This window comes from Oncorhynchus mykiss, chromosome Y (assembly GCF_013265735.2).
Source record: "Oncorhynchus mykiss isolate Arlee chromosome Y, USDA_OmykA_1.1, whole genome shotgun sequence".
Lineage (NCBI taxonomy): Eukaryota > Metazoa > Chordata > Actinopteri > Salmoniformes > Salmonidae > Oncorhynchus > Oncorhynchus mykiss.
This window is the reverse complement of record NC_048593.1, coordinates 34,571,562-34,702,210: the sequence shown is the minus strand read 5'-3', so window position 1 is coordinate 34,702,210 and position 130,649 is coordinate 34,571,562. Positions and strand designations below refer to the sequence as shown.

General features: G+C 41.9%; 6 protein-coding genes and 1 pseudogene across 13 annotated transcripts; 2 read left to right on the top strand and 5 right to left on the bottom strand.

Moving 5' to 3' along the window:
• The first annotated feature begins 16,439 nt into the window (after positions 1–16,439).
• On the top strand, positions 16,440–17,792 carry leap-2b (liver-expressed antimicrobial peptide 2B). Its single transcript, NM_001124465.1, is given in 3 exon segments — positions 16,440–16,630; positions 16,738–16,904; positions 17,006–17,792. Coding segments are annotated over 3 exon segments (276 nt in total). The 5' UTR covers positions 16,440–16,561; the 3' UTR covers positions 17,046–17,792.
• A 23,169-nt stretch (positions 17,793–40,961) lies between these two features.
• LOC110510153 (phosphatidylinositol-binding clathrin assembly protein) lies at positions 40,962–63,978 on the bottom strand. Of its 5 annotated transcripts, XM_036968242.1 has the most exons (20): positions 63,658–63,978; positions 63,147–63,264; positions 61,428–61,570; positions 60,701–60,776; positions 60,379–60,481; positions 59,956–60,049; positions 59,737–59,848; positions 58,592–58,698; positions 57,582–57,623; positions 55,686–55,771; positions 54,305–54,398; positions 53,916–54,043; positions 53,578–53,678; positions 51,485–51,622; positions 51,330–51,360; positions 49,378–49,516; positions 48,858–48,881; positions 48,703–48,759; positions 46,891–47,007; positions 40,962–44,061 (listed from the first exon to the last, which is right to left on the bottom strand). In XM_036968242.1, exons 2-20 carry the CDS (start codon positions 63,226–63,228, stop codon positions 44,029–44,031), a joined length of 1,707 nt encoding a protein of 568 aa, XP_036824137.1. In that variant the 5' UTR covers positions 63,229–63,264; positions 63,658–63,978; the 3' UTR covers positions 40,962–44,028. The 5 variants fall into 5 exon arrangements, with proteins under 5 accessions (XP_036824137.1, XP_036824132.1, XP_036824134.1 ...); XM_036968237.1 differs by having other exon boundaries at positions 63,147–63,978; XM_036968239.1 differs by having other exon boundaries at positions 40,962–44,043; positions 63,147–63,978.
• Positions 63,979–64,202: 224 nt separating this feature from the next.
• On the bottom strand, positions 64,203–66,967 carry LOC118945290 (annotated as a pseudogene).
• A 5,941-nt stretch (positions 66,968–72,908) lies between these two features.
• On the top strand, positions 72,909–82,253 carry LOC110510152 (ras-related protein Rab-39B). The gene is made up of 3 exons (XM_021591507.2): positions 72,909–73,247; positions 74,014–74,240; positions 81,089–82,253. The coding sequence occupies exons 2-3, from the start codon at positions 74,026–74,028 to the stop codon at positions 81,513–81,515; spliced, it is 642 nt and encodes a 213-aa protein (XP_021447182.1). The 5' UTR covers positions 72,909–73,247; positions 74,014–74,025; the 3' UTR covers positions 81,516–82,253.
• An 8,667-nt stretch (positions 82,254–90,920) lies between these two features.
• Positions 90,921–103,385, bottom strand: slc7a3a (solute carrier family 7 member 3a). Of its 3 annotated transcripts, none has more exons than XM_021591503.2 (13): positions 103,228–103,385; positions 99,295–99,447; positions 95,172–95,633; positions 94,851–95,012; positions 94,425–94,614; positions 94,140–94,258; positions 93,556–93,778; positions 93,291–93,430; positions 92,867–92,969; positions 92,468–92,691; positions 92,183–92,349; positions 91,950–92,058; positions 90,921–91,804 (listed from the first exon to the last, which is right to left on the bottom strand). In XM_021591503.2, exons 3-13 carry the CDS (start codon positions 95,536–95,538, stop codon positions 91,656–91,658), a joined length of 1,953 nt encoding a protein of 650 aa, XP_021447178.2. In that variant the 5' UTR covers positions 95,539–95,633; positions 99,295–99,447; positions 103,228–103,385; the 3' UTR covers positions 90,921–91,655. The 3 variants fall into 3 exon arrangements, with proteins under 3 accessions (XP_021447178.2, XP_021447180.2, XP_021447179.2); XM_021591505.2 differs by having other exon boundaries at positions 91,425–91,804; positions 99,299–99,447; XM_021591504.2 differs by lacking the exon at positions 99,295–99,447 and having other exon boundaries at positions 91,425–91,804; positions 103,228–103,383.
• Positions 103,386–106,157: 2,772 nt separating this feature from the next.
• Positions 106,158–110,390, bottom strand: LOC110510150 (sorting nexin-12). 2 transcript variants are annotated; one of them, XM_021591502.2, is made up of 6 exons: positions 109,990–110,390; positions 109,563–109,658; positions 109,186–109,310; positions 108,823–108,913; positions 107,762–107,768; positions 106,158–107,530 (listed from the first exon to the last, which is right to left on the bottom strand). In XM_021591502.2, the coding sequence occupies exons 1-5, from the start codon at positions 110,152–110,154 to the stop codon at positions 107,763–107,765; spliced, it is 483 nt and encodes a 160-aa protein (XP_021447177.1). In that variant the 5' UTR covers positions 110,155–110,390; the 3' UTR covers positions 106,158–107,530; position 107,762. The 2 variants fall into 2 exon arrangements, with proteins under 2 accessions (XP_021447177.1, XP_021447176.1); XM_021591501.2 differs by lacking the exon at positions 107,762–107,768.
• Positions 110,391–115,614: 5,224 nt separating this feature from the next.
• Positions 115,615–120,459, bottom strand: LOC100136033 (cytokine receptor common gamma chain). The gene is given in 8 exon segments (NM_001124356.1): positions 115,615–117,025; positions 117,150–117,219; positions 117,377–117,476; positions 117,571–117,742; positions 117,876–118,012; positions 118,172–118,338; positions 119,271–119,364; positions 120,322–120,459. Coding segments are annotated over 8 exon segments (1,032 nt in total). The 5' UTR covers positions 120,392–120,459; the 3' UTR covers positions 115,615–116,803.
• Between the last annotated feature and the right edge of the window lie 10,190 nt (positions 120,460–130,649).

Sequence of the window (130,649 nt, the reverse complement as noted above, 5' to 3'; positions counted from 1 at the left end):
TCTGGATAAGAGGGTCTGCTAAATGACTCAAATGTAACAAACTTAAACCCCTCACCCACTCGTCTACAGCCCTGTCGATGTGGATGGGGACGTGCTGTGCTCTCTTTCTCCTGTAGTCCACGATCAGCTTCTTTGTCTTACTGACATTGAGGGAGAGGTTATTGTCATGGCATCACACTGCCAGGTCTCTGATCTCCTCCGTGTAGGTGGTCTCATCATCGTCGGTGATCAGGCCTACCACCGTCATCAGCAAACTTGACGATGGTGTTGGAGTCGTGCGTGGCCACATAGTCGTGGTTGAACAGGGAGTACAAAAGGGGAATAAGCATGCACCCGAGGGACTAAACCCTCAACACCAGAGGCCGGCCAGTCAGCAAGTCTTGGATTCAGAGGGAGGTGTTCAGTCCAAGGCTCCCGAGCTTGGGGATGATCTTGGAAGGGACTATGATGTTGAACGCTGAACTGTAGTCAATGCACATCATTCTCACATAGTTATTTCTGCTTTTGTCCAGATGGGAGAGGGCAGTGTGAAGTGGAACTGAGATTGTGTCTCCTGTAGATCTGTTGGCGCAGTATATGAATTGGAGTGGGTCCAGGATGTCTGGGATGATGGTGTTGATGTGTGTCAAGACTTCATAATTACAGATGTGAGTGCTACAGGGTGGTAGTCCTTTAGGCAGGTTACCTTGGAGTTCTTTGGAACAGGGACAATGGGGGTCAGCTGGAAACATGTTGGGATTACAGACTGGGACAAGAAGAGATTGAAAATGTCAGTGAAGACACTTGCCAGCGGGTCTGCGTAATGCTGATCAGTTAATTGGTGATTGATTATTCCTTTATTTCCCAAAGACTCTGGTTAATACTTTGGTAACCCGTCAAAATGGAGATAATAGTTTTAAAGTAATTATTTAACCCATCAGTGTAGCAAACAAGGATGTTTAAAAAAAGGATGTTAAAATATTGATATTTGTTCTGTGTTTCCAGCAGATGTAGAGTGTAGCTAAATTAGACAAGGTTACCCTCTGGTGGCTATGACATGCTACTGCTCGTCCCCAAACAGGTACCGTTGAAGTCGGAAGTTTACAGACACTTAGGTTGGAGTCATTAAAACTCGTTTTTCAACTACTCCACATATTTCTTGTTAACAAACTATAGTTTTGGCAAATCGGTTAGGACACCTACTTTGTGCATGATACAAGTAATGTTTCCAACAATTGTTTACAGACAGATTATTTCACTTATAATTCCAGTGGGTCAGAAGTTAACATAAACTAAGTTGACAGTGCCTTTAAACAGCTTGGAAAATTCCAGAAAATGATGTCATGGCTTTAGAAGCTTCTGATAGACTAATTGACATCATCTGAGTCAATTGGAGGCGCACCTGTATATGTATGTTAAGGCCGACCTTCAAACTCTGTGTCTCTCTGCTTGACATCATGGGAAAAACCAAATGAATCAGCCAAGACCTCAGAATTTCTTTTAGACCACCACAAGTCTGGTTCATCCTTGGGAGCAATTTCCAAACACCAGAAGGTACCACATTCGTCTGTACAGACAATAGTACCCAAGTATAAACACCATGGGACCACGCAGCCGTCATACCGCTCAGGAAGGAGACGTGTTCTGCCTCCTAGAGATTAACGTACTTTGGTGTGAAAAGTGCAAATCAATCCCAGAACAGCAGCAAAGGACCTTGTGAAGATGCTGGAGGAAACAGATACAAAGTATCTACAGTATATCCACAGTAAAACGAGTCCTATATCGACATAACCTGAAAGGCCGCTCAGCAAGGAAGAAGCCACTGCTCCAAAACCGCCATAAAAAAGCCAGACTACGGTTTGCAACTGCACATGGGGACAAAGATCATACTTTTTGGAGAAATGTCCTCTGGTTTGATGAAACAAAAATAGAACAGTTTGGCAATAATGACTATCGTTATGTTTGGATGGAAAAGGGGGAGGCTTGCAAGCCAAAGAACACAATCCCAACCATGAAGAACGGGGGTGGCAGCATCATGTTGTGGGGTGCTTTGCTGCAGGAGGGGCTGGTGCACTTCACAAAATAGATGGGATCATGAGGCAGGGAAAATTATGTGGATGTATTGAAGCAACATCTCAAGACATCAGTCAGGAAGTTAAAGCTTGGTCGCAAATGAGTCTTCCAAATGGACAATGACCCCAAGCATACTTCCAAAGTTGTGACAAAAATGGCATAAGGACAACAAAGTCAAGGTATTGGAGTGGCCATCACAAAGCCCTGACCTCAATCCTATAGAAAATGTGTGTGCAGAACTGAAAAAGCGTGTGCGAGCAAGGAGGCCTACCATCCTGATTCAGTTACACCAGCTCTATCGGGAGGAATGGGCCAAAATTCACCCAACTTATTGTGGGAAGCTTGTGGAAGGCTACCCGAAACATTTGACCCAAGTTAAACATTTAACGGCAATACTACCAAATACTAATTGAGTGTATGTGAACTTCTGACCCACTGGGGATGTGATGAAAGAAATAAAAGCTGAAATAAATCATTCTCTCTATTATTCTGACATTTCACATTCTTTAAATAAAGTGGTGATCCTAACTGACCTAAGACAGGGAAATTTTACTCTGATTAAATGTCAGGTATTGTGAGAAACTGAGTTTGAATGTATTTGGCTAAGGTGTGTGTAAACTTCCCACTTCAACTGTCTTTTTGAAAACTGGGTTATAATGGAATGGGTTCATGTATGCAGATGACAGTGTATCAAATTACACTCTCAAAAAAGTTCAGCAATGGCAGTAAGTTTTTGGGTATCACTATTGAAATCAAGCATTATTTCTTCGAACATGTACTCCCGGCAAGCATAGAGGGTTCAATGACTCCCCAAAACCAACAACCTATTTTTAGAGTCCTTGTTTGCTCAAAGAGAAACACTGAACAGACAATGGCGAGAGTTACAATCCTAGTGTACCCTATTTCTTAGCAGAACAAGTCAGACTTTGTCCACAGTGCATCTGTGTTCTAGTGACCTCTCATTGGCACCTCTGTTTCATCTGAACCAATGAGGTCAAAGGATGAAGTGAAAACAATATGATAAGTGAATAAATCTTTACCAGTTCAATACTTTCACAGCTACATGGAGAGAGAGTCAATTGACATAGGCTGGTCTACAGAATTGGTCTGGGGTACTGTGTATGATCAAGCCTGACATGAAAGCCTATTGTTAGCATGATGACCTAAAAACATCCCAAAATGTAATGGACCCAGTTTTTGAGACAAAACACGGTTCATGAATTACATCCTCTTTATAAGTCCCAATGTGGATAGTTTTCAATCCTTTTGGTTACATTGTTTTGGGTCCTGAGGCTATTATGAATATTTATGACTATTTAATGGGTGGAAGCTGCATGACACAACCCATATTCTTAGTTCAAATTGACTTGGTACTGGTACTCCCAGTAATGTATATAGCAATGTTATTTTTACTCTTTATTGTTATTCGTTATTCAATGTGTATTTATTCCTTGTGTCACTAATATATCTAAATACTTTTTTTTTGTATTTATTTCACCTTTATTTAACCAGGAAGTCTAGTTGAGAACAAGTTCTCATTTACAACTGCAACCAGGCCAAGATAAAGCAAAGCAGTGCGACACAAACAACATAGTTACAGATGGAATAAACAAACGTACAGTCAATAACGCAATAGATGTGTGCAAATGAAGTAAGATTAGGTAAGGCAACAAATAGGCCATAGTGGCTAAATAATTACAATTTAGCAATTAAGCATTGGAGTGATAGATGTGTAGAAGAGGAATGTACAAGTAGAGAGATACTGGGGTGCAAAGGAGCAAAAAAAAAAAAAATAACAATATGGGGATGAGGTAGTTGGGTGGGCTATTTACAGATGGGCTATGTACAGGTGCAATGATCTGTAAGCTGCTTATCTTTCTAAACTGCTCAAAAAAAGAAAGGGAACACTTAAACAACACAATGTAACTCCAAGTCAATCACACTTCTGTGAAATCAAACTGTCCACTTAGGAAGCAACACTGATTGACAATACATTTCACATGCTGTTGTGCAAATGGAATAGACAACAGGTGGAAATTATAGGCAATTAGCAAGACACCCCCAATAAAGGAGTGGTTCTGCAGGTGATAACCACAGACCACTTCTCAGTTCCTATGCTTCCTGGCTGAGGTTTTGGTCACTTTTGAATGCTGACGGTGCTTTCACTCTAGTGGTAGCATGAGACGGAGTCTACAACCGCTACCTCCACCTTTGTGCAAGGAGGAGCAGGAGGAGCACTGCCAGAGCCCTGCAAAATGACCTCCAGCAGGCCACAAATGTGCATGTGTCTGCTCAAACGGTCAGAAACAGACTCCATGAGGGTGGTATGAGGGCCTGACGTCCACATGTGGGGGTTGTGCTTACAGCCCAACACCGTGCAGAACGTTTGGCATTTGCCAGAGAACACCAAGATTGGCAAATTCGCCACTGGTGCCCTGTGCTCTTCACAGATGAAAGCAGGTTCACATTGAGCACGTGACAGACGTGACAGTCTGGAGACGCGGTGGAGAACGTTCTGCTGCCTGCAACATCCTCCAGCATGACCGGTTTGGCGGTGGGTCAGTCATGGTGTGGGGTGGCATTTCTTTGGGGGGCCGCACAGCCCTCCATGTGCTCGCCAGAGGTAGCCTGACTGCCATTAGGTACTGAGATGAGATCCTCAGACCCCTTGTGAGACCATATGCTGGTGCAGTTGGCCCTGGGTTCCTCCTAATGCAAGACAATGTGTGGCTGGAGTGTGTCAGCAGTTCCTGCAAGAGGAAGGCATTGATGCTATGGACTGGCCCGCCTGTTCCCCAGACCTGAATCCAATTGAGCACATCTGGGACATCATGTCTCGCTCCATCCACCAACTCCACGTTGCACCACAGACTGTCCAGGAGTTGGCGGATGCTTTAGTCCAGGTCTGGGAGGAGATCCCTCAGGAGACCATCCGCCACCTCATCAGGAGCATGCCCAGGCGTTGTAGGGAGGTCATACAGGCACGTGGAGGCCACACACACTACTGAGCCTCATTTTGACTTGTTTTAAGGACATAACATCAAAGTTGGATCAGCCTGTAGTGTGGTTTTCTACTTTAAAGATTCCAGTCACCCAAGTCATAGACTGTTCTCTCTGCTACCGCACAACACCAAGTCTAGAACCAAAAGGCTCCTTAACAGCTTATAACCCCAAGCCATAAGACTGCTGAACAATTAATCAAATGGCCACCTGGACAATTTACTTTGACCCCCCCAACTAACCTGTACCCCCGCACATTGACTCGGTAAAGGTAACTCCTGCATACAGCCTCAGTATTACTTTTTGATTTTATTATATTTTTCACTTTAGTTTATTTAGTAAATATTTTCTTAACTTTTTAAGGCTAGGGGGCAGTATCCTGAATTCCAGATTACTGACGTGCCCAAAGTAACCTGCTTGTTACTCAGGCCCAGAAGCTAGGATATGCATATAATTGGTAGCATTGGATAGAAAACACTCTGTTTCTAAAACTGTTCAAATAATGTATGTGAGTATAACAGATCTGATATGGCAGGTGAAAACCAGAGGAGAATCCATCCATAATTATTTCTTAAGGTCACAGGCCATTTCAATGCAAGCCTATGCGATATTCAAAATAATTCCTCTCAGATTGCAGTTCCTATGGCTTCCACTAGACGTCAGCCTTTAGAAAGGGTTTCAGGCTTGATTTTTGAAAAACAAATACATAGTTTTTCCAAGGTGTCTCCATTAGAAAAGTATTCTTGTTGCGCGCGTGATTGAGTTGCGCGCTCTTCATTTATCTTCCCTATTGAAAATACTATTCTCAGTCTTAAATTTGATCATTTATTTAGATATTAGAGTACCTGAGGATTAATTAGAAACTTCGTTTGACTTGTTTGGACGAACTTTACCGGTAACTTTTTTGATTAGTTTTTATGCATGTTGAACGAGTGGAGTACTGAATCAAAAGCTAAACTGACATTTTTGGGATATAAAGAAGGACTGTATCAAACAAACAATCATTTGTTTTGTAGCTGGGACCATTGGGATTGCAAACAGAGGAAGATTTTCAAATCGCTATTTGTGATTTTGTGACGCCTGTGCTGGTTTGGAAAAGTATTTTGGTGTGGGGCGCTGTCCTCACATAATCGCATCGTATGCTTTCACCGTAAAGTATTTTTGAAATCTGACAACACGGTTGGATTAACAAGAAGTTAAGCTTTAAACGATGTAAGACACTTGTATTTTCATGAACATTTAATATTACGATTTGTGTATTTTGAATTTTGCGCTCTGCAATTTCACCGGAAGTTGTCATGGTGGGACGCTAGCGGCACACCTAGCCCACAAAGGTTTCTATTTATTGAACTGCATTGTTGATTAAGGGTTTGTAAGAAAGCATTTCACGGTTGTATTCGGCGCATGTGACGAGTAACATTTTATTTGATCTTCTGTCTGTAGCATCCCAATAGTTTGTGTTACACACTTATATAGAAGTATATGGAGACTGTTTACTGACACAAATAAAGGGTTAAATAGATGTAAAAAAAATATATATATATTTACTGATCTTTTTTGTAGGATCTGATCTCTCAGATAGGATAGACACTTCAGAACAAACTTCCTTTAAAAAAAATGTTTAGGGGGCTATCTATTGTTTCATGTAGTGAATCTGTTATGTATGTACTGTATGTATGTATGTATGTACGTACTGTAGTGTGAGTATAGTGTGTGTGGATGAGTGTGCAGGCCTATATAGTGTTTATATACTGAATCTAGTCTAGTAATCTAGTGCATAGAGTCAGTGCAAGATAAGGTCAATGCAGATAGTCCAGGAAACCATTTAATATACAATTTAGTAGTCTTATTGCTAATTACCAGGCTTGTTGCTTGGAGGTAGAAGCTGTCAAGGAGCCTGTTAGTCCAAGAGCCGATGCTTCGGTACTGGACTTGGGGTGGCTGAAATCTTGGTAATTTATTGGGCCTTCCTCTGATATAGAGGTCCTGGATGACAGGGAGCTTGGCACCAGTGATGTACTGAGTCATCCTCACCACCCTCTGTAGCACTGTGTTCGAGGGCTGTGCATTTTCCATAACAAGCGGTGATGCAGCTAGCCAAGATGCTCTGGATAGTGCAGCTGAATAACTTTGAGGATCTGAGGGCCCACCCATGCCAACTCTTTTCAGACTCCTGAAGGGGAAGAGGCGCTTTCGTTATCTCTTCATGACTTCATGTTATGTCTTTAGACTGGCTTCCGAAAGTATTCACACCCCTTGACATTTCTCCTATTTTGTTGCCTTACAACCTGGAATTAAAATTGATTTTTGGGGTGGTTGTATCATTTGATTTACACAACATGCCTACCACTTTGAAGATGCAAAATATGTTTTGTGAAACAAACAAGAAATAAGACAAAAAACAGAGCTTGAGCGTGCAAACTATTCACCCCCCATAGTCAATACTTTGTAGAGACACATTTTGCAGTAATTACAGCTGCAAGTCTCTTGGGGTATGTCTCAATAAGCTTGGCACATCTAGCCACTGGGATTTTTGCCCATTCTTCAAGGCAAAACTGCTCCAGCGCCTTCAAGTTGGATGGGTTCCACTGGTGTACAGCAATCTTTAAGTCACACCACAGATTCTCAATTGGATTGAGGTCTGGGCTTTGACTAGGCCATTCCAAGACATTTAAATGTTTCCCCTTAAACCACTCGAATGTTGCTTTAGCAGTATACTTAGGGTCATTGTCCTGCTGGAAGGTGAACATCCGTCCCAGTCTCAAATCTCTGGAAGACTGAAACAGGTTTCCCTCAAGGATTTCCCTGTATTTAGCGCCATCCATCATTCCTTCAATTCTGTCCAGTTTCCCAGTCCCTGCCGATGAAAAACATCCCCACAGTATGATGCTGCCACCACCATGCTTCACTGTGGGGATAGTATTCTCGGGGTGATGAGGTGTTGGGTTTGCGCCAGACATAGCATTTTCTTTGATGGCATAAAAACTCAATTTTAGTCTCATCTGACCAGAGTAGCTTCTCCCACAGGCCTTTCGTCGAACACCAAATGTGTTTGCAAATTTTTTTCTTTAAGCAATGGCTTTTTTCTGGCCACTCTTCCCATTAAGCCCAGCTGGGCAGCATGTAGCCTAGTGGTTAGAGTGTTGGACTAGTAACTGAAAGGTTGCAAGATCAAATCCCCAAGCTGACAAGGTAAAAATCTGTTGTTCTGCCCCTGAACAACACAGTTAACCCACTGTTCCTAGGCCGTCATTGAAAATAAGAGTGTTTTTCTTAACTGACTTGCCTAGTTAAATAAAGGTAAAAAAAAAAAAATTAAAGCTCTGTGGAGTGTACAGCATAAAGTGGTCCTATGGACAGATACTCCAATCTCTTCTGTGGAGCTTTGCAGCTCCTTCAGGGTTATCTTTGGTCTCTTTGTTGCCTCTCCGATTAATGCCCTCCTTTCCTGGTCTGTGAGTTTTGGTGGACGGCCCTCTCTTGGCAGGTTTGTTGTGGTGCTGTATTCTTTCCATTTTTTTACCCATTTTTTTCTCCCCAATTTCGTGGTATCCAATTTGGTAGTAGTTACAGTCTTGTCCCATTGCTGCAACTCCCGCACAGAGGCGAAGGTCGAGAGCCATGCATCCTCCGAAACACAACCCAACCAAGCCGCTTCTTGACACAATGCACATCCAACCCGGAAGCCAACCACACCAATGTGTTGGAGGAAACACTGTACACCTGGCAACCTGGTCAGTGTGCACTGCGCCCGGCCCGCCACAGAAGTCGCTAGTGCGCGATGAGACAAGGATATCCCTGCCGGCCAAACCCTCCCTAACCCGGACGACGCTGGGCCAATTGTGCACCGGCTTCCCGGTCGCGGCCAGCTGTGACAGAGCCTGGGCTCGAACCCAGGATCTCTGGTGGCACAGCTTTAGACCACTGCGCCACCGGAAGGTCCTAATTCTTTCTATTTTTTAATAATGGATTTAATGGTGCTCTGTGGGATGTTCAACGTTTCAGATATTTTTTTATAACCCTAACCTGATCTGTACTTCTCCACAACTTTGTCCCTGACCTGTTTGGAGAGCTTCTTGGTCTTCATGGTGCCGCTTGCTTGGTGGTGTTGCAGACTCTGGGGTCTTTCAGAACAGGTGTATATATACTGAGATCATGTGACACTCAGGTGGACTTTATTTAACAAATTAAGTGACTTCTGAAGGTAATTGGTTGCACCAGATCTTATTTAGGGGCTTTATAGCAAAGGGGGTAAAGACATATGCACTTTTCCGTTTAACATTTATTTATTTATTTTAAAACATGTTATTTTTTTTCATTTCACTTCACCAAATTGGACTATTTTGTGTATATCCATTACATGAAATCCAAATAAAAATCTATTTAAATTGCAGGTTGTTTGCAGGTTGTAATGCAACAAAATAGGAAAAAACGCCAAGGGGGACGAATACTTTTGAAAGGCACTGTAGTGATGTGGACACCAAGGAAACCCTACTTCTTCAAAGAGTGTCTTAAATAATCCCTCACCTCAACCCCCCCCAACAAAAAAATAATTATAAAACAATAATCGGATCAACACTTGACCCCCCCTTCAAGCACAGACTTTACTGATAGCTACTGACTATATATTTTTTTGTTACTTCAAGGCGTCTTAAAATTATCCTTGGTATGACATTAAAACGATTTCATATATCTTAGTAGAAGGCATGGGTAAGGCCAAAATGTCACAAATTTCCCAAATGTTATTAGTTATTTGGAAATAATCGTTTTGGATACAGATTTGTAAGGTATGCCAAACATCCTTCCCCAAAATTACCCTTTATTTCAGGAAGATCCCAAAAAATAAATCACACTGTAAATATCTTTGGGCCATTCTGGTGTGTTAAATGCCCTCATGGCACGTGGCCTGGCTTAAGTGAGGGCTCAATGTGCATGTACTTTTCAGTGCACTTTGTCAGCCTCAATGGTTTCTGTCTTTATCTTGCAATTTGATGTCAGACAGCCAAGACTTGCAAACAAACAGCGAAGTGCTAGCAAAGGTCACCACCCATGGTCCCATAGAGACGACAGAGACTGCTATGCTGTAGGATGGATCAACCTTTAAAGGGATAGTTCAAGATTTTGCCAATTAAGTCCTTTTTTCTTCTGCTCACCAGAGGCGGATTAACTGTGAAATAATGTGAAGGAAGTTGAAGGTCGTTTCTGGAGCCATCGCTAACTAGTGTTAATGTAATGACTAGAAGTCTACAGGAGCAGCTAGCATGCAACTAGACCACGTGTCAAACTCATTCCACGGAGGGCAGAGTTTCTGCAGGTTTTTGCTCCACCCTTATACTTGATGGATGAATTAAGGTCACTAATTAGTAAGGAACTCCCCTCACTTGGTTATCTAGGTCTTAATTGAAAGAAAAAACAAAAACCTGCACAAACTTGGCCCTCCGTGAAATGAGTTTGACACACCTGAGCTAGACAGACAACTAGACTACTTCTTTAGCATCAGAATGGTCACTCTGCCCTGCTATCCACATGAAACTGAAAGGATCCAAAAGATTGTTGCTCTGGCTTGCATCATCTGAAAATTGAGTAATTTACAGTGAAAATGAAGACATTTACAGTGAAAGTTTACCCAATCAATATTAGAATAGAAGATAGCAAACTCTCCAGGTTAGATAGATAAGAATTGGGGAGAGAACTATTTTGAAATACTGACCGTGAGATGACTTGGGTGTGATGTTGCATACAGAGCAAAAAACTCACCAAAGATCATCCACAGAGGGCAAACTTCAAGCTCAGTGTTTATGTGTAATCCACACCTAATTTTTTTTATCATGCTGTCATATAATGGACACGTGACAGTTAAGTGATCTCCAACTATCTCATTCAATGTAACAGGAAGCTATGCATTTCAAAACTATCCCACCAATGTAACAGGAAGCTATGCATTTCAAAACTATCCCACCAATGTAACAGGAAGCTATGCATTTCAAAACTATCCCACCAATGTAACAGGAAGCTATGCATTTCAAAACTATCCCACCAATGTAACAGGAAGCTATGCATTTCAAAACTATCCCACCAATGCAGAACAAAGACCAGGATAATAATACTTTTTTTATGAATAACAAACAGAATTTTGAAGGTTCAATATCCACAGAGTATGTAAGCCCTAAAACTCTGTAATATATAATGTAAAATCATGTGTGTTAGTCCCGTTGTGGGAGCTTGTTTATATGACTAGCGTCTGGTTAAAATCTATGAAAGAGAGGAACATTTTGTCCAGACACTGAGAACATCATAATGTTTTATTTGTTTTGTCATTTTTGTCGGGGGGGTTACAAGTATATGATTCATTTCAATGTATAAGTAATAAAACATATACCGGTGGGCTGCCACTGAAAAGGAAAATAACATACGGAGTTGAAGTAAAAAATAAATAATTAAAAAGTGGGCCTCCACCTAACCTCCAATCTCATTCCCCCAAACCCCCTCCCGGCAACCAAACAAAAAACCCTCCCCATCAAATTGTATTGGTCACGTACACGTGATTAGCAGATGTTATTGCGGGTATAGTGAAATGCTTGTGCTTCTAGCGCCGACAGTGCAGTAATATCTAACAAATTACACAACACATACCCAATACACACAAATCTAAGTAGGAATGTATGAAGACTATATACACATGGACGAGCGATGTCAGAACGAAACGGACTAAGATACGGTAGAATAGTATAGAATACAGTATATACATATGAGATGAGTAACGCCAGATATGTAAATATTATTAAAGTGACTAGTGTTCCATTCCTTAAAGTGGCCAGTGATTCCTAGTCTGTGCCTTGACACAAACCTGTCTCGGCGCTCTACGGATAATTTCTTAAACCTCATTGCTTGGTTTTTGCTCTGACATGCACTGTCAACTGTGGGACAGGTGTGTGCCTTTCCAAATCATGTCCGATCAATTTAATTTACCACAGGTGGACTCTCCAATCAAGTTGTAGAAACATCTCAAGGATGATCAATGGAAACAGGATGCACCTGAGGTCAATTTGAAGTCTCATAGAAAAGGATCTGAATACTTAAGTAAATAAGGTGTTTCCAATTTTTTTTTTGTAAGAAATTTGCAACAATTTCTAAAAACCTGTTTTCACTTTGTCATTATGGGGTATTGTGTGTAGATTGATTAGGAGAAAAAACTATTGAATCCATTTTAGAACAAGGCTGTAACGTAACAAAATGTGGATAACGTCAACAGTCTGAATACTTTCCAAAGGCACTGTATATACACACAATACCTTCAGAAAGTATTCACATCCCTTGACTTATTCCACATTTTGTTGAGTTAAAGTTTAAAGTTTAAAGTTAGTTAAAGTTAAAGTTTAAAGTTTAATGCCTGAATGTAAAATGTATTGAATCTGGATATTGTGTAACTGGCCTACACCCATATAATGTCAAAGTGAAATTATGTTTTGGGGAATTTTTACAAATGAATAAAAAATGACAAGCTGAAGTGTCTTGTGTCAGTTAGTATCCAACCCCTTTGTTATGGCAAGCATAAATACATTCAGGAGTAAAAATGTGCAAGTCACCTAAAAAGTTGCATGGACAGAATAGTGTTTAACATGATTTTTGAATGACTACCTCATCCTATCTCCCCACACATACCATTATCTGTAAGGTCACTCAGTTGTGCAGTGAATTTCAAACACAGATTCAACCACAAAGACCAAGGAAGTTTTCCAATGCCTCGCAAAGAAGGGCACCAATTTGAAGATGGGTAAAAAAAATGATTTAAATAAAGCAGACATTGAATATCCCTTTGAGCATGGTGAAGTTATTCATTACACTTTGGATGGTGTATCAATACACCCAGTCACTACAAAGATACAGGCGTCCTAACTCAGTTGCCGGAGAGAAAGGAAATCGCTCAGGGATTTCACCATGAGGCCAATGGTGACTTTAAAACAGTTACAGAGTTTAATGGCCGTGATAGGAGAAAACTGAGGATGGATCAACAACATTGTAGTTACTCCACAATACTAGTCTAAATGACAGAGTGAACAAAGGAAGCCTAGACATAATACAAATATTCCAAAACTTGCATCCTGTTTGCAATGAGGCACTAAAGTAAAACTGCAAAAATGTGACAAAGAAATACAAAGCATTATGTTTGGGGCAAATTCAACACAACACATCACTGAGTACCACTCTTCATATTTTCAAGCATGGTGGTGGCTGCATCATGTTATGGGTATGCTTGTCATCAGCAAGGACTATGGTTTTTTTTATGATAAAAATCAACAGAATAGAACGAAACACAGGCAAGATCATAGATGCAAAATTGGTACAGTCTGCTTTCCAACAGACACCGGGAGAGAAATTCTCTTTTCAGCAGCACAATAACCAAAAACACAAGGCCAAATATACACTGGAGTGGCTTACCAAGATCCCATTGAATGTTCCTGAGTAGCCTAGTTAGTTTTGACTTTTGTCTTGAAAATCTATGGCAAGACTTGAAAATGGCTGTCTAGCAATGATCAACAACCAATTTGACAGCTTGAAGAATAAAAAAATAATAATGTGCAAATATTGTACGTTCCATGCAAAGCTCTTAGAGACTTACCCAGAAAGACTCACAGTTGTAATCACTGCCAAAGATATGATTCTAACATGTATTGAGATATTTTTGTATTTAATTTCCAATACATTAGCAAAAATGTCTAAAAACACGTTTTCACTTTGTCATTATCGGAGTATTGTGTGTAGATGGGTGAGACATTTTTTTTTAATCAATTCTGAATTCAGGCTGTAACACAAAAAAATGTAGAATACATTTTTGAAAGCACTGTACATTTAAGGAAAGTGATTCTGCCTTCTTGGTCTTTGCCTTTACACCTTTAGTTTTGTTTGGGGCTGATGAAATAGCAGACAGTTTGTACAAATGGTTCTCTATTCTATGTGTGTCCTTTTTAAACCATTCATTATTATCAGCAATATAGTTTCAATTCCTTAAACATAAATGTACCATCAATTTGTATTAAGCTTTTAGGTGCTCTATTGCTAAATACAAGAAAAAAGAAGAGGGTATGTGCAACAAATGCAGTCTATAATCTTCACAATAATTCACAATGACCTGTAGGCCATGTCCTATAACAGAGGGGGACCGCCATACATTATTAAAAAATAACATTTAATTGTGTGATAGCCCATATGAGACTGCCCATCTATCCTAAACAGTAGTATAATAGACAATTGTAGCTTCCAATTTATATTGCCATATTTAGGCCATATAGGGATGCAATGCATTGTATCCTCACAAGGAAGCAGTCCCAGTCTGTATGACACTTCAACATAAGTGTCCATTGTTCATGAATTCGTGGTGTCATCATTGTCTAAATGTCATGGAACATAGGCAATATAATAATAACAAAGTCCAGTGTTCAATAATAGTAATAACTGTGTTCCTTTTACCCCATTGAAGGGTTGTCCTCATCATTGTCTTATGCTGAGAGCAGCATCACAGCCATAGGCTTCGTGATTTTTCATGGATAGCATACCTGAATATTGAGCCAGTCAAATTGGGGTTAGCCTAGATCTGTCGGCTCCTCCCCTTGTGTGTTGGGCTTGATGTGTTTCTCAAAGAAGCCTCCTTGGCAGTGGAAAACCTGTGTTGTATTCTGGAAGTTCAAGATGAGCTTTGCCGGGCGAATGAAGCCGCATCTCAGGGTTAGCTTGCGTTGCTGGGATCTCACCTCGTTGTAGGTCGCCCTCTGTTTCAGCAGCTCGGCACTCAGATCTGGGTAGAAGCTGATAGTTTTCTCAACACAGGTCAGAGCCACCAATTCTGCTGCAAGGAGAAGAATTTGCTCTTTGACTTCAAAACTTTAGATTCGTACAATCATACACCGGGATCCGTTGCAGAGAGGAACAGTGCGGTGCGCAATGTTAATCAGCGGCATGGAACCCAGCTTCTCCTGCCCAAACAGTTACAGTACATTCAGGAAATTATTCAGACGCCTTCACTTTTTCCACATTTTGTTACGTTACAGCCTTATTCTAAAATGGATTCAATAGTTTTTTGTCCCCATCAATCTACACACAATGCCCCATAATGGCAAAGCAAAATCAAGTTTTTAGAAAAAAACCCCCAGAAATATCACATTCACATAAATATTCAGACCCTTTACTCAGTACTTTGCTGAAGCACCTTTGTTCGATCGGGTTCAAGTCCGGGCTCTGGCTGGGCCACTCAAGGACATTCAGAGGCTTGTCCTGAAGCCACCGCTGCATTGTCTTGGCTGTGTGCTTAGGGTCGTTATCCTGTTGGAAGGGGAACCTTCGCCCCCCAGTTTCATTCCCACAGGTGAATTGTGAATGGACAGATTATGCTGCTGGAGCGAAATTGACCTGCTAGTTGTTCCTTGTAATACAGTGAACACCCCACACCTTAATATGGTGCTATAACTGTATGTTGACAATTATATGGAATAGCATGCAGACTAAACTTAAACTTGAGACTCTTGTCCCCCTTGCCCATTTTAAATATTTATTGGTGGATTTTTATTTTTATTTTGCTTGTAACTGTTTCGGGTAATGCAAGTTCTTGTGCTGTTAGGGGAATAACCTGTAGTGTAAATGTAATCTGTTGCTGTATTTTTTTGTGTTATCTGTTTGTCTTGTGTAGTTTCTTAATCATTGTACTTAAACTGTATGTGTAAACATGTATACGCAGGGCCCTGCTGTAAAAGAGACCTTGGTCTCAGTCTGTGTTCCTTGTATAATAAAGGTATAATAAAATAATCATATGCCTCCGGACCCGGCTTGACTGTTGACTCTTTGTAAGACATGCTTCTTTGAATAAAAACATTTGACTGATTGAATGATTATTCAGAGCGACTTGGTTTCATCATCATTACCCTCACAACACGTGTTGGCATAAATGTCAAAAGGTAAGTATTGGAAGAAGTATGCATAACATAAATCATTTGTCTGTACAAAGGTAACACGTAGAGGCCAAAATGCAATCTTTTGTTTACTTTGGTACCGAGGGCTGTCACACATGTAACGTTCCTGCAATTTTTTCTATGTGCGCTCTAATGAGGTTATGGACTTGTCATTATCAACAGAAGGAGTTTCCTAGAGGTGCCCAAGATATCAGCAGAGTTGATGTCATTCTGGCCATAGCTCCCAGTGCTAGGACAGTTTACAATCAGAGAGTTACTGGTCCACAGTGGAGATCTTATCTTTACCATTGTCAAATATTTGACATGGCATGTGTGTATGTGTGTGTGAGTGTGTGAGTGTATATATGTCTGTGTGTGAGCGTGCGTGTGTGTGAGAGAGAGAGAGAGAGAGAGAGAGAGAGTGATAGAGTGAGAGAGCGAGAGCGAGAGAGAGGGATGGTATATAAGCGGAGTTCTCCAAAAGAACGTTTGCTACGCTAGTTAGAAACAGACACCTAGCTGCCTGCCATCCAGCACCTTTCACCGAATTTTCCAGAGCATATCTCACCATGCACGGTCAAAACCACAGCAAAGCAACGCAAGGTGTGTGTCTGGTGGCTCTGATTCTTATGCATCAGGTAAAGCACTTTTTATCATTTTCTTTGGAATAGTGTTGTTAACCATCTTTAACCAGTAGTGAAACTGTAATGCTAAATGTTGTTGACATATACACTTTGTATGGCAGGTGTGTGCTAGTCCAATAGGAAGCCATGATTCAAGGCTGAGTCTGCAGCAGGGCACCAAGCTACTGGAACGGAGAACCCGCATGACCCCTCTGTGGAGGTTCATGGGTACCAAGCCCACTGGGGCCTACTGCCGAGACCATTTTGAGTGCTCCACCCAAATCTGCAGGTGAGATATAGTTAACTGCCTTGGCTTTATACATGAGTTATTCTTTGATTGTTTTGTTTTCCCATTTATGTTGATCGACTGTCACTTCTCTCCTGGTGTAGAAGGGGCCACTGTGCCCTCAGTGGGGCAGTTCATTCCTAGAAGTGGAGGAGCCAGAGGTTTCTTCTCACCAATCAGAGAACATTGACTAATGTTTTAATGGAGTTGATTTACGTAACAAGCATGTCAAGAATCTTCCCAGACATGGTGAAACTTATCAGATTGCAAACTGTTTTTTTTTTTATGTAGGCCAGAGATGAAACATTTTGAAATTAGAGGAATGGTTTTATCAACTTGGTGGATATTGATCTCACATGTACTTGAAAGCACTTTAACTTACCATTTCTGAGTATGTACTGTATAATACTACAACTCAAGAGCGTTGAAACTATTTTTATTTTATTTTGTATTTTATCCCCATTAGCTGTTTGCGAAAGCAGCAGCTATTCTTCTTGGGGTCCACACAATGATCACCATTAAACATTGCTGTAAATGTCCTACATGAAGACTGACATCCTATACAACAGGGTTTAGTTTAAATGTTTAGTATGCACTGTTAAGTGTGTACTGAAGTGAATATGAACCATTCATCCATGTGCTGTACTGTAACGATTCTTGCTTAATGTCTTTGTAGTGATTTGTATAGAAATAGTATAACGAAGAGGCAAAATGTCAGATGTATTCGAAAAAGGTAATACACCAAAGATTTGCGCACAAATTAATGCAAGGGTGAAATATTTGCATAAGAGCGTACTGTAAAGGAATCAATGTACTGTGCCTGTCTACACTTACATTGTTTAACAAGAGAAGACACACTTAAAGTTGCAAAAATAAAAGTACATTTCTGATAATTTTGATGTTCTTGTTTATTCACTTGACTGCTCATATCTTACTGATGACACAGCACAGATATTTCAACGTTTTGTTGCCTTTTTGTTCATTTTTATGAATAACTTCATAACTTTATATTGAACTTTATTTTATTGTTTATGACAACTATTCGGCTGAAGATGCAGTAGTCAGTTATACACTGCGGCTAGGCCTAATGCACACAGAAAATACAAACTGACTAGTCTGAGAGAAGCAGACAGTGACCAGAACGCACCTTCCTAAACCCTGACATTTGCTTCCCTTTCACGTTCTCATCCGATGGTGAAACTACAACAAGTTGTAGTAAGAATTGTTTTACTGTATCCATTTTCAAAGACCTTAGTAATCAAACTGCTGCTTCCTATACTAGACTGGGGTGACATCATCTATCAAAACAAAACACAACCAAGATCTCACTTTGCGATTTAGATGTCATTTATAACAAGCCGATTCAGACAAGTACATTGGATAAGGAAACTCACGCCACTCCTTTCAACAACAGCAGCCATCACACATTCCAAAGGTACATCATGAGGTTAGAGTAACATCTTTCAGGTACAAAGGCTTGACTTTAGTCATTTACCTATAGAAATCAGGGCATTAAAATCACACAGTGAATTAAAAAAAAGGCTTTTTCAAATGTTAAGATAAAAAAAAAAAAAATGTTTTTAACTAATAGAAACATCATCGTGTGAAGATATTTGTAAATCTGCATTAGTAGTTGTAGAAGTAGTTTATATTAAGTTGTATTAGTAGTTGTAACAGTAGTTTTTATTAGTTGTAGGCCTATTAGTAGTTGTACACAACTTTCTATGCTGTTAATATAGGGTTTTATTTATGTATTATTATCATTGTTATTATTATTAGACAGTAGGTACCATATTATTATTGTTACGAAGCAGTGTTTTTTTTCTTCAATTGGACACTTCTGAAAACGAGATGGTGCATCTGTAGCGTTTGTTGTTGGGAGAAAAAGAGGAGGACCAATGCGCAGCGTGGTAAGCGTTCATAGCTTTTAATGACGTACTAGAACACTGAACAAAACAATAAATAACAAACCAACAGTCCTGTAAGGTGAAAGACAAAAACACTAAACAGGAAATAACCACCCACAACTCAAACGTGAAACCAGGCTACCTAAGTATGGTTCTCAATCAGGGACAACGGTAGATAGCTGCCTCTGATTGAGAACCATACCAGGCCAAACACAGAAATCCCAAAACATAGAAAAAGGAACATAGACAACCCACCCAACTCATGCCCTGACCATACTAAAACAAAGACATAACAACAGAACTAAGGTCAGAACAGCATCTCAAGAGATTTCATCCTGCAAATGTTCAAATTTCAAATAAACATTGGAGAGAATGTCAGCGAGGTTTGAGGGCTGAAATTCACACAAAACCATCAACATCACAAGGAGCTGTAGAGTCTCTGGGGCAGGGGTGTCAAAATCATTCCACTGAGGGCCTAGAGCAGGGCTGCCCAACCCTCTTCCTGGAGAGCTACCGTCCTGTGGGTTTTCAGTCCAACCCTCTTCCTGGAGATCTACCGTCATGTGGGTTTTCAGTCCAACCCTCTTCCTGGAGATCTACCGTCATGTGGGTTTTCAGTCCAACCCTCTTCCTGGAGATCTACCGTCATGTGGGTTTTCAGTCCAACCCTCTTCCTGGAGATCTACCGTCATGTGGGTTTTCAGTCCAACCCTCTTCCTGGAGATCTACCGTCATGTGGGTTTTCAGTCCAACCCTCTTCCTGGAGAGCTACCGTCCTGTGGGTTTTCAGTCCAACCCTAATTTAACACACTTGATTCTACTAATTAGCTGCTCAACAAAACATTAACTAGCTGAATCAGAACTGCTAAATTAGGGTTGGACTGAATACCTACAGGACAGTAGATCTCCAGGAAAAGGGTTGGGCAGCCCTGGCCTAGAGTCTGCAGGGTTTTTGTTTTTTCCTTTCATTTAAGACCTATACAACCATTTGTGGGGAGTTCCTTACTAATCAGTGGCCTTAATTCATCAATCAAGTCCAAAGGAAGAGCGAAAACCTGCAGTCACTCACTCTGCCCTCTGTGCTCTGGGGTGAAACTCACAATAACGCACAGACGGTTACGGAAACTATACTCTGTCAACTGGTGAGTGCACTGTGGGCCTATTCATGACAATAGGCTGGCTACCTTTGACATGCTGTGTATCCAATATCTAATGTACATTTATGATTAGTCTAGCCCTGCTCAATACCAAAAACAATGACATTTTTTGGAAAGGCAAATATTGTTGATTCTTGTCTGATTTTTAAAGTGCACTGCTTATGTTGAAATGTATACACTCAATGCTAATATCAGCACCTCCCTTCTGTCACATTTCTTGCATCAGTCAACATTTACATTGAAGTCATTCAGCAGACGCTCTTTTCCATGGGTGATATTGTGTGTAAACATGTACAGGTAAGTGCCAAAATAAAGTAAGGACTAACATAACGTGTCTTAATGGGGCGTTGGGGCCACTACGAGGCAGAACAGCTTCAAAGCACCTTGGCATAGATTCTACTAGTGTCTGGAACCCTACTGGAGGGATGCGACACCATTCTTCCACAAGAAATGTCATCATTTGGTGTTTTGTTGATGGTGGTGGAACGAGCTGTGCTCCAGAATCTCCCATAATTGTTCCATTGGGTTGAGATCTGGTGACTGATATGGCCATGGTATATGGTCTACATCGTTTTCATGCTCATCGAACCATTCAGTGACCACTCATACTCTGTGGATGTGGGCGTGGTCATCCTATGGGGGCATAGCCATGGTAGACAATATAATTGCCTGGGCAGCATTGTTATGCATGACCCTAAGCATGATGGGATGTTAATTGCTTAATTAAGATGGGTTTTGTTTGTTGACGTGTAACTTTTGATATGCCGTTTTTTCCGCAATGGATTTTTATTTTCTAGTTCAATACCCTGTCCAGCTGGTGGCCGCAACACACCATTAACATTGGATGCCAACCGCCTTTAAACCCCATCATAGAAGAGGAAAAAGAATTCACTGATGACATCACAGCTATCAATTCTTTACCAAGTGCAGCTTGCCACCTGCTGTGAACACACATCTCAGTTTTTGGACATTATTCCTTTCTAATGAATTTATTCATCACTGTGTGTAAATACCAGAACTGTAAATACGGTATTTGTTTCCCCCATATTTCACTGTCAGTTGTCAATAGTTTAAGAATATTTGCATAATTATTAAAGCATTATGTATCTATTTTTTTTATGCTAGCTATCTAACATCAATAGCTACATTTTTGCCTGTCATTGTTTAACTGGCTAGTCTGATGTTGCTATCTACCTGTATTTTGGTTTCAGTCATTGGATTATTATAACAGATGAGGAGCTGTATATCTTGGTTTGTTATTGTTAAATGAATGAGCCTTGTCTTAGTCTGCATGCCATTGTATTCATGTTTATTATTTCCACACCACATCTTGTATGGATAAAGGGACAGTGAATTGGATAATCACAGCTGAGTGCAGGGCTGTTCCTGGCCTCTCTGCCACAATTGCCGTCCCAGTAAGCAAAATGATGTTGAAAAGATGTCTAAAATACATGTTTTCCAGACTTTGAAGTTAGGTTCTGAATGAAAGGTGAAAAGACGTCCTTGATAGATGTCTATATTTGGACCAAATCAGGGCTGGTCCAGACCGGACAAAATCTGAACCAAAAAAAGACATCGGAACAGGAGCAAAAATACAGCCAACAGGCGTCAGCCTCAGTCCGTGCTCACTGGGGTACAGCCTACAGTGTCGCCTGAAATTACATTTTAGGAATGCCCATCTACGTGGTAGGACTACTGTTTCGTAAAACACCAAAAAAGGACATCCCAAAGACGTTGGTGTCGGTCTGTGCTTACTGGTGTGTAGCCTACCATGTAGGCCTGCAATGGAATTTTATGAATGCCCATCCATATGGTAGTCCCACCATTTGTAAAACATGCTGTTGCATTGGCAAGTCCTGATTTCTGTGACTAATCAATTTGGCCATTTAAGCTCTGAATTTCAGCTTCCCAACGTTATCAGTAGGAGTTATCCTGAACCTATTTGCAATGTGTTTACACAGTGAGAAATGCAGAAGTATTTTATTTTTTTGCTATGATCAGCATGTAAAAAATGTATACAAACTTCGTCTCTCCCGAGCCCGTGCGGGAGTTGTAGCGATGAGACAAAATAGTAGCTACTAAAAAAACAATTGGATACCACGAAATTGGGGAGAAAAATGGGTAAAAATAAATTTAAAAAACAGTGAAAGAGAACCATTAGGGGACCACCTAATTCTACTACATCCTTCCCCTTTTCCTCTCTCACTCCCTGTTTTCCTCTTTATGTAACACCCTTTCATCCCTCTCTCTGATCTGTCTGGTCTGTTTAGGAGGAGTGTGAAACGTGACTGACAGAGAGAGAGGTGTCATGAGTGGTGTGTATACATTATGTGTGCATCTATTCATGTCATTGCGTCAGAGCTGTTTCATAAAGTGTTTCAAATGAACTAGCTACAGTCAATTAGTACAAGTCAAACCAATTAAGAGTTAGGCTTCGCCTCATTGCCCTAACTATCTACCGTACAGAACAGACAGACACACACACGCTAGTGGATATGAGCGTAACAAGGAACCAAACCGGCTGCGAGCGTGCACCATCGTGCATAAATTTATTTTGTTACCCTACACAAAACGTGATCACGACACGCAGGTTAAAATATCAAAACAAACTCTGAATCAATGACATTAATTTGGGGACAGGTTGAAAAGCATTAAAAAAGTATGGCAATTTAGCTAGTTAGCTTGCACTTGCTAGCTAATTTGTCCTTGCTGTTGCTAGCTAATTTGTCCTGGGATATAAACATTGAGTTGTTATTTTACCTAAAATGCACAAGGTCCTCTACTCTGACAATTTAATCCACACATAAAACAGTCAACCGAATCGTTTCTAGTCATTTCTCCTCCTTCCAGGCTTTTTCATCTTTGAATTTATATGATGATTGGCATTTAAACTTTCATAGTATTATCACAACGACCGGCAACACAGTTTGTCTTTCAATCACCAAGGTGGGTATAACCAATGAGGAGATGGCACGTGGGTACCTGCTTCTATAAAACAATGAGGAGATGGGAGAATTTTATTTTAGCCCTTGGCAACGCAGACGCTCGTTGACGCGCGCAATAATTGAATAACTTACTAACTTTATTGTCCCCATGGGGAAATTCTGGAAATTCTGTTGCAGTGTCATGTACACATTCAAAGTGGCGTTTAAATACAAAACACGATTGACAAAACAACTTTCATAACAGTTACGCACCAATAAAAATAATAATAGTAAGAAATAAGAAATAAAACGTAAAATTTAAAAATAAAAAAAACATTTTTAGAAAATAAGAAAAGACTAGGCTGCTGGCCTTACGGCGTCAATGGGAACATTCGCCCAAGCTATTTAGGAGGGATATCACATTTGGCACAAATGATTGTCTCGTTCTATTTTTCCTGCTGAGGGGTGCCCTATACCTGCGCCCAGAGGGGAGTACTTCAAAGTCCAGGTACAGGGGGTGGCTTGGGTCTAATATGATTTTGTGAGCCTTACGGAGGGCCCTGACCTTAAAGATCTCATCCAGGCCTGTCTGTTTGACTCCAAGTACTTTGCTTGCTGTGGTAATAATCCTTCTCAGCATGTTTCTCTGGCTGACAGTGGCATTGTCAAACCAACCAACAATACAAAAAGTTAAAATACTCTCAATAAAGGATTTGCAAAACAGAGTCAGTATAGTACAGTCTACATTAAAAGATCCCAACTTTTTTAGAAAGCACAGTCTCGGTTTGCTCTTTTTGTAGATCAGGTCTGTACATTTACTCCACTGAAGCTTATTGTCCAAAAAAACACCCAGATATTTATATTCCTCTACGATTTCTATATTCTGACCTCTGATAGATGTTGCAGAGGTAGGTGTTGTACGCTTCCTGAAGTCTATGCACATCTCTTTGGTCTTGTTGGTATTGAGGACCAAGTGTGATTCCTCACACCACTCTACAAAGTCATCTAGGACCGGGCCATGATGTTCCTCGTCATCATGCAACAGGCTGATCAAGGCAGTGTCATCAGCAAACTTAACGAGGTGTCTGTCAGTATGGGAACTAGTACAACTATTAGTGTACAAGATGTACAGAAGTGGGGAAAAACACATCCCTGAGGAGAGCCTGTGTTGGTATTGCGTATATCCGACACATGGGGACCTATTTTGACTAGCTGTGAGCGTTGGCTCAGGAAGTCCAACAGCCACAAAACCAGCCCCCCGTCTAAGGAGAAGTCCCGAATGAGTCTCTGTGCCAGAATGTAAGGCTGGATTGTGTTGAAGGCAGAAGAAAAGTCAACAAACAGAACCCTGACATGGGATTTGGCCCCCTCTAGATGTCTATAGACCATGTTAAGGAGACTACACCCTCTAGATGTCTGTAGACCATGTTAAGGAGGGTAAGAATGGCATCATCAACTCCTCTGCTAGGCTGATAGACAAACTGAAATGGGTCAAGGAGCTTCTGGGTGACACTGAGAATATGACTTTTCACAATTTTCTCAAGGAATTTCATAACTAAGGATGTCAAAGCGACAGGGCGATAGTCATTCAGCACAGAGGGATTAGATGCTTTAGGAATTGGTATAATTATTGAGTTTTTCCACAATACTGGCACGTGTTGCTGGTTGAGTGAGGATTGGAAAATGTCTGTTAAAACACCAGCCAGTTGTTCAGCACAGTGCTTTAACACATGTCCATTTATTTTGTCTGGGCTGTTGTATGTGTTATATCCCCTGAACAACTTCAGAACACCAGACTGTTGAACAACAACTCCCTCAAACATTTGTAATGATGTTTCCATTTTTTTTTTACTTCTGACACGAAGTTGTCTGATTCAAATCTTGAGAAGAAAACATTCAGTTCATTAGCCATGTTCTGGCCCTCGTATCCCCCAAGGTCAGCACTGGTTTTTCCCCTGCCTATATGGGAGGCACTAGCCATGGATTTAATCCCTTGTCAGGCCACCCTTGTGTTTCCTGAGGAGAGGGTCCTCTCCACCCTTGTGTTTCCTGAGGAGAGGGTCCTCTCCACCCTTGTGTTTCCTGAGGAGAGGGTCCTAAACTGATCTCACGTTGTACATCTCTTAAAGCCTGTCTATTACCCTCAGCATAAACTGCCTTCTTCCTATCAAGTAGTGATTTTAGATGTTTTGGTACCCAAGGCTTGTTGTTAGGGAAGATTTTACAGGTCTGAGTAACCACAACTGACTCAACACAGAAGTTTACATAGTCTGAAATAACCTCTGTGAGTTCATCCAGATCAGAGCTGCTGTCCTCAAATACCTCCCACATTGTTCAGTCAAAACATCCCTGGAGACAAGTGATACTGTTGTCATTCCAGATCTGGACAGTTTTAACTGTGGGTTTCTCCCTCTCCAGGAGCCGACAGTAGGTTGGCCTGAGGTAGACCACATTGTGGTCTGATGTCCCCAGAGGAGGTCTGGTGGTGGCAGAGAACGCCTTTGGTATTGTCCCAAAGCACAAATCAAGAGTCCTATTTTTCCTAGTGTGACATTTCACATGCTGATGGTATGTGCGCAAGACTTTGCGCAAGGTACAGAATAACATAGATTCCTAAATGTATTTTGCGACGCGAGCTGTGTGGTCAGCCTGTTATCCCTTGGCAACGCAGATGGGCGCGAGCAGTGTGGTCAGCTTGTTATCGCTTGGCAATGCAGATGGGCGTGAGCAGTGTGGTCAGCCTGTTATCCCTTGGCAACGCAGATGGGCGCAAGCAGTGTGGTCAGCCTGTTATCCCTTGGCAACGCAGATGGGCGTGAGCAGTGTGGTCAGCCTGTTATCCCTTGGCAACGCAGATGGGCGCAAGCAGTGTGGTCAGCCTGTTATCCCTTGGCAACGCAGATGGGCGTGAGCAGTGTGGTCAGCCTGTTATCCCTTGGCAACGCAGATGGGCGCGAGCAGTGTGGTCAGCCTGTTATCCCTTGGCAACACAGATGGGCGCGAGCAGTGTGGTCAGCCTGTTATCCCTTGGCAACGCAGAAAATACCTGTGCAATTAAACAGTTGATTAATTCATCACACCGGATGCAGAAGCTAACTTAATACAGTTGAACTTAATATCAGTTTACCACAGCTTAATCTGCATATGAAAGATTGATTCACTCTGATGATGATGATGAACGTTTAGCATATACAGTGCCTTGCGAAAGTATTCGGCCCCCTTGAACTTTGCGACCTCTTGCCACATTTCAGGCTTCAAACATAAAGATATAAAACTGTATTTTTTTGTGAAGAATCAACAACAAGTGGGACACAATCATGAAGTGGAACGACATTTATTGGATATTTCAAACTTTTTTAAGAAATCAAAAACTGAAAAATTGGGCGTGCAAAATTATTCAGCCCCTTTACTTTCAGTGCAGCAAACTCTCTCCAGAAGTTCAGTGAGGATCTCTGAATGATCCAATGTTGACCTAAATGACTAATGATGATAAATACAATCCACCTGTGTGTAATCAAGTCTCCGTATAAATGCACCTGCACTGTGATAGTCTCAGAGGTCCGTTAAAAGCGCAGAGAGCATCATGAAGAACAAGGAACACACCAGGCAGGTCCGAGATACTGTTGTGAAGAAGTTTAAAGCCAGATTTGGATACAAAAAGATTTCCCAAGCTTTAAACATCCCAAGGAGCACTGTGCAAGCGATAATATTGAAATGGAAGGAGTATCAGACCACTGCAAATCTACCAAGACCTGGCCGTCCCTCTAAACTTTCAGCTCATACAAGGAGAAGACTGATCAGAGATGCAGCCAAGAGGCCCATGATCACTCTGGATGAACTGCAGAGATCTACAGCTGAGGTGGGAGACTCTGTCCATAGGACAACAATCAGTCGTGTATTGCACAAATCTGGCCTTTATGGAAGAGTGGCAAGAAGAAAGCCATTTCTTAAAGATATCCATAAAAAGTGTATTTTAAAGTTTGCTACAAGCCACCTGGGAGACACACCAAACATGTGGAAGAAGGTGCTCTGGTCAGATGAAACCAAAATTGAACTTTTTGGCAACAATGCAAAATGTTATGTTTGGCGTAAAAGCAACACAGCTGAACACACCATCCCCACTGTCAAACATGGTGGTGGCAACATCATGGTTTAGGCCTGCTTTTCTTCAGCAGGGACAGGGAAGATGGTTAAAATTGATGGGAAGATGGATGGAGCCAAATACAGGACCATTCTGGAAGAAAACCTGATGGAGTCTGCAAAAGACCTGAGACTGGGACGGAGATTTGTCTTCCAACAAGACAATGATCCAAAACATAAAGCAAAATCTACAATGGAATGGTTCAAAAATAAACATATCCAGGTGTTAGAATGGCCAAGTCAAAGTCCAGACCTGAATCCAATCGAGAATCTGTGGAAAGAACTGAAAACTGCTGTTCACAAATGCTCTCCATCCAACCTCACTGAGCTCGAGCTGTTTTGCAAGGAGGAATGGGAAAAAATGTCAGTCTCTCAATGTGCAAAACTGATAGAGACATACCCCAAGCCACTTACAGCTGTAATCGCAGCAAAAGGTGGCGCTACAAAGTATTAACTTAAGGGGGCTGAATAATTTTGCACGCCCAATTTTTCACTTTTTGATTTGTTAAAAAAGTTTGAAATATCCAATAAATGTCGTTCCACTTCATGATTGTGTCCCACTTGTTGTTGATTCTTCACAAAAAAATACAGTTTTATATCTTTATGTTTGAAGCCTGAAATGTGGCAAAAGGTCGCAAAGTTCAAGGGGGGCGAATACTTTCGCAAGGCACTGTATTAGTATAGTATTATATAATATCTACCTCTATAGCTCTGTTCTGCTCTCTCTGTTGGAATGCCTCTTTGTGATGGGATGTGGTAGAAAATAGCCTTACTAGGGAGAGAGGGAGAGATGGGGGTTGGGCAGGAGATGTGAGATGAGGGGTAGTGTCATTCCTCAAGGGTAGAGCGAGGGAGTGTGTGTGTGTACATCAGGATTGGGGTCAATTCCATCAATTCCATTCCAAGGATGGTTCTTGTTCAATTCCATTCCAGGGATGATTTTCTATACAATTCCAATTCAAACAGTCTAAACTCCAATTAAAAAAAAAAAAAATGTTAAGATTGCGGCAATTTTCATTCCAAGTAAATTCTTCAGACGCTGCATCTATACGTTTTTGTTTTAAATATACTTAAATATCAAAAGTAAAAGTATAAATAATTTCAAATTACTTTTTAAGCAAATCAGACGGCACAATTTGTTGTTCATAATCGATAGCCAGGAGACTGCCATCACATTTCTGTGATTTCATTTGTTAGTTTATTTCACATTTCTAATTTCCGACATTTGGTAGGCCATTTGTTTGTCAACTACAGATAGATACATGTAGCTTCTCTTCTGTCGTAACTTTCTGCCCTAGAAGACTAAATAAAGTAGACAGAATAATGTCTTACATCGATAGAATGAAAGCATTAGTAATCTAGTTGACATCGGTTAGGTCTGTTTAACTTCAGCTGACCTCTCCCGTGTCAGTGTCCCAAATGTGTAATTCGCACTCCGACCTGTGAAAGGCAGCAATACACCACAAATCGTCTAGTCTGCTGGAAAGCTTCAAGAAGTTTTTATATGTCCGGTATTTTTTCTTGTATTAGTTAGCGACGACATTCGCCGCTCTCTGCTCTACAGTACTGGATTACAACGCCCATTACACCAGGAAAACTGTTGTAATGAACACTTATGAGTGTGGTGGGCTGAATTGTCTGGACTTTACTACCTTAAATAATACTTTTAAGATCAATTGGATAAAACAATTCCTAAGAAGACCCACTTCTATGTGGAATTGTATTCCTTATCATGTCTTCTCTACTTTTGGTGGCCTTAACTTCATGTTGGTTTGCAATTATAATATTGACAAAGTTCCAGTGAAACTTTCTGCTTTTCATCGGCAGGGTTTCCGATCATGGTCCTTAATTTATAAGCATAATTTTTCTCAACACAGATATTATATATAGAATAATCAGGACATATTGTATAAAAGTACTTATTTGTTTTTAGAATATTGGTTCCGAAATAATATCCTATTGGTGAGCCAACTGGTAAATGCAGGGGGTCTTTTACTTAGTTATAAGGAATTCTTATCACTTTGCCAGGTCCCTGTAACACCTAAAGATTTTGCAATTGTTTTAGATGCCATTCCCTCAGGTGTTGCTTTATTATTCAGAAACGTGTCAAGACCTGACCCTCGGAGCCTACCTTCCATTTGTTTCTCTTTTGATCCATTCAACAACAGAACGATACGAACCTTGTTTCAGCAGGATGTTGTATACCTTATATCCTGCCTTATTGGAAAGGATTTATTGATATTGTAGCGACCCACACAGACAGCTGTGTGTTATGTGTCAGGCTATTAGTTGGTTGTAATGTACTAACCAGTACCCAGTGTTCGCGGGGTCCGACATGCCAAATAACCTGCTATCTGCCAATCATTGGAATGCCTGGAATGTTCTGATGCCAGGCATCCTGGTGGTTGGCGGAGTGGTGTGGAGGGGGGTTGGGCAGGGGGATGGAGCATTGGAAGTTAAGACCAGGTTTAGTCATTGTTCTTTCTCTTACGTCTGGGCTTCACAAGAGAAGGTTACGGTTGGTTTGTGGGGTATCTTTCATTTATTTGGCGTGGGCTACGGCCAAACAGTAGCCTGTGTGAAGTTGGGTTAATTGTAACTGTCAATTCGTAAACTCAATCCTCTGTCTGGACAGTTGTTCCTTTATGATCTAGTCAGGTCATTACATTGGTGTCAGAAGTAAAAACGTTGAGAAAAGTTAGCCAGCTAGCTAGTTGACTTCTATGGCTAGCTACCGTAGGTGAGAACGGGGGTTGAAAATGCTTCCGAAATCCGAAAGTGAAGGTGGAGGTAGGGGACGATTATGGCCAAGAAGGTGCATGTGCTTCCTGGGCCTGGCCTCGTACTACAGGAGGTTTGTACGGGGCTTCTCAAGCGTCTCTGCTCCACTGAACCGCCTGCTGCCGAAGGACAAGGCCTTCACTTGGACAGTGGAGTGTGACGAGGCCTTCAACACCCTCAAACGTGCACTGATCAAGGCAGCCGTGCTCGCCCCCCCTGACCTCACCTTGCCCTTTATCCTGGACACAGACCCAAGCAACTCCAACACCGACGCCATGTTCCGTCAGCCCTGTACTGCAGACGGCTGCCACCACTGTGAATGGAGAGAGGGACGGGAGAGAGAGCTGTGTGCAGAGGAGGGGGTCTGTGCCACAGTATGTCGGGCGAGCGGGCCTGTCTGCTGTGAGCTGCAGACTGTCGACGTGGCTGAATGGGGACAGCAGCAGGGACGGGACACAGACCTACAGCAGCAGGGACGGGACACAGACCTACAGCCAGTGCTACAGTGTGTTGGGCGAGCGGGCGTGTCTGCTGTGAGCGGCGAGAGGGACGGGAGAGAGAGCTGTGTGCAGAGGAGGGGGTCTGTGCCACAGTATGTCGGGCGAGCGGGCCTGTCTGCTGTGAGCTGCAGACTGTTGACGTGGCTGAATGGGGACAGCAGCAGGGACGGGACACAGACCTACAGCAGCAGGGACGGGACACAGACCTACAGCCAGTGCTACAGTGGGTAGAGGAGCATGTGAGGCCACCATGGGAAGAGGTGAAAGAGCTCTCACTCGCGACCAAAGTGTTGTGGTCAAAGTTTAGCCATTGTTCTTTCTCTTACGTCTGGGCTTCACAAGAGAAGGTCACGGTTGGTAAGTGGGGCATCGTTCATTTATTTGGCGTGGGCTACGGCCAAACAGTAGCCTGTGTAAAGTTGGGTTAATAAACCGTCAATCGCCTCCCGGGTGGTGCAGTGGTCTAAGGCACTGCATCGCAGTACTAGCTGTGCCACCAGAGATTCTGGGTTCGAGCCCAGGCTCTGTCGTAGCTGGCCGTGACCGGGAGGCCCATGGGGCTGCTCACAATTGGCCCAGCGTCGTCTGGGGTTAGGGAGGGTCTCCTCGCGCACTAGCGACTCCTGTGGCGGGGCGGGCGCAGTGCACGCTGACCAGGTCGCCAGGTGTACGGTGTTGCCACCGACACATTGGTGCTGCTGGCTTCCGGGTTGGATGTGCATTGTGTCAAGAAGCAGCGCGGCTTGGTTGGGTTGTGTTTCGGAGGACGCATGGCTCTCGACCTTCTCCGTACGGGAGTTGCAGCGATGAGACAAGACTGTAACTACTACCAATTGGATACCACAAAATTGGGGAGAAAAAAGGGCTACATTTAAAAATAAAAATAAACCGTCAATTCGTAAACTCAATCCTCTGTCTGGACAATTGTTAGTTTATGATCTAGTCAGGTCATTACAATAATATCTGTTGGAGAATAAATTGGATGTTGTCACACACATACTTAAGGATGTTTTCTTTAAAATTATTAATAAACATCAACTCAAATTGTACCTTTTCTTTTTTGGCATTGTATTCATGCAAGACATCAGTAGATTTATAACTGAACACATGTATGAAGATTTTACCCTATTGTGGAGAGATGTACTGCTTGGATTCTTTACCTGCGATAGAAATAAGCTGAAACAGTTTTATGTAATTCATTTCATTATTCTTTTGGCCAAATGTTATAGTCAGAAATGTAAATTTACAAACATAACACCACATTTTCTTACCTTACAAAAAGAAACTGAACTGTTTTTACGATAATTAAATACTCTACAAACAAAAAAGCTGTTAGAATTCTACGTGTATATCCCTTAAGCTCCTTGCGTAATGTGATATTGTCCTTTGTATATTATTTATATATCTTCTGTATATGTTAGGATGGTAACGTTATAATAATTAAGGATGAAGCGTGAATTCATGCCAGGAATAATACGTGTAAAGTTTTGATTTCCTCCCTTCTGTAATAAGCAGCCAATGAGGTATTTTTCCTTTATTCATGTGTTTAATCTAAAACTGTTATAGCTCCGGCTAAACTGTTTATGTATGTAAGCACTTCAGAGTTATATCAAGCTAATAAGTCACTCGTAAAACAAGAAGGTTTTAAGAGTGTGCTTAACTGTATTTTCATTTACTTTATAGTTCTCATGGAAGGTGATCATTCTGACTAAAACTACAGAATAAAGCCGCCAGTTAAAATCAAGGAACGGTTGTGCTCGTGGTTACTGGAGGAAGCTACATTTTGTGTTCCCAAATGTACTTCATGTATTGATTTGTTGTTAATAAAAAATACATATATATAAAAATAGTGGATTAAAAGGGGGCGCTCACGATGGCGGCATGAGAGGGCGTAACATAGCAGCTGGGGAACAATTTTAGGGTTTACTTACAAAGTGTATCATTTTAGGCTGCAGTTGCAAAAAAATATCTAGCCATACAATGAGCAATTTTGAATTTTTTTTTTTTTTGGGGGGGGGGGGGGCGATATCCAACGAACAAGCTAGCTTTCGAAAAGTTTCAGCATGTTTAGCTAACATTAGCTAGCTAACATCTTCATAGCTAGTAGCATGGAATCAGGACATAACCAAGCTGTTGCTGAGGTAATGGATGTGGAAACTTCCAAGGAGAAAAGAGGCATTGTTGAAACTCACTCATATGCTTGCAGTGTAAAAACGAGGGGTGAATGTGATTCATACCAGAATACCCCAACCAAGGATCAACTTCCAAAGAAGCTGAGAAGTGAACCATCACTGAGCCAGCTACAGGACAACATCGTCCGCATCCTCACGGTTAAAATCAAAGAGCGCAGATGACATCATGGATTTGGTGTAAAAGAACACTATCAGCATCGATAACCTAAATTGATTTCAATGCTGATGAAGTAAATACTCTGAAGCAGCAGAACGCAACATTGAAAACTAAGGTTGCAAAGCAGGAGAAGAAACTTACTGAAATGTAGTCAAAGGTAAAAGAGAATGACCGGTATAGTCGGAGATGGAATCTTCGAATTTATGGAATCGCAGAAAGATCTGACGAGAACATCGAAGCAAGTGTGAAGGACATTTGCAGGGCAATAGTCCCGCAGGAGGGGCGAAATGTTGTTGCAGGTTCTCCAGATGTAGTGCACCGCCTGGGTAGGCAGAGAGATGGGGAAAACAACCAGCCACCACGACCAGTGATCATGAGATTCATCTCCAGGACAGCGAGGGATCTGACATGGAAAAATGCAACGAAAAATGACTATTTAAAGAACAACAACCTGAGGTTCAAGGAGGACCTGACAGCATTTGACAAAGAAGCTCGAAATCGTCTGTGGCAGATGATTAATAAGGGAGCAGGGATGGGGGGGTGCAGTGCATACTTTGTGGGAGCCAAGGCTTTTGTTAATGTAAGGAGTTATGGAAGGGAAATTCGCGCTGGCGCCTAGCTTGATGACTACTGGATTTACCAAGTGAGTGGTACAAGACTGATTTTTATTTGCAACTGGTAAAAGGTTGTATTTCTTGAGGAAAGAGCATTATTTGTGTGAGTCAAGCTTTTTACATATGTTTTTATTGCAGGGAAATTCGCACTGACACTTAATGTTAGCTTGATGGCTATTCGTTTTACCAATCTATGGCGCAATGTTATTTTCAATTGTATAAAAATATATATTCTTTAGGTCTACCACCTGCGTGGGCAAAGGACTCTTTATTTGCAACTAGTAAGAACGTTTCATTTTGTGAGACCCCGGTTCATGTGAATGCATACAAGTTTAATATTCTTCATATAGTCACAGTGATAGTACATGAAATTTGATATAAAGCTTTTGGCTATTTGAATGGGGAAAGAAATTGCTTTTCCGAGCGAGAGAATATGACATCATAAAGGGAATAATGGATTATACAAAAAAAACTAATAACTAATCAAGAGTTACTGGAGTTATCATCACCTCAAATGCAGTTAGACTTTATCTACGAGGAAAAGGCCGGGGAGCGTTTGTAAGATCAAGACTAAAATGGATAGAAGAGGGAGAGAAAAATACAAAGTATTTCTTTAATTTAGGGAAAAAAGGGCAAAATTACTTACATATGTAAATAAATGATCAATAATACTCCCAATAAAAATCCAAAATAAATCTCTCAGCATGTTGCCCAGTTTTATCAGAACCTGTATACATCAGCCCAGTTAACTTCCAATACAGATCCTTTCCTTTGACAATGTAGCAAACATTCCTAACAAGATACAGTATGTGTATTTGTGCCAACAGTCAGTGGAAGTGTTGTAGCAGTTTAAGTGTTTGATGGTTATGCGAATGCAAATTGAGCATCTCCTTTGACACTGTCTGTTCTGCAAATGTATGTGTTACTGATGAGTGGCAATGCAAAGAGGTCATTGTACATTTTCCAGTAATTGAATGGCAACTTGTTGCTGTGAATTTGTAAGTTCTTAACTGGAAATCATTTGTCAGTAAGTTATTGTACAATTCACAAAAACTTAGTGGCAAAACGTTTGCCATTAACCTACAGGTGTCTTGCTGACTCTAGCAATACATGCAGGTAACCTACTGTGCCTTCCCTGAGTCTTCTGTTTACAGCATGCAACGTTACTTGCTAATTCGCAGCATACCGTAGCAGTGGCAGCCTATCAGAATATTGAAGGTGTGGCATTCAGCTACTTGTAGCTCTTTTTGGTCTCCCAAGAAAGGGGATGCCATCCCAGTGAATGTGCTCAATTGGATTCTGTTCATAAACAATAAGGTTGTAGAGTGTCAGTTCTCCAGCCTTGTTAAAGGCTGACTGACATAAGGTCATGTTATACCAAAGAGCTGTTCACTATTTCATTTATAGCTGTTCACTGTCGTTGTAATAGTCACTTCCCTGACAAACCGTCTAGTAGTCAGTGAGTTGACATATTACATACGATCAATTACAGCCAAATTTACAATAACTGACTTGCAGCTAGTTGAAATTAAGTTATTGAAAATCAAACATGAACTTTCTGGTAACCCGCTGCCATTAAGCTACTGTAAAAGGCACATTAAAACCCCGTAACAGTGCAGCTCTTGATTGTCACAAGTTCTTACCAGGGCCGACGCCAAAACAAATCAGTAGAGGCTGTTGAGAAGCTTCTTGGACCTAGACTTGGTGCTCCGGCACCGCTTGCTGTGCGGTAGCAGAGAGAACAGTCTATGACTAGGGTGGCTAGAGTCTTTGACAATTTTTAGGGCCTTCCTCTGACACCGCCTGGTACAGAGGTCCTGGATGGCAGGAAGCTTGGCCCCGGTGATGTACTGGGCCGTACGCCCTCCTTAGTGCCTTGCGGTTGTCATGTTATTACACTAAATTATCCGCACATGCACCCTAAAACGGTACCGACCAGCACCATGTGAATTCCTTTCTGTACCTCTGAAGGTACCTTATGTTAATGAGATTTTTGTAAACCAGGGAACAACACTCTACTGTAACCGTACTCCTCTTTTTTTAGAGTGGTATGTTCTTAGTATCAAATAAATATCTGGTGGCACTTCTGAGACGTTAATCCACTCCAGACCAAAAGGTTGGAAGTTCAAATCCAGAGAGCATTTGTGCACACTTAATGTCAGGTGTACTGAGCACTGCTACTTCTTTGTTGGTGTTTTCAGATAGTCACATAATTACTGACCTGATTCTGGGCAACTTTTAGAAATGTATTCTTGACAATAAACTTGTGTCCGATCTCTGTCATGGCCACAGACCAGGTGGTGTAGCAGGAAATTCCGATCGCTGGCATCCCCCTTACGGAAAAACCACATGACTTTACATGTGGAAAATCACATGATTTGTTTTCAGAACACATCACGTGACATTTCACATGTGAAATCGTTTGATTGCATGTTTAAGAATTTCTCACAACATTGGTTCTACCAGTCGTCAGGACGTCATGGGATGGTCCTTAATGGTCTCAATCCATCCCAAACCATTATAAGCAAAGTAATGAAATGTTTTTTTTAAAGTTAGAGGTTCACTGTTCAGCTAAAGTATGAACTCACGTGGGATTTGAACTCACAATCTCAAGTGCACTGTACTTTCTTCTGTGCCACAAAGCCTATAGCATTCTTATACACATTCATTACATATAATATATCTCTGCACTTTGCAAAAGAGAGGCATTGATATATTTTTTAAATGTAACTATGTAAGTAAGCTAAGAACAAATTCTTAATAACAATGACGGCCTGCACCGGCCACACCCAGAGGACTTTGGGCCAATTGTGCGCCGCCCTATAGGACTTCCAATCATGGCCGGTTGTGATACAGCCTGGACTCGAACCACTGCGTTTTATGTTTAGTTGTTTAATGATGGAGGGACATAATATTCTGTATAGTTGTCTAGTGATGGAGGGACATAATATTCTGTATAGTTGTCTAATGATGGTGGGACATAATATTCTGTATAGTTGTCTAATGATGGTGGGGCATAATATTCTGTATAGTTGTCTAATGATGGTGGGACATAATATTCTGTATAGTTGTCTAATGATGGTGGGGCATAATATTCTGTATAGTTGTCTAATGATGGTGGGACATAATATTCTGTATAGTTGTGTAATGATGGTTGGACATAATGTTCTGTATAGTTGTCTAATGATGGAGGGACATAATATTCTGTATAGTTGTCTAATGATGGAGGGACATAATGTTCTGTATAGTTGTCGAGTGATGGAGGGACATAATATTCTGTATAGTTGTCTAATGATGGAGGGACATAATATTCTGTATAGTTGTCTAATGATGGAGGGACATAATATTCTGTATAGTTGTCTAATGATGGAGGGACATAATATTCTGTATAGTTGTCTAATGATGGAGGGACATAATATTCTGTATAGTTGTCTAATGATGGAGGGACATAATATTCTGTATAGTTGTCTAATGATGGAGGGACATAATATTCTGTATAGTTGTCTAATGATGGAGGGACATAATATTCTGTATAGTTGTGTAATGATGGAGGGGCATAATGTTCTGTTTCAATGTTATGCCTCAATCACTTTGAGAAAATATTATATTTATCTTGAATTTATTTTTTAACAAAGCTGAGCTTCACTTTGAATTCCAAAGTGTAGGAATACAGGTGAAAATTGTTATGGACACAGACATAGTGTTGTAGTGGCAAGATTGAAATGCTGTGAACCAATAAGTTGTGAGTTCAAAACCAGAGGACAAGGTTGAATAATAATTTCTGTGATATCATTTGATTTTTCTGTAGGGACGGTTTAGTAATTGTCTATTGAATTATGTTGTGATTGTTTCGCATTTGTGTTTTTCTATTCAGATTAACAATGATGAGGAACCCATGGAGGACAACCAACACACACACACTGTGTGCCTTATTTGATCATTTAATACAATGCCTGTTTTATATATTTGGGGGGTTTTAAAAGGCAATCCCACCAAATTAATGCATGTCTATTGACTGTTCAGTGATGAGCAAATTGGTAAACTGAAGCAAAGCTCATACCCCAGGACATAACCTCTGTGGTTAATGGTAATAGTGAGCGATTAGCATGTCTTGGGGGTATGATCTTTGACCCTCTGTAACATTCTCACTCATCATGGTATGGCGGGGTAGCCTAGTGTGTTGGACTAGTAACTGGAAGGTTGCAAGTTCAAACCCCTGAGCGGACAAGGTACAAATCTGTCATTCTGCCCCTGAACAAGGCTAACCCACTGTTCCTAGGCGGTCAAATAAGAATTTGTTCTTAACTGACTTGCCTAGTTAATTAAATAATTCAGGAGTATCTCTAATCATTGTTGTGTCATTAGGCCTTGGCTTCCAATGCTGTCTTTGATGGTAAAATAAAAATGTCAGTCTGATATGCGTTTCAATAAACACACATCATTTGCACTATAGAGTTCTTTAAAAAAAAATGTTTTACTGACCAATTCTTTAATAATTAAATATACTGCGCTTGGTAGTAGCAGGCACTGCAAGAAGCCCCTGGAGTGACACGGTGTCCGCTGTGATTGGTCGAGATATCACCACGCGGTGGACTACAACGTCCCTTGACCCCGCCCCTACAGCACCGGGAAGATAAACGTAAACGTCATCACTCAGAAAAACGCCTGTCACTCAGTTAGTCTGCCATTAGTGCTCAGCATCCTTAGGCTATTGGGTTTCAGTCAGAGTTATTTAATTGTATATTTAGTGAATGAGCAAGATAAGGGTGTTGATATAAATCATGATATTAGGAAAAGTGTTCATTTCTAGCGAGTGTATTTGATTTGAGTTTCGTTTCTTGGCTGATTAGCTATTGGCTGGCTAGCTAGCTGAGATTGAAGAGATGAGAACGTTTGCTGATTGAATCACATATATTTTGACCGTGACACAGTGCCCCCCTGTGGACTGAAGCTGAACTTTACTACAACATATTTAACCCTGTTTGAAATGTGTAATGTTGAGGTGGGAGAACTGACGGTGTTCCCCTGCCAGAATTCACCCGTTCGTGTAAAAGCGCACGCACTCAATTCTTTATTGCTGCGACTTGCCTGGTAGTTGAGAATTCTGATCAAATTAGGCAGCGTTTCATTTGATTTTTTAAGTCGGTTTGATCGCGGGGGAGGAGGCACTTGTAATGTCTGCAAGTGTATCTATAAATCTCTTTGCCAAAATTCGTCATGTCTTATTTGACTAGTAGTTGTTCTGAAATGTTTATTGCTTGCCTACATTTTACTCCCTCTATGCGTAATAGACATACATGAATTATTCATTTCGTTTGACGTGAAGTTTGTTCTTTCATTTGTTTTTCAAAAGGAAAATGACACAACACATCTCCAGCATCTCCAGGCTGTGCAAGGGCTATTTGACCAAGAAGGAGAGTGATGGAGTGCTGCATCGGATGACCTGGCCTCCACAATCACCCGATCTCAACACAATTGACCGCAGAGTGAAGGAAAAGCATCCAAGAAGTGCTCAGCATATGTGGGAACTCCTTTAAGACTGTTGGAAAAGCATTCCATGTGAAGCTGTTTGAGAGAATGCAGGGAGTGTGCAAAGCTGTCAAGGCAAAGGGTGGCTACTTTGAAGAATCTAAAATCTATTTTGATGTGTTTAACACTTTTTTGCTTACTACATGATTCCATATGTGTTATTTTATAATTCACTATTATTCTACAATAAAGAAAAAACCTTGAATGAGTGGGTGTCCAAACTTTTGACTGGAACTGTATATTATACACTGGGTATACAAAACATTAAGAACACCTGCTCTTTCAAATCAAATTTTATTGGTCACTTACACATGGTTAGCAGATGTTATGTTTCTAGTTCCAACAGTGCAGCAGAATCTAACAGGTCATTTCTAACAATTCCACAACAAAACCCAATATCTAACTAATTCCACAACAAAACCTAATATCTAATAATTCCACAACAAAACCCAATATCTAACAAATTCCACAACAAAACCTAATATCTAACAAATTCCACAACAAAACCTAATATCTAATAATTCCACAACAAAACCCAATATCTAACAAATTCCACAACAAAACCTAATATCTAATAATTCCACAACAAAACCCAATATCTAACAAATTCCACAACAAAACCTAATATCTAATAATTCCACAACAAAACCCAATATCTAACAAATTCCACAACAAAACCTAATATCTAACAAATTCCACAACAAAACCTAATATCTAATAATTCCACAACAAAACCCAATATCTAACAAATTCCACAACAAAACCTAATATCTAACAAATTCCACAATAAAACCTAATACACACAATCTAGTAAAGGAATGAGAATATATAAATATAAAATATATGGATGAGCAGTGACAGAGCGGCTAAGATGCAATAGATAGTCTCAATCTGATGAGTTTGGAGGGCACTATGGTGTTGAATGCTGAGCTGTAGTCAATGAACAGCATTCTCACATAGGTATTCCTCTTGTCCAGATAGGATAGGGCAGTGTGCAGTGTGATGGCGATTGTGGACCTCTTTCCATGACGTAGACTGACCAGGTGAATCCAGGTGAAAGCTATGATCCCTTATTGATGTCACTTGTTAAATTCATTTCAATCAATGTAGATGAAGGTGAGGAGACAGGTTAAAGGAGGACAGGCTCATTTAATGGCTGGAACGGTATTAATGGAAGGGTATCAAACATTATATATATGGAAACCACGTTTGACTCCATTCCATTGATTCCATTCCAGCCATTACAATGAGCTGGTCTTCCTATAGCTACTCCTCTGGTGGTCACCTACATCCAGGACTTCCTTCCCAGCGGTGCCTGTGTCCTCCAATGAGCCGGTCTTCCTATAGCTCCTCCTCTGGTGGGCACCTACATCCAGGACTTCCTTCCCAGCGGTGCCTGTGTCCTCCAATGAGCTTTCAGCGACACATACTATAGTAGGGATCAGAACCTGAGAAAGTGGTATTTCATTATAGTTATCCGACCTGTTCAGACCTGTTCCTCATGGAGGTTAATTTATTTTGGTATATTACATACCCCAGGAAGACTGTGACTGACATAGACAGGGAGACACTCCCTATGAGGGAGAACAAATCACAAGATAACACTATTTTGAATACCAACTTCCTTTGATATGGCAGATTGTTATGTAATACACTGTTTCACAATTCCAGTCCTTACTCAACCCCAACAGTACACATTTTTATTGTAACCCTGGACAAGCACACCTGATTCAACTTGTCAACTAATCATCAGGCCCTCAATGAGTTGAATGTGGTTTGTCCCAGGCAACAACAAAATGTGTTCTGTTGAGGGTACTGGAGGACTTGGGAAACATTGCTGTAATACATATACATACATATAGCTAGGTTTCCAGGCTTGTTGTTCACAGCAGGTAGATATGTTACTAAATAGATGGTAAACTGTGATTCTATGTCATAGTGAGCGATTGCTGCAAATACTAGTGGTAGTGAAATGAGTTGTCTTTGCTGCTTTTGAAAAATGATAATTCTCCTATTGTATTTTTGTGACAGGTACTGTATGGATCTTTGAAATGGATAGAGAATAGTGACAATCTTCATCTTGTACACGGTTGTTGTGAGTTACAAGGTGTAGCGGTTACAATGGGCAGCAGGACTACTGCCAAGAACTACATAAAACCTGAGCAAAATATGCCAATTTATTCTATTTTATTCCAAAAACAACAACCTCTGCATTTAAAATAAGAACCAATTGTTTATAACAATGTAACTTATCATTGACAATACAGTGTATTATGTATTATCAATCCATTTGATGGACAAAATCAAAAGGAATGGGCCCTCACTCCTCAAACAGGACATCCTGGACAATGCTTTCATCACAGGAAAAATGACAGTTTCCAGACAGACAGTATGGTATACAGTAGGTAATACTGTTCTCACATTGTGAAATATGCATATATTATATATAACCAGAGAACGTCAGGCAAAAAGTGAAAACGCATGTTGTTGACATCTTTCAGTGGCCAAAAGATATGGGAGTGAGATTTCCCACTGCACACACAAAGGAAGCTTATTGGCGAAGAATGATGTGGTCCAATGACAAGGGGACAAGAGATCCTTAGAGATGTCCAAAAATGTTGTCAGAGTACTCAAAAAAAGAGCAAGCATTCAACAAATGTATTGAAAATAGCAACGCTAAAGAGGGGTTTTGCAGACTAATGTCTAGCTAGCTAGGTGATGCATGTCATTCATGTTGTTTCACAAACGTGTGGTCTCATAACTGATTTGATAGAGCTTCCGAATTGCATTTCGAATGCAACACAGACGTCTGGATATCTGGTGGGACAAACATTTATGAATTCCAATGGATGCTTCTGTAAAGAGGTAAGTAAAATATTGTTTTGCAAACACACGGTAAGTGCAATTTCACACATGATCATGCTTTTTACCGGGCACACAAGTCAATAAAAAGACAACAATAATCATGCATAAAGACTTGTGTCTCTGAAATCAAATTCCTTCAAATTGGATATCAGCAATGTGACCTTGAGAAAAGCTGCGCTTGATGACTTTGGTGCAAAATGTTCCTGTACGGACTGAGAGGACAGTGCCCACTGCCACAATGAAGACACTCTTGGTAGACAAGTTGTGATACTGTTGAACCCAACCCCCATCCCTCATCAAGATGTAGACAAACATTACAGACGAACAGCCCATCACATCTCCAAACACAATAACCCCACCACAGACACAGCTATAACAACCCATGGCATCTCCATGGGCCATCACTTACAGAGAACACATCAAAAACACACGAGGTTATATACAGAGGACAGCAGAACGGTCAGAATTGGTCTATGGGACTGCACAAACTTGCATGAAACCATTTAACTGACACAGAGGACATTGAGACTGAACTACAACGTTTCTAATAACATCTACACAGTGTGGGCTGGTCACAGATCAGAATGCAGTAGTCCGACAGGCCAGTGATTAGCAGAATGAGAGGCTCTATAGCAATCTAACAGACGACGGACTTGTATTGAGACACGTTACGACACTTGACTACTCATTGCTAAATACACGCTACCGGATTGCCTGGATGACTTCAGTGACCTCATTGACCTCGGAGGACCCAGGAGCTGGGAGGCCTCGTGGAGGATCACTACCCTGTTTAACTCACGGGGAAGGCATGGACATAGAGAAACACAATCAATAGAAAACAAAGCTTTCCCCAGCCCCTTCGACTGTACATCCCAGCAATGGTTTTAGTTTTGTGCAGTAGAACGCTCACCCCTCCAGGGTTTGTGCTATATATGCTGTCTGTCACCGTTAGTTCTTTTGGGAGTTTGACAGACATGACCCTTGATCACATTTACAGATCCCTGTACTTCCTCCTCACTTGTCCCCTGCCTTCTGCTAAAGTTCCGGACAGCTAGGCTCTCTCTGGGGCTGGAGTTAGCAACGGTATGTCAGAGAGTTGCCGATTCACTAGAGCGAGTGTCAGTTTCACTGTCTCAGGACGCAGTCTCAGAAAGAGCTCCTCAACAACATTCCCCAGTGGTTGGTGAGGAGCTACACTACAATAACTGCCACTCAGAAACACAACCACTCAGTAGGCCTCAACCTGGAGCAGTACAGTTAGCTGGAGAAGAAAAACAAAGAACGCACTCTCCCAACGTTTACTCACAGACAGGGCAAGACTGGTAGGACCATTACAAGAACAGCACATCTATCTATAAAACGCAACCAGTTTCAAAGAGCAGAATCTGTTGTAGCAGCTCAAGAAACATGGATCATATAAAACAACCTCAAGCAGAGCGAACAATGGACGGGACAGCAGAGGCAGAATGTGTTATGACGTTACATATGAAATTATGAGTGGGCCTTCTTCATTGCTTTCATAGGAGTAATACTTTCAGTGTGTGGATGTATGTAGACATGGAGTTCTCCATTTCGAACTAGCAGTGGCCAGTCAATGCCATGCAGACCACAGCTTTCACAGGAACCTATGAAAACAATACACAATAGCCTTTGTACATTTAGATGTCTGAGTGCTACCTAACCCTCAGACAGATACACAGTACATACACACAACATGTGTCTCCAAGCCATTTATCCAAGGTCTTACTACAACTGGCTGTGGAATCTGCAGTTAACAACAACATGGAATGAATACTGATGGTGGTGTACATTGATTTAAATACACACAAAAAAAGGACACACTTATCCATGTTACAACGACGGCAACAGCAACTCTGACAGGAAGTTGGAGAGGAAAGACGTAGCGGCACTGTAGTGGTTTGTATGAGATGCTAAGTGGACAATGTGCATGTAGACATTGATTAAAGTGCGTGCAAACTCTTAGAGAAAGAGATAGACACCGGTGGATGGGGGCTGGCAGTTGTCTGCAATTCACTACAAAGGGCCAAGCTCCAAACTGGAATACAGCAGTCATCATACCAGGGGTTCAACAGACAGAACATTACCCATTCAAATGATCAAATCAAATACAGAATGAATGTGAGCTGTGACTTTTCAAAAGACTTGGATGGGACTATCAGTCATGATACACAATGTGACAGAGGTTCTATTTCACAGAGGCCACTGAAAGAGCACGGACACCAACACATCTCCAGTCTGTCTCCACCCCGATCTTCTGCTCCTCTATCTTGCATTGTATTTGGTTCTGGATTGGTTTGTTTTGTCTCTCTGCTTTGCTGTCATGGTAAAATACTCCCGGTCCTACATGAAGTGCATCTGCATAGGAAAATAAGCCTGTTACGGTTTAATAACAGATCATTCAGTGTAAGAAACAGAACAGTACGGTAACACTACAAAAACGTAATATAGTAACACGATCTTACATTATTCCAGAACCTACTGGCAAACCAACACTAATTGGCATTGACAAATTAAGTATTAAACAGCAAGTGATACATTCTAAAAGGAGCAGAGACAGGATTACAAGTATGATTATGATTAACCTACTTAGGCCTCTTAACTGATGCCTTGAATCATGATTCACATAACAGAAGTAGTTAGGGAGAGGACAGTAAGAGGACAGTGAGGAGTGGAGAGAGGAGTGGAGAGAGGACAGTGAGGAGTGGAGAGAGGACAGTGAGGAGTGGAGAGAGGAGTGGAGAGAGGACAGTGAAGAGAGAGGACAGTGAAGAGAGAGGACAGTGAAGAGAGAGGACAGTGAGGAGAGGACAGTGAGGAGTGGACAGTGAGGAGTGGACAGTGAGGAGTGGAGAGAGGACAGTGAGGAGTGGAGAGAGGACAGTGAGGAGAGGAGAGAGGACAGTGAGGAGAGGAGAGAGGACAGTGAGGAGAGGAGAGAGGACAGTGAGGAGAGGAGAGAGGACAGTGAGGAGTGGAGAGAGGACAGTGAGGAGTGGAGAGAGGACAGTGAGGAGTGGAGAGAGGACAGTGAGGAGAGGAGAGAGGACAGTGAGGAGAGGAGAGAGGACAGTGAGGAGAGGAGAGAGGACAGTGAGGAGAGGAGAGAGGAGACAGTGAGGAGTGGAGAGAGGACAGTGAGGAGTGGAGAGAGGACAGTGAGGAGTGGAGAGAGGACAGTGAGGAGTGGAGAGATGACAGTGAGGAGTGGAGAGAGGACAGTGGAGAGAGGACAGTGGAGAGAGGACAGTGGAGAGAGAGGATAGTGAGGAGTGGAGAGAGGAGAGGAGAGAGGATGATGAGGAGTGGAGAGAGGACGGTGGGGAGTGGAGAGAGGACAGTGAGGAGAGAGGACAGTGAGGAGTGGAGAGAGGAGAGTGAGGAATGGAGAGAGGAGAGTGAGGAGTGGAGAGAGGAGAGGAGACAGTGAGGAGTGGAGAGAGGACAGTGAGGAGTGGAGAGAGGACAGTGGGGAGTGAAGAGAGGACAGTGAGGAGTGGAGAGAGGAGAGGAGAGAGGATGATGAGGAGTGGAGAGAGGACGGTGGGGAGTGGAGAGAGGACAGTGAGGAGAGAGGACAGTGAGGAGTGGAGAGAGGAGAGTGAGGAATGGAGATAGAGGAGAGTGAGGAGTGGAGAGAGGAGAGGAGACAGTGAGGAGTGGAGAGAGGACAGTGAGGAGTGGAGAGTGGACAGGTAGGAGAGAGGACAGTGAGGAGAGAGGACAGTGAGGAGAGAGGACAGTGAGGAGTGGAGAGAGGAGAGGAGAGAGGACGGTGAGGAGTGGAGAGAGGACAGTGAGGAGTGGAGAGTGGACAGTGAGGAGAGAGGACAGTGAGGAGTGGAGAGAGGAGAGGAGAGAGGACGGTGAGGAGTGGAGAGAGGACAGTGAGGAGTGGAGAGAGGACAGTGAGGAGTGGAGAGAGGACAGTGAGGAGAGGAGAGAGGACAGTGAGGAGAGAGGACAGTGGGGAGTGAAGAGAGGACAGTGAGGAGTGGAGAGAGGACAGTGAGGAGAGGAGAGAGGACAGTGAGGAGAGAGGACAGTGGGGAGTGAAGAGAGGATAGTGAGGAGAGAGGACGATGAGGAGTGGAGAGAGGACGGTGGGGAGTGGAGAGAGGACAGTGAGGAGAGAGGACAGTGAGGAGTGGAGAGAGGAGAGTGAGGAGTGGAGAGAGGAGTGTGAGGAGTGGAGAGAGGAGAAGAGACAGTGAGGAGTGGAGAGTGGACAGGTAGGAGAGAGGACAGTGAGGAGTGGAGAGAGGACAGTGAGGAGTGGAGAGAGGAGAGGAGAGAGGACAGTGAGGAGTGGAGAGAGGACAGTGAGGAGTGGAGAGAGGACAGTGAGGAGTGGAGAGAGGAGAGGAGTGGAGAGAGGAGAGGAGAGGAGTGGAGAGAGGAGAGGAGTGGAGAGAGGACAGTGAGGAGTGGAGAGAGGAGAGGAGAGAGGACGGTGGGGAGTGGAGAGAGGACAATGTGGAGTGGAGAGAGGACAGTGTGGAGTGGAGAGATGACAGTGAGGAGTGGAGAGAGGACAGTGAGGAGTGGAGAGAGGACAGTGAGGAGAGTGGACAGTGAGGAGAGAGGACAGTTAGGAGTGGAGAGAGGACGGTGAGGAGAGGAGAGAGGACAGTGAGGAGTGGAGAGAGGACAGTGAGGAGAGGAGAGGACAGTGAGGAGAGGACAGTGAGGAGAGAAGACAGCAAGAAGTAGACAGTAAAGAGAAGACAGCAAGAAGTAGACAGTAAAGAGAGGACAGTGTAGAGAGGACAGTAAAGAGAGGACAGTAAAGAGAGGACAGTGTAGAGAGGACAGTAAAAGAGAGGACAGTAAAGAGAGGACAGTGTAGAGAGGACAGTAAAGAGAGGACAGTAAAGAGAGGACAGTGTAGAGAGGACAGTAAAAGAGAGGACAGTGTAGAGAGGACAGTAAAGAGAGGACAGTGTAGAGAGGACAGTAAAGAGAGGACAGTAAAGAGAGGACAGTGTAGAGAGGACAGTGGGGAGAGGACAGTAAAGAGAGGACAGTGTAGAGAGGACAGTAAAGAGAGGACAGTGTAGAGAGGACAGTAAAGAGAGGACAGTGTAGAGAGGACAGTGAAGAGAGGACAGTGTAGAGAGGATAGTAAAGAGAGGACAGTGTAGAGAGGACAGTAAAGAGATGACAGTGTAGAGAGGACAGTAAAGAGAGGACAGTGGGGATTACCTGGGCTCCTGGCATGGGGGCAAATGGATTGGTATGTCGCAGGACAGGCTGGTTGTACATCATAGACTGTGGTGCCATCATAGGGACTCCACCCATCTGCCCCATCTGATGAGGCATCTACAACGGGGGGAGGAGGACAAAATGTCACCTGAGGATCAGTGGTCTTTGTGTGCAGATCCCCCTTATTGTTAGGCCTGGGTACTGTACCATGGTGCAGATCATTCCTTATTGTTAGGTCTGGGTACTGTACCATGGTGCAGATCATTCCTTATTGTTAGGCCTGGGTACTGTACCATGGTGCAGATCATTCCTTATTGTTAGGTCTGGGTACTGTACCATGGTGCAGATCGTTCCTTATTGTTAGGTCTGGGTATTGTACCATGGTGCAGATCATTCCTTATTGTTAGGCCTGGGTACTGTACCATGGTGCAGATCATTCCTTATTGTTAGGTCTGGGTACTGTACCATGGTGTAGATCATTTCTTATTGTTAGGTCTGGGTGCTGTACCATGGTACAGATCCCCCTTATTGTTAGGCCTGGGTACTGTACCATGGTGCAGATCATCCCTTATTGTTAGGCCTGGGTACTGTACCCTGGTGCAGATCCCCCTTATTGTTAGGCCTGGGTACTGTACCATGGTGCAGATCATTCCTTATTGTTAGGCCAGGGTACTGTACCATGGTACAGATCATTCCTTATTGTTAGGCCTGGGTACTGTACCATGGTACAGATCATTCCTTATTGTTAGGCCAGGGTACTGTACCATGGTACAGATCATTCCTTATTGTTAGGCCTGGGTACTGTACCATGGTACAGATCATTCCTTATTGTTAGGTCTGGGTACTGTACCATGGTGCAGATCCCCCTTATTGTTAGGTCTGGGTACTGTACCCTGGTGCAGATCAGTCCTTATTGTTAGGCCTGGGTACTGTACCATGGTACAGATCATTCCTTATTGTTAGGCCTGGGTACTGTACCCTGGTGCAGATCAGTCCTTATTGTTAGGCCTGGGTACGGTACCATGGTACAGATCATTCCTTATTGTTAGGCCCTGGTACTGTACCATGGTGCAGATAATTCCTTATTGTTAGGCCTGGGTACTGTACCATGGTGCAGATCATTCCTTATTGTTAGGCCTGGGTACTGTACCATGGTGCAGATCCCCCTTATTGTTAGGTCTGGGTACTGTACCATGGTGCAGATCAGTCCTTATTGTTAGGCCTGGGTACTGTACCATGGTACAGATCATTCCTTATTGTTAGGCCTGGGTACTGTACCATGGTGCAGATCCCCCTTATTGTAGGCCTGGGTACTGTACCATGGTGCAGATCCCCCTTATTGTTAGGCCTGGGTACTGTACCATGGTGCAGATCATTCCTTATTGTTAGGCCTGGGTACTGTCCCATGGTGCAGATAATTCCTTATTGTTAGGCCTGGGTACTGTACCATGGTGCAGATCCCACTTATTGTTAGGCCTGGGTACTGTACCATGGTGCAGATCATTCCTTATTGTTAGGTCTGGGTATTGCACCATGGAGCAGATCATTCCTTATTGTTAGGCCTGGGTACTGTACCATGGTGCAGATCCCCCCTTATTGTTAGGCCTGGGTACTGTACCATGGTGCAGATCATTCCTTATTGTTAGGCCTGGGTACTGTACCATGGTACAGATAATTCCTTATTGTTAGGCCTGGGTACTGTACCATGGTGCAGATCATTCCTTATTGTTAGGCCTGGGTACTGTATTATAGTGCAGATCATTCCTTATTGTTAGGCCTGGGTACTGTACCATGGTGCAGATCATTCCTTACCATTCCATAAACAGGCAGTTGCTGTGTCGTCATGGGAAAAGCAACTGGTGCTGGAGCCTATGGAGAGAAAGGGTGAAATGGAACAATGCAAGACTAGAAGAACAGACTGAGGAATGCACTACAGGTACTCCCTCTACAGATATTCATGTACTTACATAGCCAGTATAGATCATTCCATTCTGCAGCATGAGGGTAAGAAGAGGAGGAGAAATAGCAGGACATGTAGATGGGAATGGATGGTGTGGTGGATAATTGAGTGGAAAATGTAAAGAGAAGATGGATGAAAAAATGAAATGAAAAGAGGAGAGATAATTAGAGTGCAAACTTATTCAAATATGCAGAGGGAAAATGAGAATTGCCAGCGCCCGAGAGGAGCTGCAATAACCACTTCCATTTTGAAAGATGGGATTTGCAGCAGAATCCCAGTGTGTAATGCGTGCTGTTAGATTCTATAAGGAAAGAGTACATCTAATATCAAAGCCACCTTTTGCATTGCTGGCTTGTCTTTAACATTATATTTGGTGAGAGTAAGCAGGAGACTCTTGCAACGCCAGGAACCCATGTTCGATTCCCACTGGGGCCACCCATATGGAAATGTATGGACATACAGTATGATTAATGTCTCTTTGTATAAAAGCGTCTGATAAATGGCATATATTACATACTATCACTCACCAGCTGTGGTATGGGCATAGCTTGAGGAGCCATGAGTGTGTGGTGGCTCCAGTTGGGGGTGGTGCAGGTGGTTTTGGCCTGCCAGTGAGTCCCCCCTGTGGGCCTCTTCTCTACCAGGTGGGTCCACTGGAGCTCTGGCCTGAGGGGGTGGGGGTTATGTATCAGATCAAACTGGATCCAATACTGTATTATACTGGATCCTATACTGTATTATACTGGATCCAATACTGTATTATACTGGATCCAATACTGTATTATACTGGATCCAATACTGTATTATACCGGATCCGATACTATACTGTATTATACTGGATCCAATACTGTATTATACTGGATCCTATACTGTATTATACTGGATCCAATACTATACTGTATTATACTGGATCCAATACTATACTGGATCCAATACTAAACTGTATCATACTGGATCCAATACTGTATTATACTGGATCCAATACTGTATTATACTGGATCCTATACTATACTGTATTATACTGGATCCAATACTGTATTATACTGGATCCTATACTATACTGTATTATACTGGATCCAATACTATACTGGATCCAATACTAAACTGTATCATACTGGATCCAATACTGTATTATACTGGATCCAATACTGTATTATACTGGATCCTATACTATACTGTATTATACTGGATCCAATACTGTATTATACCAGATCCTATACTATACTGTATTATACTGGATCCAATACTGTATTATACTGGATCCTATACTGTATTATACTGGATCCAATACTATACTGTATTATACTGGATCCAATACTATACTGTATTATACTGGATCCAATACTATACTGGATCCAATACTAAACTGTATCATACTGGATCCAATACTGTATCATACTGGATCCAATACTGTATTATACTGGATCCAATACTGTATTATACTGGATCCAATACTATACTGGATTATACTGGATCCAAAACTGTATTATACTGGATCCTATACTGTATTATACTGGATCCAATACTATACTGTATTATACTGGATCCAATACTATACTGGATCCAATACTAAACTGTATCATACTGGATCCAATACTGTATCATACTGGATCCAATACTGTATTATACTGGATCCAATACTGTATTATACTGGATCCAATACTATACTGGATTATACTGGATCCAAAACTATACTGGATTATACTGGATCCAATACTATACTGGATTATACTGGATCCAATACTATACTGGATTATACTGGATCCAATACTATACTGGATTATACTGGATCCAATACTATACTGGATCCAATATATACTGTATTATACTGGAACCAATACTATACTGTATTATACTGTATCCAATATTAAACTGTATCCAATATTATACTGTATTATACTGGATCCAATAATATACTGTATTATACTGGATCCAATACTATACTGTATTATACTGGATCCAATATTATACTGGATCCAATATTATACTGGATCCAATACTATACTGTATTATACTGGATCCAATATTATACTGGATCCAATACTATACTGTATTATACTGGATCCAATATTATACTGTATCCAATATTATATATACTGTATTATCCTGTATCCAATATTATACTGGATCCAATACTATACTGGATCCAATATTATAGTGTATTATACTGTATCCAATATTATAGTGTATTATACTGGATCCAATACTATACTGTATCCAATACTGTATTATACTGTATCCAATACTGTATCCAATACTATACTGTATCCAATATATACTATATTATACTGTATCCAATACTATACTGTATTATACTGGATCCAATATTATACTGTATCCAATATTATAGTGTATTATTCTGTATCCAATATTATAGTGTATTATACTGTATCCAATATTATACTGTATTATACTGGATCCAATATTATACAGTAGATTGTTTGCACATCGGTCCTTTTCAAATAGTATTGACACTCACTTTTTGGCTGGTATTTCTCCGAACTGCAAGTCTGGAAAATGAGCGATTAAGATGTGTTACATGTTCAGATGTTATTACAGACCATATGACCATTTAATTACTACTGAAAAATAAAATTATATGTGAAGCAACAAGTAAAAGCGAGAGAGACTCACTACCAACGAGGTTGGCTAAAGAGGAGTCCAGGTGGCTGGGTATCATCTTCCCCCCAGAGTGCAGCGGGATCCCAGGGCTGTGGGAGTGGACGTGTGTCGGCTGAGCTGGCTTCAGAAGATCCCCTGGGAGCCCCAAACCTGAGGACAGAGACATACAGGGGGATAGAGTTTGTTCTCACAAGGAAAGAGTCCAAGAGTGAATGTATACTGTTCATTTTTTATTGTTTATTTCCCTTTTGTTTATTATCTATTTAACTTGCTTTGGCAATGTAAACATGTTTCCAATGTCAATAAAGCCCTTTGAAATGAAATAAGTCAGAGAGAGGGTCAGAGAGTCAGGTCACACAGAGAGAGGGTCAGAGAGTCAGGTCACACAGAGAGAGGGTCAGAGAGTCAGGTCACACAGAGAGAGGGTCAGAGAGTCAGGTCACACAGAGAGAGGGTCAGAGAGTCAGGTCACACAGAGAGAGGGTCAGAGAGTCAGGTCACAGAGAGAGGGTCAGAGAGTCAGGTCACAGAGTCAGGCTACACACACACACACACACACACACACACACACACACACACACACACACACACACACACACACACACACACACACACACACAGACAGAGAGACAGAGAGAGACAGAGAGACAGAGAGAGTCCAGCTACAGGGAGAGAGACAGAGAGAGAGAGAGAGAAAGAGAGAGAGAGAGAGAGAGAGAGAGAGAGTCCAGCTACAGGGAGAGAGACAGAGAGAGAGAGAGTCGGGCTACAGGGAGAGACAGAGAGAGTCCAGCTACAGGGAGAGAGTTGGGCTACAGGGAGAGAGAGAGAGTCCAGCTACAGGGAGAGAGACAGAGAGAGAGAGAGTCGGGCTACAGGGAGAGACAGAGAGAGTCCAGCTACAGGGAGAGAGTTGGGCTACAGGGAGAGAGAGAGAGTCGGGCTGCAGGCTACAGGTTAATAGCCATAGCCTCAGGCATATTGTAAGGCTATTTCAGTCCTGTCATATTGTAAGGCTATTTCAGTCCTGTCATATTGTAAGGCTATTTCAGTCCTGCCAGCTGTCCAGTAGAAAGCTACAAGCCATGTTGACTCAGCGATCAGAGAGAGAGGGACCAAGCAGGAATTGTGTGTTTGTACTGTATGGATGTGTAGTCTGTGAATCTCACCTCCCCAGGCGTTGCTGTTAGACGGTACAGTGTGTGTTTGTACTGTATGGATGTGTAGTCTGTGAGCCTCACCTCCCCAGGCGTTGCTGTTAGACGGTACAGTGTGTGTTTGTACTGTATGGATGTGTAGTCTGTGAGCCTCACCTCCCCAGGCGTTGCTGTTAGACGGTACAGTGTGTGTTTGTACTGTATGGATGTGTAGTCTGTGAGCCTCACCTCCCCAGGCGTTGCTGTTAGACGGTACAGTGTGTGTTTGTACTGTATGGATGTGTAGTCTGTGAGCCTCACCTCCCCAGGCGTTGCCGTTAGGCGGTACAGTGTGTGTTTGTACTGTATGGATGTGTAGTCTGTGAGCCTCACCTCCCCAGGCGTTGCTGTTAGACGGTACAGTGTGTGTTTGTACTGTATGGATGTGTAGTCTGTGAGCCTCACCTCCCCAGGCGTTGCTGTTAGACGGTACAGTGTGTGTTTGTACTGTATGGATGTGTAGTCTGTGAGCCTCACCTCCCCAGGCGTTGCTGTTAGACGGTACAGTGTGTGTTTGTACTGTATGGATGTGTAGTCTGTGAGCCTCACCTCCCCAGGCGTTGCTGTTAGACGGTACAGTGTGTGTTTGTACTGTATGGATGTGTAGTCTGTGAGCCTCACCTCCCCAGGCGTTGCTGTTAGACGGTACAGTGTGTGTTTGTACTGTATGGATGTGTAGTCTGTGAGCCTCACCTCCCCAGGCGTTGCTGTTAGACGGTACAGTGTGTGTTTGTACTGTATGGATGTGTAGTCTGTGAGCCTCACCTCCCCAGGCGTTGCTGTTAGACGGTACAGTGTGTGTTTGTACTGTATGGATGTGTAGTCTGTGAATCTCACCTCCCCAGGCGTTGCTGTTAGGCGGTACAGTGTGTGTTTGTACTGTATGGATGTGTAGTCTGTGAGCCTCACCTCCCCAGGCGTTGCTGTTAGACGGTACAGTGTGTGTTGTCTGGATCGTTGGGTTGTAGGAGGGCTGGACGTTGAAAAGGTCGCTGGTGAGGTTTGGCACGCTGGGGAGACAGAGGAGAGAGTCAGACAGCAGAGATAAAAAAGATAGCAGAGCAGACCCCGGGGGGGGGGGGGGGGGGTCCCTATTCACTAATAACCCAACTAATATACTATAAAGTGATTTAGCTAGCTCCCATTTGTAATAAGATACATAGAGTAGTTATACAGAGCAAACAAACTGAATGAAACATACCCATAGGTCTTAAACACAACAATTATCAGACAGCAGGTCTGCTTACTTATTGGTACCGGATAGAACAGATGAGTTGGAGAAGAGTTCTGTGGCCCCGCTGCTGGCACTGCCCACTGACTGGGCACTGGGAGAGATGGTGGGCGTCTGCATGTCATTCACCTTGGCTCCCTCATCCTGTAGGACAGACACACAGGAGTGAATCCACATGAGACAAAAGAACGTACAACAGGGCTGGGTTTTACATGTGTTTCCTAATTAGCCTATATACGAGTACATTATCTGAAAGAACAATGTATAACAAGTGTTTATAATATGTAAATTATAAGCGTTATAATTTATTCTCATTTATATAGGTATTCATACAGTAATGCATTTACATTGTAATGGGCTATTCAAGAAAGTTGTTCTACAGTGGTAGCAGTGACCCTGTCTGACCTGGAGGCTGTTCGGGTCCTCCTTCTGTTCCATGAGGCTGAGGGAGATTCCAGTGCTGGACAGTGACGATACAGCACTGGTTAAGGTGCTGGCTCTAGAGAGACCACAAGAGCGCTTGTCAGGGACCGCCACGCACACTAACTGTCACACATAGCATTCTGGGACTAACCTCAGGGATCAGAAAAACACTAATAATGTGTCTGACTGTGTACCTGTATTGTATATGTATTGTCAAGACATGACAACTAATGGTGGAGCAGTGACTGATAAATATTTTGACGTGCCAGCTTCAGTGACTGATAAATATGTTGACGTGCCAGCTTCAGTGACTGATAAATATGTTGACATGCCAGCTTCAGTGACTGATAAATATGTTGACATGCCAGCTTCAGTGACTGATAAATATGTTGACGTGCCAGCTTCAGTGACTGATAAATATGTTGACATGCCAGCTTCAGTGACTGATAAATATGTTGACGTGCCAGCTTCAGTGACTGATAAATATGTTGACGTGCCAGCTTCAGTGACTGATAAATATGTTGACATGCCAGCTTCAGTGACTGATAAATATGTTGACGTGCCAGCTTCAGTGACTGATAAATATGTTGACATGCCAGCTTCAGTGATTGATAAATATGTTGACGTGCCAGCTTCAGTGACTGATAAATATGTTGACGTGCCAGCTTCAGTGACTGATAAATATGTTGACGTGCCAGCTTCAGTGACTGATAAATATGTTGACATGCCAGCTTCAGTGACTGATAAATATGTTGACGTGCCAGCTTCAGTGACTGATAAATATGTTGACATGCCAGCTTCAGTGACTGATAAATATGTTGACGTGCCAGCTTCAGTGACTGATAAATATGTTGACATGCCAGCTTCAGTGACTGATAAATATGTTGACGTGCCAGCTTCAGTGACTGATAAATATGTTGACATGCCAGCTTCAGTGACTGATAAATATGTTAACGTGCCAGCTTCAGTGACTGATAAATATGTTGACATGCCAGCTTCAGTGACTGATAAATATGTTGACGTGCCAGCTTCAGTGACTGATAAATATGTTGACATGCCAGCTTCAGTGACTGATAAATATGTTAACGTGCCAGCTTCAGTGACTGATAAATATGTTAACGTGCCAGCTTCAGTGACTGATAAATATGTTGACATGCCAGCTTCAGTGACTGATAAATATGTTGACATGCCAGCTTCAGTGACTGATAAATATGTTAACGTGCCAGCTTCAGTGACTGATAAATATGTTAACGTGCCAGCTTCAGTGACTGATAAATATGTTGACATGCCAGCTTCAGTGACTGATAAATATGTTGACGTGCCAGCATCAGTGTAAATGCCTCCTTCAGACTCAAAGTGTTACCTGGTGTCTGTGGAGAGCTCCTTGGTTCTCCTCCCCTCCAGAGAGGCCAGATGCTGCTCCAGAGCTTCCAGGAGGCTGCTAGGGGCCTGATTGAGAAAGGGGGGGGGGGGGTGAAGTAACAATACTTTACCAAGGGAGAACAGCATTGTGTAGAAAAATTGGGAAAACACACACACACACACACACACTCACAGGTGCGGTGCGCACACATTTTTGCACGCACAAGCACACAGACACACACACAGACACACGCGCGCACACAGAGCCAAATAACACATTGTTCAGCATAGTCTCCATTTTTGCAGCTAGTTTTACATATAAATACATCTGGTATAATTAGGTTTGGCTTCACGCCAGACATGCACAGATCAGTCATCTCTCTCATGCAATCAAGTAGACAGGCCTGGGAGGTCATTACAGTGTATGGGCCTGAGGGGGTCAGAATACAGAAAAGAGCTTAGCCCATGCATCTATGCCCCCACACACACACCACAGTCCATTAATGGCCAGTTAACCAATGGATTCTGTTTATATGCTAATTTGAGTATCACTATTCATTCATGAATATTCATTTAATCAATTGTATTTTACAGGTTAGAGTAGACATAATATTAGTGGATGCTACAATTTTGTCATTAGCTTAGTGTCCAATTGAAAAAGGGTTTGGGAGCCAAACGAGTTAACTGACAGAAAAGCCAAATATCTGATGAATATTAGGTAAAAACACATTTGGCAAATGAATAGCATATTTTATAAAGATATAAAAAAAGATGGTTTAATAAACCAAGGATGAGCGAATTCATTTTGCACATGTCATACCCATGTTTCAACCAGAGGCTTGCTTTTCATTACAGAACACAATCGTAACTCATGCAGCTACTTGTATAACTATTTAGGGGAAACGTGAATAATTAAAATTCTGGATATCCTTCTTCAGAGAATGATAGAATATTCTAAAAGTTTGAAGTAAAGAAAACACCATCTACAGCTCAGTAATGACATGGGTTACTATTTAGTTGAACAGGGACACGTAAGGTCTTCATAAGCACTGCAAACATGACATACCAGTTGACAGAAACATTTGTTCATGATTATTTTTCTCAATGTGGAGGGAAAACATGAGTGTCATTGAAGAGAGCGTCAACAAGTGTTTGTAGCGTCACATCAGATGTTATGCACTGCTTAGGATGGCATTACGGACACTTTGGTAGAAACCATTCGCTGCTCTCCCCACAGCTATGTTGATGGGATATCTTTTCAGGAAAAATATGTACAATAGTGTTCATTTTGAGGCAACACAAAGTTAAACTGTATGAGAAATCATGAAGGGATGTCAAACCTTGATGTACAAAAGGCTTATATGGGCAAACACCATAGGCCCATATCTGCTAGGACAGAGGCTGAATTTGCCTGACTTTTCAGAGTCATTTCAAAATCAAAACTAAATGTATTTTGTGATTCAACTAGAAAAAAAAAAACTAAAATCAAGGTAGAGAAACAACAAAAAAAATCACCAGCACTTGCACTTGACCCCCCCCACTTCTAGCTCTGACTCTACTGATAGCTACGTTATTGAGGGAAAATGTACTTTCCATGCCTGTGATGTGTTTGTCCCAACTAGCTATCTTAAGATGAATGCACTAACTGTAAATCACTCTGGATAAGAGCATCTGCTAAATGACTCAAATGTATGTTTTGCACAATCTCCAAAATTAGAAAGGGTCACATATTTGGAACCCATTTTGAAAGTAGCCCCCTCTGTACCCCAGAGCTCAGAGAGAGGGGGGTTCATCAGAATGAGAGGAAGGGCTTGTGGAAGTCTGTAGGGTGAGTAGGGAATGGGAGCGTTTACAATGGAGCCACATGGGAGATATTGAGATGAAATGTACCACTGACCTGTGTGAGATCGGGGATGTCACCCTGATCAATTCCAACTTGCTGTGTCACAAAAAAGGAGGGAAGGGGGGGGGGGGGGGGGGTGGAGGGCAAAAACCAAACATAATAAACAAACAAACAAATAAACAAACAAACAAATAAACAAACAACCACAGAATAAAGGGGGGGTAGGTGTGTGGAGGAGGGAAAAAGAAGAATCAAACCAAAGGATCCATTACTCCATGCACTGACTACAAACAAAACAATAAAAAGACAACAGGGGAATTGGCATGCCCACACGTACATACAGTACACACACACACACACAGGATCTGAAGACTGGTTTGAAATGAATGTTTACACATTGAAATGCCATTGACAGGTGTGCCGGGTACATTGGGCTGTAATACTCATGTGACTGCAAGGTGAGAAACATCCAAAACAAACACACAACTAATGTTGACTTTGAACGAAAAAGGCAGGGGCACAAATGACAAACACATTGTTAGACGACTAAATGAATGGGCCCTTAGAGTCAACGTTAGCCCGTATTTGGATAGAAGCCCACCCCCATCACCCCAAACCTTCCTCCAAATAGTAACCAAATCAGTAAAGACAGCAAGAACGCCTTTTAATAAAAGAATGCAGGAGAAACTATAAAACTACAGAGAGATACTAATTATCTTCGCAAATCGGCCTTCTGAATTGCAAGTAGTACTTTACGTGGATAACAGCAGACATTCATCATTGCAAAAGAGAGAAAGGGAAGGAAAGAGTAAGAAAAAACCTCTTCCTTAGACATGCAACACAGGCATCAGAACAGGCAGCACATGGAGGGGCCTTCACTGTGAGATTTGTATGCCCACTAATAGGCTAGCCTCTGCATTCATGACCTCAGCATGAGCCTCCACCACACGGCAACAGAGGGACAGAGAGACGGAGAGGAGAGGAGAGGAGAAGAGCCCTACCTTCCTGCTGGATCTATCTGAAACCTTCCTTTCCTCAACACAAGCCAAACAGGGAAACATTACCTCTGCAACTTTGAGAAACTCTGACAGCTTGGTCATTCTGTTCAGAAACGTCTTATAGATCTCCAGGGCATCTTTGCATTGGTTCTTCTTCATGTCAAAATATTTCTCTTTAGGATAAAAAAAGAGGATATGTTAACTAAGCAAAGAAGAAAACAAAAAGGGACAAAGGATTTTAGCTAGGTATTTTCTAGATACATTTACAAACATCCTAGTGACACCATAGTAACACCATAGTGACATCCTAGTGACACCATAGTAACACCATAGTGACACCATAGTGACATCCTAGTGACATCCTAGTAACATCCTAGTGACACCATAGTAACACCATAGTGACATCCTAGTGACACCATAGTAACATCCTAGTGACATCCTAGTAACACCTTAGTGACACCATAATAACACCTTAGTGACACCATAGTAACATCCTAGCGACATCCTAGTGACACCATAGTGACACCCTAGTGACACCATAGTGACACCATAGTAACACCATAGTGACACCATAGTGACACCATAGTGACACCATAGTGTCATCCTAGTGTCATCCTAGTGTCATCCTAGTGTCATCCTAGTAACATCCTAGTAACATCCTAGTGACACCATAGTAACACCATATTGTCATCCTAGTGACACCATAGTGACATCATAGTGACATCCTAGTGACACCATAGTAACACCATAGTGACACCCTAGTGACACCATAGTAACACCATAGTGACACCATAGTGACATCCTAGTGACATCCTAGTGACAACCTAGTGTCATCCTAGTGTCATCCTAGTAACATCCTAGTGACATCCTAGTGACACCATAGTGACACCATAGTGACATCATAGTGACATCCTAGTGACATCCTAGTGACACCCTAGTGACACCATAGTAACACCATAGTGACACCATAGTGACACCCTAGTGACACCATAGTAACACCATAGTAACACCATAGTGACATCCTAGTAACACCATAGTGACACCCTAGTGACATCCTAGTGACATCCTAGTGACATCCTAGTGACACCATAGTAACACCATAGTGACATCCTAGTGACACCATAGTGACATCCTAGTGACACCATGGTAACACCATAGTGACATCCTAGTGACATCCTAGTTCTCCTCTAACTAACAGATAGTGTACTTACCCAGCATGTTGATAACTCCTTCATTGTAGGCAGCAAAGAGGCGGATGGAGTCTTTAAAGAGCAGCAAGAAGGCGCTGTTGATGACGCCATTGGTCAATTCATTAGAGTTAGCCTGGGAAGAGAACAGATGAGACATTGAGCGTTCATACTGACAGCTAGCTCACTGTCATCATGTAGCCCATATTATGGACCGCTCAACACCCCAACCATGCAGCCTACCTGAAAGTCCAGCAGAGCATCCAGCTGATTCTGAATGATAGGTAGAGTCTTGATCAGCTTGTCAACGGTCATGGTGCGCATCATACCATCAACCCTGTCAGCAAGAGACACGCAGCGCCACTTTAACAGGACAAGTGATGACTGACTAACATGATCATACAGCATGAATCAAACAACTCCCTGTCAATCATGTTGATACGTAATATAATCCACACATTATCCAAAGAGGCTGCTGAAATAAATGACTTGTTTAGCTGGATTACCTTGAATCTATTTAAAGGCTTGTCCCCAATCTTTGCCATTGTTTCTATGACGAAGTCACTGTTTCTCCCTCTTGAGGTGGGCCTGGCCACTGAGGTAAACTATGTATCCCAGGGTGACAATGTGGAAGTTTTCCACACTAGCCACTACAGGACATCTTACCCTCTCTTCATCTTGGTGAAGTCCACAGCCACCAGTCTGTAGGACAGGGCCTTCTCATTCAGATACCTGCTGTAGCGTCTGATGAACGTTGACATGTCATATCCTGGCAGAGAGGGAGCACTTACATTCATATTTAGAGTGCTGGCATGGCAGCACACAGAGCCACACCTCTGCAGCGCGTTCAGAGTGACAGTTTGAATTGTTGTACTGCACACTGTTGTTCATGCATTGCACGATTATAATGTTTTTTTTTATGCCTGTGACTTCTGTACAGTTTGTCTCTGGTGTGAAATGGCTTGCGTTGAAAAATTCCCTACAGTACCTTGTAATGCCCCCTTATCCAAGAAGTTGCTCAGGTTAAAAAGTGTGTTTCTGGACGCCAGGTACTGGATTAATCGCTGGTGATAAAATACAGAGAGAGTGGGATCAAAACCAGTAAGAATAAAGATTCAATCAAACGTTTGAATACCAGAGGACTTGAACAGTGCATAATATACATTATATGCCATTTAGCAGACACGTTTAACCAAAGCGACTTAAGGTCATGCGTGCATACATTTCACATATGGGTGGTCCCGGGAATTGAACCCACTATCCTGGCGTTACAAGTGTCATGCTCTACCAGTAACAATTGAGCTACAGTGAAGCCAGTCATTGCCATACATCATTGGGCTCCCGAGTGGCGCAGCGGTCTAAGGCACTGCATCTCAGTGCTTGAGGCATCACTACAGACACCCTGGTTCGAATCCCGCTATATCACAATTGGCCCAATTGGCCCAGCGTCATCCGGGTTTGGCTGGTGTAGGCCCGTCATTGTAAATAAGAACTTGGTCTGAACTCATGAGGTGATGATGATGAAGGACTTGAACCCCAGCTACTAGTGTGTGTTTGTTTTTAAACAAGGAAAGAAATCAGGCAAATGGGTTATGGTTAGAAGTTGTTATTTTTTTTAGTTAGGATTAGGTCTAGTTTTAGGGTTAGGCTTAGTGTTAAGGTTAGGGTTATGGTTAGGTTAAAACTGTGTGTGTGCGTGTATGTTTGTTACGTACCTCGTTGCCGTACATCATGAGGTGGTGCGTGGTGATGAGGGATTTGAACACCACCACCCAGCTGTTGTTGGCCGTCCTCTCAAACAATGTGTCAGCCAGGTGGGGGACACTCACGTTCAGCTCGTTGGTGCAGTGGATCAGGTCTGCCAAAACACACGGCATGTGGACAATTAAACATTTGACAGTGCTTTCTGTGCTTTACATATAGTCTACTTTACAGGTTGATCAACTCATGCTGAACATTACTAACAGCAGTTAGATCTCTGGTAGGCACCTCCCACCCTTGAAAAAGATCCTGTTACTAGTGAATTAACTATCACTTATTATGCCTTAATTACAGTGACTAAACAGTAATTAACATTTCAAACTGGAAATCTGATTGTAAAGCAGACGGTGATCAAAATAACTCAAATATAATTATATATTCCTTCTAGACATTTGACTCTAGGAGGGATTTCCCTCCCAGGAGTTTAAGCTTATACTAAACCATACAAGAGAATATAAAAGTACATTTCCTACAGTCTTACCCACAGGATTTGTCCACTTTCCTCAAAGACTGAAATTTGAACTGCGTGAGGAATCAGGATAATCCATAGCAGTACAGACTCTTTAAATAACTACCTTTGCAGTCGGCTACCACATTTTTAAGTCCCATTTGAAATCTTCGATTCCACTCAGAAATTACTATTTTTATTATTTTAGCTTATGTAATTGCACACAAAATGACTCTAACATGACTCAAATTTGCACAATTGATTACTTTCAATAAAGATTGGGGAAATAGAGAATTCAACAATGAAAAAATCCTTCCCAGAAAATAACCAGACCGGCAACACAAGATCTGTTATTTGAACCAATAACCCTCTGGGTCTATGGGTTGATACAGGACAGGACTGATTGAGCTTAATTGATTGACTGGACACAGTAATTATTTGGGTAGAAAGCCACCTAACCTAATCATCAGCAGTTAAATGTGGAGAAAATGCTTGATATCCAACACACACTCCAGTTCCAGACCACACACAGATAAACAGAAATGTTGAGATCAAGGTTGTCTATGACACTGTTGTCATTGTACTAATATGATTGACCCATGGACACCAGCTCACTACAAACTAAAGTAGCTGAGAAACCTCAAAGGGTACATACAAGCACAATATACTGTACCTTTGTGGCAGCAATAATATCGGAATAATACCATTGTTAATAAGTTATTCGTCTTAAATTAGACTGATTTTTGTCTAAAACTCAGTAGGAAATAGAGGAAATAATAGTAGATTAACTCAAATTATGCATTTAACCTAAACTGCCAGAAAATGTTAGCCTACATAGCCAGTCCTATTAAAAGGGGAATTGATTGCATTATTACTTCATACAATGATGAATAAGGTAATAGGCTATTTATGATCACAATGTGTGCATTTGCATGTATGACACTGAGTAATAACCTATTTGTCTCATTATGTTTAGGCTACAGTACGATAGCCTACTGTAGGATGATGACACTGTAATGATTGACTACATGAGCTGTTGAAGGCTATGATGCGCAATTATTCATAGCCTATTACCATAGAATGTCGAAAACCTTGCTATTAAAACTACACCAATGGCCAATCAAACATGATGAACATACAGGTCTTCTTGAATATTCAATGTTACCAATGCTTTTGTTGCGAAATATGTAGCAACGGCGGGACACTGGTGGTCTACTTAACCTACAGTCAAGGTGTTTCTTCTTTGGTCCGCTGACTTCATGCGTCGTGGCCTTGCAGACGGCTTTGCTTATAGCGGATCCTGTCATGCTGTGCTGAGCCGCAGCGATCCGATCCGTGATAGACTGTCCAGACATGTTTCAAAAGCAAGTAATCGGGGAATTAGAAATCAAAATGTCTTTAGTGGTGATTGGGAGCGTGCCCTCTAAACAGATTGCCCGTTTGGAAACAAAAAACGTACACTGGCGCGAATCCGATGGCAGAATTCATACGGCAGCCAAATAAAATATACGGCTAGTCAGTAAACCATATATTTTATTGGCAATCCAATGGTCCACACATACAAATCTAAAAAACCTTATCCAAAACCGAGCACACCGAAATCAGCCGATAATGATTCGTTCGGATGGTCGTGAATGTATCCCCATAAAAGCTTTCTAATGGTGATGATGCCGGTTAGTGTACAGCCAGTACAGTATACTACATGAACAGCAGCAATCATTGATTAGTTAGCCTACCAATGCTCGGTTGGTGATCACACAACGTTCGCGCTGGTTAGATGATTGCTGCTAGACTGATTTTGAAGACGTTACAAAATAGCATATGATTAGTGTATTTTCTCTCAAGCTTCCCTGTGATCGTGTCGAGGTCTTGTAGCAGTGACACCGAGTTTTTCCGTATCCTTTAATTGCCGTGTTCCATATGTTTTAATCTGAAGGCATTTACAAATGGTTCTTACATTTTACAAATGTTTTTTGTTAGGTAGCTGATTATTAATTTTTTCAGTTAAACTTCATGTGTAAAATGGCAGTATCGCCTATGAATCAGGTGACTTAGAAAGGGGTTGATTGGCCAACACAGAAAGGGTCCGGGGTGGGCATCTTAAAGTGGAACACTGCGATTTAATTTTAGGAAGCTGGTTCATGATTTGAAGTGGATGGAATCTGTCTAAAACTCAAACCGATTAGGCCTGCAGTAGGCATGCTGTCCAATCAGATTCAGCCACATCTGAAGACAAACCCCTGGCCTAGTATGGTATTGATGTTATATCATTAGTATTTGGCTATAACAACAACCTTTCACAAAGCACTAGCTTCTCAGTTTCCTGGCTCTCTCTACAGTAGGGTTTACCAATGTTAGTGTTCTCCTATGCAATAAAACCAAAAATATACAAATTATGGACAGCTAGGAGACAGCTAGGAGACAGCTAGGAGACAGCTAGGGGACAGCTAGGAGACAGCTAGGGGACAGAAGACAATAGATCTCAGATGGGGAGTAATCCCAGGGCAGATCTGCTCAGGATTTTAAATCCTTTTACATCAGACAGAAGGTTTATTCTAATCTTTCATCATCTTTATCAATGTAAGCTATCAGCTGGGTTGGCCCCAGTGACATATTCACCCAATCAGCCTTCACACTAAACTGAGTAACTCATTAGAGAGTAGCTGTGAGTGTTCCCTTTCTCTCAGGTTCAGTCTGTGAGGAGGGAACACACATTACACAGCCTGCTGGACCATTTTACATGTTCCTGTTCACATTCCCCTTGGCAAACTAGCCTGTGTTCTTCTCAAACGCATGCTAGCGTTTCATTCCAATTGATCGCATGTATTTGTGATTACATTCAAATGAGTTAAGTTAACCCAAGCTGACAATCAAAGGCTGCTGTCAAATGTGTTTGTGTTCTTTATAAGAAATAGAGACCATTGTACAAAGTGATCGTCCAAGACTGTCAAATGTTATCAGCCAGGGAGCTCCCCAGCAGTCTGAAATGTGTTTAGATTAGAATCGTTAATATACTGAGGCTAGTCTGTCTCACACACAGACACACACACCATTTAAGTGTATCTTATCTTAGCCATTGCAAAGATACCCTCTAGAGCAGCCCACAGAGCAGCCCACAGACGGCAGTTGTGAGAGACTAGGAGGACTACAGTAAGTAAGCTGAAGCGTTTCCCTATCTGTGTCATTATCTCCCTCCCTTACCTTGGCTGAGGTCTCAAACCAGCCCACAAATCCTTTTTCCCCACAGAATGTGTCCAGATTGAGCTGCTGGGAGCAGACTTAGTCAGACTTGTAGGCCAGCACCACAGCTGGGACAGGTTTGCCATGACTGAGGGTGACCTTAGTGTCCAGGTCGTCCTTCCACTTGAAAGGACGACCTGGACACTAAGGTCGTGGGTCACGTGGGTCATGTCAAACACCCCCAGAGCTCCAACAGTCCGGTAACACACACGGGTCATATTACAATATCTTTCTTGTCCTGGGACAAACAAATACATGAACAGTACATATCAGGGTCAGACCGACATACAGCACTGATCAAGTGTATACTGTAATTATATGTACTTATAATCTAATTATATTGCATTAGGATTTAGCACATTCCAAAAACAGCAGAAAATGTCAGGTTTTCATAGTACAGACACACACACATACAGAGAGCGAAAGAGTAACTAGTGCTCATATGGCTCTAATGAGCATGAGACCAGGTGAACCCTGTCATTGTCTGTCAGTGTATCTGTCACGTTCTGACCTTAGTTCCTTTGTTTTGTCTTTTGTTTTAGTATGGTCAGGGCGTGAGTTGGGTGGGTTGTCTATGTTAGTTTGTCTATGATTTTCTATTTCTGTGTTTGGCCTGGTATGGTTCTCAATCAGAGGCAGCTGTCAATCGTTGTCCCTGATTGAGAACCATATTTAGGTAGCCTGTTTTCCATTGTGTTTTGTGGGTGGGTATTTTCTGTTTAGTGTTGTACCTTACAGGACTGTTCGTTGGTTGTTTATTGTTTTGTTTTCAGTGTTCATTAAAATATTTGAAATATGAACACTTACCACGCCGTGCAGTGGTCCTCCTCTCCTTCCCCACACGACAAGCATTACAGTATCAGTGTTTTGTTACTTGTCATGTTTGTTGTGGACCCCAGGAAGAATAGCTGCTGCCTCTGCAAAAGCTAATGGGGACCCTAATAAACAAATAGACAAGACACATGTTCCTCCACAGTACACATGAAATTCTATAGGGAAAAAAACTGTACACTGGTGATTATGATTGTCACACTCTGACCATTATTTGCGTTGTTTGTTTCTATGTTTTGTTTGGTCGGGGTGTGATATGAGTGGGCATTCTATGTTGCATGTCTAGTTAGTCTGTTTCTATGTGTTTTGGCCTGATATGGTTCTCAATCAGTCGCAAGTGTTTGTTGTTGTCTCTGATTGGGAACCATATTTAGGTATCCTGTTTTGTATTGTGGTTCGTGGGTTATTGTCTATGTGATGTTGCATGTTAGCACTCAGTTTCGATAGCGGTCACGTTCGTTTTGTTATTTTGTTAGTTTGTTTAGTGTACTTCGTGTTTTTTTCGTCATTCATTAGAAGTATGTATTCACACCACGCTGCGCTTTGGTCTCCTCACTACGATGATCGTGACAATGATGATACATGTAACACAGACTATCTATGGATAAGACCAAATGTAATTATCAAAAGTGTGCTAATTCATTGATATTGAGTTGTTAAAAACATAAACTTGAATAAAGTCTGATGTAGACTGATTGTCTGCAGTTTTGTCCAAACCACTGGTGTTACAATGAATTGATAATATATCAAGTAATATCAAAGTAAAATGAAGTGGTTTGACATACTGGCAATGTCCCAAAGCTGTAGTCTTATAACGGAGTCACTGTCCCAGTGCAGAACCTTCAGCGCAAAGTCAACATCAATAGTTGCTCGATAATGTTGAGAAAAGATCTGATGGACATAACTCTTGACTGATGTTTTACTGACCCCAAGGTCCGCTATAACGAGAAGTTTTAACAAATGCTCCTGTTGCATGGTCTGCGTTTGTACAACAGCCCATTCAAAACTCACACTGCTGTCTGATCCAATATCTGCCGGTGTTGATGGCACATGGAAAACATATTACAATTTAGTTTTAATTCCATTCCAACTAGAGCCTGAAATTCTTTCAAATGTTTCCATACAGAACTTTTAAGGTTCACTGTGCACCTTAACATATGAGGATGGAGTCAAGGAAATTATGTAATCCTACTTGATTTCATAGTCCGTACATGAAAGGTCAAATTTTTATTTTATAAACTTGTCATATGTTCTCGTCAAAATATATACAGTACCAGTCAAAAGTTTGGACACACCTACTCATTCCAGATGATTTCTTTATTTCTCCTCGGGATAAATTAGCAGAGTTGGTACAGCCACCCGGTTTCGTAAGTTAACAGAGTCGGTACATCGGTACAGCCACCTGGTTTCTTCACCGGTTTCTTCACGCATTGCTCCGACAGAAACAAACATCTCTCTGGTAAGAAGAAGGGTGGGTTGTATGCCTTATGATTAACGAGTGGTGTGATAATAACAATATACAGGAACTCAAGTCCTTTTGTTCACCTGACCTAGAATTCCTTACGATCAAATGCCGACCGCATTATCTACCAAGAGAATTCTCTTTGATTATAATCACAGCCGTCTAAATCCCCCCAAAGCAGACACCTCGACAGCCCTGAAAGAACTTCATTGGACTCTATGTAAACTGGAAACCACATATCCTGAGGCTGCATTTATTGTAGCTGGGGATTTTAACAAGGCTAATCTGAAAACAAGGCTCCCTAAATTTTATCAGCATATCGAATGCGCGCCCCGGGCTGGCAAAACTCTAGATCATTGCTACTCTAATTTCCGCGACGCATACAAAGCCCTCCCTCGCTCTCCTTTCGGTAAATCTTACCACGACTCCATTTTGTTGCTCCCAGCCTATAGACAGAAACTAAAACAGGAAACGCTGGCCCGACAGATCTGATTCCACGCTTCAAGATTGCTTCGATCACGTGGACTGGGATTTGTTCCGGATAGCATCGGAAAATAATATTAATGTATACGCTGATCCGGTGAGTGAGTTTATTAGCAAGTGTATCGGTGATGTGATACCCACGGTGACTATTTAATCCTTCCCCAACCAGCAACCTAGGATTGATAGCAGTATCTGTGCAAAAACTGAAAGCGCGAACCACTGCTTTTAATTATGGCAAGGCGACCGGGAACATGACCGAATACAAGGCAATCAAACAAGCTAAGCATCAGTATAGAGACAAAGTAGAGTAGCAATTCAACGGCTCAGACACGAGACGTATGTGGCAGGGTCTACAGCCAATCACGGACTACAAAAAGAAAAACAGCCCCGTCGCGGACACCGATGTCTTGCTCCAAGACAAACTAAACAACTTCTTTGTCTCGCTTTGAGGACATTACAGTGCCACCAACACGGCCCGCTACCAAAACCTGCGGGCTCTCCTTCACTGAGCAAAACATTTAAACGTGTTAACCCTAGCGAGGCTGCCGGTCCAGACGGCATCCCTAGCCGTGTTCTCAGAGCATGCGCAGACCAGCTGGCTGGTGTGTTTACGGACATATTCAATCAATCCCTATCCCAGTCTGTCTTTTCCTATCCCAGTCATATGCTCCAAGAGGGCCACCATTGTTCCTATTCCCAAGAAAGCTAAGGTAACTGTTAGTAGCACTCACTTCCATCATCATGAAGTGCTTTGAGAAACTAGTCAAGGATCATATCACCTCCACCCTACCTGACACCCTAGGCCCACTCCAATTTGCTTACCGCCCCAATAGGTCCACAGACGACGCAATCGCAATCACACTGCACACTGCCCTAACCCATCTGGACAAGAGGAATACCTATGTAAGAATGCTGTTCATCGATTACAGCTCAGCATTTAACACCATTGTACCCTCCAAACTCGTCATTAAGCTCGAGACCCTGTGTCCCGACCCCGCCCTGTGCAACTGGGTCTTGGACTTTCTGACGGGCCACCCCCATGTGGTGAGGGTAGGAAACAACATCTCCACCCCGTTCTCAGCCCTCTCTTGTACTCCCTGTTCACCCATGACTGCGTGGCCATGCACGCCTCCAACTCAATCATCAAGTTTGCAGACAACACTACATTGGTAGGCTTGATTACCAACAATGACGAGACGGCCTACAGGGAGGAGGTGAGAACCCTTGGAGTGTGGTGTCAGGAAAATAACCTCACACTCAATGTCAACAAAACAAAGGAGATGATCGTGGACTTCAGGAAACAGCAGTGGGAGCACCCTTCCATTCCATATCGAAGGGACAATAGTGGAGAAGGTGGAAAATTTTAAGTTCCTCGGTGTACAGATCACGGACAAACTGAAATGGTCAACCCACACAGACAGCGTGGTGAAGAAGGCGCAACAGCGCCTCTTCAACCTCAGGAGGCTGAAGAAATTTGGCTTGTCACCAAAAACACTCTTACAGATGTACAGATGCACAAACAAGAGCATCCTGTTGGGCTGTATCATCGCCTGGTACGGCAACTTCTCCGCCCACAACCGTAAGGCTCTCCAGAGGGTAGTGAGGTCTGCACAACGCATCACCGGGGGCAAACTACATGCCCTACAGGACATCTACACCTACCACCCGATGTCACAGGAAGGCAACAGAGATCATGAAGGACAACAACCACCCGAGCCACTGCCTGTTCACCCCGCTATCATCCCGAAGGCGAGGTCAGTACAGTTGCATCAAAGCTGGGACCGAGAGACTGAAAAACAGCTTCTATCTCAAGGCCATTCGACTGTTAAACAGCCATCACTAACATTGAGTGGCTGCTGCCAACATACAGACTCAATCTCTTGCCACTTTAATAATTGGAGGTAATAAATGCATCACTAGTCACTTAAACAATGTCACTTAATATAATGTTTACATACCCTACATTACTCATCTCATATGTATATACTGTACTCTATACCATCTACTGCATCTTGCCTATGCCGTTCGGCCATCGCTCATCCATATATTTAAATGTACATATTCTTAATCAATCCTTTACAGTTGTGTGTATAAGGTAGTTGTTAGATTACTTGTTAGCTATTACTGCACGGTCGGAACTGGAAGCTACATTTCGCTACACTTGCATTAACATCTGCTAACCATGTGTATGTGACCAATAAAATTTGATTTGATGTGATTAGAATAATAGTGAAGACATCAAAACTATGAAATAACAAATATGGAATCATGTAGTAACCAAAAAAGTGTTAAACCCTTTGCCTTGTTGACAGTTTCTCTCAACCAGCTTCATGTGGGAACCACACATGGTCTTCACTATTATTCTAATCACATCAAATCAAATTTTATTGGTCACATACACATGGTTAGCAGATGTTAATGCGAGTGTAGCGAAATGTAGCTTCTAGTTCAAAGCTGTCATCAAGGCAAAGGGTTTGTTTAGCCCTTCTTTGGTTACTACAAATGTTCAACTTAAAATTTTCCACCTTCTCCACTATTGTCCCTTCGATATGGAATGGAAGGGTGCTCCCACTGCTGTTTCCTGAAGTCCACGATCATCTCCTTTGTTTTGTTGACATTGAGATGGACAACCAACGACACCTGCCTCTGATTGAGAACCATACTAGGCTGAAACAAAAACCTAAACATAGAAACACAAAACATAGACTGCCCACCCCAACTCACGCCCTGACCATACTAAATAAAGACAAAACAAAGGAAAATAAAGGTCAGAACGTGACAGTAACAGGTATGCCTTGTTAAAAGATAATTTGTGGAATTCCTTTCCTTCTTAAAGCGTTTGAGCAAATCAGTTGTGCTGTGACAAGGTATATAGAAGATAGCCCTATTTGGTAAAAGAGGAAGTCCATATTATGGCAAGAACAGCTCAAATAAGCAAAGAGAAACAACAGTCCATCATTACTTTAAGACATGAAGGTCAGTCAATGTGGAATATTTCAAGAACTTTGAACGTTTCTTCAAAGTGCAGTTGCAAAAACCATCAAGCGTTATGATAAAACTGGCTCTCATGAGGACCGCCACCGGAAAGAAGAACCAGAGTTACCTCTGCTGCAGAGGATAAGTTCATTAGTGTTACCAGCTTCAGAAATTGCAGCCCAAATAAATGCTTCATAGAGTTCAAGTAACAGACACATCTCAACATCAACTGTTCAGAGGAGACTGGGTGAATCAGACCTTCATGGTCGAATTGCTGCAAAGAAACCACTACTTAAGGACACCAAAGAAGAGACTTGCTTGTGCCAAGAAACACGAGCAATGAACATTAGACCGGTGGAAATCTGCCCTTTGGTCTGATGAGTCCAAATTGGAGATTTTTGGTTCCAACCGCTGTGTCTTTGTGAGACCCAGAGTAGGTGAACGGATGATCCTCTGCATGTGTGGTTCCCACCGTGAAGCATGGAGGAGGTGTGATGTATGGGGGTGCTTCGCTGGTGACACTGTCAGTGATTTATTTAGAATTCAAGGCACACTTAACCAGCATGGCTACCACAGCATTCTGCACTGATATGCCATCCCATCTGGTTTGCTCTTTTTCAACAGGACAATTACCCAAAACACACCTCCAGGCTGTGTAAGGGCTATTTGACCAAGGAGAGTGCTGTATCAGATGACCTGGCCTCCACAATCACCCAACCTCAACCCAATTGAGATGGTTTGGGATGAGTTGAACCGCAGAGTGAAGGAAAAGCAGCCAACAAGTGCTCAGCATATGTGGGAACTCCTTCAAGACTGTTGGAAAAGCATTTCTCATGAAGCTGGTTGAGAAAATGCCAAGAGTGTTCAAAGCTGTCATCAAGGCAAAGGGTTTGTTTAGCCCTTCTTTGGTTACTACATTATTCCAAATGTGTTATTTCATAGTTTTGATGTCTTCACTATTATTCTACAATGTAGAAAATAGTACAAATAAAGAATGAATAGGTGTGTCTTTGAATGAGTAGGTGTGTCCTAACTTTTTACTGGTACTGGTACTGGATATATAATATATATATATTTGTTATAGGTCTACTCGGTAGCTCTCCAACACCTCCGCAATGAGTTTCTGGCCCTCCAGTCACCTCAAGACCAGTGTGCTTTCTACCCAATGTCGGATGTCATAATAAACATTGTTTGTTTTTTTACTGCCAAGCCACACTCATTCTCTTGTATCCTGCAGCCTACTGTAGGCCTAACTCAGAGCATGATTCAGACCCTAGCTATTTCGATCATTCAGGTGGTTACACAGTGTAACATCTGCTTCAAACTCACACTCTCAAACATGTAGATCCCCTGATGTCACTCTCCAGATCCCAATCACCTCAATTCTAATCACCTGTTCACACACCTGCATGTCATTATCACACACTATTTAGTTCAGTTCCCTGCACCCATCATTGTGAGGTATTGTTTGTGACACACTTCTATTCGGAGCTCTGGTTTTCCCCTGTAATTGAATCCTCCAGTGTATGATAGTTTTGGCCTGCCTCACTAACAATGCCTTTTGCCTATTCCCTGCCTGTACTTTAGCTTATCAGATTTTCTGTTATAAACCTATTGCCTGATCTCCCGGATGACGTTACTAGCCTTTTCCTTGCTTGTACTGTTGCCTTTTTGGACACCCTGTGTACGGCCTTCTGCCTGCCCCTGGACCCAGCTACCTACCTCCTCCTGTGGTCCTTTACCAATAAACACCTGCTGCGCCCTGTGCTTGAAACCAGCACTCTGTCTCCCCTGGTGTTCATTACACACAGTTGTCATCATTCTTTTTCTCCCACAAAGACATTCCCTTTATGTCAGGTATGATAACCCGAATCTGATCTTCATAGGACTCCATTTAAATGCCCATTTGTAACACCCAATGTCGTGCCCCTGGAGATTTTTACTGCGTTGATGTCTGAGTTCTTACGGTAATGGTGCTGATGAGGAATGAGTAATGCTATGTGATGCTGTTACTGCCATTTCATCAGCGGATTTTCACAAACATCTCCATCTTTAAACATGAAATTGCTATGAAATTAAACCATCGACAAGTTGTAAGGACGGCCGTTAGCCAATTTTACATCAAACTTGCCATCACAGTAACAGTTCCCTGTGTAGAATAAAATAATACAAAAGGATACTAGGACAAGGCCTATTTGCGTATCACTGCTTGGGGTAAAACAGTGTTTGACTAGGCCTCCTGAGATCACTGTTTCCGAGAGCATCTTCGATATACGAGATTTCTCAAGAACATGGGATTTGCTATTTACAGCCGTTGATCGCTCATCTAACAAGGTAATTAATTGCACATAAAATTAGTACACGACCATGTTCTAAAATGTATTATGGATTAATATGCCATTGCCACAGATAATACCGTTGTAAATCGATTTTAGATTAAGACTATTGTCTACGAAGAGCAGAAAGAAGATAAGTTAAATGTGTTTTAAATGTTATAAGACTCGTTCAGATTTATGTAGCCCAGAACTAATACGTATTTTTTTTGCAATGGTGAAATTAGTATTCAATACGTAGCCTATTGTTTGTCCATAAAAATGCGCATAACTGCCCTTTTAATTGTGTTTAAGAAAAACCTTTTATGTCAACACATGTTATTATTGCACTTGATCGGCTTTGCTATGCAACAACTGTGTGTCCACATGTGAGCTGAATATGCGAGTGTTCTTTTTTAAGAGCTGTCTGCATTTACCAGGAAAGAGGAGAGGCCTTTCCCTAATAATGTAGGGCAGGCAGATAAGTTTTTCAAGAAAAAGCTAATAAACCGTGCGCTGTGGGCTATTGGGCTTTTAAAGTAGGGAAAACAATCAACTCGGTTTTCGATGTTTTTTGCGCACACATCCTCACAAATAGGTTTAAAAAATATAAGCAGGCCTACCACACAGAACTACATTTGTAAAAAATAGCCCGATAAGGATATCACTGATAGTGGATTGGATAGCCTACCCTTGGGGTCAAAACAAGTGTTAAGTTATTTGTTTCGATGTAGACTGGGCATGCGCATGATTTACTCATCGTCAAATATTTAATTTTTTCCCCATAGATTCTATGAGAGATGGAAGCGATATGGCTGTACCAGTTTCGACTCATCGTCATTGGGGACTCGACAGTAGGAAAGTCGTGCCTGATCCGGCGATTCACAGAGGGACGCTTTGCGCATGTGTCCGACCCCACAGTCGGTGTAGACTTCTTCTCACGCCTAGTGGAGATAGAACCAGGCAAACGCATTAAACTTCAAATCTGGGACACAGCCGGACAAGAGCGATTCAGGTGACACTTTTTTGATTTAAAAAAAAATCTTCCATTGTAAAGACCACAAATTGTGTGAAATAAATCACAAGTTTTTTTTTTGTCACCTGTAATTATTATTACACTACCAGTCAAAAGTTTTAGAACACTTACTTATTCAAGGGTTTTTCTTTATTTGTACTATTTTCTACATTGCAACGCTTTTCCAACAATCTTGATGGAGTTCCCATACATGCTGAGCACTTGTTGGCTGCTTTTCCTTCTCTCTGCGGTCCGACTCATTCCAAACCATCTCAATTTGGTTGAAGTCAGGGATTGTGGAGGCCAGGTCATCTGATGCAGCATTCAATCACTCTCCTTCTTGGTCAAATAGCCCTTACAATGCCTAGAGGTGTGTTGGGTCATTGTCCTGTTGAAAAACAAATGATAGTCCCATTAAGCCCAAACCAGATGGGATGACGAATCGCTGCAGAATGCTGTGGTAGCGATGTTGGTTAAATGGGCCTTGAATTCAAAATAAATCAGTGTCACCAGCAAAGCACACACACCATAACACCTTCTCCTTTTTGCAACTGCACTTGAAGAAACTTTCAAAGTTCTTGAAATGTTCCGTATTGACTGACCTTCATGTCTTAAAGTAATGATGGACTGTCGTTTCTCTTTGCTTATTTTAACTGTTCTTGCCATAATATGGACTTGGTCTTTTACCAAATATTCTGTATTCCACCCCTACCTTGTCACAACACAACTGATTGGCTCAAACACATTAGGGATGAAAGAAATTGCACCAATTAACTTTTAAGAAGGCACACCTGTTAATTGAAATGCATTCCAAGTGACTCCCCCATGAAGCTGGTTGAGCGAATGCCAAGAGTGTGCAAAGCTGTCAAGGCAAAGGGTGGCTATTTGAAGAATCTAAAATATAAACTATATTTTGATTTGTTTAACACTTTTTTGGTTACTACATGATTCCATGTGTTATTTCATAGTTTTGATGTCTTCAAGATTATTCTTGTCACGCCCTGATCTGTTTCACCTGTCCTTGTGCTTGTCTCCACAACCCTCCAGGCGTCGCCCATCTTCCCAATTATCCCCTGTGTATTTATATCCGTGTTCTCTTTTTGTTGCCAGTTCGTCTTGTTTGTTCAAGCTTACAAGCGTTTTTCCTGTCAGCTCCTATCGTTTCCCAGCCTCTCTTTGCTAGTGCTCCCGGTTTTGACATTTGCCTGTCCTGACCCTGTACCCGCCCACCTGACCTCTCTGCCTGAGCCTGCCTACCATCCTGTACCTTTGTTCCACCTCTGAATTACTGAACCCTGCCTGTCCCTGACCCTGAGTCCGCCTGCTGTCCTGTACCTTTGCCTTACCCAGGATTTTCGACCCCTGCCAGCCTTGACCTGTCTTTGCCTGCCCCTGTTGTTACAATAAATAGTGTTACTTGGACAGTCTGCATCTGGGTCTTACCTTGATTCCTGATAATTCTACAATGTAGAAAATAGTAAAAATAAAGAAAAACCCTTGAATGAGTAGGTGTTAAAAAACTTTTGACCGGTAGTGTATAGCAATATATAATTTTATCTAAAATGTGTCTCATCACACTATTTTGCAAAGAAGGTCTACAGTAGCCTCAACAGCACTCTGTAGGGTAGCACCATGGTGTAGCTGGAGGACAGCTAGCTTCCGTACTCCTCTGGGTACATTGACGTCAATACAAAACCAAGGAGGCTCATGGTTCGCACACCTTTCCATAGACTTACACAGTAATTATGACAACTTCTGGAGGATGTCCTCCAGCCTATCAAAGCTCTTGCAGCATGAACTGGTTGTCCACCCAATCAAAGGATCAAATAATGAATCTAGTACTGAAAGAATAAGCTACAGCTAGCTAGCACTGCAGCGTATAAGGCAATAGTTGAACAGTTTTTAACAAATTAATTTCTTACAAAATTAAAAAGCAAGAGAGAAATAGAGTGAGAGTCATTTTTTTCCACTTTCAGTTTCTATCACATTTCAGGTATAACCCAGATGCAGACATTGTCGAAGGAAACAACGTTTATTTCTAATACAGGGGCAGGCAAACGACAGTTCAAAGGCAGGCAGGGGTCAATTATCCAGAGAGGGTGCAAAGGATCCAGAACGGCAGGCAGTCTCAGGGTCAGGGCAGGTAGGGGTCAATAATCCAGTAAGGTGGGGCAAGATACAGAAGGGCAGGAAACAGGACACAAGGGGCTGTGACACATGGGTTTAACTCTGGACACATGAAAGGCTAATAACCTTAGCGATGGGAAAAGGGCCTATTAACCGGGGGGAGAGTTTGCGGGATTCCACCTGGACGGGCAGATCCTGGGTGGACAGCCATACCTTCTGCACGAGATGATACTGTGGAGCCGGGGTCCGGTGGTGATCCGCTTGTCGTCAATACCTGGAGGTGGTCTTGAGGAAGGACCGACCAGGCTCTCCTCCAAGTACGACGACAGCAGGGGACAAATATCTTGGCCGAAGGTATGCTGACCTCTTCTTCCTGCTCAGGGAAGAGCGGGGGCTGATACCCCAGGGAACACTCAAAGTGATAGGCCTGTGGCAGAGCAGGGAAGGGTGTTGCAGGTGTATTCGACCCACACAAGCTGCTGGCTCCAGGTGGTGGGGTTGGCGGAGACCAGGCAGTGCAGAGTAGTCTCAAGGTCTTGGTTGGCTCGCTCCGACTGGCCGTTGGACTGGGAGTGAAACCCGGAGGACAGGCTGGCCGATGACCCAATGAGGGTGCAGAACGCCTTCCAGAACCAGGATGAGAACTGAGGACCCCGGTCGGAGACCATGTCAACTGGCAGTCCATGAATCCGTAAGACGTGCTGCACCATGAGCTGAGCCATCTCTTTGGTAGATGGTAGTTTGGGGAGAGGAATGAAGTGGGCGGCTTTGGAAAACCGATCCACAATGGTCAGGATGGCGGTGTTGCCATCAGACGGTGGGAGACCCATGACAAAGTCCAGGGAGATGTGAGACCAAGGACAGTGAGGGACAGGCAGAGTTTGGAGGAGACCAGCCGGAGCTTGCCGAGGAGTCTTGTTCTGTGCACAGACCGTGCAAGCGGCGAAGAATGTGAGACGTCAGGAACCGTGGTAGGCCACCTAAAGTGTTGTCTCACAAAAGCCAGGTTCCGATGGGAGCCCGGCTGGCAGGCAAGCATCGCGTCAGGCACAAACATCCGGTTTGAGGAACGCTGTGCCTCCCGAACCTGCTTCCCTATTCCCCAGCTGAGTGCCGTCACCAGGCACGAGGTGGGAAGGATGGTCTCAAGTTCCTGGGGTAGTAGTCGTGGGGCTATAGCAGCGTGACAGCGCAGCCGGTAGGAGAGGGAGAAGTTGAACCGGGTGAACAGTAGGTCCCACCTAGCCTGCCTGGAATTGAGGCGCTTGTCGGTGTGGAGATATTCCAGGTTCTTGTGGTCGGTCCACACAATGAATGGATGTTCCAACGCCATCTTCACCGCGAGAAGCTCACGATTCCCCACATTGTAGTTCCTCGCCATGCCGTTGAGGCGGTTAGAGAATAAGGCGCAGGGATGTAACCTGAGGTCCAGGGCAGACTCCACTCCGACATCCAAAACATCGGCCTCCACTCCGAACTGGCGGGACGGGTCAGGATGAACCAAGATGGGAGCTGTGGTGAAGCGGTGTTTGAGATCCGGGAACGGCCGGTCAGCAGCTGGAGACCAAGTGAACGGAACCTTAGGAGAGGTGGGGGGGAAGCCAGGGTGCTGTAGCCCCGTATAAAGCGGCGATAAAAGTTGGCAAATCCCAGGAAACTCTGCAACCGTACTCTGGACGTAGGTTGGGGCCAATCCACCACCGCTCTCACCTTCCCGGGACCCATCTGTTTCACTTACTTAGCTAGTAATGCAGCTAACTAGTTTAGCCTACTGAATCACTCTGCTCAAACAGAGGGATGCTATGTTAGCTAGCTGGCTATGACTTTCCAACACAACACTGGAACTCTTCCAAGTCAAAGTAAGCTTTTGGTATTACTCATTTATTGCCACCAGGGCCCGGCATGTAACTGCTAACTAACAGTACACTGTAACGTTACTTCATGATTGTAGCCGTTTACTAACGCATTAGTTATATTAGCTATGTTGACTAGGATGTTACTTTAGCTAATATGGTGACAACGATGTGGGCTGTTTATAGAGGTTTGTCTTGGAAAGGGTTTTTCGCCTGGTCACATACAGCTGATTTGTTGTGCATTGAAGTCCACAAGCGACAACGTGGCTGTAATGAGTGAACTCTGTTTACGTGTGATCAGGGGTGTATTCATACTGCCGATTCTGTTGAAAAACGTTTCTTAAACAGAAGCAAACGGAACAAAACGGGGATAAACATACAGTGCCTTGCGAAAGTATTCGGCCCCCTTGAACTTTGCGACCTTTTGCCACATTTCAGGCTTCAAACATAAAGATATAAAACTGTATTTTTTTGTGAAGAATCAACAACAAGTGGGACACAATCATGAAGTGGAACAACATTTATTGGATATTTCAAACTTATACTGAACCAAAATATAAACACAACATGCAACTATTTCAAAGATTAAAGATTTTATTGAGTCACGGTTCATATGAGGAAATCGGTCAATTGAAATAAATAAATTAGGCCCTAATATATGGATTTCACATGACCTTAAAAAAAATGGGCCACACAATCTCGTCACTGTATCTCTGTGCATTCAAATCGCCATTGATAAAATGCAATTGTGTTTGTTGTCCGTAGCTTATGCCTGTCCATACCATAACCCCACCACCACCATAGGGCACTCTGTTCACAACGTTGACATCAGCAAACCGCTCACCCACATGACGCCATACACATGGTCTTTCCGGTTGTGAGACTAGTTGGAAGAACGGCCAAATTCTCTAAAACAATGTTGGTGGCGACTTATGTTAGAGAAAGGAACATTAAATTATCTGGCAACATCTCTGGTGGACATTCCTGCAGTCAGCATGCCAATCGCACGCTCCCTCAAAACTTGAAACATCTGTGGCACTGTGTTGTGTGACAAAACTGCCCATTTTAGAGTGGCCTTTTATTGTCCCCAGCAGAAGGTGCACCTGTGTAATGATCATGCTGTTTAATCAGCTTCTTGATTTGCTACACCTGTCAGGTGGATGGATTATCTTGGCAAAGGAGAAATGCTCACTAACAGGGATGTAAACAAACTTGCGCACCAAATTTGAGAGAAATAAGCTTTTCGTGAGTATGGAACATTTCTGGGATCTTGTATTTCAGCTCATGAAACATGGGACCAAGACTTTACATTGTTGTGTCTTTGGCATCATTAAAAGTGAAGACTGTTATTTTATCAAATCAGTTCTCTGTAATTATAATTACGTGATTAAACTAATCATGTAAATGTAATTAACCAGGAAGTTGGGGCACCAGGGAAATCTTCAGATTACAAAGTTATAATTTTCCTAACGTAACTCTTCAGATATTTGAATATCTGATCAATTAGTCTTCTTATTAATGAATTATTATTTAGCTCACGTCAGTCTCATTCTAAATGTCGTAAATGGTTGGTTATCTGCACGAACCCAGCCTTTACTATGAATCATCCATACACCAATTGTCTTAATCATTTATTTACTAACTAAATAAATAATCCCAGAAACGCATAAACAAACAAAGCAGTAGATCTGTTACTAACAAATGATAGGGGAGATTCCCTAGTGGGCTAAGCCGATATGACGGCTTGGTGGACAAAGGGAAGTGGGTGTGGACTGAGCGAGAGCGGGAAAGACCAGAGGGATCACTACACACAGTACTACTATAATTAATTGAAATGCTAATCCTTTGCACATGAACGCTCACTCATTCTGGAAAAATTGCAATCAATATATAGATTTACGCCCATGTGTCATGATCTTTTCTGTTGGAATCCGGTCCGTCTGCTGGAGAGTCAGTTCATCCGCGTCTCTTTCTCTCTGCTGCCCTGAAGATCAGTCTTTCGTGGTTAGAATGAATACATCAGAGTATCACTCAGAAATAAATGTTTCGGCGGTTGTCAGTAATAGCACCCCAGGTTTACATAATTTCTAGCTGCAGACTATTAATTAGTATCTAAGATTAGCTCTTATTCTGTCGGCATCGATAGTCTGAGTTGAACCATTTCCAGCCGTGTAGCCATGTGGTATGGTTAGGAATTCAATAACTATTCGCAATAACAGCTCACGCTGTGGGTTTGCTCAATCTTTGTACTCAAACCTGTGCCACCTCAGCTGACACCGAGGTACGTGTGGTCTGAAGAGGATTTCCTCAGGAGGAGGTTTTCTTCATAACAGTAGAAAAGGCTGTTCTATGACGCCTGATCATGACTGTGTTCACGGGGGCGGGCCAATCACTTAGTTCAACTTTAAAGGGAATACATCATTTCACAAATAGTTTCATCTTTACTCATTCATTTTATACAATAATTTGATGCAAACCTCATAACGGAGGCACCTGTATAAACAGAGTTATGGTAATGTGGCTGTATTGTCTTTCATGAGTTCACAAACATGAAAAAAAACGGACCGGGTCGTAGCTGGCTTCTCCACCGACCGTTTACACATCCTCCAAAACATAGATATTGTTCCAGTCTCAAATTCTGGAATGTAGTAGAATTTGGCAGGAGTTCCTTTGTTCCTCTCTCCATACTGCATGAAAAGGGGGAGAGAGTCTCCGCCAGGAATTTACGACCTGAGATAACAGAACAGTAGGAGAGAGTGAGAAGCCATGATCTATACACAGAAAGGGCCACGTCACGACAACATGTGATATTTTTTCAGTGTATTTACCACTGTCCCTCTTCTTTGCTTATCCTCTCACCCTCTCTAGGTCTATTACCAGGGCTTATTACCGTAACTCTGTTGGGGGGCTGCTGCTGTTCGACATCACCAACCGTCGCTCCTTCCAGAATGTGCATGAGTGGCTGGAGGAGGCCCGGAGTCACGTCCAGCCTCACAGCATCGTATTTCTGTTGGTGGGCCACAAGTGCGACCTGGAGCCCCAGAGGCAGGTGAGCCAGCAAGAGGCGGAGAAGCTGGCAGGTACCTATGGTATGCGCTACGTGGAGACATCAGCTCGCGACGCCATCAACGTGGAAAAGGCCTTCACTGAGCTAACGCGGGACATCTTTGAGCTCGTGAAGAGCGGTGACATCAACATCCAGGAGGGTTGGGAGGGGGTGAAGAGTGGCTTGGTGCCCAACGTGGTGCACTCCTCAGAAGAGGTCACCAAGAGTGGCCGGCGGTGCCTCTGCTGATTAGCCTGTCTGTCTAGTTGGCTTCACTCAACCCAGCCCATGCAGTCCTGTTACATTATGTCCCACTAGCTCGCAATCTTGTCACATATATATATCTCTCTCACTCCCATTCTGAGTACTGGAAGGCCATTCCCGCTCTAGTCTACCACTGAATAAAACATGAATACAGCTACTTTCCACAGTAACCTTCCTGGCGTCTCTGTCTTACCTGTTACAGGCACTTGAAAGACAAGAAATGGCCTGTTTTATGATTTCATTGTCCTCCCTGTATTTATGCTTCATCTTGTGCCCCACAGAAGGAACACACCTCAAACTTTACACGTCTGTTCTGTGTTCTGGAGTCTGGGGAACTCACACAACTATCGGGGGGGGGGAGGGTGTTCAATACAGGGGGAAACACCAAATCTATCACAGCTTATTCCACCTTGGCTATGGAAAGAACCAGAAAGCGTGTGTTGTATTACTGGCTGTGTGCAATGCTTCCTGCTTTTGGTGCGAGACTGATGACACCCCCAGACACATGAACAACCAAGAACACAATAGTGTATTGCCATCATCCTTTTCATCACAGATGGAACCAAAGCTTGCGTGGACTGAATCAGTTCTACATGAGTATCAACAGGGAATTTGCACAGTTGAGTGTTGGGTAGGCTGCACTGTGCGATGCCTAACATCAATGTTTTTCATTTGCCGTTTTCTTCATCGTTGCTCATATTAAATGCACAGTTGGGGACACAAGGTACTGTATAACATATCACCTTTTTTGACCACCCTGGCCATCCACCATAATCGTTAGAGAATGCGTCCCATGAGAAAGACGTTTTATATACTCCATTGGCTTTAACAGTAAGCTCACCCCTTAAACATTGACATCTACACAACGATAGCGCCTCCTGATGTTGTGAACACCAAGCTTTAAATGGGGTCAGCTGTTCTAGAGTAGTTTTTTCTTCAGTTTATTTAATACCTGCATACTGTAGGGTCCAATGCTTGTAGTTTTAACATGATCCTAAGCAACATTCCACACGTGTCCAATATTTCTTCCGGACTCAGCCACGTGCTTTATCTAACCGTTATATTTTCCAACCACAACCTTTAGTACCTCTAAAATGTATTTTTTCTCAATGCCAGTTTCCACCCTCCCCATTGAACTTTTTGGGTTAGCTATGATCCCATTTGCTGCCAGGCCCATGTCCATATACAACGTTAATCCCAAGCAGACCATATCTGAGAGCAATTTAAAGAGCCTCCTAGGTTCAAAGTATCTATGCAGCAGGAAACTAACCATTTGCTCGAAAGGAAAGCTACAACATGTATTAATCGACCTGAATTTTACTCTCCTTCAGGGTTGTTCAATACTGCACGTGTATAGTTGCATTTTATCCATTTGTAAATAGCCAGGGTGTTCTGGATGAATTATTTTCCAGAACATGAAATGTCATAATGGTGTGATAGAAATGGGAAATTCCATGACTTTCAATATTTGTAGGAGATACAGTGCATTCGGAAAGTATTCATACCCCTTGACTTTTTCCACATTTTGTTACGTTTCAGCTTGTAGCGTCATAACCAAGAACACTTGAGGCTGTTATCGCTGCCAAATGTTCTTCAACAAAGTACTGAGTAAAGGGTCTGAATACCAGTTTGGGCACACCTACTCATTCAAGGGTTTTTCTTTATTTGTACTATTTTCTACATTGTAGAATAATAGTGAAGACATCAAAACTATGAAATAACACATATGGAATCAAATCAAATCAAATTTATTTATATAGCCCTTCGTACATCAGCTGATATCTCAAAGTGCTGTACAGAAACCCAGCCTAAAACCCCAAACAGCAAGCAATGCAGGTGCAGAAGCACGGTGGCTAGGAAAACCTCCCTAGAAAGGCCAAAACCTAGGAAGAAACCTAGAGAGGAACCAGGCTATGTTGGGTGGCCAGTCCTCTTCTGGCTGTGCCGGGTGGAGATTATAACAGAACATGGCCAAGATGTTCAAATGTTCATAAATGACCAGCATGGTCGAATAATAATAAGGCAGAACAGTTGAAACTGGAGCAGCAGCACGGTCAGGTGGACTGGGGACAGCAAGGAGTCATCATGTCAGGTAGTCCTGGGGCATGGTCCTAGGGCTCAGGTCAGTTGAAACTGGAGCAGCAGCACAGCCAGGTGGACTGGGCCGATACTATTCATGTAGTAACCAAAAAAAAGTGTTAAGCAAACAAAAATATATTTTAGATTCTTCAAAGTAGCTGCCCTTTGACTTGATGACAGCTTTGCACACTCTTGGCATTCTCTCAACCAGCTTCACCTGGAATGCTTTTCCAACAGTCTTGAAGAAGTTCCCACATATGCTGAGCACTTGTTGGCTGCTTTTTCTTCACTCTGTGGTGCAACTCATCCCAAACCATCTCAATTTGGTTGAGGTCGGTTGATTGTTGAGGCCAGATTGTTGATGCAGCACTTCATCACTCTCTTTCTTGGTCAAATAGCCCTTACACAGCCTGGAGGTGTGTTTGGTAATTTTCCTGTTGAAAAACAAATGATAGTCCCAATAAGCCCAAACCAGATGGGATGGTGTATCACTGCAGAGTGCTGTTGTAGCCATGATGGTTAAGTATGCCTTGAATTCTAAATACATCACTGACAGTGTCACCAGCAGAGCACCCCCACACCATAACACCTCCTCCTCCATGCTTCACGGTGGGAACCATGCATGCAGAGATAATATATTCACCTTCTCTGCATCAGACTAAAAGACAGATTTCCACCGGTCTAATGTCTATTGCTCATGTTTCTTGACCCAAACAAGCCTCTTCTTCTTATTGGTGTCCTTTAGTAGTGGTTTCTTTGCAGCAATTCGACCATGAAGGCCTGATTCACCCAGTCTCCTCTGAACAGTTGATGTTGAGATGTGTCTGTTACTTGAACTCTGTGAAGCATTTATTTGGGCTGCAATTTCAGTGTCTGGTAACTCTAATGAACTTATCCTCTGCAGCAGAAGTAACTCTGGGTCTTCCTTTCCGGTGGCGGTCCCCATGAGAGCCAGTTTCATCATAACGCTTGATGGTTTTTGCGGCTGCACTTGAAGAAACTTTCAATTGTCTTGAAATGTTCCGCATTGACTGAACTTCATGTCTTAAGGTAATGGACTGTCGTTTCTCTTTGCTTATTTGAGCTGTTCTTGCCATAATATGGACTTGGTCTTTTACCAAATAGGGCTATCTTCTGTATACCACCCCTACCTTGTCACAACTAATTGGCTCAAACGCATTAAGGAAAGAATTTGCAACATTTTCCAAAAACCTGTTTCTGCTTTGTCTTGTGTGTAGATTGATGAGGGAAAAAAACTATTGAATCCATTTTAAAATAAGACTAACGTAACAAAATGTAGAAAAAGTCAAGGGGTCTGAATACTTTCCGAATGCACTGTATATTACAACAGCTGGAGTGTTGCTCTGTTCAGGGTAATAAGATTGGTTTGGTTTGGTTTCCCCCTCTTTCACTGAAGTCACACCCTCTGATTATGAAAGGAGAGAGATCCCTGGGGAAGTCCACAGCCTTTAGAGAGACATCCGTTACCTACATATTAGACATGCGTATTGAGCCTCCATGTGCCAGACACATGTGAATACCCTCCCCACCACAGATGGCTGGTGGCATCTTAATTGGGAAGGACGGGCTCATAGTCATGGCTGGAACGGAATAAATGGAACGGTATCTAACGAGTGAAATATGGTTTCCATGTGGTTCATTCCATTCATTTCATTCCAGTCATTATAATGAGCTGTCCTCCCCTCAGCAGCCTCCTGTACTCCCCACCAATGTTGTTGAATGGACTCTCCTGGCTGTATTCTCTGCTAAGCCAGGTACCAGATCAGCTGCTGAATTGACAGCACTGGCGCTAAACCAACTTTGTTTTTCATTTTAAACCATTGAATGACTGTGACATAGGAATGTAGAGAGAACAATCTTTTCATATTTCATGTTCTCTGCTATACCCCTGAGGCTCTGAGTGATGGTGCTTACCTGCACAGTGTCATGCAGAGGTTTGAAATGGCTATGAATCATGTCTTGATCAACCTAGTCAGAGCTAGGATGTATTCCAATTAAATTGTGACTGGTAGATGTCATTTCTTTTTTTGAAACAAACGTAAAGCAGACCATGTTTCTTTAGCGGTGTATAGGTTTGGAGTGCATGGCACAAGGGCAGGTTCGATGTCTCATATGCTTGTAAGGAATAAACATTTGATCTCAGCAAAGGCATGGTCAATATTCCAGTGCTCTATGATGCCCATCCAAAATACATGTGCTCAGTGTTAGTTGCCTTTGTATGCACACGCACACCCCAATTAATAAAAAAATATTCCCCCAGCCTGGAAAAAACACTGTTTATTCAACAAGCAGTTGAAAGAAATTGATATTCCGGAGGTTAAACTGGATGTACACTCTATATAAAAATAAGTATGTGGACACCCCTTCAAATTAGTGGATTCGGCTGTTTCAGCCACACCCGTTGCTGACAGGTGTAGAAAATCGAGCACACAGCCATGTAATCTCCATGGACAAACGTTGACAGTAAAATGGCCTTACTGAAGAGCTCAGTGACTTTCAACGTGGCACCGTCATAGGATGCCACCTTTCCAACAAGTCAGTTCAAGTCAGTTCCCAACAAGCAGCTCCGGTCAACTGTAAGTGAGGTTATTGTGATGTGGAAACGTCTAGGAGCAACAACGGTCACACAAGCTCACAGAACAGGACCACCGAGTGCTGAAGCGGGTAGTGTATTAAAACCATCTGTCCTTGGTTGCAACACTCACTACCGAGTTCCAAACTGCCTCTGGAAGCAAAGTCAGCACAATAACTGTTTGTCGGGGGCTTCATGAAATGGGTTTCCATGGCCGAGGAGCCAGAGACAAGCCTAAGATCACCATGCGTAATGCCAAGTGTCGGCTAGAGTGGTGTAAAGCTCGCCGCAATTGGACTCTGTAGCAGTGGAAATGTGTTCTCTGGAGTGATGAATCAGGCTTCACCATCTGGCAGTCAGATGGACAAATCTGGGTTTGGTGGATGCCAGGAGAATGCTACCTGCCCCAATGCATAGTGCCAACTGTAAAGTTTGATGGAGGAGGAATAATGGTCTGGGGCTGTTTTTAATGGTTTGGGCCCCTTAGTTCCAGTGAAGGGAAATCTTAATGCTACAGCATACAATAACATTCTGCATACAATAACGATTCTGTGCTTCCAACTTTATGGCAACAGTTTGGGGAAGGCCCTTTCCTGTTTCAGCATGACAATGCCCACGTGCACAAAGCGAGGTCCATACAGAAATGGTTTGTCGAGATCGGTGTGTAAGAATGTGACTAGCCTGTACAGAGCCCTGACCTCAACCCCATTGAACACTTTTGGGATGAATTAGAACGCTGACTGCAAGCCAGGCCTAATCGCCTACCATCAGTGCCCAACCTCACTAATGCTCTTGTGGCTGAATGGAAGCAAGTCCCCGCAGCAATGTTCCAACATCTAGTGGAAAGCCTTCCCAGAAGAGTGGAGGCTGTTACAGAAACTGTATTGAGATCAAATGTTTAATCGATGAGAATATTAGCAGAAGGTTGGCCAAAATACATCTCACTCCATCTTCCCCCACTGCCGGCCACTGGGCTTCCTCTCATTACCATATTTGGTACTGAGTGGAATCGCCAACCGGATGCTTCACATTTATACATCTGGTGAAACATCCGTCTCATTGTTCCATCTGTGAAACAACTGTTTGAAGTCTCCATTAGTACAATGCCATATACAAACACAAGAGGGCAGTACACACTAAACAATTGACCTTGTGAATGGTTACAAGGCACAACATTAAATGTTTTAAAAGACAAAGACACAAAGACACAATGTTGACAAAGACACTGAACAGAGGCAGCCAAGGCAGCAGGGGCATCTAGAGGGAAGAGGTACAGGTTAGTCATATTTTTACTGCATATCAAGCTGGATTATAAACTGGTTGTAAGACATGAATAAACACTGGACCTGTTTAAATTAAATAAATACTCAGAAACTGACCTTGAAGGTGAGGGCTTCCGTGCTCTCTGGTTGTCTCCAGATGATAATGGCACAAAGGGTACAGAGCAGGGCCAGGAGAATCTGAACGCTTGTCATGTTTAACACATGAACCAAAATAAATACTTTCAGGTAGATAGATATTAGGCATGCAATGCCATTCCAAAAGTTGCAACGTTTAAGTGTTGTGAATCTGTAGATGTGGAGGAAATGGATATGGATTTTCATTCGGTTTGATAAGCTTATTGATTTTTACATTTTTATATAATTATTTTAAAAAATACTCAAATAATTCCATCTACTGTTGAGAATCAACAAAGGCATAGAATGTCATTATAATAAACATTTATTTAGAAAAGACAACATTGAAAATACAGCTCATTTCTACATGACAGACATATATTCACAGTATATAAAACCAAAGACAAAAAATATCATTCATATTTATGTGACAGCATTTAGAGTAGTACTGATCAATCACTACTATGGCCTGATAGGAGTCTTGGTTTACCAGCCCCTGGTATCTGAGGCGGGCGGTATTTTCAGGCACTGGTTTCTTTTTGAGATTCTTACAAGTTCTCAAGAAACAATAGGTTGTTAAAATGTGTGTTAAGAAGCACAAGTATAAAACACCTCCTTTGAATAAGTGTCCATTTGTATAATATTCAGCATTATACAAATATGATACAGCTATTCACATACTGTACATTAGTTATTACTGTACTACAACTCACTTAAAAGGAAAACTCCACACAAATACTATTTTGGTATTTGTTTCATTAGTCCATTGTTGATATTGGCCCAACATCTTTTGCAAGTCAACAATTAACTTTAGATATCATTTTTCTAAATACAGAAATACAGTTGTTATGATGCATTTTGCATCATATAATGCATCAGGTTTTGTACGGTATTTTCCTTTAACAAACCGTAGAACTCAATTATCCTCACCAATTCCAGTGTCTTTACAGATGAGCACAAATATACTTCAGATTTAGAGAGCAGATTTTGCTGGTCAAATTCCTTATGTCCTTGACCTAGTGTCTCCAATGCACACTGCATTTTGGTCAAGCAGCACCACAACTAGTGATTAATAGCAAATGGAATCACAAGTTGAAGTCTCAATCATTTGGTGGTGCAACAATTTTGCTATATAAAGTAAATCATTAAAGGTGGTTGTCAAGAGTACTTTAAAAACTGTACATGTAAGAATACAATAACATCTATAAAAGAACATTACTTTAACTTAATTTGAAAAGCATAAAATAACTACATATAAAACAATTCTACAGAATATAATGTTCAGATAAAATGATGCAAACTCGACAGCTAAGCTTCCAAGAACAAATTTCAACGGAAACAAAAAAAACAAAAAACATTTGCTAATATGTTTTCACAAGAATCTACAACTAAAGCTCCATCAGTGGTAGTGCATGACCAGGACTAAAGTCACTGCCTTTAAGATTCAACACAGAGCCACTGAATAGACCCCCAGGGTACTGGTCTTTATTAAACACCTGTAGAGACAGCTCAAGCATTGGAGGCAGGCAGAGATCTCAAACTCAAGTATGTTCATATAAAAAGGGTAGTTCTGATTTGTAAAGACAAACTCCAGTGAGATAAACAGAGATACATGAAGGGTGGGGGGGTACAAGAGTACAGTACGGCCTAAAATGTATCAAATTAAGATGACACAGCAGCAGCCAGCCACAGTGGGGCAAAACAGTATTTAGTCAGCCACCAATTGTGAGAGTTCTCCCACTTAAAAAGATGAGAGGCCTGTAGTAATTTCATCATAGGTACACTTCAACTATGACAGACAAAATGAGAAAAAAAATCCAGAAAATCACATTGTAGGATTTTTTATGAATTTATTTGCAAATTATGGTGGAAAATAAGTATTTGGTCACCTACAAACAAGCAAGATTTCTGGCTCTCACAGACCTGTAACTTCTTCAAGAGGCTCCTCTGTCCTCCACTCGTTACCTGTATTAATGGCACCTGTTTGAACTTGTTATCAGTATAAAAAACACCTGTCCACAACCTCAAACAGTCACACTCCAAACTCCACTATGGCCAAGACCAAAGAGCTGTCAAAGGACACCAGAAACAAAAATTGTAGACCTGCACCAGGCTGGGAAGACTGAATCTGCAATAGGTAAGCAGCTTGGTTTGAAGAAATCAACTGTGGGAGCAATTATTAGGAAATGGAAGACAAGACCACTGATAATCTCCCTCGATCTGGGGCTCCACGCAAGATCTCACCCCGTGGGGTCAAAATGATCACAAGAACGGTGAGCAAAAATCCCAGAACCACACGGGGGGACCTAGTGAATGACCTGCAGAGAGCTGGGACCAAAGTAACAAAGCCTACCATCAGTAACACACTACGCCGCTAGGGACTCAAATCCTGCAGTGCCAGACGTGTCCCCCTGCTTAAGCCAGTACATGTCTAGGCCCGTCTGAAGTTTGCTAGAGAGCATTTGGATGATCCAGAAGAAGATTGGGAGAATGTCATATGGTCAGATGAAACCAAAATATAACTTTTTGTTAAAAACTCAACTCGTCGTGTTTGGAGGACAAAGAATGCTGAGTTGCATCCATACCTACCTTCTGTGAAGCATGGGGGTGGAAACATCATGCTTTGGGGCTGTTTTTCTGCAAAGGGACCAGGACGACTGATGCGTGTAAAGGAAAGAATGAATGCTGCCATGTATCGTGAGATTTTGAGTGAAAACCTCCTTCCATCAGCAAGGGCATTGAAGATTAAACGTGGCTGGGTCTTTCAGCATGACAATGATCCCAAACACACCGCCCAGGCAACGAAGGAGTGGCTTCGTAAGAAGCATTTCAAGGTCCTGGAGTGGCCTAGCCAGTCTCCAGATCTCAACCCAATAGAAAATCTTTGGAGGGAGTTGAAAATCCGTGTTGCCCCGCAACAGCCCCAAAACATCACTGCTCTAGAGGAGATCTGCATGGAGGAATGGGCCAAAATAGCAGCAACAGTGTGAAAACCTTGTGAAGGCTTACAGAAAACGTTTGACCTCTCATTGCCAACAAAGGGTATATAACAAAGTATTGAGATAAACTTTTGTTATTGACCAAATACTTATTTTCCTCCATAATTTGCAAATAAATTCATTAAAAATCCTACAATGTGATTTTCTGGATTCTTTTTCCCTCATTTTGTATGTCATAATTGAAGTGTACCTATGATGAAAATTACAGGCCTCTCATCTTTAAGTGGGAGAACTTGCACAATTGGTGGCTGACTAAATACTTTTTTGCCCCACTGTAAATGTAGTGGTGCCAGGATGTCGTTTCAGCAACTTTAAGGTATAGCTACAATATCTCCACGTATTCTGTGGATGAACCTAATATGCATATACTGCTTCAGTTACACAGGGACTAACCACTGTGAAGACAATATCATCATTACTTGGACTATTTTACCATATGTTTAAAAACATTTTCAATGACAAAGACATCACTGGCAACAGATTGTTCATAAATGCCTTCAGGATATTTAGTTCCCACATCTCTGTGGTGATATTTCATCTTACAGAACAAGCTGACACCAACAATAAATACTAGTTTCTGCCACAAGGCGTACACTGTTAAATACATTGCTCTGTGACAGGTGATGGACAGTTTGTCTACGCCAGCAATCCCCAAAACACCTGCATCAGGCCTTGATCCACTAACCCTGTGCTGTTTACCCAAGTACACAGAGGTTCTGACCAAGATTGTAAACCCCATAGACCCACTGTTTACACATGGCCCTAACCAACACTCCTGGCCAGCTGTAGTTCATATTGCTGCTGGACACCAGGGGCTAACAATTAGAGGCACAGACACAATCAAACTTGGAAGAGACTAACGTCTAATAAATAAAATCACTAGTAATGTTAATAGTAATGTTTCAACTGTTAAAAATATAATTCCTCAAATGTCCAATAAAGCTTAAAACAGAGATATCCCAAAAATGGAAAAGAAAACAGATGAATTGTAGTGTCAGTCAGTTGAATTGTCTGCCTTCACTGCAGAGGTATTATGTGTGGGGTTTCATCCAGCTGTTCAGGGGCTCATCCCCTCCACCTCACTCTCGTCTCCCCCCAGGTAGATGTGCTTCTTCTTGGTCTGGAGGGCAGGCTCATATTTCCCACGGGTGCTGCTGGCTGCCGCACTGCTGTGCCAGATCCCATAAAAGAAGTAGATTGCGAATCCTGAGGGAAGGAGTAAGAGGAATGGTTAGAGGAGTCCACACAAACTAAGTTAATATTCTGCTGCTCATAAAAACAGACTTAGTTTTGAGATTCTATGGTGACTTTAGAAACATCTCCTATTGTGTAGAATGTCACGTTAACTCACCAATGGCCATCCACACAGCGAAACGGCACCATGTAGCCAGGTCCAGCTGCATCATGAGGTAGATGTTGACAAAGACACTGAACAGAGGCAGCCAAGGCAGCAGGGGCACCTAGAGGGAAGAGGTACAGGTTAGTCATACTTTTACTGCATATCAAGCTGGATTATAAACTGGTTGTATAAGACATGAATAAACACTGGACCTGTTTAAATTAAATAAATATTCAGAAACTGACCTTGAAGGTGAGGGCTTCCGTGCTCTCTGGTTGTCTCCAGATGATAATGACACAAAGGGCACAGAGCAAGGCCAGGACTACACACACTGTGACCCACACAGGCTGAACCTCCATCAACTCATCCAGCTTCCCTGCCAGCACCACACACAGCACAGTGATGAGCAACGCTAGAAAGGATGAAGAGAGAGCAAGTTAAAATCAGCTTTCTAAAAAAGAGCTGCTTTGAAAACAACCAATGGTCAACCGCATCAGACGGCAAGTGTGGGTGAGAGAGGTGTCACTCACAGATAATGGCCGTGGTGGCATAGACGATGTTCCCGGAGGTCTTGGTAGGTAAGGCACCACTGGGGAAGAGGAGGAGGCAGGGGGTGAATTTTTCCCTGAGGGGGCGGTCCTCCAGATCCAGGCCGTACTCATCTCCACTGTCCCCCCGGGCCACCTTCTCCCCTCCAACCAGCTCCACTAGCTTTTCTGTCTGACTGGATGAGCTCAGGGTGCCGGGCTGGTACCTGGACAGACAGACAGGTCAGTCTCCTGGAACATGGGAGGTATTCACACTGAGCGTGCCATGTAAAACACCATAAGCAAATCCAGTATAGGAGGATAATCACCATTTCAATATCACAAATGCTAGGTTAGGTATTAAAGTATGTTTAAAATAATGTGGTATAAGTCATCACCTACCTAAGGATAAGCACACAGATGGCCACTAGTGAGTAGGCCAGCAGTGTCCCTATGGACATGAGATCAACCAGGGCAGCCAGGTCAAAGAGAAAGGCCATCAGAGCTACAGGGAGAGGTGACAAAGCAGCATTACTCACTACATAAAGACAATCTACTCCATGAAGTTGGTTCATTACCATCATACTCACTACATAAAGACAATCTACTCCATGAAGTTGGTTATTTACACTAGTTATTCAAAAACAACGGAACAAAAAACAGCATTCCGTTGTTCAGAGAATATTTTTCTACGGTCTTCCCTCATGCTGTACATTCCTACTTTCATACATAAAACACAGAACAGCAGGAGTTGACTACAGTGAAACCCAGCGGTAGTAGAGCAGAACCAGATGAATGAACAGAGAGGGAGGAGGGCTGAACTCACATGCCACACAGCCAGAGACTATAGTGGCCATCAGGGGGGTCTTGGTGCGCGTGTTCATGCGGGACAGGCCACGGAACAGGAGCCCATCCTCTGCCATGGCGTAGATCACCCTCGGCATGGGGAACATGGACCCAAGCAGGCTAGGAAAACAACAAACATTGACTACATAGCAAAGACAGAGTGACTTAAGTACCGATGAGTGTAGTGGATACGTTAAGGGAGCTATAGAACAGTAGCCATAGTGTGATCTCTCAGCCTAACTGACCTGGTGGAGAGAGCACAGAGGGAACCCACAGCCACGATGTAGCGAGCAGGATCCCAGCCCACGTAGTTGAAGGCCTCTGGCAGGGGGCTCTGGGTGTCCAGCATGTAGTAAGGCATCATGAGGGTGAGGGCTGCAGACACCCCGAAGTAGGCGAAGAAACAGATGAGCAGAGAGGCCACGATGCCCACGGGGATGGAACGCATGGGGTTCTTAGCCTCTTCGCCTGTGGGAAAATACAAGGCAGCACTATGAGAGAGGACCACCAAAGAGAACTACAAGGTAGCAACCATTTTAAAAGTGACATTTTGAATAACGGAAGGTAAGTGACTGTTGAGAAGAAACGAGGTGGACCCATCGAATGTTTATCGCTAGTGCAATGTAAATAGCTCAAATAACTTGATAAAGTACGACTAGAATTTATATATAAATGCCTTTAGTATTTTAATTTTGGAGAATCTCTTATACAATGGGTTAAAGTTATGTATAGTAACCCTAGGTGTAAAATAGCAAATAATGGCTACTTATCAGAAAAGTATTAAACTGTCAAGAGTTTGTTTAGCTCTGGAGCAGAGTAAGTAACTCACTGGTAGTGGCGATGCAGTCGAAACCGACGAATGCGTAGAAACAGGTAGCAGCACCGGACAGAATGCCACTGAGGCCAAAAGGAGCAAAACCACCCGAGCCAAACATCTTATCCACAACCCTGAGTGACAGAGGACACAGGGGGTTATACTGTTATATTTCTGAAACCAAATGCAGAGATCAAACACAGCTAGTCAGATACAAACATGATTTACTCCGTACGATTGATCTATAAGGGGATCTACAGCTAAATCTCAGCTGGTAGCCATATTAAATTAATGACTCACTCCTGGGATATGCTGGAGGTGTTGGTGTGGTTGGGGTAGGTACTAACAAAGTCCTCCAGGGTGAGGTTCCAGTGGTCTGGGTCTCCCTTCACAAAGCCTGAGATGATGATGAAGCCCAGCACCACCAGGTTGACCCCAGTGAAAATCTTATTGATCAAGGCAGACTCACTCACTCCAAATGCCAGCAGCCCTGGAGGAAGCAACATGATGGCATGATTAACACAAATCTAAATTTGTACATTGTCATTGGAGTCATTTCGCAGATGCTCTTATCCAGAGCAATGTACAGTTAGTTAAGGTAGCTTGGTGAGACAAATCAAGTCATATTACTATACTGTACATACAGCTTTTATGACGGGGTTATTAGTTATGTGCTGCCTCCCCGGGCCCCAACATTATCCATGTTGGTTGACAATGGGTCCTCACCAGTTAGTAAGAGCACGATGATGAGTGCAAACAGGTCAGGGTATTCAGCCAGCACGCCCCCCGGGACCTTCATGGCCATGGAAGACCTGAAGAAGAAAGAGATCTTCTCCTCCACTAGATTATCAAATGTAGAGCTCCAGGCTCGGGCCACACTGGCTGTACCTTAAGGACAGAGGACCAAGGAGAATAAGTTAACATGACGCAAAACATCAACCAAACTAAAGAGGATAAGCCATCCTAGAAATAAGCCTCCATCCATGAACATAGTGGCTCAATGCAAAGCCTTTGAATGCTTCACCAATTTCCAATCTACCAACTCACCGATGACATAGGAGAGGATGAGGTTCCATCCCGTGATGAAGGCCCAGATTTCACCAACCGTCACATAACTGTACAGGTACGCCGAACCCGTCTTGGGTACGCGGGCGCCAAACTCTGCATAACAGAGCCCGGCCAGCATAGAGGAGAGTGCAGCGATGAGGAAGCAGAGGACGATGGCAGGGCCAGCCTTCTCCCTGGCCACTTCACCAGCCAGGACGTACACCCCTGCCCCCAGGGTGGAGCCCACCCCCAGGGCCACCAGGTCCAGTGTGGAGAGGCAGCGGGCAAAGCGTGTTCCCTCATCGGAGCAATCCAGTGCCCTGCGTCGCAGCAGGATCCGGCCGAAGGAGGCCATTTTTTCTATCATGGTTGTCTGTGGAGGGAGCTGGGGCCGAGGCTGTGATCAGTTGCTGATCAGAGCAGTGAAAATGCGTCACGAGCTGAGATCCAGCAGGAGAGATCCTAAGGTCAAACACAGTGGAGAAGCAGATTCATTAGTATATAAGAAAGTATATAGGAAAAACGTATGCTATTAGTTCTTGCTAATGACATTAAATATTATTATGATTTTTAAAAAATTAAACTTTAGTGTGTGTGTGTGTGTGTGTGTGTGTGTGTGTGCAATCCTGGTTTGCAAACCAACTGTCTCTGGAACAACAAACTGATTAACTGATCAGTTCTCGTGTACATGAGAGAGAGCGAACAACATGAACATTCAAGAAAATTGCCCTGGCAAAGGAATAGCCTACTACTAAAATGGCTAATATTTGGTCAAGCCAGGACATTACAATTGTGTTTGATGCCACACTAGTGGTTCCTCCTAATCTGGTAATTCCAGTAATTCTTCCATTTTGGCATTTGGTCCATGTTTTAAATCCCCCTCCTGCATGTTTCCAGACAACCAAACCACACATTCTTCTAAGAAACAGCATGCTGGTATTATGGAACTTCCCAGAATTACATTTATTCACCTTAGGGCTTTATGAAAATAAAAAACAAACTGACACAGAGAGCTTTGATAAGCAGACATGGAAGTGAACACCAATATCTCTGTGAGTCATAATCCACTTATAACCTTCCTGGAGGACTACTGAGTTAAAGACATGCGGACCAACTTTCAGTCATCAGAAACAATTGTTTATGTAGTCTATTATAAACTGGGTGGTTACAACCCTGAAGGCTGATTGGCTGTCAGCCATGGTATATCAGACTATCTACCACTGGTATGACAAAACATTTATTTTTACTGCTCTAATTACATTGGTAACCAGTTTATAATACCAATAAGGCACCTCAGGGGTTTATGGTATATGGCCAATATACCACGGTTAAGGGCTGTATCAAGGCACTCCGCGTTGCGCATAAGAACAGCCCTTAGCCGTGGTATATTAGCAATATACCACATTTCCCCTTGTGTCTTATTGCTTAATTATACTCTAGTACCTAATAGGCTATATTCTATCACATATTCAAGTCCATATCAAGTTTCCAGAATACAGATAGTAAAATTTTTTATCCTAATGAAATGATACCACGTGGTAAGACAACCACTTTGGCATTTAGCCTACCTACATTTAAAAAAAATTGTATTACCAATTTCAACACTGTCACAAGGTTCATTTGCATTCCACCAAGAGCATGTATCAGCGTTTCCCCTATATTCATTTAGCAGCAGCGCCAAAAAATTGTCTCCACTCCAAAAGATGACTTACAAAAAAAAGACACACACACACACACACACACGGTAAAAACGGTTTCAGTGTAAGCTTAAACGACTAAAAACTCATATATAATGTATATATTATAATGGAGCTATATATTTAGGAACTAGCCATCACCAAAATAAAAACTAGACAGTCAGGGAGAAACAAAAATCACAAAAATGTTATGGCATGGGGCCGCCACTGATTTTGTTCATGTTTGAGCCCCATGGCAAAAAGTGTAGAATAGCAGGAAATCATACTGAACAAAAATGATTTATGTCTGTACTAAAGCCCTTTTGTGGGTGGGCCTGGCTTCCCAGTGGGTGGGCCTATGACCTCCCAAGCCCACCCACGGCTGCGCCCCAGCACCGTCGTGTGAAATACATAGATTAGGACCTAATTAATGAAGTTCAATTGACTGATTTCCTTATATGAACTGTAACTCAGTAAAATCTTTGCAATTGTTGCATGTTGCGTTTATATTTTTGTTCAGTATAGCTTTAAAACAGCATTTTTTTTGTTCAGCCCCATTACAAAATGTGTAGAATAGAGGGAAACTAGCTTTAAAACGGTAAAAGTATCTCTCCGCCAATGTCAAAATGTTTCGAATTGCAAGAAATTTGCTTTAAAAAAAAAATCTAACATTTCCATTTGGCGACTCTGCCATTGGCCACGCACAGTACTTAAGGTCATTATGGCTGCTGCTTATTCTACATATTGGAGACACTGCCTCTTCAGCAGCACACCACAGACACTATACAAAGCCTGGAGACTTGTAGCTTAGCCTGTGACACTTAGGCCTATAATAATAAATGTGTACAGGCCGATTCTACATGTTGTTATCCATAGAACACAGTGCACAATCACCGGAAAAGTGTTGAGAAAACTATTTGCAAACACAGAACAAAAAAAGGAATGGCAGTATAAAATAAACATAGCCCCTGGCCTCTGAAGGTATTGGGAAACTAAAACAATTGTTCAAAAATAACAACTTTCATGTATCGGGCATTGCGTCTGCCACATTAGTCACTGTCAACAGGGAAAATAGCCAAGCGGGTTTGATCAGGCTAGCAGCCGTGATTGGATCAGGATGGTGCTGGTATGGGGCCAAGTAGAAAATAATTGCAGCCAACAATACTGTCTCCTTTCCTTGGACACGCACAATAGCTTCCCTCATTTCAGTCTGCATGGGCTTGGCATGTCCACCTTGTAACTTAAACCACTGTTCTAAAACACAGAAAGTATGACTGTGCTCTCTAGGGGTTGATTTAACAACTGAACAGTTACAAGACTGACATGCTAAAACAGATACCGAGTGTGCTCTGCTCGCCGTAAAGAGTTAAACTAGCGATTAACCGCCTTGGGCCAGTAACCGAAAAGTTACTGGTTCGAATCCCCGAGCAGACTAGGTGAATAATCTCTTGATGTGCATTTGAGCAAGGCACTTATCCCCCCCTGGATAAGAGCATCTGCGAAGTTACTCAAAATGAAAACGTAGCCATTTTAGAGTTAGGCAGGCCGCATATGTGGCCCTGGGAATGTGCCCTCTGGGAGTCTCCCTGCCAGCGATTCATGCCCAGTGCCTGAGAGGTTTAGTCTGTTTTGTTCTGCCTACTCAGTAAGCTCTCGAGATAGCCTCTTTGGTCTGAGTGATGCAGGGTGGCTGGCCTGTGTGTATGCGTGACTGGATGTGTGAAACCAGGTTGTGAAGAAGCGAATGCTCAACTCTTCTAAATGTAACGTCTGAAAGCTCAAATCAGACATGCTCGTTGGAGCCTCCAGGCTGAAAGGGTTTAGTGTCCACCTGCCCTTCTCTGTAATAGGTAGGCTGTAGTATACAATGGATAGGACTACTTCAGCAGACCTAAATGACTAGGCCTAGGCTAATTGGCCTAATACCATTTGGATTGCATTTAGGCTTTTGCTGTGGTGCGTTTCACTAGCCCCCCACCTTCCCTCTGTAGTACAGTAGATAGTGACTATCAGGTGCCTCACTGAGCTTTTGTAAACATATGTAAAAGGATTATCCCAAGACTAACCAACCTGTTGATCTCATTAGGGACTGTTGCTCACTCTACACAAAGCATGTTATTGTTTTGACTCTCACTGTCGACAACATGTCTGTTTACTTCTTGTCTAGCCCCTTCTCTGCCAGTATGACAGTTTTTTTGTTATCATGGTGTCCTAAACTTGCTAGTGCTAAAAGACAAAACACACAAAACAAACACACTGAAGACCAAATGATTCGCTTAGTTATTATAGTGTACAAGTAACTGGAAAGAGTGGGTTCCCTTGGTGGTTATAGACAGAGTTCCTGCCCACTGGTAAAGTTCACTATTCTTATTTTTATACCCAACATGGCAGTCATAGACACTGAAATACATAGATATTGACTAACATTAGAAAACAATTAGGCTTACACACAATGTAGATGAGAAGACCCACAGAGATGATAATAAAGGTGGAAGTAGTGTGGTATGGGGGATTTATTGTCTCGCTCAGTCCCGGCGTGTGAGATAGAGAGGAGGGTTGGTCGACGGGTTGTTCTGCCGGTCACTTGCCCTCACCAGTCTCTAAAAGGGGGATTTGTAGAGAGATTGCACAGCTTGATCAATATTGTACTACATTGTTGAGGAGAGTTATGCAAGTATGCATATGCAACTAATAAACTTAGATTTTGCTCTACTCATAACAAAAAACATTAACTGTAACAAGCATACCCATTAATGAGTGCACTGTTCAACATGACTGGATCAGAAAATTGCGGCCCTACATTTCATGTTCGACTAACGACTGCAGACATCATGACCAGAAGAATCACGTGACAAACAGGATCACCATGTAATGTGGGTAGAGCAGCGTTAATTGGGGAGTGGATACTTTTTAAGAGGTTTGTACAAATGCAGCACTCTTGTCAGCGTAGGGAATTCAAGAGTGTCCTTTCAGCATTCTAATCTCAGTGGGTAGCTCACCCTTGGAGCTACGTGATGGGCGGCTACATTTCATATGTCATTGTCAATAGTTGTCCAGCTGTTTGAAGTCATGGAACAATCTGTTTTCTTGGCAAAGAAGGACATACTGCTGTGAGTGAACTGCACAACCCCTCAAACCAATGGAACCAAGCCAACAGGGTCCCTCCCTCCTTCCTCAAGGTCCAATACATTGCCTATGACAACTGACCAGTCTAGGACATACACCAGGCTAGGTGCAAATTTACCCCCGAACATTTCTGAAAAATGTCCCTGTAATTATCATTTATTTCCATCGATCAGCTTAGAATACTAAGGTGAACAAACACCTCCAATGCAAAAAGAGACCCCTTGAAAGAGTCAGAAGGTGAAAAAAATATAGAACATCATTTGTCCTCTGCATAATGACCAACCTGAACATCAAACTCAGTGAGTGCAAATAAAAATTGAAACCTATTGCCAGCTAAACCATTCTAAAGTGGTGGGAAGAACAAGAATAGCTAGCTAGGCCTATTGAGAGTGACATCATCCTGTTTATAGAAGTGACACCATCCTGCCATGCATAACTGGCATGAGACTGAAGTCAAACACCACAACACAAGACATGATCCTCAATTTGAAAATTACATTTAAAAAATGTTGCTACTGTAGTGGCTAGCTACAAATGTAAAACGCAGCCATCAAGATAACGTAAGCTACCTGCCAGTAGCCCAAACTGACGCAACACATCAAAAGGCGCTAGCTGTCATGCCAAGCCCAAAGACCTGTCTATTGGCTACTAAACTCAGTCGTAAAAATCCAAATAACTTCACAGACCTTCATTGTAAAAGGTTTAAACACGGTTTCCCATGCTTGTTCAATGAACCATAAACAATTAACCTGTGGAACGCTCATTAAGACACTAACAGCTTACAGACAGTAGGCAATTAAGGTCACAGTTATGACAACTTAGGACACTAAGAGGCCTTTCTACTGACTCTGAAAAACACAAAAAGAAAGATGCCCAGGGTCCCTGCTCATCTGCGTGAACGTGCCTTAGGCATGCTGAAAGGAGGCACGAGGACTGCAGATGTGGCCAAGGCAATAAATTGCCATGTCAGTACTGTGAGACACCTAAGACAGCACTACAGGGAGACAGGATGGACAGCTGATCATCCTCACAGTGGCAGACCACGTGCAACACCTGCACAGGATCAGTACATCCAAACATCACACCTGCGGGACAGGTACAGGATGGCAACAACAACGGCCCAAGTTACACCAGGAACGCACACCAGGAACGCACAATCCCTCCATCAGTGCTCAGACTGTCCGCAATAGGCGGAGAGCGGCTAGACTGAGGGCTTGTAGGCCTGTTGTAAGGCAGGTCCTCACCAGACATCACCGGCAACAACGTCACCTATGGGCACAAACCCACCGTTGCTGGATCAGACAGGACTGGCAAAAGGTGCTCTTCACTGACGAGTCATGGTTTTGACTTACATGGGGTGATGGTCAGATTCACGTTTATCGTCGAAAGAATGAGCGTTACACCGAGGCCTGTACTCTGGAGCGGGATCGATTTGGAGGTGGAGGGTCCATCATGGTCTGGGTCGGTGTGTCACAGCATCATCGGACTGAGCTCGTTGTCATTGCAGACAATCTCAACACTGTGCGTTACAGGGAAGACATCCTCCTCCCTCATGTGGTACCCTTCCTGCTGACTCATCCTGACAATGCCACGAGCCATACTGTTCGTTCTGTGCGAGATTTCCTGCAAGATAGGAATATCAGTGTTCTGCCATGGCCAATGAAGAGCCTGGATCTCAATCCCATTGAGCACGTCTGGGACCTGTTGGATCAGAGGGTGAGGGCTAGGGCCATTCCCCCAGAAATGTCCTGGAACTTGCAGGTGCCTTGGTGGAAGAGTGGGGTAACATCTCACAGCAAGAACTGGCAATTCTGGTACAGTCCATGAAGAGGAGATGCACTGCAGTACTTAATGCACCTGGTGGCCACACCAGATACTGACTGTTACTTTTGACCTCCCCTTTGTTCAGGGACACATTATTCAATTTCTGTTTCTGTCACAGGTCTGTGGAACTTGTTCAGTTTATGTCTCAGTTGTTGAATCTTGTTATGTCCATACAAATATTTACACATGTTAAGTTTGCTGAAAATAAACAGTTGATGGTGAGGATATTTCTTATTTTGGTGAGTTTATTACACTAACCTGTGAAAGTTGTCTATGATCGGTTTGCTAGTTAGCTACCTTAGCGTGTGTTCGTAAATTCACTCTGGCTATCTACTCCGATTTCAGAGCACTCTCGTTTGAGCGTGCCAGAGCGATAAGGTGCTAAGTTGGACAGATCGAGTGAAAAAAGCTATTTTCCCCACACAACATCTCTCCTTCTCACTATCACGCATTAGTTTCGCTTCCCCACCCGCCATTTTTAAAAAGAGCCGATGGGGCTCCATTGTCTGCTTGAATTATGCAGAAACAGGCAGTGTTTAGGTCATGTAATTGATTATGTTGGAAAGGGGAGAAATTGTGCTTTACAATGGTATTGACATTACAGTTGATCTGGAAGTATTACGTTTTGGGGGCGCTAAAATAAGGGCAATTGTACGGACCAAGGCGATGTACGAGTTTACGTGAATTTACGTTAGCTAACAAGCTGGCCAACCTTGATTTGGGTGCTGGTCAGGACGCTCGGATCCTCCCTGGCCAGAGCGGCCAATTGAACGCTCCGAGAGCGAAACGCTCTGAATTTACCAACGCCCAGAGTGCACTCCAAAGCGAATTTACGAACGCATCCATATTTATGCTACACACATCCACATAGTTCATTGATGTGTTGTTTCCTAGCTAGTAGTTAAATATATAAATTACATTGATAACTAACATTAGTTAGATAACGTTTGCTAGTTGACTCAAGACTGTTTGTGTGTTTGCTAGCTAGCACGAACTGGCTAAACAATAATGAATTTACACTTTTTCACACGGCAGACAGTTGCAGTAATGTAAATATAAACTGCACGTATTTAATGAAATTGATCATTACAATACAATATTAGCAATATGCTAGTTAGCTATCGTCTAAAACAATCGCATAGCTAGCAATGCTGGTAACGTTCGTTGTAAGATGTTAGGTTTGGTAAACATTTGTTTCAAACAAATAAATACCACTGATCATTCGAACACCGAAACAATATCCTTGAATGTATTGTTTCAAAATTGAGTAACAGGAGTACATCTGACAGCACACGAGAAATTGCATCAGAGTTATATTAAAAGACTACGGAGCCTCGTGCAGTTCATTCAAACACATGGACCACGATATCAAAAGGTATAAAGCAGACCTACTTTTCAGTTAAATGTGTGATGTTTGCAAGCTACTTTACCGTTGCTCTTCACTCTGAAGTGTTCGGAGGACCTAGCCACCGCACGACAAAATACTGCTGACTTCCATAGGCTGATGAAACATCCCGATTTCCTCGGTGAAATTTCCTTGTGGACTTTTGGATTTTTCAGAGGGCGGAGCCAGTGACGTGTAAATCATAGTATAAACAAGCCCTTCTTTATGGGGCAGTGCTATCAGGGATTCGTTGGACCTCCACACCCTAAACCCCACCTTAACCATTTTACATTTCAACTTCAAAGGGGGGTATGGACGTCCCAAGGATTCTAGATAGCAGGGACCCTTCTTTGAGGGGTGGAACAAACCATTCATGAATTCCAGGGTGCTTCTCAATGTTCTGAAGTGGCTTCCTCTGTGTGTGTGTGTGAGAGAGAGAGAGATTACACAAACCCACAAATAATTTGAAAATAAATCACATTTTGCTAAACTATCTATTGGGTGAAATACCACAGTGTGCAATCACAGCAGCAAAATGTGTGACCTGTTGCCACATGAAAAGGGCAACCAGTGAAGAACAAACACCATTGTAAATACAACCTACATTTATGTTTATTTATTTTCCCTTTCGTACTTTTACTTTAATTTGCACATCATTACAACACTGTATGTATACATAACATGACATTTGAAATGTCTTTATTCTTTTGGAACTTTTGTAAATGTAATGTTTACTGTTAATTTTTAATTGTTTATTTCACTTTTGTTTATTAGCTATTTCACTTGCTTTGGTAATGTAAACATATGTTTCCCATGCCAATAAAACGCTTTAAATTGAATTGAGAGATGAGAACTCATCATATTCATGTCTCCTTCGTCCAGATACTGGTTCAGGCAGCAGCCTGCCTTCCCCAAAAGAGGCTTGCTTACCCAAGTATGGAAAGAGAGGGTCATTCTCTTTTCAAGATCTTTCAATCCAGCCACTGACCTGGCACCAAGGACTTTCCACGATATCCTCTGTAGCTTTCTCACTCAGATTAATAGAAGAAAAAGTGTTATTCATCTCCGCCCCCAATGCTCTTGTGTGGAGTGTTAGAGGTGCAATGACCATGTTAAATTAGGAAATACTGATGGTGAACTAAACCAAATAGAAACAAATGAGTCATGTGGGCAGAGCCAAGCACAAGTTTACGAGATCCTATTGCCGAATTTTTGCATATATTTGCATATTTACGTTAGGGAATGCCTACTCTGTGAAGTGTGCAGTTGCAATAACTCAATTCGCCTTTGCACTCCTTCGAAACAATAACATTTTTTAAACTTTAGCAAAAGGTAAAGTCTATCTTAATCCACTCTGGTCCTAACAGATTCTAGTTTTGGGAACAGAAAACGGTATTGAGATCAAATGTTTAATCGATGAGAAAATGTGCAGAATGTCAGCCAAAATGAATCTCGTTACAGCTTCTCCCACTGCCGGACACATGGCTTCCATATTTGGTAGTGAGTGGAAACGCCAAGCGGATGCTTCACATTGATACATCCGGTGAAATATCTGTCTCATTGTTCTGTGGTGTCACTATATGTATGACATATGGCCTCCCAAGTCCTCATATCTCATTGGGCATGCAAACTCTCCATAACAGACCATAATAAGAATAAAACAGAAATTAAAATATGCATTGACTAATTATATCCCACAGTGCTTCATTTGGTTAGTCTTTCTATTTTACTATTTTCAGTTTAACTTTGGTTAATACCCAACCTATTGTCCTTGCTCAGTGACGTCTGCCTCCCTCAAGGCCGGCATCGAGTTGCTCTTTCAATTAACTACCACTTTATCAAGCTAACAAAACTGCGTGTTTCCCTAAATAAAACAAGCATCGTCACCACTAGCCTTATGCTCTGGGATGGTATCGCCGTCTGCACCATTAACATAACACTGCTAATCTCACTACTGTCCCATGCAGTTCAACCATTCTGCCCCCTTTCATTGCACAGGACAAGGCCTGTAGATCAAAAGAGAGGCCTGTTGTTTTTGCCATCAGTAGATATTCTCAGTCTCGATTGACATCAAACATAAGCTCTGCAGTTTTGGTAATGGGTTCTCCAAAAACTCAACTCTTTACTTCACACATAATTTTTGTTTAGCACTATATTCTAAGAAATATGACATGGGGACATGATCTAAAGCATGTTTAACTGAAAAAATTTGTAGTGTTTGTACTCAAGCATTATTTTATAGCATGAACAGCCCATTGTGAATAATTTCATCCCCTGCTATAGTAACTAACTGACCACACCTGCACACTGTATGTGGGGTGGCTACAAAGGAGCAGAAAATCCCATTATTTTAGTGCTACTTTCAATTAAATCTTAACAGATGGTTATTTGGGACAATTGTGTTGTATTACAGTCAACTTTAATTAGATTTTTGAGCCATGAACCATACAGGTCAGGTATTTTGGGGAGAAGTTTAATCCCCTTGACTACACTTTCCTTCCCCCTGTTAATCCCGCAAATTCCTAGAGTATGCTACTAAGAAATTAAAGTTAAAGTTTAACAGAGCAAGTAACCCCATTCATCCATCCACCAAACTACAGCACTCAGTACTTTGGTTGTCCATGGAGTGTAATTTTATATAACCATGCTGACCCATTTTTGAAGTTATTAGTTATACCAAGAGTTTACATTTTAACACGGATTATGATTGCTGGAAAATGCTTATAAAGGGAAAATAGCTGGTTTATTAGAATATGACTTGCTCTCGACTAAGAACTATGTTTCCATAAACTAATCTCTTGGAGCAACAGGGACTATTCTACTTCCGGAATCAGCTGGACACATACGAGGCCACCTAAGAAATGACATTCTAGTTAAAAATCAAATTCAGGAAATAAACAGTATGGTCCAGTACTAGATGCATTAGGAAACACATATCCCGACATGAATTTGAACAGACCATTTAAAAGAGACAACTGGACATAGCCCTACAGGTAGAGGGATTTTTATTTATGGTACAAACAAGGCAGCTCTTCTGAAAACGGAGATTAAATGTACAATGATAATAATGAAGACAAAATACATACGACAAAAAAGGCATTCAAGAAATACTTTAGGTCAATAAACTTCATGCCAAAAGCTTCTTTATCAATAAAAATGTGTGGATTATTCATCAGTCCCTTGTTTTCACAGTGGTTTGATTACCTGACATTACATTCCCATAAACAGACTGAAGACGATGCAAAGACTGATAATGAATAATTCAAGGCAAACATAGTTAGAAAAAAAATCTGATAAGAAAAAGTAATCATAATAGAAAAATCTAACTGCATGAGAGCATGTTGGAAAGCCACAAATTCTTATTTGAATGGAAAATGCAAAGAAACATGGAATGTCATGTTAAGAGAAAAAGTATGGGAAGACCTCCCTTTAAAAAACTTATTTCCAATGATGCTACATTTTGCTTAACTTTGGAAGGTACCATTGTTTACTGACATCCATCAGAGATTTTAATCATACAATTGGAGAAACAATTTTGGTTACTGTGGGTACCAAGGGACAGAGAAAACCTTTAAGTATTCAATCATAATGTAAGAAATCAGACTATTACAAAAGTGAAACGTCTCCAGAAGGAATGACAGAAATAGTTTTTTTTTTAAATTATTGATGTGTGAAAAAAAATGGGTAACCCATGAACTGGAATTACAGAACCATGAACATATAATCCTTTAGGCTATGCTGGGCAGAGAGAGTATAACAATTTCCTCTCAAACAGCTATCATATATACTTTACACGTAGACACAGCCAGTATTCTATGGATGAAGATCATTAGAGAGAGAGATTGTGATTTGTGAATTAAATCATTCAAGAAAATAATTTATTGAGGGAGGGACAAAGACGAGTGAAACAAATGTAGCTGGGAGGTTGGGCAGATTATGAGGCATAGCTGGAATTGATACATAGAGGTGGACTCAACTACAGTGTCAAATGCAATGCTTTTTTTTTAGGGGGAAAATTCAGTCAGATACAGATTTTTAAAAAGAAAATCTAATTTCTGTTTATGTGTAAATCTGCAACAATGTACTAACTTCCCTGTAACACACCCCATTTAGTGTGCTTGGCTACACAAACATTATAGGGCTGCGGAGGGCCGTGAACCGGTGTTGCTGGGGTATCTAGAAGAATATACATGTATATACAGTACAAGGCATTAGAGAGACAGAGGCAGCTGTCAGAGGTGGTTGCGGCTGCGACGGGGACAGGGCTCTGTATGCTTTATCGGGACGAGGTGATAAATCAGACGGGTTCTGGCCGGTGCTATGCACATCTCGCCTCTGGATCACTGGATCTGGATCCCAAACAATTGTGCCACATATGATCAGATATCGTCTTTCCATTAGTGAAAGAGATGTTCCACACATTGTGTAAAGTCAGGTCAGATTTATTTTATACTAATTAAGCAGCACAGATATAGTAGCTATGTGAACTGTCACTAACATCACAAGATTTTGTGGCCATGCTATCATCTGACTTCCAAAAGATTTTAGTGTTTAAAAAGTAAATAAACAGTCAAACTTACTTCATACCTGTATAAAAAGAGAATAAATAGAATCAGTAAACACACCACTCAATTCACCATACACAGTAGTATATACAACATATGAAATAAAACAATTACTGTAATTTCCGGACTATAAGCCGCTACTTTTTTCCCACTCTTTGAACCTCGCGGCTTATACAATGACGAGGCTAATTTATGGATTTTTCCCGCTTTCACAAGATTCATGCCGCCAAAAAACTGAGCACCGTCAGATAATGTGACGTAAATCGAGCGCGCTCAAACTTCCCATCATTCTGATTACGGTAGTCATTTTGTCACCCTCATCATGGCAAAGACACGGAGAAATGCATATGATGCAGCTTTCAAGTTGAAGGCGATCGATCTGGCTGTTGGAAAAGGAAACAGAACTGCTGCACGGGAGCTTGGCCTTAATGAGTCAATGATAAGACGTTGGAAACAGCAGCGTGAGGAACTGACTCAGTGCAAAAATACAACAAAAGCTTTCAGAGGGAAGAAAAGCAGATGGCCCAAACTAGAAAATGAGCTTGAAGACTGGGTCAACACACAGAGAGCAGACGGCCGAGGTGTTTCAACTGAGGCTATTCAATTCCGACACCGAAGGAGATGACTTCAGTGGTTTCAGTGCACAGAAGGAGGAAGATAGTGACCAATGACTTTCTTGGTAGGCTACTGTTTACTGCAATTTTTTGTATTTTTGTTACAAGCCGTGTTTCGTTTAAAGGCCTATTAATTTTTGTAACAAGCCATGTTTAGTTTAAAAGCCTATTTATTTTTGTTACAAGCCGTGTTTCGTTTAAAGGCTGTGTAAAGTTCATTTGTTTCAATGTACCGGTAGGCACCTGCGGCTTATTTATGTACAAAATACATATATTTTTATAATTCAGTGGGTGCGGCTTATATTCAGGTGCGCTTAATAGTCCAGAAATTACAGTACTGCACTACTTTAAATGGCAAAGAGCTCAGTGGAAAAATAACAAATGAGAGAAGGGGAACAGAGCAAGGGAGAAGAGCAGAAAGCAGTCATTTCCACAGCCCATTGTCAAACCCAACAGCCGCACCTTTCCGGGAATGTAGTTACGGTCAAGGCTCTCGTCCTGCAAAAACATGTGAAGACAGCGCTCGTTTTGAGCGAGAGGATGACCTGCAATTCTAGAAAAAAAAGAGAAAGACATGAATTTATAAAAAAAAGATATGCATTTAAACATCTTGCCGACTGTGCATTTAAAAAATGGTGTCTAAAAATATCACTTTTAGTTATCCACACCAGCAGAAGCCAATTCCAAATCTGTCACCACAACATTGTTTCAGCTTACTTCACATTATTACAAAAAGGTTGATCTTGGTTAGCTCAAAATGTATGTTTTCTCCTGGCATCGGTTGTCTCAAGATGATCCTCTAATGTTTAATAAGTTAAGACCCACCTGTTGATGAACTGCTCAAGACCCACACGTCGCTCTTCGATGAAAGCCTCTTCAAAAATGCCTTCATCCCCACGGAAAGGTAGCTGTCTCTTCAGTGCCTTCCCAGGCAAGGGCGGCACTACAATCTGGAATAAATCAATAGCAATGTACTTAGTCCTTATCCGTTCAAATAGCTGATTAATTTAACCATGACTAATTACATTATTATTTCTCTAACTAATGACATTAGTAATGTAATAAGCAACTTGTGTAGACGTCACCATTGAGAAAATCCTACTGTAATGATATGTAGATACAGTATTTATTATAGTCCATCTATATAGGTCCTACCCAAAATACATTTTAACCCAAAACAAATAGATACATCTTTCTCTCACCTTGCTGTCTCGCTCCAACTCATTCTTCAACCACTCAAAGTCACTGTATCTTCTTCGCACAATGGAATCCTTTAACTTAAAAATCGGCAGGTTTGTCTGCATTTAATGAAAACAGAAACAAGAATATTCTCGTCAAGAGACAGCCAACAAGTATATAACTAACGTTAGCTAACCCTGTTAGCCTAAAAGGGCTAGAAAGTTAACGTTACCTCAAAGGGTATTTGAATAACTTCCCTAGCTGACAATGCTAGGTTAGCTAGCTAGTAGGCCCGTTCTTAATACCTCAGTGAGTAGGCCGGACTAAATCCTGGGCCTCGATTTTCATCCACCCAACCAACGTTCGTAAGCTATAACTAATTAGCTAGCTGAAAATGTTTGTAGGTTTAGCTAGATATGTAACGACAGATATCTATCTTCAGCAACCTACCCGCATACGGACTTCGTAAGTTGTGAAACGGTTCCGCCCGACTCCAACAGTTTGTGGGTCATAAACGTCAATTTCAAGAAAATTGCTGGGGGGACCATAAGCATCCGTCAGGTCCTGAGGCTTTGAATTTAACCGGCGAGTATCAGCCACTGTGGGATCTGACATTTTCCTTATCCGACAACCCGGTGAGTTCACGTCAGAACACTCAATACTGAGAAATAATTATTAGATCTCCCCTTTCATTAATTTTATGTGGTATGTAAATGTAGTGTAAATGAATCTACCCTGATTTAGAGGGCCACCCTGTGCCCTCTCTCGCTACACACACCCAGCCACACTGAGGGAGTTCGATTATGTGCACCGGGGCTATGGCCAATGACGTAAAATGGGTAAAAGCGGTGTCGAGGGGCGCCCTCTCAAATGGATGGAACTATAATCTGCGCCAGTCGGTCCTGTTTTATCAACAAGGCAACAATATGTATCGTTCAAAAACATACAATATCTCCTTTCCTTAAAATATATGCTCAAATGTTACAACTAGTTTTCATTGGGAAGGTAGATAAAGACTAGAAAGAGGTAGAAAGAGCAATACATTTTGCATGTGAAAACACAGAATCATACAAATTACTCTACGTACTCTACGTGCAAAACCTTGGTTTTGAGACGACTTTCGGTGTCGGCCTAAACGGGTTCTAAAACGAACGCAATCAACGCTAACCCGGGAATGCCCGGAGCATTAATCGAATCCCCACACTGACTGAACGTGCCACAGTATCAAATGCGATCAGTGATGAGTACGTACATTCTGGAAATGTCAGAAAATAGATTCAAACGCCTCAAACTTTAGACAAACATACTGTACATGTCATGCAGTGTTTTCAGTTGAAGTATGTTATTTGTCAGATAAACTCACTTCTGGGGCGGGGGGGCGGGGGGGGCTAAAGAAAGCAGGGATCAAATGTGATATTATTTTGAACACGAGGCACAATTCAAGCATAGATGTATTCAAATATAGGTGTAAAATAAGCTAACAGAGGAATTAGCCAATTATAACAATTTCTTATATAACTCTTTTTTTTTTAAACTGCATTGTTGGTTAAGGGCTTGTAAGTATGCATTTCTTGGCTGATTCACGTGATGTGTTGTCTCTACCTTCTTGCCTTTGTGCTGTTGTCTGTGCCCAATAAGGTTTGTACCATGTTTTGTGCTGCTGCCATGTTGTCATGTGGTGTTGCTACCATGCTGTGTTGTCATGTGTTGCTGCTATGCTATGTTGTTGTCTTAGGTCTCTCTTTATGTAGTGTTGTGGTGTCTCTCTTGTTGTGATGTGTGTATTGCACTATACTATATTATTTTGAATCCCCCATCCCCGCAGGAGGCCTTTTGCCTTTCGGTAGGCCGTCATTGTAAATAAGAAATTGTTCTTAACTGACTTGCCTAGTTAAATAAAGGTTAAATAAAATAATAAAAATGTCACGGTAAGTCAAATCAAATTGTATTTGTCACGTGCCACCTTACAGTGAAACGCTTACTTACAAGCTCCTAACAAACAATGCTTTAAGAAGTTAAGAGTTTTTAAAAAGTTAAGTAAAAAATGGATAAGTAAAAAAAATAAAATTGAAAATTACAAATAATAAAACAGCATCAGTAAAATAACAAGCAAGGCTATATACAAGGGGTACCGGTACAGAGTCAATGTGCCGGGGGGCACCGGTTAGTCGAGGTAATTGAGATAATATGTACATGTAGGTAGAGTTAAAGTGACTACTTATAGATTATAAACAGAGAGTTGCAGCAGCGTAAAAGAGATGTCTGGGTATCCCTTTGATTAGCTGTTCAGGAGTCTTATGGCTTGAGGGTAGAAGCTATTAAGAAGCCTTTTGGACCTCGACTTGGCGCTCCGGTATCACTTGCCCTGCGGTAGCAGAGAGAACAGTCTATGACGAGGGTGGCTGGAGTCTTTGACAATTTTTAGGGCCTTCCTCTGACACCGCCTGATATAGAGGTCCTGGATTGCAGGAAGCTTGGCCCCAGTGATGTACTGGGCCGTACGCACTACCCTCCGTAGTGCCTTGTGGTCTGAGGCCAAGCAGTTGCCATACCAGGCAGTGATGCAACCAGTCATGCTCTTGATGGTGCAGCTGAAGAACCTTATGAGGATCTGAGGACCCATGCCAAATCTTTTCAGTCTCCTGAGGGGGAATAGGCTCTTCAGGACTGCCTTAGTGTGTTTGGCCCATGATAGTTTGTTGTTGATGTGGACACCAAGGAATTTGAAGCTCTCAACCTGTTCCACTACAGCCCCGTCAATGAGAATGGGGGCGTGCTCGGTCCTGGTAATCCATCTGGCCCAGCGGCCTTGTGAATGTTGACCTGTTTAAAGGTCTTACTCATATCGGCTATGAAGAGCGTGATCACACAGTCGTCCAGAACAGCTGGTGCTCTCATACATGTTTCAGTGTTACTTGCCTCGAAGCGAGCATAGAAATAATTTAACCCGTCTGGTAGGTTCGTGCCACTGGGCAGCTTGTGGTTGTGCTTCCCTTTGTAGTCTGTAATAGTTTGCAAGCCCTGCCACATCCGACAAGCATCAGAGCAGGTGTAGTACGATTCAATCTTAGTCCTGTATTGATGCTTTGCCTGTTTGATGGTTCGTCGGATGGGACTTCTTATAAGCTTCCGGGTTAGAGTCCCGCTCCTTGAAAGCGGCAGCTGTAATCCATGGCTTCTGGTTGGGGTATGTACGTACAGTCACTGTGGGGATGATGTCATCGATGCACTTATTGATGAAGCCAGTGACTGATGTGGTGTACTCCTCAATGCCATCAGAAGAATCCCGGAACATATTCCAGTCTGTGCTAGCGTAACAGTCCTGTAGCTTAGCATCTGCTTCATCTGACCACTTTCTTATTGACCGAGTCACTGGTGCTTTCTGCTTTAGTTTTTGCTTGTAAACAGGAATCAGGAGGATATAATTATGGTCAGATTTGCCAAATGGAGGGTGAGGGAGAGCTTTGTATGTGTCTCTGTGTGTGGAGTAAAGGTGGTAGAGTTTTTTTCCCTCTGGTTGCACATTTAAGATGCTGATAGAAATTAGGTAAAGCACCTGTTGTATACAAATACAATTGGATTTGAATACATTCTTGAAAACAAATGAAGTTAGATACAATATCAGATTCAATTTACAACATTATTTGATATACTGTATATGAAGTGTCAGCTGGTCAGTAAATTCCAATGTTTAGATTTTAGCATGTAAATCTTGGTGGGGAAAACTCCCCACATTTTTTAAAACATTTTTTTATTTATTTAACCTTTTTTAAAACTAGGGTTAAGAACAAATTCTTATTTACAATTATGGCCTACCCCAGTAAAACCCGGACAACGCTGGGCCAATTGTGTGCCGCATGACAGCAAAGCCACTACACAACAACACTAAACAATATATTAATTTCACTATAACGGTGACAAACGGTGCCCACAAACGGTTAGGGCCTACATAAAGCTGTCCCAACAGATCTTTCTTTTCAGCACAATGTAGTGCATCCTTAACACTGCTACACCTGGCTATCAGCGGACACTTGAATGGCAGCAAAACAGTTAATTTAGCCTCATTTACTGCCTTTAAAAAAATGTATAACAATAACAAATGGGGGGCATATGAGCAGACAATGAAAGCTTTTACAATAGTCAATGATTACATTTCTCAAAAACAGGCTATAGGTTACATGTGCACCACAAAGTCAGAACAGTAGGCTACATTTTGAGGGGGAAAGGTATCAAATTATTAGGGTGAGGCACATGGGCTACTAACAGTTTACTACAGAACACACATTTAGTATTACTTTTTTAGCTACAGTATACATATCTCCCTGGCATATTACATCATTTATGCGGCAGCATACAAGACATTTTAGGACTCACCTTGTTGTTCTGTGCTCACTTTGAACAGGAAGGGGGCACGGGGGTCCTTCATGGGCAATTTTTTTCATCAAATTTTGTAATCAAAATATGGGATTCTCTGGATTTATGGTGCTTTCAAGACAACTGGGAACTCGGAAAAAAAGAAGGTTGAATCATGACATCAGTGATTTTCAGGACGGAGCTCTAGAAAGAAGCCCAAGTTCCCGACTTGGAATTCCGAGATTAATGACTGTTCTTCCCAATCGGAACTCGTTTTTTTGAGTTGGATGACTGTTTTCCCAATCGGAGCTAGTTTTTTTCCAAGTTCCCAATTGACTTGAACTCACTGAAGTCTGAGATTTCCCAGTTCCGAGTTTCTAGTTGTCTTGAACGTGGCAGAACTCATGCTGGATTGACAGCATGTTCAATGTTGAATGTTTATCCTTTTAAGCTTGGAAAGAGACCCTTAAACCCAGACCACACACCCATTCCACTTAATAGTAGGCTAGTGATTGCTTGGCAATGCTTGCAGTTAATCACTGATTCCTTTCAAACCACTTATTGTTGAATTTGTGATTTCTAACTTGTTGTGTAATGTTTTTGTCCAATGGCTTATGAGCACTGATACCTTTGATCTATAATTTATATTCATCATTTTTTTTGCCATTTGCCAGCTAAGATTTTGAAAGTACGATGTTGACATAATCAGTCCAATCAAAGCTACGGTAGATTTAACGTGATTTGACGTTATTTATCTGTGGCCAATTATTATAATAATTTTTTATTTAATTAGGCAAGTCAGGCCAATGACCTTGACCCTTCTTGGATTGGCACCTCTAATGTAACTCTATGGCAGCACCCAAGGGTCTAGAATTTTCTATCTCTACCCATAGATTTTATGGTGATGTAGTGTCATCATGACTGACAGAACACTAAACCAATCACGGCGCAACTAGAGAACCTTAACAAACCCTACGCTCCATATTTTCCGCTGGCTGCCCCACCACCACAGAAATCCCTGAGCTAGGCTGAAACACCTGCATTTTGGAGCTGCCTTACATACTGACCAGACCGCTCGTGCGCATGCATGCACATGTTGATTTTGTCCACCCACACCAGACACAATCAGGACACGCAGGTTGAAATATCAAACAAACTCTGAACCAACTGTATTCATTTGGGAACAGGTCAAAAAGCATTAAACATTTATGGCAATTTAGCTAGCTAGCTTGCTGTTGCTAGCTAATTTGTCCTGTGATATAAACCTTGGGTTGTTATTTTACCTGAAATGCACAAGGTCCTCTACTCTGACAATTAATCCTCAGATAAAAGGGTAAACCGAGTTAATTTCTAGTCACCTCTCCTCCTTCAGGGCTCTTCTTCTTCTTTGGACTTTATATTGCGGTTAGCAAGCAACTTTAAAGTGCATTGTCACCAACTGGACTGGAATGTGGACCTCAGTTCATCTTTCAATCACCCATGTGGGTATATGCTCCTAAAAATCAATGAGGAGATGGGAGCGGCAGGACTTGCAGCGCATCAAGTGTCACAAATAGAACCAAGTTCTATTTTATCGCCTGGCTACACAGACACTCGTTGACTCTGGCGAGCAGTGTGAGTTCAATGATTGAATAACATGTACGTGTAAAATTATTCCGCAAAGCACGCGACGCGAGTGGTGTGGTCAGCATGTTACTCAAGAAAGCAAAAAAAGAGACCATGTTTGTCTGCAGCTTTATTATCTCAATGACTATGTTATTTTTTTTACATTGTTTGCAATGTGGGGCACCTGCCCTGAATGACAGGTCGCCACTGGTAGGATTACAGGATATCATGCAACATTAGGAAGCAACGTTTATCATATTTATTTAAGAGGAAATAGGCCAATAGCCTATAGTAATTTTTATAGCAGTAACCCCCGCTTGGAAACAACATTTTAAAGAAAATACTATTACAATCAGATTTTAAAAAAACAGATTAAAATATACCTTATGGAACAGCGGGGACTGTGAAGAAATATACACAAAGGTACAGACACAGGCGTAGGCATACAAGCGCTAGCACACTCACTCTCCACACATGTACATTGTAATATTGTTGTATGGTGAAATTATACATTTTGTATTGTAGATATGCAGTGGTGTAATAATGTTGTATGATGTACTGTTTTATCTTTTGTACTATTTTATAATTTGTTTTATATGTAATGTAAGTGCCTTAATGTGTTTGGACCCCAGGAAGAGCAGTGGGTATCCCTAATACATTTAAATACAAGCTCCTTTAAAATACAATTTTAATGAAGGTATAGGCTAATATTCCACATTTCAGATGCTCCCTCGATTCCAACGAGATACAGTGTGCAATAGTACAATTTCACAAGGGATTGTTTATAATATTAAAACTGTCAGCTGAACACTCAATCGATTACAACTATGTTTAACCCTGTGCTAAGATAATTTTTTCATTAGCTTGTATATTTATAGATGTCTTTTTTTTTTTAAATGACATTATTAGAACCATTTTAGACATGCACGCTCATAAGTAGCCTAGCTCATAATGCTACGCTATATTGTATGTGGTCAGTTTGTGTAATTAACAGCGTTTTTTCTCGCAATAGGAGGGTATGTCATTATTGCAATGTTCAGTGCATTTTACGTTTTATTCTCTCTCAAAAATCGATGCTTTTAAAAATCTTACAAATGGTTGAACATCAAACAAAAATGCTTGCGTTTATTACGAATTGGGTGCCGAAAAATTAAGGATGTTCATGTTAAAATTCAACAACAAAAAATATGATAGAAATTCCCTTTAGCCCATGCATACACCCATCTAATACGTATTATCAATGAGGGAGAGCAAGCAAGTGCACACCTAGGGGAGAAGGGTAATTAGAATGCAGCCATTGTAAGTCTCATTCATTACCAGCTTGTTCATTTTCACTTGTGACAGGAAAAGTGGAAGCTGAGGAGGAGCATGTGGACAGGCAATCTGACTGGTCTGTTAGGATGGAGAAGTTGCTCTCAGATTCACTGACGCTGCCAGTTTGTGGAACCAGACTGTACTCACGAACAGGACAGGCAAGCTCAGTGAAGTTAGACTGGAAGCAAATGTCCTTGGAGATTTGACGCCAGGCCTTTAAAGGTAAAGGTTACATGTAATATGTGAGATATAAGATGGGATTTACACTGTAGATAACAGAAATAGAGAAACAAAGATCATAATGAAGTGCAATGCATGGGACCAGGGATAAATATTACCTCTACATTCTCATCTAGGTTCTTTCCTGGATTAGGCACAATGGGAATGAGGATGAATCTCAGTCGTTCTCTACAAAGAGATAGGGTCAGTTCAAAATCAGAGTATCACTTTTTTTCAGAGGAAGAATGGAGGAGACTTTGATTTTTTTATAATGTAAACTATACCCCTTGATTTTAGTCTTTATTTGAGGCCTAAGTGTGGCGTTAACTTCTGTTGGCAAACCCACCTTTCCCTGTAGACCAGCATGCAGGCCAATATGAAGAGTGTCATGGTACCCACTAATGACAATACTGGCTTCCACACAGACATTGAGCTGCCAGATATGTCTAGGCCAAAGAGAAAGGTTGACATAAGTCCTGACAGAAGTCTGAGCACTACTTTATAACCAAAAAGCAAAGCAGAGATTTTGTATGTATTTACCTGTGATGTTATTTCCCTTCATGGAATCCCATTGAATAGGCTGACTCCATTCACTCCAGAACTCGGACTCGCCACACATGTCGTTTACTCGTGCTCTCACTTGAAACTCATACCGACTGCTCTTTAACGGGAAAGCCACAGCATACTTCTGTTCCTTGCTTGGAGTAGATGTCTGAAGAAAGGAACAAAGAGAGTGGAGGAGAGAGAGAGTTTTTTCAAAGATTTGTCCAGCATTTTGTTGAAAAATGACCAGTAGGCTAGTGTTCAAACAGTGGTCCAACTCCTGAGTCCTGATCCATGCCCACCTTCCACTTGTCGCTGTTTATTCTGTAGCGAACTTCACTCTCAATGCAGAAGGTGTTCTTGCTGTTGTTCCAGTACAGATTCAGCTCTGGGTCTTTGTTCATCTCAACTGACAGGTTGACAGGAGGGTAAAGCTTCACTAGAAAAAGCGTTAAGGAGGGTCAAATGTTAACGACACATCAAATGAAGACTGAAATAGGAAAAACACAAGTTAAAAAGCCTAAAGATGACTATTGCTCTTCATGTTACATGCTGTTCTGTATGTAAGGTTCTGATTTGATTGAGAAAAAGAACCTACCCATGCTTTTCAGGTTATGGTCCTGCACATAACTCATGTTCTGATGGACCAGCTTGGTTTTCAGTGTTCTAAACCTGTCAGACTTGTCATAGGACAGTCTACATCCCACAGCATAACTCTCCTCCTGGAGATATGTTGTGCACTCCTCCATATTATCTTTGATGAACCTAAACACATACCATGTGAAATTGATGGATGAGAATTAGTACCAAAGTACGGATATTCAAGATTTGACAGAGATACACCCCCCCCCCCCCGTTTGTATTCGGACAGTGAAGCGATTATAAATGTTTTGGGCTCTATACTCCAATATTTTGGATTTGAGATGTTTCCTATGAGGCAACAGTACAGAATGTCCATTTTTATTCAAGGGTATTTTCAAACATAATGTATGTATTTTACAGTTTGGAAATGAAAGCATTTTGTGTATCTAGTCCCCCCATTTGAAGAAGTCTTGAGTATTTGGGCAAATTAACTTATGTATTATAGTAGTCAAAAGTGACAAACTTGTTGGATGCATTTGCAGTTTGTTTTGAGTTATATTTAGCCTAATAGCAACTGAATGGTGAATGATGACTGGAGTCATTTTCTTTCTGTGATAAGATGTTTCTGAACACTTCTAAATTAATCCTGATAATGCCATGATTAAGAAAATAAATCATGAATAGTGATGAGTGAGAAGGTTATAAAAGATACAACAAAACGTACTAACCTCTCACCATTACCAATAACAGGGGAGGTTAGCATTGTTAGGGGGTATGATCTTTGTGCCTCTGCAACCTTCTCACTCATCATTTTTTTCAGGATTCATGATTATCCATAATCCATATAGTATCCACATTAATGTAGAAGTGTCCGGGAACATCTTCATTTCTTAATAACAATAAAAGTTACTCCAAAATGACATAATACATTATTCACCATTCAGTTCCTATTGGGCTAAATATAATCCGAAATACAAACAAAACAAAATGCCCATGCATTCAAAGAGTTTGTAGAGTCACAAGGTTGATGTGGTCATTGAGTGCTAGGAATTTGGGACCAAATACTTGGCAAGCATTTTGGGCAAAGACCTCAACACCCATCACATTGCACTAACCTGCTGCTGAAAAATGTGAAGTTGACCTCTGGGATGCTCTGTTCACTCCAGATGCAGTTGACATAATCCAGATTAATGATCAGGCAGTTTACATCTGAAAAAAATGGAACAGAACTTGAAAATCTGTTTCTAATATGACATTACACTGAATCTTTTAAAGGGGAGCTGTGTTATGATATCAAGATGAGTTGCATAATTACATTGGGCGTTTACAGTGTTTTAAGAGACAAATCAGATAATATATATTAAGGGTCTATACCTTCATGTATATCATGACTAGAGTACTTTTCCACCATCACATTGTATGTGAATGTATGAGACAAGATGGATGGTTTCCATGTTACAGGAAACCACAAAGTAGTTGACGTCAATCTCAGACTAGCAGGGGACTTTTGATGTCGCATCAGCAATAGAAATGGCACATGAAACTTTACTTTTCAGATTATTTTGTGTTTCTAGGAAGTTATGTAATAGTTTGATCAAATAAATTGCCATAATACCTGGTATAAAGTGTAATTTGTTTATTATTTGATGACTCTCAAATAAACAGAAGGGTAATTAAATTGGCATTATGTAATTACATTACATACCAGGTAAGTCGATGTACATCAATTCAATAAATATAGTTCACCAAAAACTCTCAAGTTTTTGGAATGTAACGATTATATTTCCTGAACATAGAATATGTGTCATAGTCTAAAACAGTTATTAATAACTGGAGAAAAAAAATATATATATATATATATATAATTTGCTGAAACACTTTTGTGAACATTGAAAAAAAATTCAAGACAAATGTCAACTGAGCGGAAACCATCCATCAACACGATAGATTATCTTCTGATCATTTTATCTTATTAACACAAATACATGTAAAAAAAATTATTATAAATCCTACAAAAATTATCTAAGATTAAAAACAGTATCAAAAGTTAAGGGCACATTGGCCGGATGTGTTGTTGTAGCACCAGGTCTTACAGGTTGAATAAATTAACATTAAAATAAATGGCACAGGTGTAGTAGCATCATTATTCCAACAGAACAATCTTACTGGGGGTGGAGGGAGCCTCATATCCTTGGAGAGAGATGAGGAGAAACAACCAGCTTCCAACCATCTTCATGTCAAAATGGATGACAGTGGGAATTAACGTAACCAGCTATACTCTAACGTATTTGTGTATGGCTGCTCAGTGACTTCCTCTTTTATCCCCTTTAGTTTAACTTTTTTTTAAACAGCCATGGTAGGCGTTACATTTCCTGTTCCACTGGCCACATCCTTAAATCTATGAAAAACACAGAAAGACAAACTACAGAAAAGAACATTACAGGGGGATTGTACAGACCATTAATAATCTACAACTATAAAGTAAATTAACTATGCACGTTCATTAACAGTCAATTGGTAAGCGATAAACACAGAAGCTTTGTGTGTTGTTCTGTGTTAATAACATTTAGACTACGTTACCCAGCAGGCTATGCGGGCGCGGGAGTTGGTTAAAGAATGCCTTGCATGGCTAAACATGGAGTTGTCTAGCTGAAGTATATGTTCATTAAAAGTAGTTAAACTTACGCCCCGGTTTGTCATTATATAAGGAACAAACATAACATGGTATCAGATTGGTAGTCGCTATGACGAGACAGAGAAAAGAAAGGAGTAACTCTGCAAATTTCCGCGACGAAAATTGAACATGCTACCACCACAAGTCAAGTGACGTGAGTAGTCGAAGATGCTTGCTTGCAAGAGCGAGGACAACAAATTATTTAAGTAATAGTCCTGTACAAGCTATTTCCATAGCTGGTAAATAAATTATTATAAGCCAGCTGGCTGACGATACTACACTTTTTTTCCTGAAACCAAATTCCCATATCGATCAATGTGATACAATCCTTTTCCAAAGCTTCTGGTCTATATCTTAACATTAATACATGTGAACTCATAGCTGTCAAAGATTGTGTGACACCTTCATATTATGGTATTCCAGTAAAAGAAGAACTTACATATTTAGGCATAACCATTACAAAGGATCAGAAGTCTAGAGGCGTACTAAATTTTAACCCTCTTATTTAAAAAAACCCAGAAGAAACTAAATTAATGGCTACAGAAGGACTTATCTTTAAAAGGTAGAGTCCTAATAACAAAGGCTGAAGGTATCTCTAGACTAACATATGGTGCTCTGTCTTTATATCTTGACAGTAAAATTAGCAAGGAGATAGAGCAGATGCTTTTCAACTTTCTTTGGAGAAACAGTACCCATTACATTAGGAAAACTGTTGTAATGAACACTTATGAGTATGGTGGACTGAATTTTCTGGACTTTACTACTTTAAATAATACTTTTAAGATCAATTGGATAAAACAATTCCTAAGAAGACTCACTTCTATCTGGAATTTTATTCCTCATCATGTCTTCTCTACTTTTGGTGGCCTTAACTTCATGTTGTTTTGCAATTATAATATTGACAAAGTTCCAGTGAAACTTTCTGCTTTTCATCGGCAGGTTTTCTTGTCATGGTCCTTAATTTATAAACACAATTTTTCTCCACACAGATATTATATATGGAATAATCGGGATATATTGTATAAAAATACCTCTCTGTTTTTAGAATATTGGTTCCGAAATAATATCCTATTGGTGCCAACTGGTAAATGCAGAGGGTCTTTTACTCAGTTATAAAGAATTCTTATCACTTTACAAGGTCCCTGTAACACCTAAAGATTTTGCAATTGTTTTAGATGCCATTCCCTCAGGTGTTGCTATGTTATTCAGGAACGTGTCAAGGCCTGACCCTCAGAGCCTACCTTCTGTTGACCCTGTTGACTCATCAGTAGGAAAGATTTGTTTCTCTTTTGATCCATTCAACAACAGAGCGATACGATCCTTGTTTCAGCAGGATGTTGTAACCTTATGTCCTGCCTTATTGGAATGGATTTATTGATAATATCTGTTGGAAAAAAGTTTGGCTGTTGCCACACACATACTTTACTTGTTAACAAAATTAAGGAAGTTTCCTTAAAAATTATTCATAAATATTATCTTGCCAACCACTATATGAAGACGTTTAAGGAAAACATCAACTCAAATTGCTCCTTTTGTAATGACCACCCAGAAACAGTTTTGCATCTTTTTTGGCATTGTATGCATGTAAGAAAACTGTGGCAAGACATCAGTAGGTTTATAATTGAACACATTTATGAAGATTTTACACTAATGTGGAGAGATGTACTGTTTGGATTCTTTACATACAATAGAAATAAGAGGAAACATTTTTATGTAATTCATTTCATTATTCTTTTGGCCAAATTTCATATACACAAATGTAAATTTACAAACAAAAAAACACATTTTCGAACCCTACAAAAATAAATTGAACTGTATTTTAAGAAGGTTAAATGCTCTACTAACAAAAAAGCTGTTAGAGATGTAAGTATATGCATGTCCCTTAAGGTCCTTGTGTAGTTGTAATGTGATATTGTACCCCCTAGATCGATTGTTTATTGTTTGTAATCTATGTATGCTTGTGTTCCCGCATGTGCTTTATGAATTGATTTGTTGTTAATAAAAAAAATATTTAAAAAAGAGCGAGGACAACGAGCCGCAGCAGCGAGAGTGACAGCAGCGAGAGTGACAGCAGCAAGAGTGACAGCAGCGAGAGCGAGGCTGCATTGGAATCTGTTGACGAGCAAGTTGATGAGCAACATACTGAATGAAGTAAGGGAAATTGACACTGTTCCTGTTTTGAGGATTCTGTGTTATGCACTATATCCCGTTACCATATATGTGATTGAATATTATCTGCTGTTGGCTTGTGTGGATGTATGTGTTTTGCAATATAGCTGACTTGAAACATTGTTAACAGTTTCAGGGCCATGGGCCTTTCTCTTGTTGGAAAAATACAGAATAACATGAAGACAGGAACTGTGCAATGAGTTGGGGGGGCACATTCAGAACGTAGTGTTGCGAGAACAAACAGTCTTTTGCGAGATAACGGTATCGAACATGAGCGCATAGATATTCTTCACAGCAACAGTTACATCTATCAACTGAAGCGCTTAGGGGGCTGGGACCAGCCTCTGCGCCAACAATCAACGATAGGCTGGGTGAGTTTAAACCACGCCCAGTCTCTACTCTGACAGGCCGGCTCAGAAGCAGGAACTATTTCTGTCAGAGTATATTATAATATCTTTGTCAAGAACAAGTCAGTTCTCTGTTTGCCCTGCGAGGTGGGACAGAGAGCCCGTATATACGAAAATTGCATTTACCACTTATTGCTTAGCTAATAAAAAATACATAGTATACAATCGGTGACTCATTGTCATATTTATCCTGATACCAGATTCAAATTAACGCAAATCGAACAATTGGTGACCCCTGAATGTGATCTGGTGAAGGATTTCGCTGGACATTGGTGTGCCAGCTGATTGGCCAGTACTGTCGTCGGACGGTGTGTCTCACAAATCCTGACCGGTCAACTAAAAAAGGTAAGCAGCCACCTGTTGTGAAAAACTAAAGTTCTGCACATCGGCGTCATCCAAATGTAGTTTTGTGAGACACCTGTTTGATGTAAGTAACCCAATTGTATTCAGTTATATTGATAAAGGATCATAAGGAATGATGTGGTGAATGCAATTTTGAAACTGATCAGTTAATTTGTGATATGACAGTAAATGTAATGTACTAGATACTGGGTATCAGGTTTGTTTGAAGTTAATTAGTCAGGGACTATTAACAAGTGTGAGTGTGGGTAAACGTAGGTATAACAACGAATGTAATGTACTAGGTACTGGGTGCCACGTGTATGTGGTGGGTCGGCGAACCTACTCGAATGTATGTGTAAACGTAGGTATAACAACGAATGTAATGTACTAGATACTGGGTATCAAGTTTGTTTGTAGTTAATAAGTCAGGGACAATTAACAAGAGTGAGTGAAGTTCTGGGGCTACTCAAGTGTGAACGAAAGTGTGTATGTATGTGTGAATGGGGTTAATAACAAATGTATATGCGACTGGTCAGAACGTGTGAATGAAGTACATTAGATATTAGTCGGCGTACAAATATCGGTTTGGATGGTCTGTGGATAACGGTACAGGCAAGAGATCTGTGTTATACTGAGAATGGTTTACTGACTGATTGTAGTACATTGGGTATTAAGTCGGAGCGCTACTACCAAGTTTGAATGACCTGTGGGTATTTCTTGAAGTCATATCATAAATTATTAGGGGTGGTAGTAACGTTTTCATAGATTAGAGTGACGATTTTACTTTGGAATTTATCCTAAATTCATATTACAATTTAACCCCAATTTTGTTTAAATTAAATAAAATAGAAGGCAATATAAACGTTAAAAATGACTAATCAGGAGGTCGAAAAAGTATTGAAAACATTCAAGTCTACTCTGGAGAAAGATTGGAAGGAACGAGGAGAAAAGCTATACAGGGAGTGGACAGAAGAAGGAGGCATTGCCGCGCCCAACGGGCTCCCAGTCCACAGGGAGCCTGGTTGGATATTGGAGACGCTAAAACGGGAAATAAGGAGAATCCTCGCTGGGGAAAAGCTTAGACCTTTGAATTAATATTTTCTGGGAATTCTCGGTGCCGGAGTTTGCGACTACAGACAATTATAACGGTATGGTTATTGGCGGGAAACTCAAATCATTTGAATGGTGTTGGGGTAAAGTTTTTGCCTTCGATGCGGGGGACGGGTTCGTGTCTCAGCCTTGACATCGATAGACTAAAATTAATTCTGATTGTAATTCAAATATTTATGGGTTTTGCCCGGATTGATACGGTTATTAGTATTTGTTCAAGATATGACTGAACGTTTTGATAGTTTGTTTAGGTTGAATTGAGAGACTAATTCGTTCGAGATAATGGCGAGGCAATTTCTATGTAATACATTGTGTTTCCCAAATGATCACTGGAATAGCCCATTGGGAATGGAGTCGTATTTTTTAAAACGGTGCTGGGTCATGGGATGAGACAGTTGTTATCTAAATCTGATGAATTCTAAATAATAATGAAGAGACAATTACGATAGATTTGTGCCCATCGAAATGTTCTTATGAATTTAGCGAAGTACATGGTACGTTTACATTTTGGGGTAGAGGAAGTTGGAAGGTAAAACTGCGTCATTACGTTGAATACACAATAACGTTCCTCAAATTATGACAGAGAAAATTGGTTGTGTCATTTAGAGGGAAAATGCGTGCATTATAGCTTTACAGAAAGAAAGTTCCAAATAATTTTTATTTTATTTTTTATATATAAGTAGCTGAATATCGTTTTACAATAATTCCCGGTTATTGATTTTGGTTTGATTGTTCAGATAACACCATTTGAAATTAAACAGGAGGTTAAGGTATACTATCATTAGGATCTGTTTTCATTATGGGGAACAATTAAAGGCCCGCAAAGTGGATTGCAGGCTGAGTTTATTTTATGTTAAAGGGACAGTGTATGTTTATCACAGTTGTGTGAGGGTCTAATGGCTGGGTATTTAAGAAGTATTTTGGGGAGACAATTTGGAGAAAGATTGAATGAGTTACATGAAACATGGAGTACATTTAAAACTAATGATTGGAGGGAGTACATTTCCATTTTCCCAGAGACATGATATCTTAAAGGGGTACACTCACATATGAAATATTACACGTTTTTATTTTCTGACTCTTAATTAAATAGATGAAATATTTTGATAAAGGAATGTTGTTTAATATAGTAAGAAACACTTCTTTGGAGGGGTGGTATGACTTGTGACCTCCATTGTAACTTTCCTTTGTGGTCTGATCAGCCTCATTGGAAAGCCATTTGGATGGAGAATCTAGGGTCATTTGTAATACTGATAAAGGTAATTTAATACAAAAAGGCAGTGAAATTTACATTGTAGTGTCATATTTTCTCTGATGAATGTGGTGTGAAAATTAGCTAGGATAAGTTTTAATTATGGTAGACTCATGTTAAGTATTTGGGACATATTTTGAGCCAACAGGGCAGGGACGAAATTGAGATATTTGTGTTTGGTTTTAACACCTGTGTACAGGAGGGTGCCAGTGTACCTGTGTAATGGGGGAGGGTGTCCGTATGGGGATTACATGATAACCAACTTGGGACAGTTCTGGGATTGGAGAAGAGGGTATCCTCATAGCATAGGGGATCCCACAAAGGTGGGTAGGTTTTCCATGATATGGGGGAAACCTGGGAGCACTGTTGAACTCTGTAAAGGTGATGAAATCGTACTAACCCTCCAAAACTTTTAAGCTCTCTGATGCAGGCACTTACACCCTCGGACTACAAAGGACCGGGACAGACACAATGGGTGTGTTTTCTATTAAGGTGCTGCCAAAACCACAGAGGTCCCAGACAAACCAGGGCCAGACACACTCCTCTACCACCCCTGGACCGAGCCTGCCACCCACCACCACTGTGTCAAATCCCATTCAGGTAATTAACGTTAGAGAAGATTCAGCTATTGATCAATTAGGCACTGAGACTGGTTTTGATGGTAGGGACAATTTGTGGCTGTCTTATGAGGTATACAGCTAAGACCCTGAAAAGAAAGGACTGCATTATATGTGGTCATGCTAGACCTGTTCTGGCTACACACCCATTTGCTATAGGAGAGGGGTGGTTGTGTATTCTAAGAAGTTTTTACCAGATTAAGCCCAATTCAACCCTCTGTTCCTCTTTGAGCCTTGTGTTTCCTACAATACCTCCTCATCGGGCCCCTTGGGGTGTTAAGGCATATGGGGGCAATTACAGTTGCATCACAGGTACAGGTAATGGCATAGACTATTGGAGATTGCCTGAAGCTGATTGCAGTAGTAACATGACCATCAATGCCACTTGGACAGTTACAGGCCTAAACCAAACTAGTGGTCTGGCTGATGTGTGGTGGATATGTGGACCCAAAGGAGTACTGAGACCCATTCTTAGAGGAGACTGGCAAGGTATGTGTGCTCTGACCAGTTTGATAATTCCACTGACCATTGTTGATGTTACTGCTGAACAGCTGTTGGGTTCTGTATCCAGGGGACCTGAAAACATTCCATCCCATGGGAGACATAGACGTAGTGCTCCATGGACGGAGGATGTAGTTGACATACACACTAATCTGTTGGGGGTGCCTGTTGGGGTTCCTCATGAATTTCAGGCATTGGGTAGGAATGACGGACTCTGGAACTTACTACCTATTATAGGTCCAGCCATAGTGGATGCAAGACAGACTGCATGGATTAATTATATCTCCTACAATCAACAGCGTTTTGTGAATTACTCCCGTGATGCACTCACTGGTATGTCTGAACAGCTGGAGGCCACATCTAGGGTTGCCAGACAGAATAGACTTGGTAGTATATCTAAGGCCCTTAGTGGGCTTGATGCACTATCTGCTGAGATGAGGACCATGGCGGGGGTGGAGCAGTCTGGACTGTTCTCTTGGTTGGGAGCCTGGTTTGGTAAGTACACTGGTATGGTGGTTACTGGATTTCTGACCCTAATTCTTGTATTTTTATTATTGATGTGTTGTGCTGCTTGCATCATACCGTATTTTAAGAAGTCTGTTACAGATGTGGTGAAGGCTTCAGGCATGATGCCTTTGCTTGATGCTCCAGTTGGAGATGCTGATACTGAATCAAGCTTTCAGGGGAGGATGGGGCTGACTGAGGATGACCCCTGGTTTGCTGTGGGTGAGGATGGGGCTGACTGAGGATGACCCCTGGTTTGCTGTGGGTGAGGATGGGGCTGACTGAGGATGACCCCTGGTTTGCTGTGGGTGAGGATGGGGCTGACTGAGGATGACCCCTGGTTTGCTGTGGGTGAGGATGGGGCTGACTGAGGATGACCCCTGGTTTGCTGTGGGTGAGGATGGGGCTGACTGAGGATGACCCCTGGTTTGCTGTGGGTGAGGATGGGGCTGACTGAGGATGACCCCTGGTTTGCTGTGGGTGAGGATGGGGCTGACTGAGGATGACCCCTGGTTTGCTGTGGGTGAGGATGGGGCTGACTGAGGATGACCCCTGGTTTGCTGTGGGTGAGGATGGGGCTGACTGAGGATGACCCCTGGTTTGCTGTGGGTGAGGATGGGGCTGACTGAGGATGACCCCTGGTTTGCTGTGGGTGAGGATGGGGCTGACTGAGGATGACCCCTGGTTTGCTGTGGGTGAGGATGGGGCTGACTGAGGATGACCCCTGGTTTGCTGTGGGTGAGGATGGGGCTGACTGAGGATGACCCCTGGTTTGCTGTGGGTGAGGATGGGGCTGACTGAGGATGACCCCTGGTTTGCTGTGGGTGAGGTCGTGGAATGATAACTTCTTAAATACATAACGTGTACGATATAACTTGTCCTCTCTTATGTGAAGGTTTAGAGTCCCTGGGTGGCAAGGAGCCCACCTGGTACAGGATAGGAGTAGCTGAGAGGACCAGATGGTTTATAATAATGCTTTACTCTATTTTCCATGACCAAAGTTTTGTCCTATATCTTACATGTCAATAAACAATAAAGTTTTATCCTGTTTTTGGTCCTCTCAGCTACTCCTATCCTGTACCACCCTTATGGGTGTCAAAAGGGGGAGACAAAAGCATATATCACTTGTTGATTTTTTTCTTCTATTTTTCTTGGTTGATTTTTCTGTTTTTCTGTAAAAAAATATATGTTTTATTAATAAGAAACATATTATTTTTATGAAATGCTATTAACATATTACTATGTTGGGACCGCTGAAATAAAGGATAATGAGTGACACCCTTGTGGGTGCCAAAAGGGGAATCAAAAACTCCAGTTAATATATATGTTAATCAACAAAGGGACGTGCATCACTTCATATATTCACAAAATAAAAGTTTAAAGTTCCTGGGTTCATCAGCAACCTAGTATATCGGATGGTGTGGTTACACCCCTTGGGGGTGTAAAAAGGGGGATTATGAGGATTCTGTGTTATGCACTACATCCCGTTACCATATATGTGATTGAATATTATCTGCTGTTGGCTTGTGTGGATGTATGTGTTTTGCAACATAGCTGACTTGAAACATTGTTAACAGTTTCAGGGCCATGGCCCTTTCTCATGATGGAAAAATACAGAATAACATGAAGACAGGAACTGTGCAATGAGTTGGGGGTGGGGCACATTCAGACCGTAGTGTTGCGAGAACAAACGGTCTTTTGTTAGATAACAGGAGCCAGGTGCGAGATAACGGTATCGAGCATGAGCGCATAAGATATTCTTCACAGCAACAGTTACATCTATCAACTGAAGCGCTTAGGGGGCTGGGACCAGCCTCTGCGCCAACAATCAACGATAGGCTGGGTGAATCTAAACCACGCCCAGTCTCTACTCTGACAGGCCGGCTCAGAAGCAGGAACTATTTATGTCAGGGTATATTTATAATATCTTTGTCAAGATCAAGTCAGTTCTCTGTTTGCCCTGCGAGGTGGGACAGAGAGCCCGTATATACGAAAATTGCATTTACCACTTATTGCTTAGCTAATAAAAAATACATAGTATACAATCGGTGACTCATTGTCATATTTATCCTGATACCAGATTCAAATTGACGCAACTCTTAACACTACTCCTATGCAGTTAACACGCAATTTAGCTGACAATTGGAAACGTTTCAAGCAGAGATTCAATATCTACCTAGCAGCCAGTGCCAGTGGTTCAAGGGGAGATGATGACAAATTGAAAGCTTCCATTTTTCTGCATGTTATTGGAGAGGATGCATTGGACATTTACAATAGCTTTCAGCAAGGCGAGGCAAACTTGACATTGACTGTGCTAATGGCTAAATTTGAGGAGTACTTTGTACCAAGCCAGAACGTCACGTTTGAGAGACACAAGTTTTTCTCTCATGATCAGAAAGAAGGAGTCAGTTTTGACCAGTGTTTGACTGAGCTGAACACACTGAGCAAACCGTGTGAATTTGAAAAGCTGAAAGACTCACTAGTGAAAGACAGGATCGTCTGTGGCATACTTGATAATGGACTCAAGGAGAGATCGCTGCGTGACCAAGATTTAACTTTGGATAAAGCAGTGAATATGTGTCGAGCAGCTGAAACCACCAGAGCACCAGCTAAAGAGCTGTGCAGGGATGAGACACACAATGCCTTACAAAACAAAAACAAGCAAAAGAGAGAAATCAAAACACTACATGTGGAAAATGTGGATTTATCCACAAGCCAAAAGCAAATCATGTAACAACTGTGGGAAAAATAATAATTTCTCAAAATGCTGCAAAGCTGAGGCTACAAAGAAAAAGGTTCACACAGTCGAGGAGATGGAAGAATTCTTTGTTGATTCTGTGGAAATATGCAATGCAGTAAATGCTGAATGGATTGTGCCATTGACTGTGAATGAAACGAATACCATTCAAGCTTGATAC

Bases quoted from the DNA above. Each gene is read 5' to 3' on its own strand.
- LOC110510153 (XM_036968237.1), bottom strand. From the start codon at position 63,276: ATGTCTGGACAGTCTATCACGGATCGGATCGCTGCGGCTCAGCACAGC. The intron at 60,777-61,427 runs GTACGTAACAAA...TTTTATCACCAG, and splicing joins TCATGATGTACGGCAACGAG to CGATTAATCCAGTACCTGGC. The intron at 48,760-48,857 runs GTAAGTACATGA...TTCTCTCCATAG, and splicing joins GAATGATCTATACTGGCTAT to GCTCCAGCACCAGTTGCTTT.
- LOC110510150 (XM_021591501.2), bottom strand. From the start codon at position 110,154: ATGTCAGATCCCACAGTGGCTGATACTCGCCGGTTAAATTCAAAGCCT. The intron at 109,659-109,989 runs GTAGGTTGCTGA...CATTAAATGCAG, and splicing joins CTTACGAAGTCCGTATGCGG to ACAAACCTGCCGATTTTTAA. The intron at 109,311-109,562 runs GTGAGAGAAAGA...GATTTATTCCAG, and splicing joins AGTTGGAGCGAGACAGCAAG to ATTGTAGTGCCGCCCTTGCC.
- slc7a3a (XM_021591503.2), bottom strand. From the start codon at position 95,538: ATGATAGAAAAAATGGCCTCCTTCGGCCGGATCCTGCTGCGACGCAGG. The intron at 93,431-93,555 runs GTCAGTTAGGCT...TTGTTTTCCTAG, and splicing joins CTCTGTGCTCTCTCCACCAG to CCTGCTTGGGTCCATGTTCC. The intron at 92,692-92,866 runs GTAGGTGATGAC...CTGTCTGTCCAG, and splicing joins ATCTGTGTGCTTATCCTTAG to GTACCAGCCCGGCACCCTGA.
- LOC110510152 (XM_021591507.2), top strand. From the start codon at position 74,026: ATGGAAGCGATATGGCTGTACCAGTTTCGACTCATCGTCATTGGGGAC. The intron at 74,241-81,088 runs GTGACACTTTTT...CACCCTCTCTAG, and splicing joins GCCGGACAAGAGCGATTCAG to GTCTATTACCAGGGCTTATT.